This window comes from Eleutherodactylus coqui, chromosome 11, assembly GCF_035609145.1.
Source record: "Eleutherodactylus coqui strain aEleCoq1 chromosome 11, aEleCoq1.hap1, whole genome shotgun sequence".
Lineage (NCBI taxonomy): Eukaryota > Metazoa > Chordata > Amphibia > Anura > Eleutherodactylidae > Eleutherodactylus > Eleutherodactylus coqui.
Genome location: NC_089847.1, coordinates 45,084,356 through 45,228,534, shown reverse-complemented (window position 1 = coordinate 45,228,534; position 144,179 = coordinate 45,084,356). Strand labels below are relative to the sequence as shown.

The following is a 144,179-nucleotide window of genomic DNA, read 5'->3' as shown; positions in this document are numbered from 1 at the left end:
TTCATGATAGGAATCTTCATTGCTTACCTATAGTAGATAAAGTCCCGATCACGTGATGGACACACAAATGCATTCAGTAAAAATTGTCATAGTTCGTGGTCTGAGCTGAATTTTATATCATGTCTATAATCAGATTAAAGCCTCATGAACATAGCCGTATTACTGCTCCATGCTGTAGGAAGTCGTAATAGCACATGCATGAGATGCCCTTAGGTGTCCATACACCTTCAAAAGCTGTTGACCAAATGCTTATTCTACCAACAGCAATTTCTCCAGACTTTTCTGTCCTTTCAGTAGATAGAATGGAAAAAGCTGCCAGACAGCTCTCACGGTAGCTAATATTCGGGGAACAAAAGGATCGGACAATAAAATTCCTCAAGCCCAAGCTTTCTTTTTTCCTAACTTTATCTGTTGGGAGCCCCCAAGCACATACAATAATCCAATAGTCATCCAGTTCCGGCAAGTTTGGCCAACTTTTTCCCAAATGTGTATAGGGGCTTCCACTGTACCTGCATATGCCTCTGAAATTATATGGAGATATAAAGAGTTTCAGAAGCCATGTGGATGCACATGCTACACAGAAATAGGCTGATGTTTAAACAACTGTTGAACAAAAGAATATTAACGCAGCTCCTGTTATCCGATAGAAAAGGATAATGCGCTGCATCGGTGTCAATACACATTGATGTGATCACCTAATAAAGTTCTTGTTTCCTGATCTTCCTGATCATTTGGAGTCCTTTTCAGAATCCTCTATCAAGCACAGCTGTCAACTTTCAGCCTTAACTTTTCTTCTACTCAATTGGCCCACATGATTTGGAGGCAGTAAACATCTGCAGGTCTTCTCAATATTTGCCTACAGAGGTGTTGTGATCTGCTCGCCTTCTAGTGTTACACTTAGATCACAAGAATAGACTTGCCCTTGGGGGGGTGTTACCTCTTTGCCATCAACATTTATTTGCATATAACTTGGCCTCTTCATCAAGCTTAAGCAACATAACCTCTTCATCAGGATAGTGTTAGTTCAAAAGCTTACTATGGCATCATTTCTCTTGATTTGCCATTAAAAGGTATCATATCATATCTACAAGATTGATTTGACTCTCTTACTGAAAGCAATAACATTTAACTGAAAGCAATGAAGCCGGTCACATGTTCTTTCCTCCGGAGCTGCAGAGAGACGGCTGTCTTCGGGTACGTCCGTCTGCTGGTGTCAGTCACACGGGCGCATCGGCACCGGTGTACGGGTGCCGATGCGCCCGTGTGACTGAGGCCTAATACGGTACCAACCTTTTTTTTTTCTTTTAACCAAACTGAGTTGCCCTATGAACAACTTTCATATTTTATTAGATATCCCTACTGAACAAAGAGAGATGAACAGGCGACATTAAAGGGACTATATCACCAAGATGTTTTTTTAAGTAAAACCAGATCTGTTTTTTTTTTTTCGGATTGTAGAATGTTCTATTCTGCTGTCTGTACATGACTATGGGGGCGGCCATCTTTCCTGAGCTACATTTAACAACATTTAGAGGATATGCTTTATAGCAGCCTCATGGGCCATTCATATAATGGAGAGGAGCTGATACGCTGACTTGTATAGGAGACTGTTCTAGACATGCTCTGTGGCCTGAGGTCATTTTGTAGAGAGGGGAGTCGATAGTCACAGCTTATATGTATTGTGACTGGATCCTGTGATATGGCACGGATCCTGTGATATCTACATATAGGTTTTAAAGTACCTTAAAATCTGTAGAAATCACAGAATCCACCATTCACAATACGTAGAAGCTTTCACAGCTGCCCATCTAATGCATTGGTTTACAATGCATCAGTTCAGATGGACGTATTCCCATGGTGTAAAAGCGCCGGGCCAGCCAAGATAGTGCAAGGGAGTGCATTTCAGCCGGATGCTTTTAGATTGGATTAGATTCAGGAACTATCTTCCTGTCCAGAATATGGCAGCGGCTCCCATAGAGTCCTATGGGAGCCTATGGGAGCTGCCGGCCAAGGGAAGTGCGAGGGAGTTTAGCAGCGTCTGCTAAACTCCCACCTCCTTCCCTCCCTCTTTCCACCTCTTACCATCTGTTTGCAATGGGAAGGGGCAGGACTGGGCGGGAGTTAGTTGCTATGCTCCCGCCCCATCCCATTATTGACAGCCAACAAGGGGCGGAGAGGGGGCAAGAGCTTAGTACACTAGCTCCCGCCCTCTTCCCTTGCCGAGAGCCGGCGAGGGTGTGGAAAGGGGGAGGCAGTTTAGCTCTGGACCCAGGCCTTCTGAACGGGCGCACAAAAGGCAGATTTGTGCGCCTGTTCACTTGATTTTCGGTCGCGCTGTGGCCGTGACACAGCCGACTGATAATAGCTACACTCATGTGAAAGAGCCCTAAATGCGAGCCAATGACGAATAAGAATCGTTCACTCTTCACTTGATGTTCATCTCATGCAGGCATAGAAATAATCGTTGGCTTGTTAACTAATTGTTCAGTTTAAACAGCGCTCGTTTAGTCTTTCACATTTGCATATATAGCGAATGTGAAAGACTGAACGATGCTCATCTGAACCAGCCAGCGATATATCTTCCTGTCCAAACAGGCAGTACAAAAGTCAACAACCTAGCGGTGATGTCACTCGTTTGTTTGCTCGTTCAAACGAGGATCGGCTTATCTAAAAGTTTAATTCTGCCTGTGATGTTAGTAAGATGATCGCTGCAAAGCTTTCTCTACAGATCAGAAAGTATCAGACTACTAGGCTTTGTGGTCAGTGTGAAAAATGCAGGTTTTTAGGATTTTTTTTTAAATATGGAATGTGACTGAAAAAAAATTCACCAAAAATTCTTGTTTATGTTTATATATATAAATATATGTTTACCAGAAAAATGTGATTTATATAATAGTTTTCTGCTGACACATTAACCATTAGAAAGCTATGTAGTCACACATTGACCAAACCAGTTCCACCATCACTTACATAATCTCTAGAGATGAGTGAGCACCAAAATGCTCGAGTGCTCGTTACTCGAGTCGAACTTTCAGTGATGCTCGAGAGTTCGTTTCGAGTAACGAACCCCATTGACGTCCCTGCGCTGAGCTAATCAGAGGCAGCACTCACTCACCCATTCATGAATTCATGAATAGGTGAGTGAGAGCTGCCTCTGATTGGTGAGGCTGTGACCAATCAGAGGCAGCTCATTCAGCAGGCGGGGATTTTAAATCCCCGCCTGCTGAATACTACTCAGAGCAGTTCAGGAGAACTGCCGGCCGGCCGCGGCTGAACTTTGTCTGCCGGGACAAGGTGAGTATATATTTTTTTTAAATTTTTACACAGTTTTGGATGATTTTCAGGGAAGGGCTTATATTTTTAAGCCCTTCCCAAAAATTCATCCTGAGATCGCTGGCAGCCCATTGCTTTCAATGGACAGTGCTCGTTTAATCGAGACGAGTACTGCGTGGTGCTCGTCTCGAGTAACGAGCATCTTGAGCACCCTAATACTCGAACGAGCATCAAGCTCGGACGAGTATGCTCGCTCATCTCTAATAATCTCACAAAGTCATATAGATGCATGGTCCATGCACTAATAAATAAATTACAAGAGCTGTAAATGGATTGTAGCATCAACACAGAAACTTATAAAACTTGTTTTCTAAACTGTTCACTTTGCCCAAGTTCTAAATTCAGAAAGGGTTAACACTGTAGAACAGCGCAACTACCTGACATAACTAATTGCTGAAATAGTGACATTTCCCATATAGTATTATAGACAATAGTGAATTATGGGCCTCTGCGCCCTTCTCAAGCTCTTGATAAATGTGGTAGCTTGAGGTCAGCCTGGCAACATCTATTAGAAATATTGTTTTTTTTGTAAGCATTACATTGATTTGATTTAACCCCAATCAATTTAAAATGGTTCTGACAATTAGCAAAAGCTTCAAATATGACCTTAAGGTAATAGGATTCATTAGCTATGTTTAGGATTAAATTTAGTTTAATAAGGTGATTTTTCTTTCCTTGTGCATGAAACGGTGGTCAGCGAAACGCAAATCAATTATTATAAATTATACAATTTGAGTTGATTATGTAGAGTCTGTTAATTTGTATAATTAATGACTTCAGAAAATAGGAGCAATTTATTAATAACTATCTGTACACATGGTCTGTATGACACTTTATTTTACAGCTGCCGGATCATCTGTTAAACATGAGGTATTATATACTCGGATGCCAGACATGTATGCTAATTAAACCCATAATTAATTGAAACAGTTATAGTTAAAGTCAGAAAGCTGACAGCCTCTGTGTCTTATTGTTCATGGTAATCAACTAATTCAAAAGGCAAATTCAATCAGCAATTCATAACCAAACCAGAGGTTTGTAATATGCCCCGCGAAGCTCTGACAGCTGCCGACTGCAGGTCTATTCACACAATAAAAGTATAACCTCCCCTCAGACATTCACCACTGCTACTTGATATGATCCTATTGTAAGGGAGCAGGAGGACAAGCCCAATAATTTACTCAGGCGCTGTTGCTGATGCGGCTTACACATTGCAGCCACAAAACCTGTTATCCTCCAAACAAAGATTTTTTTTCCCCGTCTCGCTTTCTATCTTACAATAGTAAATACATCTACATTCAGAATAAAAGGAGAAGGAGGAGGCATGATGCATTTCTACCGACTCACGTGGTAGCAATACATTACATGGCTAGACAATGACATTGTATTAACCTGGTTTAAGATCCTTGTTATTCTGGAAAATCCTGAAAGAAATAATAATAGATAGGTATAATAGGTATTTTAGGTGGATTCCCCAGATGAAGACAACTCAAGTTGGGTGGCTATTCGGACATTGCTTGCCACGTGGAACAGCAGCGGTTTTTACTTTACAAGCCTGTTTGCTGATCAAGAAAAGTTTTACGGCCCCTGGTGTCCGTGTTGGCTGTACTCAGCTATGTTCTTCCATTATCTTTGGATATTAGGAGTTTGAACAGTGGTGAGCCATGGTCTGTCAGTTTATTCTTGGAAACCTGGGAGAGGTCACTTCACCTGTATGAAGCTTTGAGGCACTTGAGGAGCACATGTAAGCACTATTTCACATTAATGGTCCTTAAAATCAGTTATATCAGTATAGACAACACTTTTAATGTAGCATTTGGTGCAGAGGAAATGTGCCCGTTAATAGTCCTCAATGACTGATTATATTGGGCAGATCCCTGGTATTCACATACATGAAGTAGGAAAGCTGAAAAGGGTTGTCCAGGCTTCTACGTATGACTGTCAGAGCCACAAAGCCAGATGTGGTTATCAGAGTCAGAGCAGGCAGTCTAATTGGAGGCTTCACTCGCAGTGAAATCAATGAGCGCAAAGCCGCTTATTACAATTTTGGCTCTGCATTGGGGTTGGAGTCAGAACTGTAATAGGCGACTTCACTCCCATTGATTTCAGTGGGGATGAAGCCGCCTATTAGACTTTCTGCTCAGACTCTGCAGCAAATCCAGCGCATAGCATGCTATGGCAATACACGATTTCCTGCCCACGGGCGGAAATCAATTGCAATTTTCCACTCACAGAGGAGAAATCTCAGCTTGCTGCGATTTTGTGCAGGCTTCGCATGGCCAGCTTCCATTGAAGGCATCATTGCAGAATGGTCGTAGCAGCCGTGTCATCGACATAGTGACGGCTCGGTGTCCTCTGCACTGTGCATGTGCGCCAGCGCATTGGGTGGCACATCAGCAGCAGAGGAGAAGACGAGGAGAGATACGCTGGGAGCGCCAGCCACTCACCGGGTCGAACTCCGCCGCGGGGATCCAGCATGCGGGGTCCGATCGGCCCGTGTGCAGGCGGCCTTATTCACATTTTAGTTGTGTAAGTTACATATGCTGTGTGACAGCAGCATTTCAGCAATGGGTTCACTTGGGTTTTACTGGTAGCTTGTTCTGCAGCTTTAAATAAGGCACTAGTGGCTATGTGGCTTAATTTCTTCCTCTGACTGGACCTCAGACCCACTTTCTGTCTTCTCTACAGACTGACTGCTCTTCTTGGCATACCCCACTATGCTTCCATATTGTAGTTTTGGCTCAGTCTCTGCCACTGTAATCTGCACCTCATCACTAGTACTCTTCCCCCCATTCCTACACACAGGATGGGACAGGTATACAGTATATCTGCTCTTGGGACACTTGAGCAGCATCCCCCTGGTGTTTCCAGTGCCCTTATACTGACCCTCCCACTGCAATGTCACAATAGTCACGTCTTGCCATATTCCACCTAGGCTACACGTGCCACCACCATTATCATGCTACATTTAACCTAATCTATTATTACATCCATAAGTCATATTTCACACCTGCACCAATATAATGCACTGTTGTAATACATATAGGGGAGTAAGGGTGCATTTGTAAAGGGGTTTCCCCTGACTTCCCTATTTGGCTTTTCCTTTGTTTGACTACTATTCTAGCTTTATGAAAGTGTATACTTATGTATATGTTGGTCATTGTCAACCCCCAGTGGTTATGTTAAGGAACGGTTTTCTGTTTTATTGTAAGTTTTCGCTTATTACTGATTGACCAGTATTTGTCACGTGGAAGGGGAGCAGTGAACGGTGGGGTCACGTAGTATTCTGATATAAAAACTTCACAACATCTACGGTATCAGTGTGTGCCCAGATGCTGGACTAGCAAGATAGTGAAAGAACGTGGCAGACAGGGACAGTCTCAGCCCGCTGTCCACAGAACCATGCATTGACCCGGTTTCTTGATGGGATGATGCACAGAACGTGTCGCTAACAGCCGATCAGTATGAGCATGTAAACATGTTCTGAGACAGATCTTTGTGGCGTGTGGCCTGTCTCTCTGCTGTGTATCCTGCACCAATGACCAGGTGACCATACCTATAAGTGAAGTGCCATTTTCTTCGAAATGTTAAGTGCGCGAGTGGAAGCTACCGCTTCTTTTTTGTTTGACCAAGTTATCTTTGTGAACCTGAACTGGGAATACTGGACATGGACTGCATCCACAGCTTGAACTCTATTATCTTCTTGCACATTTCCTTTGTTGTTCAACTTTAATAAAGACTCTTCAGTATTATATGCTTGGCCTTCTGTCCAACATGTTACAGACTTTCAATAGAGCTAATTTCCAGTGACAAGCTTGAAATCTTAGTCCGTTAAAGGAGACGATGGTGGCACTTACCTCAGTGAGTTCCTAGCTTCTGCAAAACATGTGATTTTAAAACAGTAGGCTTCTGTGGTTCAGGTGATGGTCCTACCTCTGGTTGACCCCCCAACCCCTCCTTCCTGATGTTCACTCCTGCTTGTGGGCCCTTACATAATTTCCAGTCTTTTAGACCTGTAAAACATACTGTTAGCCCATGAGAGAATCTTGCTGCTTACTGGCTCATAAGGAGACCCTATAGCCTATAGGGAACAGAATGTCAATCGGAAAGCTCCATAAGTGCACTTACATTTTCTGCTATTTTCCACTCACATTTAGGTAATATATTTTTCCTGGTTTTATTGAATTAAGCTTCAAAAATTAACAAAACATATCAATGTAAACAATGAAAAAGGTTTGGTACCGTGTTAGCCAGTAGAACAAAATGTGATTGTTCCCAGTAAGAGAAACCAAGTAATCTTGTAGATATGATACCTTTTAATGGCTAACAAAAATACATGATGTTATAGAAGCTTTCGGACTTTTATTCTCAGTCCTTTTTCAAGGCATAATGAAATAAATCCGAAGAGACATGTATATTTATACACACATACTTATGACAAGGCACATGCATGGATGTGAATAATTTGCACTTAAAAGAATAGTCACTGATAAGGGAGTAAAGGTTTTATGGTTTCTGAGTCAAGGTCCATTTACACACACAGATGATTGCTCAAAATTCGTCAGAAACTGACAGTTTTTAGTGATCATTTTGCATTAGCTACTAATGGGCTAATCGTCCCATTAGTAGCTAACTGACTTCATTTGCATGTATTTAGAGGACAGCGGGTGGTCTGTTCTCTAAATACATCGCTATTCTTCTCCAGTGGGACAGCTGCTGAAAGAATTTTATCATCGCTGCCCACGGAAAACTCAGTGTGCAATCCGTCTTATGAGGAAAAGTGCATGGTAAGTGCACCATGGGCACACATTTACGCACAATTATTGCTTAAAATATGGCTTTTGAGTGAATTTTGAGTGATAATAATGATTATAATCATTGTGTGTAAAAGAGCCTTTAGTAAATCCTAGCACAGAAATACAAACATCTTTAAGAAGTCACTGATAAGGGAGTGAAGGTTTTATGGTCCCTGAATTAGTGTTGGGGGGAATTTCACAAGGCAAGCAGTGTTATCTGTGCTATAGATTTCTCATACTTCCCATTCACACATAAATCCTCGGAAATAACTTAGCCCTCTATTAAAATGTTAAAAGTTGTTATGAATTTATATTCCCAAATTCTTCTATGGCTATGTGCCTTGTCATAAGTATTTTTGTATAAATATACATGGCTCTTCGGATCCATTTCATTATTCATTGATGAAGGACTGAGAGTAAACTCTGAAAGCTCGCATTAACATTATGTATTTTTATTATCCATTAAAAGGTATCCTATCTACAAGATTATGTTTTTTCTCTTACTGGGAACAATCACATAATGCAAACAATACTAGGTATTTGATTTAGCATGTGCATGAGGCTTTATTCACACAAGCGTTTTATTGTGGCGATTTTGCAATAAAATGCCGTCCGAAAATCTTGACCATCTGATGCATTGGATTCCAATACATTTGTTCAGATGGGCAATTTTTGGGAGCGTAAAATCTTCTGGCCTGAAAAAATAGTGCATACTATCTTTTGGTCGGAATACGTCAGCTCACAAGACTTCAGGTGTGCAGTTATACCGATTCAGCCACCAATGGCGTAAGTCGGACGATTGTTTGTGTGTATAGCATCCCACACTCTCCACCTCACCATACCTTGCAAATTTTCAGCCCCTTTACCTTCTGTCTCACCCCATTATTTATAGTATGTTAGCTTGTTGGAGCAGGACCCTCACCCCTACTGTTTCCATCAATTGATAACTAGATGTAACCGTGGTGTTTGTATCTTTTTTTTTGTATCTGTTCTCCCCTGTTTTGTAAGCGCTGCAGGATATGTTGGCGCTGTATAAATAAAGATTATTATTACTAGATCCTGCCCCGTCACGCCACCCCCCTTTGCCAGCAGCTGGCAAGGGGCGGTGAGGGAGAGAGAGTATAGGAGAGCTAAACTCTCTCTCCCACCTGATGGTATTCCGGGTTGCGGCGCATATGCACCACACCCGGACCATTTGAACAAGTGTTTAAACAGGAGATGCAGCCGTGACTTGGTCATGGCTGCCTCCTGGTCATGCGATTTTCGGCTGCGTTGCGTCCGAAAATCGCATCACCTGTGTGATGGAGCACTTAGATGTATACATAGATGAAAATAAGATTGAAATTCCTTTTTTTTAGATTTTATTGACTTTTATAGGGAAAATATGGCACCAATACAGTCTATGGTGAAACTGGTAGGATGTATCTGTACTGGCAAACGTTTGAGGAGGAGTTAATAGGTTGATAATAGGGACAAATTATTATTTTTTTAAGTTTTGGAGTCCACAATCCTTTGTAATTTTGGTTCATCCTCTGGCTTGTTGATATTCTGTTGATGACCCATGGCTAGGTTCCTGACTTTGGCTATAAATTTTCTAGAACTTGCTCATCAGAAATCTGTGACCATTCTGGGGACCACAACCTGTGAATCTGACTGGGAAAGTCCTTACCTCTTTGTGAAGGATAAAGATAAAGAATGGGGAGATTCCTTGTACTCTGAACCCCAGTCTAAACAACACCAAAATCATTGCAACTTCTCTACTTCTCCGGTGAGAAACGTATGGGCTTGTTAGAAAAGTGATCCAAGAAATTTGTAAATAAAAGGTAATATGAACTTTAGAACCAAACCCTACACAAATGTAGAGTATATATTAAATGGTAATTTGGAATATTAATGGATGCCATTAATAACTTTAAAATATTAAGTTGTATGCTCTCTACTTTGTATCTCAAGTCACGAACTTTAACCGCATATTTTCTGACATCCATCCACATTGCGGTCCAGCTATACTTACTATTGCAATTCCGTCTCTGATCTCAATGAAAATAACCAGCCCAGCTGCAGTGATTGTGGGGATCGAGCTCAACTGATCACAGAGATTGCTAAGCGGGCGGACCCCACTAATCAACTATTAACCCCTTCCCGCTCCTGGACGTACCTGGTACGTCATGGTAGCGGGATACTTCCCGCAACATGACGTACCTGGTACGTCATGCCATTAAAGTGTCGCCGCGGTGACAATCGCGGCGACACAGCAGCGATCCTGGCTGATATCGTCGGCAGACAAGTGAGGCATCCGGGCTGGGGACCAATCAGAGCGGTCCCTCCCCCACGATCGCTGTGATTGGTCAGGGAAAAACTCCCTGACCAATCACAGCGCAGCAGCAGACTTCGCGCTGTTTACAGTAGGGGCTCCATGTGCAAGCACCGCAGTGTGTTTCCGGTGCTTGTACAGAGAGCACCTACTGTGTTTTTCTGAATATAAAGTGCGATTAGAGTGTAGATTAGGCAGGGAGTGAGTGTAGTGTAGTGTAGTGTAGTGTAGTGGAGTGTAGTGTAGTGTAGTGGAGTGTAGTGTAGCAGAGTGGAGTTAGTGATCAGTGTAGTGGAGAGGAGTTAGTCATCAGTGTGGTGTAGTGGAGTGAGTGTTAGTGATCAGTGTGGTGTAGTGTAGTGAGTGTAGTGAGTGATTGATCAGGCAGTGTAGTGTAGTGAGTGTAGTGAGTGATTGATCAGGCAGTGTAGTGTAGCAGAGTGGAGTGAGTGATCAGAAGTGCAGTGTAGTGTAGTGAGTGAGGGATCTGTAGTGTGTGATCAGAAGTGTAGTGAGTGAGCTGTAGCGTGCGATCAGCAGTGTAGTGTAGCGCAGCGTGTAGTCAGTGTATCCCTTGGTGTAAAAAAAAAAAAAAAAAAAAAGTTCCTGTTGTTCCCATTTTGTTACCTGTCCCGTCACCCGTTATTAGTTAGTGTAGCGTTTAGTTAGTCCGTCTAGTGTGTAGTGTGTCGTTAGTCCGTGTTGTGTCAGTGTATTCGTCTGTGTAAAAAAAAAAAAAAAAAAAAAAGTTCCTGTTGTTCCCATTTCGTTACCTGTCCCGTCACCCGTTATTAGTTAGTGTAGCGTTTAGTTAGTCCGTCTAGTGTGTAGTGTGTCGTTAGTCCGTGTTGTGTCAGTGTATTCGTCTGTGTAAAAAAAAAAAAAAAAAAAAAAGTTCCTGTTGTTCCCATTTCGTTACCTGTCCCGTCACCCGTTATTAGTTAGTGTAGCGTTTAGTTAGTCCGTCTAGTGTGTAGTGTGTCGTTAGTCCGTGTTGTGTCAGTGTATTCGTCTGTGTAAAAAAAAACCCAAAAAAACAAAAAAAGTTCCTGTTGTTCCCATTTCGTTACCTGTCCCGTCACCCGTTATTAGTTAGTGTAGCGTTTAGTTAGTCCGTCTAGTGTGTAGTGTGTTGTTAGTCCGTGTTGTGTCAGTGTATTTGTCTGTGTAAAAAAAAAACCAAAAAAACAAAAAAAGTTCCTGTTGTTCCCATTTCGTTACCTGTCCCGTCACCCGTTATTAGTTAGTGTAGTGTTTAGTTAGTCCGTCTAGTGTGTAGTGTGTCGTTAGTCCGTGTTGTGTCAGTGTATTCGTCTGTGTAAAAAAAAAACAAAAAAACAAAAAAAGTTCCTGTTGTTCCCATTTCGTTACCTGTCCCGTCACCCGTTATTAGTTAGTGTAGCGTGTCGTTAGTCCGTCTAGTGTGTAGCGTGTCGTTAGTCCGTGTTGTGTCAGTGTATTCGTCTGTGTAAAAAAAAAAAAAAAGAAAAAAAAAAAACACTTACGTGAATACACCACATAAGTTTCCGCGTTCTTTCCGACCCCCGTCCCGTGGTCACCCCATCCCGCAGTGTCCCATCTAATAAAACTTTTTCCCCGTGTGCCCCATTTTATATAAATATGGCCCGCAGGAGGTACACTTCAGAGGAACTGTATGCAATCATTGCATCAGACTCGGACTCAGGTAGTGGTGATGACGACCCCACTTTTTTGGCATTCTCCGACTCCTCATCCTCATCCTCATCCAGCGAGTCTGAGCTCCCTGCACCCCCGAGAAGGCGTCCAAGGACCGCCACTGACCCCAATGCATCAGATGCTCACTGGAGTACCCCGGAAGATTACAGACCCCAGATCCCTGATTTTATTGGGAACCCAGGGATTCAATTTGATCCGGAAGGGCTCAGAGGGAAGGACTTCTTCAAGTTTTTTTTTTCAGAAGAGTTCATTGCCCACATTGTTACCCAGACTAATTTGTACGCCCAGAATTTTATTCAACAAAATCCCACCTCCAGCTATGCCAGACCCGATAAGTGGACCCCTGTGGATGCACCAGAGATACAAAAATTTTGGGGGCTTATACTAACCATGGGGCTAATAAAGAAGCCAACAATCAGGGCGTACTGGTCTACCGATATTTTGTACCACACCCCAATGTTCCGCATGGCGATGTCGAGGACGCGCTTTGAGTGTATTTTAAAATTTCTGCACTACAATGACAACCAGCTGTGCCCCCCCAGCGATCACCCCAATTACGATCGGTTGTATAAGATCAGGCCCGTAATAGACCATTTTAACGCCAAGTTTGCCCAGGCGTATGCCCCACAGATAAACATTGCAGTAGACGAGTCCCTGGTACACTTCAAGGGGAGGCTAAAATTCCGCCAGTACCTGCCCAGTAAGCGGGCACGGTATGGTGTGAAGTTGTACAAGCTGTGCGAAAGTACATCAGGGTACACCCACAAGTTCCGTATTTACGAGGGGAAGGACACTAAAATTGAGCCCCCAGAATGCCCCCCCGTGCTGGGAGTAACAGGGAAAATAGTGTGGGAACTGGTGCACCCACTATTGGACCAGGGTTACCATCTGTACCTGGATAACTTTTATACCAGTGTCCCCCTGTTTCAGTGCCTCGCTTCCAGAGGAACAGTGGCATGTGGCACTGTTCGGAAAAATCAAAAAAGCCTCCCTAAGACGCTGCTTGGGCAACTGCTCAGAAGGGGTGAGAGCCGGGCCCAATGCAGCGACAATGTATTGTGCGTTAAATATAAGGACAAGAGGGATGTCCTTATGTTGACGACAATACACGGCCACAGCAGTACCCCCTGCCCAGTACGAGGTACCAGTGCAGAGACCCCCAAACCAGACTGCGTCCTCGACTATAATAAGTACATGGGAGGGGTCGATCTATCAGACCAGGTACTGGAGCCCTATAGAGCCATGCGGAAAACACGGGTGTGGTACAAAAAACTGGCCGTGCACCTCGTACAGATGGCACTGTATAATGCCTACGTGCTGTTCCGAGGTGCAGGCCACAGGGGGACATTCCTTGAATTTCAAGAGGAAGTTATCAAGGACCTAATATTTGGGGACCAGGAGGTGGGGGAGAGGCCCAGTACTTCTGGAAGCGAGGCCACAAGAATTGTACCAGGGCAGCATTTTCTCAGTGAAATTCCCTCCACTGCGACGAAGGGAAGGACCCAAAAGAGGTGCAGAGTGTGCTACAAACAGGGGATAAGAAAAGACACCATATACCAGTGTGAAACGTGCCCCACACAACCCGGCCTCTGTATAAATGAGTGTTTTAAGATCTACCACACGTCCCTGAAATTTTAATTTTTTTATTGCCCTGACGTTTTACCCTGATGTACTTCGCACAGCTTGTACATAAAGCCACATGCTAAGTCCTTCCCTTCTGAGCCCTGCGCCCTAAAAACAGTTTAGATTCACATATGGGGCATTTCCCTGTTGGGTAACATCATGGGTTACGTTTTCTCCTTCTGCCCCTGGTAAAAAATAAAAATCTGGGCCTAAACTGAGCATTATTGGAAAAATGTGAATTTTTCGTTCTCAACTCAAATTGTTAAAAAAAATTCCTCAAATACCTGTGGGTTCAAACCGCTCACTACACCCCTTAAACAATTCCCTGAGGGGTGTAGTTTCCAAAATGGGGTCAGTTGTTGGGGGTCTCAAATGCACTGGTACCTCCGGGGCACTGCAAACACTACATGGGGTCTGAAAATTATTCCAGCAAAATCTGCATTCAAAAAGCCAAGAAGCGCTCCTATCCTTCTGAGTCCTGCCATGTGCCCATACAACAGGCTACGTCCACATATGGGGCATTTCCGTGTTCGAAAGCAACTGGGTAACGCATCATGGGGTACGTTTTTTCCTTCTGCCACTGGTAAAAAATATAAATCTGGGCCTAAAGCTGAACATTATGTGAAAAATGTGATTTTTTTTGTATTGAACTCAAACTGTTAAAAAAATTCCTCAAATACCTGTGGGTTCAAACCGCTCACTACACCCCTTAAAAAATTCCCTGAGGGGTGTAGTTTCCAAAATGGGGTCAGTTGTTGGGGGTTTCAAATGCACTGGTACCTCAGGGGCACTGTAAACACTACATGGGGTCTGAAAATTATTCTAGCAAAACCTGCATTCAAAAAGCCAAGAAGCGCTCCTATTCTTCTGAGTCCTGCCATGTGCCCATACAACAGGCTACGTCCACATATGGGGCATTTCCGTGTTCGAGAGCAACTGGGTAACGCATCATGGGGTACGTTTTTTCCTTCTGCCACTGGTAAAAAATATAAATCTGGGCCTAAAGCTGAACATTATGTGAAAAATGTGATTTTTTTTGTATTGAACTCAAACTGTTAAAAAAATTCCTCAAATACCTGTGGGTTCAAACCGCTCACTACACCCCTTAAAAAATTCCCTGAGGGGTGTAGTTTCCAAAATGGGGTCAGTTGTTGGGGGTTTCAAATGCACTGGTACCTCAGGGGCACTGTAAACACTACATGGGGTCTGAAAATTATTCTAGCAAAACCTGCATTCAAAAAGCCAAGAAGCGCTCCTATTCTTCTGAGTCCTGCCATGTGCCCATACAACAGGCTACGTCCACATATGGGGCATTTCCGTGTTCGAGAGCAACTGGGTAACGCATCATGGGGTACGTTTTTCCTTCTGCCACTGGTGAAAAATGAAAATCTGGGCCTAAAGCTAAACATTATGTGAAAAATTGGATTTTTTCGTATTGAACTCAAACTGTTAAAAAAAATTCCTCAAACATCTGTGGGTTCAAACCGCTCACTACACCCCTTAATAAATTCCCTGAGGGGTGTAGTTTCCAAAATGGGGTCAGTTATTGGGGGTTTCAAATGTACTGCTACCTCAGGGGCACTGCAAACACTACATGGGGTCTGAAAATTATTCCTGCCAAATCTGCATTCAAAAAGACAAGAAGCGCTCCTTTCCTTCTGAGACCTACCATGTGCCCATACAACAGGCTACGTCCACATATGGGGCATTTCTAAAAACTGCGGAATCTGGGTCATACATTCCAAGTTTTGTTTCTTTGCTAACTCCTACTGTTTTATATTAAAAAAAAGGTTTTATATTGAAAATCAGTAGAAAAAAGGAACTGTTCTAATTTTTGATGCACTTTCCTTTAATTCCTGTAAAACATCTAAAGGGTTAATAAACTTTCTAAATGCCATTTTGAATACTTTGAAGGGTGCTGATTTTAAAATGGGGCAATTCATGGGGAATTCTGATATACAGGCTCGGCAAAACTATGTCTGAACTGCATTGGTCCTTAAAAAATTTAGATTTTGAAATTTGCTAGTAAATGTGAAAAATTACTGCTAAATTTATATACTTTGTGGAGTCTGCAAAAAGTAAAATAACACTTAAAAAATGATTGCTGTGTAAAGTAGGCCTATGGGAAATGTTAATTAATAACTATGTTGTGGTGTTTGACTTTCTATCTTACAAAGAAAACAATTCAAAGTTTGAAAATTGTGAATTTTTCCAAATTTTCAGTAAATTTGGATTTTTTTTCCAAATAAGGACAAAATTTATTGATGAAATTTTTACACTAACATAAAGTACAATATGTCACGAAAAAACAATCTCAGAATCACCTTGATAAGTAAAAGCATTCAAAAGTTATTAGCACAGAAAGTGACAGATGTCAGATTTGAAAAATAAGGCTTGGTCCTTAAGCTCAAAATAGGCCATGTCATTAAGGGGTTAATGACCTATCCTGAAGATAGCAATCTCCATAAGAACCCTAGCGCTCACTTTACTGCTCAAGTACTTTCTTTTTTTGCATCTTTGTAAAAGAATCAATATTCAGGACACGTCTCGACCCATCCAGCTTATCCTGTCTCCTGGTGATAGTTGAGGAAGGCCGATCCCATACGACCAGATTTCAATAGTGGATTCCACGATCGTTGTCTGTGCGGATGATCCGCTGTAAAATTCAGGCATTGAATGGCATGTATTCTCAAATTTTCCTTCACACTTGTGCGTACAAATTGTGTATTCCACGAGCAGAAGAAAAATCGCAGCGCACTCTATTTTACCACAGAATCCACGCAGACAACCACCATTGATGTCAATGGAGATGTGCAACCCGCAGCTCATAAGCAACTAACATCATCACTAAGTGACAACATGGGAAATACAAACAAGCAAAAAAAAAACTGTAGTGCACATGACTGCCTGTGAGCGTTTGTGGTCATACACAATACAGCCGGAATCTGACCCACTCAAGTGAGCCCAGCCAAAGGCTGAATGGGTCAAAAGCATCCTGAGTATTGATTACTTTGCAAAGATGTTGCTACACCCATGCTGAGTATTATTAAGACCACACCCAGAATGGACACAAGGCCATGTCCACACTAGATAAATAAATACCAGAAAGTCCCAAAACAGAAACCACCAAGGGGGAAAAGGGGAAATCTACCCCTAACAACCAGAAGGGAAAAAACCCTGCCTAAAGTGGAGCGATCGCCCTGATAAGGGCGGCCAAATGTGCCAAATCTGGGCCACCTGCACTGACCCAAGGTGCAAACAGAGAATGCCTATAAGCAGATGGTAATAGTAATAGGTAGCATGGGCAATGACAACACCAATATATAAATACACCAGCTACTTAATTTAACCAGGATGGTTGCACCAAGACAAATATGAACAAGACCAACTTTACCTGCAAGAGATGAATAATCAGCACCCTGTAAGAGTAGGAGCCGGAATATATAAACTTTCACTCTAATAGATTGGCCATGCAGGAAAAACACAAACTACCTAAGGGAATCTCAACATACGACTCCCAATGACCCTTTAGCAATGTCGGGGGAGCCCTAAGGGTTATCAGACTTACGACCAAAAACAGTGTCATAATGTGGCTTACATTGACATAGTGCCGCCTGTCCGTTACCGCGCTGCGGCTGTTATGCCACAACTATATTGTCACCATCAAGCCGTGACAGATGCAATAATAGTTAAAATTATATAAAAATAATTTGCTGCTGAACATTTCTTTTTCCATGTGCATCGGGAGGTGAGCAGATGTGATAATCAGGAGGATTGCTATTCCTGAGGATAGGTTACCAATACTGCAAGGGTTTAAATGCCCAATATCCCTTTAAGTCTTCTTACTACAAGGGGACCCTCTTAATTAGGTGGATCCCTGTTTTATCTTATGATTTGTGCAGTTCTGGGTATTGACATCTCATGTGTGATGCAGTACAACAATTGACGATATGTGGAGTAGACCTTCTAGTTCTAGATCGTCCTTCTGTCCACCAATCCTCCGCTGAACCTGGCAGAATGTTTCTCCACCCCACACAACTGACAGATGATTTTCCGTGCCCCTGACAGTTTTTCACACCGACAGGATGAATATCTCAGATTATGTGATGTAATTGCAATGTGGCATCATTAATAGCCCTCGGGGGCTCAGATGCCTGTCAGACCCCACTATTCAGCTTCTTGACAAAGTAGACTATTGTGTTGCCAAAGAAAACGTATGACTTTTTGAAATATATATAACATTTCGATTATTTCCTTGCCTGTTCCTGTAAATCCTGCAATCCGTATTATTTTTCACTTCCAGACTATCCTTGTGTCTGTCTCCAGCAAAATCATATTCCTCTGAGCCCAGATTTCTTAACTCATTCAATTGCCTTCCCGTATACGTGTGCAACTTACGGAGCAAATCCTTTAACAATGAACTTAACCGCTGAGTACAAATCAGCGTCCGTTGGCTTTGTCTCTGATCCAAATGAGTCACTTGCAGCCTTCACTACAGCTAAAAAAAACACATTAGAGTTTTTTTTTCTTTGTAGTTTCCCGGAGGCCATCGAGCTGAAGTTAATGACAGGCTAAAAAGTATTAGTTACTCAACAGCTGGCAGACAACACTTCCCTGTAGCTTTATGTCACAGCATATGCCAACCACTCAGAACATGTTATAATTCATACTCGATCTCCTACCACAAAAGCAGATGGGTTGAAGTATTGTTATTCTCACTCCAGTTCCCAGCCCTTGAGGGATCACTAAATAAAATCAAAGCAGATGGGCCATTACAGGCTCATTTGTGCTTGTTACAATGTAATGCACCCAAATATCAAACGACATAAAGCAAAACAAAGACCAGGCTTAGTGGGTAACGTGTAAGTCGGAGGGGTGCGAGTCGGGGAATCCAACGTAGTCCTATTTATCACAGCATTATCTCCTTGAAAAGAGTTATTCTTCATTCGCTGGTTATATGATCCCTGTGCGCTGCTTGGCGAGCACTGAAGCTTAACAAGTGTCTGCATCTGTACAAATGGAAGATGTCATATCCTACTTAGTGGCAGATTAAACACTGGTATGGGAAGCTGGTGAATTGGCAAGAATGCATCTATGCCTGCGCTATTACTTTTGCTGCCAAAGAACAAATCGCTCTGCATGCTAAGGCATGAAGACACATCAAGCTTTGTGTTCTCTTAGAGAGTTCCAGTTCAAATGGTTCCAGCTGAATTCTTCCAAAACTTATGAGTATGCACAATACAATCATTATGGGGACAATTACACACAAAGGTACAATTCAAGTTAGATAAAGAATGAAAGCTAAATATGACGGAACAAGTTTGACTAAAAAGCAAAATTACAACAAATCGATAGTAAACTGCTGTAATTGCATGTAAAATTCAAAAGTACCCTAGTATCAATGATTACTCTAATTAACCTGCTTCAATATCATTGGGTAGAATGATACGCTTGCCGTCTATGCATTATTAGCTAGATTGATATGATATTTTGCACTTTTATTTAAAGTGAAGGGCAGAAAAAAACAATGGAAGTCCATTAATTGCTAGAATGAGTGTTACATTCCGGCAAACACCATTGACTTTTTGTTTAGCTTTGAGGTTTTAGGTATCTTCAAAGGAGTTCTTAGGAATGTGTGGGACAGTAACTGGTGCCACAGCCCACAGATTATCAATTATAAAGGTTAACTATCACTTTAATACTATATATATTAAACAACACAGACCCTACACAGGAGCCCACTCTATTAGGCAAAAGGGAGAGCCACAAACAAAGATTGGTTTGCAGTTCAATGAACCTGGATATGTGTTTTTAGTAATGACTGCGCTGATGACAATGCCCAACAAATAGGCTGGATATATGGTCTAGGTGTGTGTTACCAGTGGTGGATTAAGGCAACCAAAAGGCTCAGGGCTGTTCACACAACTTGGGCCCTCCATTGGTGTGTGTGTGTGGGTGGGGGGGATTTTAGCTTGGGAGGCAAGCACATAACATTGGCCTATGACTAGTGGCTTGTCATAATCCAGTTTACCTCTGCCAGTTACAACAAACTTAGCACCAAAAAAAGCACCACAAAGCAAGGTCATATCATAAATACAGTAGCAAAATGAAATACATAACATAAATACCTGCCAAGTACCAAACTCATAACATAAGTATAGCAAAAGAAGCAAGCTCATCACATAACTATAAAAAAAGCACAATATTTCAGCCTGAAATTTTTTTAGCCCACATATTGCCCCTAAATTAAAGCATGCCTGATATCATGCTCCTAAACAAAAGTATGCCCCACACTGTGCTGGTTGAATAAAAAGTGCCCCCAAACTCTGCCTCTAAATTATTAAGCCTGTTTCCTAGACTTGCCTTCCCGTTGTTACGCTTTTTCTATTACATGAACTTCTGCACACTTCTCACCAGCACATCAGCTCAGCTGTAGGGCATGAGCAATTACCTTCCTATTTAGTTGAGCTGGGAATCCTCCCTCATTGCCTCAGTTTTGGTGTGTGTTTGTCTCAGACACCCAGCATAGGTCCTGTCTCCCACTACTTTGTCTGCACTTTCTCTGTATTTATATCTGTATTTGTTTGTTTGCTGCTTTCCTGTCTTTGTTTGGATCTTGTCTCTGACCACGTTGCCTGTCCATCTGTCTTTTGCCGTTGTCTGTGTGTGCTTGTTCATTGCCTTCCTGTCCCTGTATAGTTCCTGTCCCTGTGGTGTGTACTGTCCTGTCCTGTGTCCTATCAGGTATAGTCAGGCCCAAGAGGAAGACAGTGGGGTCATCCTTGTTATGAGGCTTACCCTGATTTTAGGCAGGGGTACCCCCATCTTCCTGACTAGTAATGGGCGATATTTACCCTCTGACCACCGAGGGTCAGCTGCCAAGTCAAATCGGTAGGTTGGCACAGTTGACCCACACTCACAGTCCTTAACATAAAAAAATGTATGCCCAACACTTTGGTCATTAACCCCTTAGGGACATGGCCTATTTTGGGCATAAGGACGCAACGATTTTTGGTGGATTTTCATCTCCATTTTTCAAAAGCCATAACTTTTTTATTATTCCGTTGACACGGCAGTATAAGGGCTTGTTTTTTGTGTGGTGAACTGTAGTGTTTATTGGTGTCATTTTTGGGTAAATAAGACTATATTGTAAAACTTTTATTAATTTTTTTATGACAGCAGAGAAAGAAAACACATCAATTCTGCAATAGATTTTTGGTGTCGTTTTTTACAGCGTTAATCATGCAGCATAAAGGGCACGATACATTTTTTTCTGCGCGTCGGTACGATTACAACAATACCAAAATTCTTATAATTTTTTAAGGTTTTTCCACTTTTCCGCAATAAAAATCTTTTTTTTTGGAAATTATTATTTTTTTCTAAACCACTGCATTCAAAGTCATATAACTTTTTTATTTTTTCATAGATAAAGCTTTGTGAGGGCTCATTTCTTGCAAGACGAGCTGTAGTTTCTATGGTTACAATTTTGGGGTCCATACAGCTTTTTTGATCATTTTTATTGCGTTTTTTGGGAGGCAAAATGAAAAAAATAAACATTTTGCCTCAGTTTTTAAGGTTTTTTTTAACGTTTTTTGCTGTGCAGGGTAAAAAACATGTTCAATTTATTGTATGCATCATTATGGATACGCAATACCAAATATGTGGGATTTAAATTTTAAACCTTTTTTTATGCTAATATTGGAAAAAGTACAAAAAAGTGGTTTTTTTTACATTTTTCTTTTTTTTTTACATTATTTTTATCTGTTTTATTACAGTTTTGATGTCCCTGTAGGGGACTTATACAATAGCAGCTTTGATCGCTAAAATAAAGCATTGCAGGGCTTCTGTTTTGCAATTCCTTATCGCTTGTTATAGCGATCATAGGCAGTGGCAATACAGGACGCCTGTATCTGGTGTCCTGCTGCCATGGCAACCCGTCGGGCTCTTCGTGATTATGTAGCGGAGGGTCCGATGAATGCAGAGACCATATAAAAGGTCATAGATAATGCGTTGCGAGTTCGAAAGGGGCAACAAGGGGTGCGAATTATAGCAGGGACAGTATGGATGGCCGTAGGCCCCCCTTGCCCCTATTCTGATCCACCATTTTATTTAACCTGCATATCATGTCATGTCGAGCTTGCTGGTTACTAATACGTTATCGTCTCTAGACCACAGTTTTTTTCAGCCTGTCTGCCTAGGTTGCACCAGCGCTCTAGATAGTGATTAATTAAAAAAAAAAAAAAGTATATATTTAATCAGTTTTAGGGTGCTGGAAAAACATTTATTGCCATTGTACATGCAAATTTTCCCTTCCAGATTTTACACCTTGGACTATACTGAACTCGTGTCTCTTAAAGGGGTTGTCCCGCGAAAGCAAGTGGGGTTATACACTTCTGTATGGCCATATTAATGCACTTTGTAATGTACATTGTGCATTAAATATGAGCCATACAGAAGTTATTCACTTACCTGTTCCGTTGCTAGCGTCCCCGTCGCCATGGTGCCATCTAATTTCAGCGTCTAATCGCCCAATTAGACGCGCTTGCGCAGTCCGATCTTCTCCCTTCCGAATGGGGCCGCTCGTGCCGGAGAGCTGCTCCTTGTAGCTCCGCCCCGTCACGTGTGCCGATTCCAGCCAATCAGGAGGCTGGAATCGGCAATGGAGTGCACAGAGCCCACGGTGCACCATGGGAGAAGACCCGCGGTGCATCGTGGGTGAAGATCCCGGCAGCCATCTTACTAAGGTAAGTAAGAAATCGCCGGAGCGCGGGGATTCGTGTAAGTAAGTACTGGACGGTTTGTTTTTTTATAACATGCATCGGGTTTGTCTCGCGCCGAATGGGGGGCCTATTGAATAAAAAAAAAAAACGTTTCGGCGCGGGACAACCCCTTTGATTCATCCTTTTTGCACAAGGTGCCATGTTCATCTATGGTTTTCTTCTGCATTACTGTATGCCATGGGACACTTACAATTAAAAAAGTATAAAAACCACAGTTTTTTCCTGCAGAATGGGTTAAATGTGATCATAGAATCATAGAATGGTAGAGTTGGAAGGAACCTACAGGGTAATCTTGTCCAACCCACTGCTCAGTGCAGGATTCATTAAATCATCCCAGACAGATGTCTGTCCAGCCTTTGTTTGAACACTTCCATTAAAGGAGAACTCACCACCTCCCGTGGTAACCTGTTCCACTCATTCATCACCCTCAGGCCTCAGTCACACGGGCGCATCGGCGCCAGTGTTACTGCAGAAAGGAGACGGGCGTACCATAAGACAGCCGTCTCTCTGCAGCGCTAGAGGAAAGAACATGTGACCGGCTTCATTGCTGGTCATGTGTTCTTTCATCAGTGCTGGAGAGAGACGGCCGTCTTCAGGTACGGCCGTCTTCTCACTGTCAGTCACACGGGCGCATCGGCACCGGTGTACGGGTGTCGATGCGCCCGTGTGACTGAGCCCTAACTGTCAGAAAGTTTTTTCTAATATCTAATTTGTGTCTCCTCCCTTTCAGTTTCATCCCCTTGCTTCTAGTCTTTCCTTGTACAAATGAGAATAGGGCTGATCCCTCTGCACTGTGACAGCCCTTCAGATATTTGTAGACAGCTATTAAATGTCCTCTCAGGATTCTTTTTTACAAGCTAAACATTCCCAGATCCTTTAACCGTTCCTCCTAGGACATGGTTTGCAGTCCGCACACCATCTTGGTAACTCTTCTCTGAACTTGCTCCAGTTTGTCTATGTCTTTTTTAAAGTGGGGTGCCCAGAACTGGACACAGTATTCCAGATGAGGTCTGACTAAGGAAGAGTAGAGGGGGATAATTACCTCACATGATCTAGACTCTATGCTTCTCTTAATACATACAAAATTGTGTTTGTCTTTTTGGCTGCTGCATCACATTGTTGACTCATGTTCAGTCTGTGATATATTAGTATACCCAAGTCTTTTTCACATGTGATGCTGCTTAGCCCAATTCCTCCCATTCTGTGTGTGTTTTCTTTATTTTTCTTGCCCAGATATAGGACTTTGCATGTTTCCTTGTTAAATACCATTCTGTAAGTCGCTGCCCACTTTGCAAGCTTTTCTAGATCTTTTTGAATACTCTCTCTCTCTTCTCTAGTGTTAGCTATTACTCCTAGCTTTGTGTCGTCGGCAAATTTGATCAGTTTCCTATCAATTCCCTCATCCAGATCATTTATAAAAATGTTGAACGACACTGGGCCTGGGACAGAGCCTTGTGGTACCCCACTTGATACATTCTTTCACTAGGATGTGCAGTCAGTTATGACCACTGTTTGAGTACGATCACTCAGCCAGTTGTGAATCCACCTAACAGTTGCCTTGTCAATCCCATATTTGGTCATTCTTTCAATTGGTATAGTATGAGATACTTTGTCAAATGCTTTACTAAGGTAAAGATAAACTATATCTACCGCATTTTCCTGATCAACCCAGTCAGTGATACTGTCATAGAAGGAAATTAGATTAGTCTTGCATGACTTGCTTGTTACAAACCCATGCTGGCTCTGGTGATCTGCCTAGTAACAGTGTCCCTTCTGATTGGCTGTCTGCAGCTAATTTTCTGGTTGGTCTGCCTCCTCTCCTGACAGAATTGATGTTACTGGAGGAAACTGCCCATGTGACTGAGGAGAGCGAAAGCTAAGTTGGTTGGTGGAGTGGGAGGAGTCAAGTGAAAGTAAGCTAGTGGAGGAATGAGTCAGCAGAAGAAGAGAAGGCAAAGAGGTGCAGAGATGTAAGGAAAGGAGCAAGCAAGTGCTGGAGGAGTGCAGGAGCCAGGAGACTTGATCAGAGAGAACCCGGAGAGGGAGAGGAGTCTTCTTTAATCCGGCCAGGAGGCACTGGGGCCAGGGCAGATCCCTGAACAAGTAGGAAAGAGACTAGACACCGCAACCGTGAGTGTAACTTGTCTCTGCACAGTCAGGAGTCAGGGTGTCCACGAGAGAGACTACACTGTTCCTCTCATTCTTCCACAAATAACCTTGTGGTGAAGCAATATGTTTTCTTAGCATAGCAGCCTCATCCCATTCTTCAGGAGAGGGTCAAGGAACTAATGTATGATTGCTGGAGATTTTACTATTTGAAACAAGAAAAGTGTGGACCTTATACTCAGTCCTCAAGGCTAAATAAACTGTGTGCCTTCGGTTTTACTGTTACATCTATAAACTTGTCTCTTAATTTCACCACAAAAACGCATTCATTCTAAGGCACTGGCGTCACAAAGGATTTACACTAACTACCAATTGCTTTCGCGAAGAATCCCTTTGCAATCCCATCTACCACACAAGCTACTATGGTAGGCAGAGTAGCCACCACTGTGACCAGGCCAGAGTTGGTGCATCCACTCAAGCCAACTCCTGCTCACTGCAAGTGTGTCAGCCATCTTGAATGGCTGAAAACAGGAACCCGAACTGGGGAATTGGAGGGAAGGCAGAGGAAAACTGCATGCAAAATTCCCCTACCCCCTTTAGTCCTGTGCCAGAATTATGGCCTGAAATAGGGGGTTTACTTTAGTACTACATTACTGCAATCTACACTAAATGATCACTTTATTAGAGACACCTATGCTTTGAGGATTGGAGATTTGCCATATGGAAATTACCCACTGACCAAAAATTTGATATTTTATTCTCTGCTTGTATGCTGGATCACATTTCCATTTTGAAAATAGACCTCGGAGTGCAGCATAAAATCAATTGAGAAAGTTTTCCATGGAGCAGTTTGTGTGTAGGCACACTAGATGGGAAAATCGAGTGACCTGAGCTACTTCCAATGAGGCATAGTTGTAAGCAGAATGAAAAAGTTAACCTTAGAATTTAGCTGTCTATTGGGGAAAATGCTATAGTGATTGATGTTTATTAGAGATGAGCGAGCGTACTCGTCCGAGCTTGATACTCGTTCGAGTATTAGGGTGTTCGAGATGCTCGTTACTCGAGACGAGCACCACACGATGTTCGAGTTACTTTCACTTTCATCTCTGAGACATTAGCGCGCTTTTCTGGCCAATAGAAAGATATGGAAGGCATTACAACTTCCTCCTGTGATGTTCCAGCCCTATCCCACCCCCCTGCAGTGAGTGGCTGGGGAGATCAGGTGACACCTGAGTATTAAAATCTGCCCCGCCCGCGTCTCGCCACAGATGCATTCTGACAGAGATCAGGGAAAGTGCTGCTGATGCTGCTGCTGCTATAGGGAGAGCGTTAGGAGTTATATTAGGCTTCAAGAACCCCAACGGTCCTTCTTAGGGCCACATCTGACCGTGTGCAGTACTGTTGAGGCTGCTGTGAGCAGTGTTGCACTTTTTTTTTTTTTGTATATCGGGCGTGCAGACCATAGAGTCCTCAGTCTGCAGTCATTGTACAGAGTATAGGGCCAGTACTGGTGAGGCAGGGACAGTGGTACAGGGAAAGAGATATACAGGCTATATAGGCAGTGGGCTTTTTCAAGAAAATTGGGGAAAAATACTATATTTGGGCTGCCCCTGACCGTCTTCAGTGTACTGCGTGTCTGCTGGGGGTAGTAGTCCTAATTAATACGCAGCTAAGCGTTTCAGCAGGCTTGCGCAAAATTGTTTCCTGGCTCTGCTGTCTCCCTTACATCACCACCGTCATCCCGCCAGAGGAACACAGTATAGATAATATACGCTGCCTACAGTATCTGTCTGCTGTATCAGCTCAGCATTTAAAAAAATAGAAGCAAAATACTTAAGGCCTACTAGTGGCCTTTGGCCACTTCACTGCTTCTGCGCTGTGAATTCCACTAGCTCAGTCATACGCACCTACGTCTCAGTGCAGGCGTGCGCAAAATTGTTTCCTGGCTCTGCTGTCTCCGTTACATCACCACCGTCATCCCGCCAGAGGGAAACAGTATACATAATATACGCTGCCTACAGTATCTGTCTGTTGTATCAGCTCAGCATTTTAAAAAATAGAAGCAAAATACTTAAGGCCTACTAGTGGCCTTTGGCCACTTGACTACTTCTGCGCTGTGAATTCCACCAGCTCAGTCATACGCACCTACGTCTCAGTGCAGGCGTGCGCAAAATTGTTTCCTGGCTTTGCTGTCTCCGTTACATCACCGCCGTCATCGCGCCAGAGGGAAACAGTATACATAATATACGCTGCCTACAGTATCTGTCTGCTGTATCAGCTCAGCATTTAAAAAAATAGAAGCAAAATACTTGAGGCCTACTACTGGCCTTTGGCTACTTGACTGCTTCTGCGCTGCGAATTCCACTAGCTCAGTCATACGCACCTACGTCTCAGTGCAGGCGTGCGCAAAATTGTTTCCTAGCTCTGCTGTCTCCGTTACATCACCGCCGTCATCCCGACAGAGGGAAACAGTATACATAATATACGCTGCCTACAGCATCTGTCTGCTGTATCAGCTCAGCACTTAAAAAAATAGAAGCAAAATACTTAAGGCCTACTAGTGGCCTTTGGCTACTTGACTACTTCTGCGCTGTTAATTCCACTAGCTCAGTCATACGCACCTACGTCTCAGTGCAGGAGTGCGCAAAATTGTTTCCTGGCTCTGCTGTGCGTTCCGTAAGTGAAGTCAGCCTCCAACCACAGGCCAATAAGCGGCACATTTAATTACAGCATTCTGTTCCTGCTCTACTCGTAATACACCATGCTGAGGGGTAGAGGTAGGCCTAGAGGACGTGGACGCGGAGGCCCAAGTCAGGGTGTGGGCACAGGCCGAGCTCCTGATCCAGGTGTATCGCAGCCGACAGGTGCGGGATTAGGAGAGAGGCAAATTTCAGGGGTCCCCAGATTCATCTCACAATTAATGGGTCCACGCGGTAGACCTTTATTAGAAAATGAGCAGTGTGAGCAGGTCCTGTCGTGGATGGCAGAAAGTGCATCCAGCAATCTATCGACCACTCAGACTTCTACGCCGTCCACTGCTGCAACTCTGAATCCTCTGGCTGCTGCTCCTCCTCCCTCCCAGCCTCCTCACTCCATTACAATGACACATTCTGAGGAGCAAGCAGACTCCCAAGAACTGTTCTAGGGCCCCTGCCCAGGATGGGCAGCAATGGTTCCTCTCCCACCGGAGGAGTTTGTCGTGACTGATGCCCAACCTTTGGAAAGTTCCCGGGGTCCGGGGGATGAGGCTGGGGACTTCCGGCGACTGTCTCAAGAACTTTCAGTGGGTGAGGAGGACGAAGACGATGAGACACAGTTGTCTATCAGTGAGGTAGTAGTTAGGGCAGTAAGTCCGAGGGAGGAGCGCACAGAGGATTCGGAGGAAGAGCAGCTGGACGATGAGGTGACTGACCCCACCTGGTTTGCTAAGCCTACTGAGGACAGGTCTTCAGAGGGGGAGGCAAGTGCAGCAGCAGGGCAGGTTGGAAGAGGCAGTGCGGTGGCCAGGGGTAGAGGCAGGGCCAAACCGAATAATCCACCAACTGTTTCCCAAAGCGCCCCCTCGCGCCATGCCACCCTGCAGAGGCCGAGGTGCTCAAAGGTGTGGCAGTTTTTCACTGAGAGTGCAGATGACCGACGAACTGTGGTGTGCAAGGTTTGTCGCGCCAAGATCAGCCGGGGAGCCACCACCACCAGCCTCACCACCACCAGCATGCACAGACATATGATGGCCAAGCACCCCACAAGGTGGGACGAAGGCCGTTCACCGCCTCCGGTTTGCACCACTGCCTCTCCCCCTGTGCCCCAACCTGCCACTGAGATCCAACCCCCCTCTCAGGACACAGGCACTACGGTCTCCCGGCCTGCACCCACACCCTCACCTCCGCTGTCCTCGGCCCCATCCAGCAATGTCTCTCAGCGCAGCGTCCAGCCGTCGCTAGCGCAACTGTTTGAGCACAAGCGCAAGTACGCCGCCACGCACCCGCACGCTCAAGCATTAAACGTGCACATAGCCAAATTGATCAGCCTGGAGATGCTGCTGTATAGGCTTGTGGAAAGGGAGGCTTTCAAAAACATGATGGCGGCGGCGGCGGCCCCGCACTACTCGGTTCCCAGTCGCCACTACTTTTCCCGATGTGCCGTCCCAGCCCTACACGACCACGTCTCCCGGAACATTGTACGCGCCCTCACCAACGCGGTTACTGCCAAGGTCCACTTAACAACGGACACGTGGACAAGCACAGGCGGGCAGGGCCACTATATCTTCCTGACGGCACATTGGGTGAATTTAGTGCAGGCTGGGACCGAGTCAGAGCCTGGGACCGCTCACGTCCTGCCTACCCCCAGAATTGCGGGCCCCAGCTCGCTGCTGGTATCTGCGGCGGTGTATGCTTCCTCCACTAAACCACCCTCCTCCTCCTCCTACGCAACCTCTGTCTCGCAATGAAGATGTGTCAGCAGCAGCACATCGCCAGCAGTCGGTGTCACGCGGCGTGGCAGCACAGCGGTGGGCAAGCATCAGCAGGCCATGATGAAACTACTCAGCTTAGGAGAGAAGAGGCACATGGCCCACGAACTGCTGCAGGGTCTGACAGAGCAGACCGACCGCTGGTTTTCGACGCTGAGCCTCCACCCGGGCCTGGTCGTGTGTGACAGCGGCCGTAACCTTGGAAAGGTGCACCGGCTCAGCGCACATTTCCGCAAGTCCAAGACGGACACTGCCACCCTGCGGACCCTGCAACATTGGTTTAATCTGCCAGTGCACCGACTGCTGTGCGACGTGTCCACTCGGTGGAACTCTACGCTCCACATGTTTGCCAGGCTCTATGAGCAGCGTAGAGCTATAGTGGAATACCAACTCCAACATGGGCGGCGTAGTGGGAGTCAGCCTCCTCAATTCTTTACAGAAGAGTGGGCCTGGTTGGCAGACATCTGCCACGTCCTTGGAAACTTTGAGGAGTCTACCCAGATGGTGAGCGGCGATGCTGCAATCATTAGCGTCACCATTCCTCTGCTATGCCTCTTGAGAAGTTCCCTGCAAAGCATAAAGGCAGACGCTTTGCGCTGGGAAACAGAGGCGGGGGAAGACAGTATCTCGCTGGATAGTCAGAGCACCCTCATGTCTATATCTCAGCGCGTTGAGGAGGTGGAGCAGGAGGAGGGGAAGGAGCATGAGGAGGAGGGGGAAGAGACAGCTTGGCCCACTGCTGAGGGTACCCATGCTGCTTGCCTGTCATCCTTTCAGCGTGTATGGCCTGAGGAGGAGGAGGAGGATCCTGAAAGTGATCTTCCTAGTGAGGACAGCCATGTGTTGAGTACAGGTACCCTGCACACATGGCGGACTTCATGTTAGGATGCCTTTCTCGTGACCCTCACGTTACACGCATTCTGGCCACTACGGATTACTGGGTGTACACACTGCTCGACCCACGGTATAAGGAGAACCTTTCCACTCTCATACCCGAAGAGGAAAGGGGTTCAAGAGTGATGCTATACCACAGGACCCTGGCGGACAAACTGATGGTAAAATTCCCATCCGACAGCACTAGTGGCAGAAGGCGCAGTTCCGAGGGCCAGGTAGCAGGGGAGGCGCGGACATCAGGCAGCATGTACAGCGCAGGCAGGGGAACACTCTCCAAGGCCTTTGCCAGCTTTATGGCTCCCTAGCAAGACTGTGTCACCGCTCCCCAGTCAAGGCTGAGTCGGCGGGAGCACTGTAAAAGGATGGTGAGGGAGTACGTAGCCGATCGCACGACCATCCTCCGTGACGCCTCTGCCCCCTACAACTACTGGGTGTCGAAGCTGGACACATGACCTGAACTCGCGCTGTATGGCCTGGAGGTGCTTGCTTGTCCTGCGGCTAGCGTCTTGTCAGAGAGGGTGTTTAGTGCGGCTGGGGGAATCATCACGGATAAGCGTACCTGCCTGTCAACCGACAGTGCCGACAGGCTTACACTCATAAAGATGAACAAAGCCTGGATTTCCCCAGACTTCTCTTCTCCACCAGCGGACAGCAGCGGTACCTAAACAATTCGTAGGCTGCACCCGCGGATGGAAGCATCGTTCTCTATCACCATCAAAAACGGGGACCTTTTAGCTTCATCAATCTGTGTATTATATTCGTCCTCCTCCTCCTGCTCCTCCTACTGAAACCCCACGTAATCACGCCGAACGGGCAATTTTTCTTAGGCCCACAAGGCTCAGTCATATAACTTTAGTAAACAATGTTTATATGTTTCAATTCTCATTAAAGCATTGAAACTTGCACCTGAACCAATTTTTATTTTAACTGGGCTGCCTCCAGGCCTAATTACAAATTAAGCCACATTAACCACAGCGATTAATGAGTTTCACCTGCCCTCTTGGTTGGGCATGGGCAATTTTTCTGAGGTACATTAGTACTGTTGGTATACCAATTTTTTGGGGCCCTCGCCTACAGTGTAATCCTAGTCATTTTTATGGGCTTCGCCTGCACTCATGGTACAGCAAGGTGTGTGGGGTTGGCCTACACTTTTGCTACATAAACATATTACCAGTCTGACTGGGGCATGCAGTGTGGGCCGAAGCACACCTGTATTGTATGTGACGTTAGCTCTGCTGAGCAGGGCACTGCAATGGGATATATTTATGTACCGCCGGTGGGTTCCAGGGAGCCACCCATGCTGTGGGTCCACAGGGACTTCACATTAGGGATTTGTACCTGCCAGTGTCTATGTATTAAAAACCCCGGTCAGACTGGGACATGCAGTGGGGGCCAAAGACCACCTGCATTTAATCGGACGTTACCTCAGCTGTGATGGGCAATGCATTGGGATATATTTATGTACCGCCGGTGGCTTCCTGGCACCCACCCATGCTGACAGTCCACACGGAGTTTTAACTGCATGTGTCCACTTCTAATGAACCCCAGTCTGACTGGGGCATGCAGTGTGGGCTGAAGCCCACCTGCATTAAACCTGACGTTACCTCAGCTGTGATGGGCACTGCAATGGGATTTATTTATGTACCGCCGGTGGGTTCCAGGGAGCCACCCATGCTGTGGGTCCACAGGGACTTCACAATAGGGAGTTGTAACTGCCTGTGTCTACTTATAAAAAACCTTAGTGTGACTGGGGCATGCAGTGTGGGCCGAAGCCCACCTGCATTTAATCTGACGTTAGATCTGCTGTCCAGGGCACTGCAATGGGATATATTTATGTACAGCCAGTGGGTTCCAGGGAGCCACCCATGCTGTGGGTGCACACGGAATTCCCATTGCGGAGTTGTACCTGCCTGTGACTATTTATAAAAAAACCCTGTCTGACTGGGGCATGCAGACACCTTGACAGAATGAATAGTGTGGCACATGGGTTCCCCATTGCTATGCCCACGTGTGCAGCTCCTGATGGAGGTGGCATAGGATTGGATTTCTCATTGCTTCTGTATAGCATTGTAGGCTATCGCCCCGCCCCTTTTAAAGAGGGTCGCTGCCTGGCTGTGCCAACCCTCTGCAGTGTGTGCCTGCGGTTCCTCCTCATGGCAGACGCACTTATAAATAGACATGAAGGTGGTGTTGCTATGAGGCCAGCGTGTGGCATGAGTGCAGCTGAAGGCTGCGCAGGGATACTTTGGTGTGCGCCGTGGACACTGGGTCGTGCGGGGGGGGGGGTTGGGCAGCATGTTACCCAGGAGACGTGGCAGCGGAGTGTCATGCAGGCAGTGATTATGCTTTGTTGGAGGTAGTGTGGTGCTTAGCTAAGGTATGCCTTGCTAATGAGGGTTTTTCAGAAGTAAAAATTGTTGGGAGGGGGGGGGCACTCTTGCCGCTATTGTGGCTTAATAGTGGGACCTGGGAACTTGAGATGCAGCCCAACATGTAGCCCCTCGCCTGCCCTATCCGTTTCTGTGTCGTTCCCATCACTTTCTTGAATTGCCCAGATTTTCACAAATGAAAATAGCAAGCATCGGCGATATACAAAAATGCTCGGGTCGCCCATTGACTACAGTGGGGTTCGTTACTCGAAACGAACCCTCGAGCATCGCGAAAAGTTCGTCTCGAGTAACGAGCACCTGAGCATTTTGGTGCTCGCTCATCTCTAATGTTTATTACACAACAACTAGTACACTCTTTGTTAAAAAAAAAAAATCAAGCCACTAGAAGGAGTTGTCGTTTTGCTGCAAAACTTGGCATGCAGTTACATCTCAGGCAGATATGCAAATAACTAAAGTTGTGGCGTGATTAGATGAACGGTCCTGCCACCTGAGGCTCTAAAATTGGTTCCCCTTTGGCCTATAAAAAGGCTCCTTGTGTGTAGTGGACCTCTTCTTCGGTTTGTGTAGAACTTGTTGACCACTAGATACCTCTAGGATGCAGTTTTAGAGATTTTGTCAAGTTAACTGGGGGCGCATTATTAGAATATGAGAAGTTGGATGATTACAAGCAACGAATTGCCTTTCTGACCTAACTATTAGGAGGTGTTGGGACCAGTGGATGTGTGAGGGCATGCTCGCAAGGTGACTGGGCTCAGGCTGTGCTTGACAGACCATTAGTAGAGAGGATCGCTGAAGCTGCTCATGCTTGTCGGATGATCAAACTGTTTTTGTCTGCCATCCAGAGACAGGTAGCGCCATCGTTACAGGCCACTGTAAGGTTGGGACATCAAAAACCGATATATCAAAATATCGATATATCGCGAATGCTTTGGCAATACTTTTCATTGATATTGTTATGTTTCGATATATCCGTAACATCGATAGTTTAGGGCGATATAATATCGATTTTTGTAAAGAAGAAACATGTCTTGTGGTCTAGTGACCATATTTCCTTTGTGTTCGTACAGGATGTAGTTTTGCTCGAGGCACCAATGAACTTATAAACAAGTTCTAGAAACTTGGAAAGTGTGAGGTGACTCTTTGTCACCAATAAGGCTTGCTCCAGGCAAAATGACTCTCACATGCATTTGTTCACCACGTTAGACGCAGCCTCTAAACGCTTGCGTCTAACGCGATGGCTGTGGGCAATGCTTTCTAAATTAAAGCATTTCCACATGCAGATGGAGGGCTGCGCTGAATGCACGAAGGTCGCGTCCAGAAAAGGAAACACGACATGTCGTGCGTTCAGTGTCTAACGCGAACGCAGTGCCCATAAGAAAGATAGGAGACCCATCTAATGCAATTACAATTGCATTCGGGGCACTGCATTTGCGTTACCAGGTCCTGCATTGTTTACAAGTTGCCATGGTGATCGTTGGTCCCTCAGCGGCAACTTGAAGAAATGCAGGGCACACAGCCCCACAAACACACAGAGATCATGCTCACATCCCATCAGGTCCAGCGTCCATCTTCTGGCTTCCTTGTAGCTGGCAGGACCTTGTTTCAGTGTGTTTGTTGGCTCATTAGATAACGATTATTGGGGCCAATGATAAAAAACTTCTTTTCCTATACCTAATTTTAATTATATGTTTCATCTGTACTTTTTTATTTTCATTTGTAACTTTAATATATTTCATGATGTTATTAATAGTTATAAGTGAATAATAAATTCAACAGTTTAAAGTTTTAAAAGAAAACTATCATTTTTTGTTGATTGTGTTGCTTTATTAACCCTAGACCTGTTTTATTTTTATACAGCATTCATTTTAAAAAGTCGATATATCAAAATATCGATAGTTTTCCACCGATATTTTACAATAATCAATAGTTTGTTCAGCAATAGTGGATACTATCGACTATCGATATTTTTGTGTCGATGTCCCAACCCTAGGCCACTGTGTCTGTCGGAACCATTTCCAGGCGCTCAATACATGCACTGCCTTTGACACCCAACCACCAGTTTACAGTGGTGTAATGAATGAGGAAACTGGACTGCTATGGAGTGGAACCAGGTTGTCTTCAGTGACAAATCTAGGTTTAGTTTGGACAGTGAGGAAGGTCATGTTTGTGTCTGGAGACCTAGGGGTGAGCACCTCAGTCCTACCTCTGCTGTGGAGTGGCACACTGCCCCAACTGCTAGTGTGATGGTCTGGTGGGTCATTGCATACGACAGTCTCTCACTTAGTAGTCTTACAAGGGACAATGACAGCTCAGCGATATGTTCAGGACATCCTGTGAAATTCCAACCCTCATCTAAGGTGATTTTAACATCCCCACAAATGACCCCATCTCCCCATCTGCCTCTCAGCTTCTATCGCTCACCTACACCCTTGGTCTCTCACAACTCACAGACTCTTCCACTTACAAGGATGGGAATACTCTTGAACTGGTTTTCCTCTGTCTTTGCTCTGCTTCCCACTTCACTAACTCCCCTCTCCCGCTCTCTGACCATAACCTCCTCCCTTTCTTTGTCAAGCTTCCTAGTATCTTCCCAGATCATCCTACCTACCGTAAATACAGAAACCTTCAGGCTATTCACACCCAAATTTTGCTACAGTCCTTACAGTCTTCTCTGTCCCCTATCTCTCTCCTCTCCTGCCCTAACCTGGCTGCCGCACATTGAAACACCACTCTCAAACATACCCTGGATGAAGCAGCACCCCCCATGACCCAAACAATCCGATGCAGACCTCAGCAACCCTGGTTCACACCTCAAACGTGCTTCATCTGGCGGTGCTCTAGATGTGCTGAACAGCTGTGGAGAAAGTTGCAAATGTCCGTGGGCTTTCTCCACTACAAATTCATGCTCGGAACTTACAACTTAGCCATCCACCATGCCAAACAAGTCTACTTCAGATCTCTCCTCTCCTCACTATCTCACAACCCTAAATTACTCTTTGATACTTTTCACTCACTTCTCAGCCCTAAACCGCAGCCCCCTGTGATGGGTCTCAGTGCTGTAGAGTTGGCTGCTTACTTCAAAAAGAAAATCAGCGACATTTGGCAGGCAATAACCTCCCAATCTCAGACTAGCCCCAACCCTAGTCTCGTCAGTACTGCATCTAGTTCCCGCTCACTCTCTGTACTCAGACAAACAACAAAAGAAAAAGTCTCCAGATTGCTTTCCTCTGCTCACCCCACCACCTGCGCTAGCGACCCTCACACCTTCTCTGGTCCCTCTCCCTGGTGGTTATGTCCCATCTCACCAGCATATTCAACCTCTCTCTGACCTCTGGCATTTTTCTCTCCTCTTTCAAAGATGCCATCATATCCCCACTGCTAAAGAAACTGACTCTTGACTTGACTGATGCCGCTAACTACTGACTCATCTCAAATTTCCACTTCATCTCCAAACTACTAGAATGCCTGGTTTACTCCTGCCTTATAAGCTGTCTATCAGAAAACTCTCTTCTCGACCCCCTACAGTTTCTGCCTCTTACACTCAACAGAAACCGCCCTGATTAAAGTGTCAAATGACCTCCTGACAGCCAAATCAAGGAGTGTCTACTCCCTACTGATCCTCCTCAACCTCTCTGCAGCATTTGCAACTGTTGACCACAAACTCCTCCTCAGTATGCTTTGCTCCAATGGCCTAAAGTACACTGCTCTCTCCTGGTTCTCCTCCTACCTATCTGACAGCTCCTTCAGCATATCCTTTGCAAGGTCCACCTCCCCTCCTCTTACTCTTGCTGTTGGGATCCCTCAGAGCTCGGTCCTCAGCCCCCTGCTTTTCTCCATCTACACAGCCCCTACTGGGAAAACCATCAGGAGATTTAGCTTTCAGTACCACCTCCATACTGACAACACCCAGTTAGACACCTCTTCCTGTGACATCTCTGCACCTTTCCTCCAAAGCATTACCAACTGTCTGTTCGCTGTCGCTAAAACTATGTCCTCTCTCTACCCTAAAACTGAACCTCTCAAAAACTGACCTACTTGTGTGTCCACCCTCTGCTAACCACCCTCATCCTGACATCTCCATCTCAGTGTGTGGCACCGCCATAACTTCCAGACAGCACACCCACTGTCATGAGGTTATATTCGACTTCGATCTTTCCTTTACCCCCTACATCCAATCTCTGGGCCAAACATGCCACCTCAAGAACATTGCAAGAATCTGCTTTTTTCTCACTGTGGACACCCTAAAAAGGCTCACTGTTGCCCTCATCCACTCTCGGCTCGATTACTGCAACTCGCTACTGATTGGCCTCCCCTGCGCCAGACTCTACCCTCTCCAAACCATGCTGAATGCAGCAGCCAGGCTCATCTTCCTGTCTAGCCGCTACTCAGATGCATCTGCCCTGTGCCAGTCACTGCACCGGCTGCCCGTCAAATATAGAAGTCAATGTAAACTCACTACCTTCACCCATAAAGCCCTTGACAGCACCGCCACGCCCTATATTGCCTCCTTCATCTCAATCCACCACCAAGCCCGGGCCCTCTGCTCCACCAACGAAATCAGATTGAGTGCTCCGTTAATTCAATCCTCTTATTACCGCCTCCAAGACTTCTCCAGAGCAGCCCCAGTACTCTGGAACGCACTACCCCAAACTATCCGGCAATCCCTGACACACAAAATTTCAGGTGTGCTCTTCAGGGAGGCATACTATATCTCATAAACCAAACCCCTCTGTACTCTCCACCTCGCCATACTGTACACATCTGCATCTCTTTACCTTCTGTATCACCCTATTATTTGTAGTATGTAAGCTCGTTGGAGCAGGACCCTCACCCCTACTGTTTCCATCAATTGATTACTAAATGTAGCCGTGGTTTTTGTATTTTTGTCTTTCTGTATCCCCCTATGCTGCGGAATATGTTGGCGGTATATCAATAAAGATTACTATTATTATTATTATTATCCTGCAGCCACGTGTTTCTCTCATGGCAGGGCTTCAAAGAGGCATTTTCCAGCAGGCCGCAAAAAGCAAGGGGGTCACAGAAATGCTTCCACAACATTGCCACTCTTCGATGGCCTGCCCAGTTGCCAGAATTATCACCAATAGTACATGTATATGACCATCTGGGACACCAAATTCGTGCAAACTTATAGGATGTTAACTTAGAGGCTCAGTTACAGCAAATATGGACAAATATGCAGCAGGATACTATACGGAGCCTGTATGCCTCCATGCCCACTCCGGTCACATCTTGTGTCCAAGCTAGAGACAGTACAGCAGGGTACGAGAGCCTCTATGCCTGCCCGTATCACATCTTGTATCCAAGCTAGAGGTGCTACAACAGGGTACTAGAGCCGCAATGCCTACCTGTATCACATCTTGTATCCAAGTTAGAGTTGGTACAACAGGGTACTAGAGCCTCCATACCTGCCCATATCACATCTTGTATCCAATCTAGGGGCGCTATAACAGGGTACTAGAGCTTCTATGTCTACACGTATCACATCTTGTATCCAATCTAGAGGTGGTACAACAGGGTACTAGAGCCTCCATACCTGCCCATATCACATCTTGTATCCAATCTAGGGGCGCTATAACAGGGTACTAGAGCTTCTATGTCTACACGTATCACATCTTGTATCCAAGCTAGAGGTGGTACAACAGAGTACTGGAGTCTTCCTACAAAGGGTCAGATTTCCACAATAAATTATCCTTTTGCTGTGATATTGTAATCACTTAATTACATCAATGTTACAATCACACGGAGACTACCATTAGATTCTAACAACTCTTTCGAGGGTAGGGTTTGTTTTTTCGTTTTTTTACATTGAGTAGTTATTAGAAGAAATGTTATTGGACTGATGATTATTACATAATTGTTGAGGTTTATTGTGCATTACTAACATATTTAATTAAACTGATTTGCAAAACAGTCTCCGATGTGACCCCCCATAAGACGTTGTGTATATGGCCACACTCCTAGTTATGGTCACTACTGGAAGACATCCATCACCAGGTGCCGTGCTGAGCAGAGCAAATGATTGATCACGTCTTGTACCGCCCGTGGGTGCCCGTTTTTGGATAAAAGGTGGGGTGTAGCTTGCAATATACTGTGCTGTCTGCATGGTAGAGTGGGCAACAAATACACAAGGTTTGTGCAAGATTTGGTGGGGATTGAAGTCACGAGAGAAACTCTGCTATGGAAAAAGTTGCATATAACTTGAAAGCTTGATTTGTGTGAAGCAATGGAGCCTCCTCATCAGAGTTGGGAGAGCCTGGTCAGTTGGACCATTGCAGCTGCAAGAACTAGTTGCTGAGAGAGTTTGAGTCAAACTGACCCTTTGGGCCTGGAAAAACCAAAGATGGACAGACCAACTTCTCTACCTACTGGATGTACACTGCGCACTAGTATTCTTCTTTAGTCTAAGACATTACACCTGCTATGATTAACCAGTGCAGCCCACTTGAGAGTGATGACCAGTCAGAGCAGCATCTAGGGTGTTCGACTACCAAAACATGTTATGCATCGTGTACATTAGGTAGTTGAAGAAACGGTTCAGCCATCCTTGTTTCTCAAGGCCGGGAGGGTTGCTTTAAAAGACTGAGTACATAACATTGAAAGGCATGTTGAGTGTCCATGGACAGCAAATGGGAGAAGTTATAATGCCTCTACCGTGCCACTTACAAGAAGATAGCTTTCCTACATGTAAATTTCCAAGCTGTTTAACTTTCGCCCATGACTGGGAATATAAGTCAAAACCAGAGACTTCTCTAGAGGGAAAACAGTCATATATATAGACAGCTGTTTCAGGATTTTTGCCTCTCACCAGTGAACAGTAGGTTATCATTGGCTGAATGAGAGGCCAATGATGTGGATCAATAGTGGTACAGTTTCCCTTTATGGAGACCACATCATAGATGTAAGGAGATGTAAAATTGTTCCTCTGGGAAATTTGGTATGCAAATGGAAGAGGTGACAAATCCTCAGCAGCATCACCTAGTAAAAGGTAGCTTTCCTACAATGCAGTATGGAGTCACACCAGGCCAAGTAACTAAAAGCCTGTGCATATGAAGAGACCTAGACATAATTCCACAAGGGCCGACAGGCTGACACAGTGTTGCAGAGCAGCAAGTCAGCATTGCCGAAGTATTTGAAACTGTATTGCATTGTTTCAAAACTGGGCGCCAAGTTAGGGCGCCCACCCACTGGCGTTTGCGATTTTCGTGCGTGAAAAACGCAGCGTTTTCCGCGCGTTTTTGGCGCGTTTTTCGCTGCGTTTTTTGCGGCTTTTTCGCGCCTTTTCCGTTAATTTCCATTGACATTCATGGGTGCATTAAGAGAAAAATAAGGACACATATGCAACTGACAGTTCCTATGTTAAAAATTGCAACGGACCGAGAAAAAAAACGCCAGTGGACAGGAACACATTCAAAACTAATTGCTCTTGAGAAAAAACGCAAAACGCAAAGGAAAAAAAATCGCCAGTGGGTGGGCGCCCTTAAAGTGAGTGTACTGCAAATTCAGCTGCCAAGAAAAGCCTTCTGGTTTACTAGAAAGTGCACTTTGTCTCTTAATCCACCTACACACATGGCGAATAGCGCTAGACAAGTCAGGGCCAAAAATGGACAACCACATGAGGTTTTCTCTTGCATTAGTGTCAAGAGTATATGGATAATAGTGTGATTCAGAAAAAACATCCAGCCAAACAGGAACCTGTGAATGGAAACAAATCATAAACAAAAGGGGTCAGAGGGAAACGTCAGGAATTGTTCTGATGAACAGGTGGGACACAGTCAAGCAAATTGTAGCCAAATAGAGGATGGGCCAATGCTGTCTAAAAGGAAAATTTGTCTTTAGTTTCATGGAGTTTTATTGAATTTTACAATCATACATTTGATAGGCTTATAACATTCTAAAGTCCCCAATATTTGGCAGGGGGCCAAATATTGCTATCAAAAGTAGTATTTGCCTACAGCGGCTAATAGTTTGCAAAGTTATAGGGCTAAAACAAAACAAAGCCGTAAACATTGAAATTTAAAACCAGTAGGTCGCCAAGAATCCACATCTTCGGTCAGAAGTGTCTAAATAGTGTATATATTTCTATTTGGTCACTAGAATAAAGGCTAAGTAGATGATATAATATGGCGTAATCCTGGGATCGCTATACCTTCAATCCAGGATTGCCAAATTCTCTGGAAATGTATCATCGTATCTGTTCTGATAGCATGAATCCTTTCATATAGCATAATTGAGGATATTCTATCAAGCACAATTGAGAAGGAGAGAGTGGGTGATTTCCAAGCGGAGGCGATGTGGATTCTTGTAGCCATACATATTGTATCAATTTATGGGCTTGATACCTAAATCGTACAGGGTGATCCCTGAGCAGGAACACCGTAGGGGATTTGGGAATCAGACCCACAAACATTTGGTTGAGAAGTCTGTGGACTTTCGACCATAGTCTGTCAACCTCCGGACATGTCCACCATGTATGGAGCATGTCTCCTCTTTCTTGGCATCCCCTAAAACATAGCGGGGAAGAGGTTGGGTAGAGATGGTGTAATCTTTGTGGGACTAAATATGTCCTATGTAGAATTTTAATTGAAATCTCCATAAGGGAGACTTGGTGGCTACCCTTGGATACCGTGGTACAACAATGCTGCCATCTATCGGAGGTCATCTCAAGCTGAAGGTCCGCTTCCCATCTCCTCATAAACATAAGTTTCTCCTCTGTCTGCGGTTGGTTTAGCGTATTATATATATATGAAAGCATTCCTTTCTGAGAAGGGTTTTTGGCACAGGTGACTTCAAATGGTGCGAGCGAGAGTGGCATGGAGGTGGGAACTATAGAGTGGATAAAGTGGAATATTTGATTAATTCTCATATATTCCTGAGGGGGCAGCTTAAAGGTGGCTACAAATTGTTGTATGGTGTAAAGTTTAGATTGAGCGTAAAAATGTCGTAGGGTGGTTTTCTGATTGCTTAGCCATCATTTTAAATGAGCTAGGTCTTGGCTTGGTGGAAAATGCGGGTTGTAAAGTACTGGTAGCATGGGGGAAATCTTAGAGGACAGATTGTACTTAAACCCGGCGCTTCTCCACAACAAGAGGGAGTGATATGATAATGGGCTCATTTTTTGTAGCCCTGGGGGAGTGGCCCCGAAGACCAGGTCAAATATGCTATATTATGTAGATAAATACAGTTTTTCTCTATATTCAGCCATAGGCTACCATTTGATCCCACTACCCATTGGGCTATTTGGGCCGCCTTGTAATATTTGATTATATTGGGCACTAATAGACCTCCCAATCTTTTATGTTAATGCATTATTGTGTGTTTAATTCTTGCTCTTTTATTGGCCCATATGAATCTAAATATATTGCGTTGGAAGTTGCGTAAGGTGGCTAAGGGAACGGGTATTGGTAGGCATCTGAAGAGATACAATATACGTGGCAAAGTAGTCATTTTTATTGCATTTATTCTACCTATCCAGGAGAGTTGGGGTTTATCCCATTTCCGCAGATCAGATGATAGTCTCTTTATTAGTTCTGGGTAGTTCCACCTATAGAGAGATTGTATTGAGGTAGTCAATTTAATGCCTAAGTATGAGATGTAATGTATTTTATACTGAAACAGAAAGTTGATGTTTATCAGTTTTATTAAGGATTCCGGGGTGTTGATGAAGGCTATTTCGGATTTTTCGACGTTCACGCGAAGGCCCGAGAGCTGAGACCAGATGTCTAGTGTGGACATTAGGTTCGGCAATGATGTTAAAGGGGTTGTCCCGCGGCAGCAAGTGGGTCTATACACTTCTGTATGGCCATATTAATGCACTTTGTAATATACATTGTGCATTAATTATGAGCCATACAGAAGTTATAAAAAGTTTTATACTTACCTGCTCCGTTGCTGGCGTCCTCGTCTCCATGGTTTCGGACTAATTTTCGGCCTCTGATGGCCAAATTAGCCGCGCTTGCGCAGTCCGGGTCTTCTGCTTTCTTCAATGGAGCTTCTCGTGCAGGATGCCGGCTCCGTGTAGCTCCGCCCCGTCACGTGCCGATTCCAGCCAATCAGGAGGCTGGAATCGGCAATGGACCGCACAGAAGAGCTGCGGTCCACGGAGGAAGAGGATCCCGGTGGCCATCTTCACCGGTAAGTATAGAAGTCACCGGAGCGCGGGGATTCAGGTAAGCGCTCCGGTAAGCTTTCTTTAGGTCCCTGCATCGGGGTTGTCTCGCGCCGAACGGGGGGGGGGGGGGGGTTGAAAAAAAACAAACCCCGTTTCGGCGCGGGACAACCCCTTTAAGGGCTGAGAATGGGTCAGCAGTAGGTCATCCGCAAATATACTCATTTTGTATTCAGTGTTCTCTATTAGAGATGAGCGAACGTACTCGGATAAGCACTACTCGTCAGGGTAATGTGCTTTATCCGAGTATCTCTCCGCTCGTCCTGAAAGATTCGGGGCGCTCCGCTGCTGACAGGTGAGTCGCAGCGGGGAGCGGGGCAGAGAGGGCGGGAGAGAAGGAGAGAAAGATCTCCCCTCCGTTCCTCCCCGCTCTCCCCTGCAGCTCCCTGCTCCGCAGCGCGTCCCGAATCTTTCAGGACGAGCGGAGAGGAACTCGGATAAAGCACATTACTCGGACGAGTAGTGCTTATCCGAGTACGTTCGCTCATCTCTATTCTCTATCCAAATTCCTTTTATGTTGAGGTTAGAGCGGATTGCTTCTGCCAGTGGTTCAATTGCTAAAGCAAATAATGCCGGGGAGAGGGGGCAACCCTGTCTGGTACCCCTACTAAATTTTATAGGGGCCGCCCTATACAAAGATTCAGGTTTGCAGAGGGTGTTGAATAGAGGGCTAGGAGGGCTGAAAGAAAAGGTTTCCTAATCCCAATGAGACGTAGGACTGAAAATAAGTAGCTCCAGGACAATGTATCAAAAGCCTTCTCTAAATCTAGAGCTAGGAGGGTCATTTGGGATTTTGAAGTATGAACAGAATCTATAATGTTTAGGACCTTTCTTGTCTTGCTGGTATGAAACCCACTTGATCTCTGTGGATCAGGGAGGGGAGAAGATGATTCAGTCTGGTTGCTAGTATTGAGGTAAAAATCTTATAGTCCTGGTTCCGTAGTGAAATAGGTCTATAGTTTTTTGGGGACAAGCTATCTTTGCCTTCTTTAGGGATCAATGTAAGTTGCAAGTCCAGAAATTCCTTCGGAGGTATATCCCCATTCAGGAGTTTCTGGAACAGTTTCTTTAAAGGCTGGATTAGTACGTCTTTGAATTTTTTGTAATATAGCGCGGTGAAGCCATCGGGGTCTGGGGCTTTTCCCAATTTTAGATTTTTGATGGTATCTGAAATTTCTTCTTCTGAAATGTCGGCATTCAGGGCTTCTCTTTGGGAGTCAGAGAGGAAGGGGAGTTTTACAGCATCTAAGAATGTGGCTCTCGGGGGCGTGGGGTTACCATCTTGGGCTTTATATAAAGTGTTATAATATTCATGGAAAACATCATGAATCCTGTCAGGATTGGACGGAGTGGTTCCTTGGGGGCTATTTATCTTAAAGACTGTATTAATTTTTGTCTTATTCCGCAAACTTGCTGCCAACAGACGATCCGGCTTGTTTGCATATTTGTAGTAAGTTGCTCCTGTCCATTGAAGGGCTTTTTCAACCTGTTGTGATAATAGGGCATTAATTTGCAATTTGATATCTTTGATATCTTTGGTCGTAGCTAAAGTTGGATTGTGTTAATTTAAAGTCTCTAGTAAGAAGAGTTTCCTCTCCAGTGCTAGTATTGCCTGGTCCTTTTCACGATTTTACTTGGATGCTATTTTGATCAGATATCCCCTAATACACGCTTTGTGGGCTAGCCATGTCCACATCGGGGAGGACTCTGGGTTGGTATTGATCTCAAAATACTCTGTTAGATGTTGTGTAATTTGGGCCAACAGTTTTGGGTCTCTCAGCAGTGATTCATTTAGACGCCATTGGGTCTTTAGGAACAATGCAGAGGACCATAGTATAGAGGCTACCACTATGTCATGGTCGGACCACGCACTAGGTATATGTCTGATTTGGGCTAATTTTGGTAAGAGGGAGGTTGAAATTAGTATGTAGTCTAATCTGGAATATAAGCGGGCCGTTGGGGAATAATATGTGTATCCTCGTTTGTTGCCTTGGAATTCTCTCCAACAGTCTGCCAGTGATAGAGATGTTAGGACTTCTGACCATCTTTGTCTCTGTGTTTTGGTGAACCTGTCAGGTCCAGGAGCCGTTCTATCCAGCTTTTGGGAGAATGGAAGGTTAAAATCTCATGCCCAAACCAATTTTGCCGATGTGTATTTTGCTAATTTTTGGCTGAGGAGGAGCAGTGTGGGTAATGGGTTTTCCGAAGGGGCATAGACATTAATAAAGACTACTTGTTGGTCATACAATGTTACTGTGATCAGACAAAATGTGATTGTTCTCAGCAAGAGAAACGACGTAATCTTGTAGATATGATACCTTTTAATGGCTAACAAAAATACATGATGTAATAATAGCGAGCTTTCGTACCAACGCAGGGTACTTCTTCCGGCTTAAATGGATTGGATCCAATCCATTTAAGCCGGAAGAAGTACCCTGCGTTGGTACGAAAGCTCGCTATTATTACATCATGTATTTTCCATTTAAGCCGGAAGAAGTACCCTGCGTTGGTACGAAAGCTCGCTATTATTACATCATGTATTTTTGTTAGCCATTAAAAGGTATCATATCTACAAGATTACGTCGTTTCTCTTGCTGAGAACAATCACATTTTGCTCTACTGGCTAACACGGTACCAGATCTTTGTGATCAGACAGAAACGACCCTCTTCATCTAAGTCAGTTTGACTTACATGTAAAGGAAAGGAGTTATGGAACAGAGTCAGAACCCCTCTGTGTTTTGTAGGGGCGGAAGCGGAGTAGAATCTTGTGTATTGAGGGTGGAAGTATTTAGGTGAGGAGTCTTGAGAAAAGTGGGTTTCTTGTATGCAAATAACATCTGGGCGGTGTTTCTTATAGGATAAGAAGGCTTGTTTTCTTTTTCGAGGGGAATTGAATCCCCTTGATTATGTGAGAGAATGTGGACCATGAATAAGGGATGGGAAAAGCAGAGGAATTTCTAGTGGACCATAATACAGTAGCATGCCAGTGGAGCTATATAGTAAGGTGGACTCTGTTGACGACCTAACTAAGGGGAGAATAAACAGAAACCCGAATTCCAGGTACATTTTGAACAAATAAATGAAAACAATTGTGTGGGTTTTAAAGGCCCACTGGTGGTGACTGAAGACGTTCCCCTGTGAAGGGTGTTCGGCAGTCATTTTAAGTGTAACAACCTGTACAGCCAGGCCGGACCTGCACTGGTCTCCTATTCAAATGAACTTTGAGGTTTAGCTACATAAATCCAGGAAAGGGATTAGGTGTCCCTACCTAGTAGATTATGACCTTATGACCATAAGATTGTTGTCTTTACAGGTCCTTTCTAGTAAGGTAGTGAGATTTACTGGTTCCAGGTCTCCCCCACATCATAATCCAATAATATACATTGTGCAGAAATGTAGAGCCTTATATCGGCCTTGAACAATAGATGTGTGGGGGCAATCCTGGGAGCAGCTTCGATAGAAATCGGGTCAGTTAAATACTATTTAACATAAACTTAGTTCTTATAACATTAAGTCTGAAAGCATAACCAGGTTCAGCATTATCCGAGTCATATGACCCGTATAAAGCTTCATCCATCTCTACTTAGCATTTACCTTATGAGGCATTTCTGGCAGAGTAGAGGAGTTTACTGACCCCATGTCTCCCCCCAACAGCGCTCGGTCATATACCTTATGCCAAATTGCAGGGTCTTATATCGGCTATGAGCAGTAGATGTGTGGCGGGGACCCCGGGAGCAGCGTTCACCAAAATCAGGTCAGCAGAGTAATACTTAACATAAGCTTGGTTTTTATAATATTAAATCTAAGAACGTAATTAGATTCAGAGTTACCCGAGACCTGTGATCCATATGGGGTTACTCCCGTCTTTATTCAGATCAGGTACCTGTTACCATTTGGACCCGAGTATAAGCTGGCATCACTCCATTCCTTCTCCTGGTCGAGCCAGTCACAGTCCAGGTTCATCTTGGATGTGGAGGTAGAGCTCTTGGGGTAGAAGTTGTCGGTATTGGGATTTGCACAGCCTCCGCAGCTTGGTATGCTTCTTCCAGAGTTTTACCCGAGTAAGATCTGCCCTGCTGGTGGAAGATGAGGGCAAAAGGGAAGCCCCATCTGTATTTTATATTAGCCAATTGAAGGGCTTGGGTGACTGGTCATAGCATTCTGCGTTTCGTGTGGAAGGAGCAATTTCCGCGTATAGTTGGACTGATGGTGGGAGCCCTGGAAGGTGGGGCAGCTGTCAGGCTGCTGACAGAAGTTGATCCTGAAGTTCGCTATAGTATAACTTTAAAATTACGTCTCGCGGCAAATCTGGGTTGGGTGGTCGGGCAAGGGCCCGGTGAATCCTGTCAATCCTTAGTAGATTCTGATCGACTGTTGGCAGTAATTCTATGAACAGGTTGACCGTTGTCTCCTTTAAGGTCGTCACAGTCTCAGGAAGTCCTCGGTTTCAGATGTTTGCTCACCGAGATCTATTTTTGAGGTCTTCATATTTAGCTTCTAGGGCCTCAATTTTGGAGTCTAAGTCGTCAGTGCATTATTTATCTTCTTCCATCGCTCCAACAATGTCATCTGTTTTGCGCTCCAGATCATCTGTTCTTTGGCCCAAATCTTTTATTTGCTCCGTGAAATCTTTAACTGCCATAGCTAATTCCTCCTTGAATATAGATTTCATATGGATTAGTAGGGTAGCATGGGGACCCGTCAGGGCAGCGGATATTGGGTCTGAAATTTGTTGTGAGGGAGACGCATCATATAAGCAATCCGATGCGGCTGGACTGGCTGGTCCAGATGGTGTTTGGGGTTTGGCTTGAGACTGCTTTGCAAACATTTCTGGGAGTGTACCTTGTACAGTAGATTGAGAGTCCCGAGAGTTCTTTCTATTGGTTCTGGTCATATTCGTATTAGCACTCTTTATGTAACATAAAATAGGCTGCTTTCAGAGAGTACAAGGATCCGGCCTGGGCATGGTTTAGTTAGACATTAGAAAGTCAGTCATAAACCACCCATGTGTAACACTTGTGGATTGGAGGGCGGGCATTGTTTATGGCTTTTGGTTGTCAGTATGGCATGCTCAGGATCTTTGCAGATCGTTTGTTTATAAACCTCTAGGGGGCTGATTCACTTCCAGAGAGGAGGATTACACTTTTATAATGTGCTGTTCTATTAGGTGACCACTAGGTGGCGGCAGATCTTCATTAATGCCCTGTTCTTATCTTAAATACACAGCTTGTTTTATTTCTGCAGGTTAGCACTCAGCTTTCCCACACATTTGCAATTAATATTTTTCTGCAGGGGTGAAAGGGGGTGGCCCCATAAAATCCCCTTACTGCCACAAGCAGCACCCCTGGGGCCTCACCACCTTCCTTGTCTGGATCGCAAAGTTCCCGTTGGTGGTAAGTGGGGTATTTCTGGGGGGGGGGGGGGGCTGTATGCTCCCGATGTATAGGGGAGCAGTGATTTCCCCTCTTTATTACAGTTGCTGCTCTGTATGTGCCGTCAGGGGCGCTCAGGGCCGTGTTTCAGAGTCCCCTGGCTCTCTAGGGCTCCTCCTCACCTTTCTCCCCAACACCGGGGGTGCTGTGAAGCTCCCTCTTGGACCTCGGTCACCTCCTGGTTCTCCTAAGTCCCCTGCGGTCTTCCCTGGCGGTTCTGCTGGTGTTTTCGGCCGCAGTCCTGTGGGACTCACCAGGCATCGGGGTCCCACAGCCACCGTTCGGGCCGCGAGCTCTTCCTCCTGCTCCCCCCGGAATTCTTAGGGCAGCGGTAGATCCCGTGGGGGTCCCGGGAGCCGCGCAGCCCCGGGCGGCAGCAGTCTCATTTGTGCTCTCTGGTGGGGAGCCTCCGCCGCTCGTCCGATTCTTCTGGCGGTCAGCCGTGCCCGCTACTTTAGCCCGGGGATGCGCTTCCCCGGGTAGGCCGCACCTCTTCACCTCCGCCTAGAGGCTCACGGAGGGTCTCTAATTGATCCCCGCAGTGCCAGCGGTTGGGTCCTTCAGTCACGGGGAGCCCGTGGGGCTCCGAGGCACCGCCGCAAAGGTCACGCCGATCAGGAGCTCCTGGGAGACCTTCTCTTCCCGCCGCCGGCCAAGCCACACCCCAGAAAATTTGTCTTTATTGCCAATAGCAACCAATCGCAGCGCAGCTTTTATTTTAATTTAGCAGTCTAAGAAATGAAAGCTGTGCCGAACTAGTTTTCTGTGGCCCTGAAGGGGAATAAACGGCCGTATATTTAATTGTTCTTTGGTAACATTTGATAGAAGTTGCCGATGCCAAGTGGTGGACTCATCTCTAGTCCTAAAGCATAAAACATGCAGAGCTTGGCAGCAGCTGTGTGCTCACAGGACCTGTGAAGATGTCACCGTCATGTGAACAGTCACCTGGGCTCTGAGCCCGCCCCTGATCGCATGACGGTGACATCTTCAAAGGTCCTTAACTTTATTAAAAACCTGCAGAAGTAGACAGCAGCCATGTCCTTACAGGAACTGGGATGATGTCACCATCACGTGATCATCACCTGTGTGGGAGGAGTCCAGGTCACATGACATGGGGCTGATCAGTGTATGCAGGACTCTGCTGTGCCGGTTCTGATCCTTGTTATATAGGATGCAAAATGTATGTAGCAGAGCTGTGTGTGTCTGTCGCGCACGTGTTGCACAGCAGTGTGTGTGGGGGCGTGATGCGTGCGCGTAGCAGAACCGCATGTGAATGACGCACGCATGTAGCAGAGCCATGTGTGTGTGATGCTCATGTAGCAGAGTTGTGTGCGTTTTTGACACACATGTAGCAGAGCTGGGTGTGTAAATGATGTGCATGTAGCAGAGCTATCTATCTATTAAACACCCTAGAAGTGCAATCACAGTTATGTCATCACAGGTCCTAAAACAGCAGACCTGTGCTTATAACTCCAATCCGTTTTATTAAATTTTATTAGTAAATGGCACATTGCACCACCAGAAACACTGCTACTATAATTTCCTAATAATAACTAGTAGTTTTTCTTATTGGTTGCAGGAGCCTCAGGAGGGGCGGGATATAGTACCACAGGAAGTGAACATGAGGTGCCAGGAAGCTGTAAGAGGCAGCATCCGAAACGGGTGAACAGAGGTGCTGTACTGATATCAGCCTCCCCATGGTATGTAACATCAATAGCAGCTGTTGGGCACACGGAGGGCAGGATCCACTGCCTGCTAGCTGGAGCAAAGTATTACCACAGTCGTTGGAAAGTCTGAATTCAAAGCAAACAGTAGCAACATAGAACTGTTTGTTCCTAACCAGAGATTACATCACTATCTGTTCTCCATCCTGGTGGACTCCTATGATTAGAACTCTTGCAAGCCTCACAGTAAGTTGATGGAGTCCCTTTGGTTGGGCTTACTGTAAAAAGTATCTGATTGAAGCAAACACAATGGAAAGCATAAGGTAAACATAAAGAGACTCCAGTGGGCAATATTCAGCAAAAGTGGATTACTGAGCAGCAAAAAAGTGTAGTGGGCCGGAATTAACGGGGCCCCTCCGTAATGTATGCATGCATTTGTCTTGTGCTTTGTATTGTCAGTGTCTTGCATGCTGCATGAATTTGATGTGGATTGCACTTCTGCAGCACTGAATGAGTTAACTGTCTAGTATGCGAGGATGTCTGAGAAATGTATCTTGTTGTTTGTCATGTGATTGCACTTTATATATGTGAATGCAAGGTGTTTGCAAGGGTCTTTTGTCTTCAGTTCTGAACTTGTAAGCAAGAGGAGTGGTGGTGGAGCTACAAGTGAGCCACATGGGCACCTTCAGTCCTGTGTGGGCCGAGATGGAAGAAGCCATAAAGTATCCTCAGCCTCCCCTGGGCCTACTTTGCTCAGAAGATGCCAGTGGTGTCCTGAGCCACTAATGGATGGAGAGAGAGTGGAAGCATCATTGCAGTGTGGAGTGCCTGCCAACGTGAGTGCCGACCGGTAGAGAGATGGAGAGTATAGAAGGAGTATGTTTCAGGACCAGAGCCCTGCAGATAACTGGGACTGTAGATTCCTCTGTCAACCTGTGATTTCCTCCCTGTTGCAATAAGTTTCTGCAAGTAAAGGAGCACTGGTTTTGCTAGTTAAACGTTCCCTGTGAATGTGGACCATTCATTTCATTATCCGGATTCACCGCAGAGGTAGGAACGATGGTGTCACCTGTGACAACAGACTGTTAAGGAAAACCACATATTGGGTTACCCTTTTGCAAGACCTGCCCTCGGTAACTTGGACGGGTCCCATGCTACCCTCAAGGTGGGAGATGGTAGAGCCTCGTGACAAGGCCCAAACTCTACCCCACTGTCTCCTAGGCTGAAGACCCGCTCCTCGGATGCTGCAAATGCATCGCCTGGTCAGATGAATCCAGGCGTCTGTTGCACTGTGCAGATAAAAGGATCAGAATTTGGTGCAAGCAGCATTAATCGATGAACCCTTCCAGTTAGTTGGTCAGAATATCAAGCAAGTGGCAGCATACATGGTACGAAAATCTAAAAATCCTTTTATTCCTATATTACAAATACGACATTTTGACCTGTGTGGTAACGTCGCATATGTAATGGAGCAATAAAAGGATTTTTATATTTTTGTACCATATATGCTGCCACCTGCTTGATATTTTGCTGGAGAGTTGTATCTGGAGGCCTGTGGTGCTGGCCTTCTAGTGGTGTGGCATACCCTTATCTCAGCCATCTAGACTATATGTGTGAGTGTGCTGCGGACTCTGCTTTATATTTTAAGGAGTTGGTTAAAATATGTCAGCACCTCCATCTGATTTGCAGTAACTACAAGAAGCTTCCTGTCCGCGGGGCCCGATATTCTTACAGAACAATTTCACCACCTAGTGGAATGTGTGCTATGTAGAACTGCTGCAGTGCTGGAGTCCCAATGCATTAGAAGATAGGTGCCCCTAATAAGGCAGCCATTCTGTGTAAGGCATCGGTGCTATATTCATATACACCAATCTAAAAATCGGTCATCTGAGATGTACTACTGTATGCATGGGTTATTAGAACAAAAACTTTAGCAAGTTATCAACATTCTAGCAATTATGAGATTTTTGTGAGTAGATTGCTATGAAAACCTGGATCTGGCGTTTTTCAGAGCTCTTTCAGAAGTGCAAGAGGTGATGAAAGCAGACTATTTGTACAGTAATGTATTTCTAGAGGAATACATGTGGATATTTCATACTGTTGCCACTAGATGGCACTCCAGGGCAGCAGGTTTTTTCTCACTGGCTCTTTCTAACCATCTCTCTTCTCATGTGCATATTTAAACTTTTAAGAAAGTTTCTGAATTCCTGCAAATAAGAAAGATGGATCCTGTATACACGGCATCCCTGCAGACTATGGCCTTTCTGTATGCTGCCGTAATAAGGAGATAGCTTTGCTAATAAGGGAGAAGGTCTCTGTTATACAGCGTTTGTTAACTTTTAGGTCTATCTAAGAGAAGAAATAATGTTCTTCAGACACTATGCCTTTATATGGGATCAGAGGAATAAGGAGGGACAGTAGGGCCCTATAGATTTCTGGGGTTATCTTCCTATAGCTCTATACAACCATAATATAGGCACATGCAAGAGCCCAAAGAGATCACTTTTTTTAAAACACACACTTTTGGGGGGACAACATTCACTTATTCATCAGAAGGAGGAAAGGTTATGGGAAGTTATGACAGTATAAAAAAAAAGAAGCAAAATAGAGACAGACCATTTCTATGAAACGGAAGTTAGATGATGGCCTGGGGAGCCTCCTTCACAGCACTACAGTGCTGTCCTGACAGACGCTGGCAAGTGCCGCTGGACTCTTTGCCTCCAGCATGGGGTGGAGTTTATTGCAGCCAGTCTCATAAGAGGGGCACCCGCTCCTACATCTATTCCAAATCAGTGACCCCAAGTGTTAACCCAGGGGATTTTACTGACCGTGAGTAGTATCAGGGTGCTTTAATATGAGTAGAATATTTACACAATCCACACAGAAATCTAAACCTACACATGGAGGTTATGGAACAGAAATCTGCAGCTGATTAAGCCATGGCTTTAGGTGCTGATTGCAGAAATACTCTGCTCATGCGAGTTTTGTGCGTTGCGAGACTCACAAAATTCAAGTAAATATCAACTCCATCCTTTTGAATGGAGTAATAAACCATGAGCGATGTTTTCCCTCGCTGCGTTGTGGCAGGTAGAAAAAATAAAATCCCTGCATGTTTCCATTTTTTCACGTTCCCAGGAACGCATCACCCATTGATTTCAATGGGACCTTCAGTACATTGCATTGCTCTCGCATACTGTGTGATGTGCATGCGGGTGTGATGTGGGATTTCCCATTGAAATAAATGGGGAACATTCTAACAGTCCTATGTAACAGCACAGTTAACACACAGTACCATGTTGAATAACATGTTAAATGTTCATTTATTTTTTACAATAGTCTTTTATATTCATTTTTTATTGTTTTTGGTATTATAAACCATAATTTTTCTCTATTAAATGTGGTTTGGTGTGTTTTTGGAATGTGTAGAACAAATTAATTGGATTTACATGATTCCTATGGAAATAATTGCCTCAAGTGTCATTGGTTTCAAGTTTAGACGATTGCTTTCAGACGGATTACCAATGAAACTAGAGGTTTGACTGTAATTAGTCTCTTGTAGTTCTGTTTAGTTTCATTCAATATACAGTACAGAAAGCTGTAGAAGAGAGAAAGAAGTGTTAACTATAAGTATGCAATATTAGATTTTACATATTCCTTGCAGTGGGGGACTGTGATGATGGGACTCCCTGCGGGGATAAAAGAATCCCATGTCACAGCTGTGGCAGCGGACTGTGATGCCATCCCATTGCTGCGGCAGCAGACCGTGATGCCATCCCATTGCTTTCAATGGGGCCAGTGCTACTGCTGCCCCATTGAAAGCAATGGGAAGAAGGCAACCCCCGCATGGATTTTCGGTGAAGGGCTTGAAATATAAGCCCTTCCCTGAAAATAAGCCCAAGCTGTTTGAAAAAAAAACATACATCACCTCTCTGGCACTGTTCAAATCCTGAAATGGCTGGGTCTGATTGGCTGAGAGCTGTGACCAATTGCAGGCAGCGCTCAGCCATTCATTGAGCGCTGCCTGTGATTGGTCAAAGCGCTCAGCAAATCAGAGGCGGCACTCAGCCATTCAGTGAATTCAATGAATGGCTGAGTGCTGTCGGGAAAAAAAATGAGGGATAGGAGATCTTCCCCTACACTGGGCCTTATGTTGGGCTCTCCAACAGGTTCCAAGCTCTCTTCTCTTCAGAAGAGGAGGTGGAGGGTGAGGTTCCTGGGGCAAAGGTGAAATTTACAGGGAGTGCTGTGTCTTCCTCTAGTGAGGGTTCAGGGACCTATAAGGAGGATGAGGTGAAGGAGCCCCTTGTCATGGACCTTTCAGTGTCCAAAAACCAAGGTAAAGGGTCTTCCTCAGACCCTGAGAAGAAGGGGAGTGGGAAGAAGAGAGCTGTCTAACTTAATCATCTAACTTAATCATCAATGACGGTAGCACCCGCTCTATTGACACTGGCATCAATAAAAGTTGCCAGTCAGAGATGGCTAGATTTGAGGTCATTGATTTTCTCGGCCATGTTGAAGGCAACATTTTGCTTTTGCAAGAGACCAGGTTGCCAAATTTTGCAGCCGTACATAAGGCAAAGAGGGAGTGGAGGTCTAGACCATCCTACTGGTCTCTTGAGGCGGCGCCATATAGCAGAGTGGCAGTCCTTTTTATGGCAGAGGCTAAATGCTGATGGGTTATTGAGTTAGGAATAGGGAGGTGCCTGATCCTAGATGTCCTCATGAAGGGACTAGAACTTCGGCTAATTAACATCCATGGTCCCGAAGTGGAGCAGGACTGCAAGGATCTCTTTATGAGGATCAAGCTGTACTTGTTTACCAGCCATCAGGGGATCTTTGGGGGTGATTTTAACAGTCACAAGGACCCGTGACAAAGGAGGCTCCCTAGATAGGCTGGCTTACAACAGCATTGCATGGTGAATGTCCACATCTGGCACACCCCAGGCCCCATGGGAATCACCCATTAAAAAAAGTAGATGTAGGTCTAAGACAGAGATGTTGTTTTTTTTTTTTTTTTAAAGAGGAAGCAATCTTCACCAGTGTCCATTGTTGAGAATGTTTTCTCTGAATATTGCAAAGTACCCCCCAGATAGGCAGAGGCATATGGAGTCTGAATTAGTCACTTCTAAAGGAAGCAGAGATAAAACAGTACCTGGCTCTGCAGAAAATCCTCAAAGGACCATCACTGGAGCTTTGGAACAGTAAGTCAGAGTGAAGAGTAGGTCAGAGACGCGCCAGGTGATTAAAACAGTATAATGCAATGAGCCAATATTCACTCACCTGGTGCTTGACGGGGAAATCAGCCTGATAAACCCCGTCGGCACCGATGTCCAGGAAGACTTTGCACAGGTTCTTTTATTCCCACATCCGCAGCATGACGGAGAGCAGCAAAAGAGTACACAGCAAACAAGCACCTATCCGGTGCTTGATAGACGGCAATAGTAAAAGAAAAAAGCTGCTTTTGCGCTCGTCGGGATAAAAGATGAAAAGTGTAAATATAATGAAATTTATTTACATAAATACGAGCGACGCGTTTCGGCGAATACAATCGCCTTTTTCAAGCTCAAAAACATACATACAAGTATTACAAAGCAGGTCTTTAAATAGTCTACTCACATGCTTCCATATGCTTTCAAAGTAGCAATCAAGGTTGCTCCCTAGGGAAAGGTAGGAGGTGTGGGAAACACCCCTCCCGTCCCACAATTACGTCACTGGTAGTATAAATTAGAACTACATCACATGGAACGCTGTGAGCGTTCCATATATTCATTAATAAAACTTTATTTAAAAGCGACCGAAAACACGGTACAGTCAAGTTCAAATTTAAATTTATCTAGCCACACTTAATTATAGTGTATTAATATTGCTATAAACGAAATAGTATTTAAAAAACATTCTCATTGTGCATCAATATTCTCATTACTTATAGAATAAAATTTATAATGTGTGTGTGTATATATAAAAAATATATTAATATACCATCAATAACCATAATAAATTAATAATTTATGTAAAGACCCTACGGAAACAAGTTACAACAATACAATATGCAATAATAATTAATTAATTAATTTATAATTAATAATTTGATAAAAGAAAAATAAATGTGCTAAATTTTTTCTAAATTTTTTCTAAAAGTTCATTCAGTCCAAAGGGGGTTAGTGTATTGAGACGGTGAATCCAAAACATTTCTTTTTTTCTCAATACAGTAATAGATTTTACTTCAATTCTTTCTAATGCTGTGACTCTCATTAAAGACGAGTCCCCATTGTGGACATCATAAAAATGTTTGGATAGGCTATGTACCCTTAGATTATTTTTTATGTTTTGTGCTTTCCCTAGGGAGCAACCTTGATTGCTACTTTGAAAGCATATGGAAGCATGTGAGTAGACTATTTAAAGACCTGCTTTGTAATACTTGTATGTATGTTTTTGAGCTTGAAAAAGGCGATTGTATTCGCCGAAACGCGTCGCTCGTATTTATGTAAATAAATTTAATTATATTTACACTTTTCATCTTTTATCCCGACGAGCGCAAAAGCAGCTTTTTTCTTTTACTAGTAAGTCAGAGTGGTGGTAGATGCTTAAGATCAGAGTGGTGAAGTTCTTCCGCCAGCTCTCTAGCCCCAGGAGCCTGAGCAGATACTGTTTGTATCAGGGCTTAAGGAGGAAATTTGAACATCTCGAGGTAGCCACAAGTATATTTCCAGAGTGAAATCTTTGCTGAAAGGGTGCCAATATAATAGGCCCACATCTTTGATTTTTGAGAGGGATTTTGGGAAGTACCACTTGCCTGACTCCTACAGGAATTGTAAGATGTCAATGAATTGTAAAGTTGTCACAGGACTAATTGACAGTAAGGGATAGTTTCTTTTATTGTTAGGATCACTTTAGAGACTGTAGGAAGAGTTTGGGATACTTTTTCTGAGAGTCAGTTTTAATGAAGGAGTAGGGACATTTTAGAATTTTAGGGACAGCTAAGTCTAGGAATAAGATTCTTTAATTATCGGTGCCTGACTTATCATATCCAGTTCTTGTGGAGGGCTGTGTGTGACACGGGTAGCTTTTTGGTTTTAGGTCAAAAGATGAAGTAGTATGGCTGCAGGTAACAACTTAGGCTTTTGGGCATTATGGTGTGTTTTCATATTGTTATAGTTCTTGTAGAAGTTAAGTTGTGTTACAGGTTTGTATATAGTGTTAGGGGTTAGAGATAGGCTAGGTAGAGGTTTGTTGGGGGTAGGGTGGATCTATGCTTTAGCTTGACACATCCCAGACAATGAACACTGGACATAGACCATTGGTGCAGGCATAGTCCTCAGGATGTGGCAGGCAGGGTGTGTGTCTATGAGGGGGCAACCTGCACTGTTTACAAAGACATTAAGCATGGAGTTAGGATGCAGGCGTGGCAGTGGAGTATGTGGTGGTTTGCTATATTTGTTGTTATTTAACTTGTTCTGGCTTTTTTTTTCTTAAGGTGCATTTTGACACAAAGATGATCACTCAAAAGATGGCTTTTGAGCGATCATTTTGCATAATCTACTAATTGGTACTAATGCCCATTAGTACCAATTAGTAGCTTGTGAGCCGCCTAGAACTGAATTTATTCAGAGGACCACCCGCTGCTCTCTGAATAAATTCTCTTTGTTCTGCCGGCAGGGCTCACAGCTGAGAACAGCTGAGACAATGCAATAAGCAGTTATCAGCGGCCGCTAGGCAGAGCAACGATTATTGCTCAAAAGATGGCTTTTGAGCGAATTTTGAGCGATAATCGTTGTGTCTAAATGAGCCTTTAGAAGCAGCTGAAAGTAAGTTTGTTAAAAAACCTAGTTTGAAATTTAGGTTAAATTTTGATTGTAACTAAAAAATGGAATAAAAAGCTGTCAAGCAAGATATTGGCATACAAATCACTAAGATACACAATATCAGCTGCAGCTTTTTTGAAAGCTTTTCACAAAATAAAATTTAAAGCGGTGGGAGAATGACAGAGCCAATACTTTGACATGAGTCTTGTAGAGACTACAGCAACTGTGGAGAAGAGACTATTGGAGATAGAAGATAGTATAGAAAAAAGGTGGTGCGTGGACCAAGGCTTTTATATAGAAGGAAATTATCTGTATAACAGGTGCAGCCAACCCCAAATTACCTTCACAACCTTCAGGATGGACATATTAAGAGGTATCAGAAAGGTTAAAAATTTGGTATAAGATGTAGCCTGTGAATATACAAAATACATTTTTGCTGAACTTCTCTTTATTGTAAAGACACCATATATGTGCATTTTGAGGCTACCAAGCTGCTTCTTCAGTATTTGCTGACACTGTACTGTACATAGAACAATAGCCATGGGGGACAGGTAACAGCCAAAAAAAGGGATAAGAACATTCAATTATTGACAGATGCACAAGTAAATTACAGATGTTCTTATAAGAGTATAAAGGATACTATAGAAGGATCAACAGAAAACTTGTTAAGGAGGCCAAACGTGCACGATATACCCAAGTATTTGCACTATGACATTAGGTGTTTGTGATTGGTTTTTTTTGTGCTATAGACTGTATTTTATTGCTCATATACTTTATGCATAAAGTCTGTTTACTTGGTTATATTGTGCATGTTTTGTCTCCTTAATCAATTTATATTTTTGCATCATTTGCGATCTACTAGCATTTTTTATATGTTTTAATTTATAAGGAGTCCTTTTGCTGCTGATTCTTCTTTAACTAATACTCTTTGTACTCATCTTTGGTTTTTTAAATTTTGAATTATATTCCTGGTTTTTATGTTCTCTTTGAAGTATATTTTAATAAAGATTTAATAAATATTTGTTCCATTTGATTAGCTCTAAAAAATATATTCCAACGATTAGCTGTGCATTGTCCAATAACCCCATCTTCCTAATTGCATTACTTGTTGCCGCTGTAGCATACAGACTATGGTTTTAGAAAAAAAAAAGACATTTTCTGTAATTTTATTGTGCATCTGTCACTAATTGAACGTTCTTATACATTATAAAGGAATAACACACAACTTACCTTAAATTAACTATCATACATCATATTAGCAGTTACCTGCCCTCCTATGGCTATATGGCTATTGTTCTATGAACAGTATATCCCCAGCAAATACTGAGGAAGAGGCTTGGAAGTCTCAAAATGCATATATATATATGCTGGTTTTACAACAGACAAGTACTTTGTCCCCATATTGTACTCTATACCCAATTTGTTAACCTTTCTGGTATCTCTTGGAGATAGTAGAGATGCAGCGGATTGCCAGAAATGATCTTAGTAACTGGACTCAGAAGTGCTGTTTTATACAGAAAGGTAGCATATTATAGCCAATGGAATCATTCCTTTTATTGATTTCACAACTCACCAATGACTGAAAAAATATGAAATTACCTGTCTAATAAGTTGAAACTACAAACAGTACTATTATGCGTATAAATGTGCATATGTTCTAACTACATTCCAGGAGGTTCTAAGATTTTATTATGTAAGTTAGGAAAGTGCAATTGTGCCACCAAGGTGTCAAGGCAGAGTAAAGTTGATGGAATTAAAGGGGTTTTATCATTAGAAAAAAAAATCAATACATACCTATTCCTCCCCAGACAGTGTTCTTATTACATCTTCTCCTCACCAATCTTCTCCTGGCTCCTCACTGATCATCCCCATGGTCACGTCACTGTAAGCCGGACGGATCTTCTTCTTCCTGTTATGTACCCTCCATTCGCTACATTCTGCTTCCTGCAGGGCGATGTACACTATGTCGCTAGTGAAGTAGTATTCACTGTTTTGCAAGAAATGCAGAATATTCGGTAGCTTGTTTTAGTACGCTGGCTATCGTTGCGACTACACACGTGCAGTGTCTTGCAGCAATAGCATATGAGCAATCCCGGCGAGACACCCCCATGCATGCTCAGTCACAGCAATAGCCCATGCCTGCACACTAAAACAGGCTGCTGAGGAATTGGCATTTCCTGCTAGGTAGTAAATGCTATGTCACTAGTGACATAGTGTACGCTACCCTGCAGGAAGCAAAATGTAGCGAATGAACACTACGTCACAGGAGGATGATCCGGCCGGCTTACAATCACATGACCCGGGAGACTGGAGGAGTCAGGGGAAGATGGGTGAGGAGAAGATGCAGTAAAAAGATTGCCTGGGGAGGAACAGGTTAAAGGGGTTGTCTCGAGGAAGCAGTGAATTTTTTTTTTTGCCCAGTCCCCCTAATTAAGCATACATTACTAAGCCCCCCTGTAAATGACTTTTCTAGCTGGTTTGTACTTACAGTTCCAGCGTTTCAGCAACTTATAAAAATTTCCCCAAGATGGCCGCCGGCTCTTTTCCCGTCGCTTGCTGTAGCCCGACGTGCGCGCTCCCTAGACGCTACCAGCTGTGTCTCCCTGACAACCAGATGCCCCGCAGCCGCCGACCGGACCCCGGGATTGAACGCGGCCGACCACGGCACACAGTCACCCACCGCCAGGCAGCAGGTAACCGGCGCTAGGCTCCGGCCCGCCCGCGCTAGCCCCGGCTCCCACGTGCTAGACCCGGCTCCCCCGCGCTAGACCCTGACAACAGACGAAGGCCCCTCGGCCCAGCGGCAGTCCCCTCAAGACAGGTGAAGGCCCCGGAGCCCAGCGCTAGGCCCCGGAGCCCAGCGCTAGGTTCCGGAGCCCAGCGCTAGGTTCCAGGGCCCAGCGCTAGGTTCCGGAGCCCAGCACTAGGTTCCGGAGCCCAGCGCTAGGACACCCGGAGGGGCCCACGTCTGTTAGTGACACATCACCCCCGACCCATCACTTACCTGGGCGGCAGGGCGGCTTCTCGGGACAGCTGGACGGCTGGGCGGCTTCTTGGGACAGCTGGGCGGCTGGGCGGCTTCTCGGGACAGCTGGGCGGCTCAAGTTTCTGCACCCCTCTCTAAGAGAGGATGGTACAGAATGGCGGCTCCAGCGCGCTCCCGAGAAGTGACAGCTCTTCTGCGCATGCGCAGAAGAGCTGTAGCGGCAAGCAGGCTGAAGCGGCTCGTGCTGAGAGCAGAAGACCGGACTGCGCAAGCGCGTCTAAAAAAGCAAGCTGCCAGCGAATTTAGACGGACCCATGGAGACGAGGACGCTAGCAACGGAGCAGGTAAGTGAATAACTTCTGTATGGCTCATATTTAATGCACGATGTATATTACAAAGTGCATTAATATGGCCATACAGAAGTGTATAACCCCACTTGATTTCGCGAGACAACCCCTTTAAGTATTGATTTCTTTTTGCTAATAACAAAACCCCTTTAAAGTTAGGGTCAAGGTGTTACATTAATCTAAAGTTTAATTATGAAAACCTGAATCATTTATCTATGTACAGTATCTTCTTTATCTTATACGGATACTATTCGCTTGTAGTTAACTTCTTACTTACAACTTCTCTAGAAATGTGCTTAGACAGCTGCATTGTAGGTTTTCAGTGACACTCGAAGTTGCGGAACTTTAATAAGCTTTAGAGATGAGCGAGCACCAAAATGCTGGGGTGCTCGTTACTCGGGACGAAATTTTCGCGATGCTTGAGGGTTCGTTTCGAGTAACGAACCCCATTGAAGTCAATGGGCGACTCAAGCATTTTTGTATATCGCCGATGCTCGCTAAGGTTTCCATTTGTGAAAATCTGGGCAATTCAAGAAAGTGATGGGAACGACACAGCAACGGATAGGGCAGGCGAGGGGCTACATGTTGGGCTGTATCTCAAGTTCCCAGGTCCCACTATTAAGCCACAATAGCGGCAAGAGTGCCCCCACCCCCTCCCAACAACTTTTACTTCTGAAAAGCCCTCATTAGCAATGCATACCTTAGCTAAGTACCACACTACCTCCAACAAAGCACAATCACTGCCTGCATGACACTCCGCTGCCACTTCTTCTGGGTTACATGCTGCCCAACCCCCCACGCACGACCCAGTGTCCACAGCACACACCAAAATCTCCCTGCGCAGCCTTCAGCTGCACTCATGCCACACGCTGGCCTGATAGCCACACCACCCTCATGTCTATTTATAAGTGCATCTGCCATGAGGAGGAACCACAGGCACACACTGCAGAGGGTTGGCACGGCTAGGCAGCGACCCTCTTTAAAAGGGGCGGGGCGATAGTCCACAATGCTGTACAGAAGCAATGAGAAATCCAATCCTGTGCCACCTCCATCTGGAGCAGCACACATGGGCATAGCAATGGGGAACCTATGTGCCACATACTATTCATTCTGTCAAGGTTTCTGCATGCCCCAGTCAGACCGCGGTTTTTTATAAATAGTCACAGGCAGGTACAACTCCGCAATGGCAATTCTGTGTGCACCCACAGCATGGGTGGCTCCCTGGAACACACCGGCTGTACATAAATGTATCCCATTGCAGTGCCAATCACAGCTGAGGTAACGTCCGATTAAATGCAGGTGGGCTTCGGCCCACACTGCATGCCCCAGTCAGACTGGGGTTCTTTAGAAGTGGACACATGCAGTTACAACTCCGTGTGGACCGACAGCATGGGTGGGTGCCAGGAAGCCACCGGCGGTACATAAATATACCCATTGCAGTGCCCAACACAGCTGATGTAACGTCAGCTTTAATTCAGGTGGGCAAAAAATTAATTGGATTACACTGTAGGCTAGGGCCCCAAAAAATTGGTGTACCAACAGTACTAATGTACGTCAGAAAAATTGCATGCCCAACCAAGAGGGCAGGTGAAACCCATTAATCGCTTTGGTTAATGTGGCTTAATTTGTAACTAGCCCAGTTAAAATAAAAATTGGTTCAGGTGCAAGTTTCAACGCTTTAATGAGCATTGAAATGTATAAAAATTGTTTACAAAAATTATATGACTGAGCCTTGTGGGCCTAAGAAAAATTGCCCATTCGGCGTGATTACGTCAGGTTTCAGGAGGAGGAGCAGGAGGAGGAGGATGAATATTATACACAGATTGATGAAGCTAAAAGGTCCACATTTTTGATGGTGATAGAGAACAATGCTTTCATCCGCGGGTGCAGCCTACGTATTGTTTAGGTATCGCTGCTGTCCGCTGGTGGAGAAGAGAAGTCTGAGGAAATCCAGGCTTTGTTCATCTTGATGAGTGTAAGCCTGTCGGCACTGTCGGTTGACAGGCGGGTACGCTTATCTGTGATGATTCCCCCAGCCGGACTAAACACCCTCTCTGACAAGACGCTAGCCGCAGGACAAGCAAGCACCTCCAGGCCATACAGCGCGAGTTCAGGCCACGTCTCCAGCTTCGACACCCAGTAGTTGTAGGGGGCAGAGGCGTCACGGAGGACGGCCGTGCGATCGGCTACGTACTCCCTCACCATCCTTTTACAGTGCTCCCGCCGACTCAGCCTTGACTTGGGAGCGGTGACACAGTCTTGCTGGGGAGCCAGAAAGCTGTCAAAGGCCTTAGAGAGTGTTCCCCTGCCTGTGCTGTACATGCTGCCTGATCTCTGCGCCTCCCCTGCTACCTGGCCCTCGGAACTGCGCCTTCGGCCACTAGCGCTGTCGGATGGGAATTTTACCATCAGTTTGTCCGCCGGGGTCCTGTGGTATAGCATCACTCTCGAACCCCTTTCCTCTTCGGGTATGAGAGTGGAAAGGTTCTCCTTATACCGTGGGTCGAGCAGTGTGTACACCCAGTAATCCGTAGTGGCCAGAATGCGTGTAACGCGAGGGGCACGAGAAAGGCATCCTAACATGAAGTCAGCCATGTGTGCCAGGGTACCTGTATGCAACACATGGCTGTCCTCACTAGGAAGATCACTTTCAGGATCCTCCTCCTCCTCCTCAAGCCATACACGCTGAATGGATGACAGGCAAGCATCATGGGTACCCTAAGCAGTGGGCCAAGCTGTCTCTTCCCCCTCCTCCTCATCCTCCTCATGCTCCTCCTCCTCCTCCTCAACGCGCTGAGATATAGACATGAGGGTGCTCTGACTATCCAGCGACATACTGTCTTCCCCCGCCTCCGTTTCCGAGCGCAAAGCGTCTGCCTTTATGCTTTGCAGGGAACTTCTCAAGAGGCATAGCAGAGGAATGGTGACGCTAATGATTGCAGCATTCTGGGTAGACTCCTCAAAGTTTCCAAGGACCTGGCAGATGTCTGCCAACCAGGCCCACTCTTCTGTAAAGAATTGAGGAGGCTGACTCCCACTGCGCCGCCCATGTTGGAGTTGGTATTCTACTATAGCTCTACGCTGCTCATAGAGCCTGGCCAACATGTGGAGCGTAGAGTTCCACCATATGGGCACGTCGCACAGCAGTCGGTGCACTGGCAGATGAAACCGATGTTGCAGGGTACGCAGGGTGGCAGCGTCCGTGTGGGACTTGCGGAAATGTGCGCAGAGCCGGTGCACCTTTCCGAGCAGGTCTTGCAAGCATGGGTAGCTTTTCAGAAAGCGCTGAATCACCAAATTAAAGACGTGGGCCAGGCATGGCACGTGCGTGAGGCTGCCGAGCTGCAGAGCCACCACCAGGTTACGGTCGTTGTCACACACGACCATGCCCGGTTGGAGGCTCAGCGGCGCAAGCCAGCGGTCGGTCTGCTCTGTCAGACCCTGCAGCAGTTCGTGGGCCGTGTGCCTCTTCTCTCCTAAGCTGAGTAGTTTCAGCACGGCCTGCTGACGCTTGCCCACCGCTGTGCTGCCGCGCGACACCGACTGCTGGCGACGTGCTGCTGCTGACACATCTTGATTGCGAGACAGAGGTTGCGTAGGAGGAGGAGGAGGGTGGTTTAGTGGAGGAAGCATACACCGCCGCAGATACCACCACCGAGCTGGGGCCCGCAATTCTGGGGGTGGGTAGGACGTGAGCGGTCCCAGGCTCTGACTCTGTCCCAGCCTCCACTAAATTCACCCAATGTGCCATCAGGGAGATATAGTGGGCCTGCCCGCCTGTGCTTGTCCACGTGTCCGTTGTTAAGTGGACCTTGCCAGTAACCGCGTTGGTGAGGGCGCGTACAATGTTGCGGGAGACGTGGTCGTGCAGGGCTGGGACGGCACATCAGGAAAAGTAGTGGCGACTGGGAACTGAGTAGCGCGGGGTCGCGGCCGCCATCATACCTTTGAAAGCCTCCGTTTCCACAACCCTATACGGCAGCATCTCCAGGCTGATAAATTTGGCTATGTGCACGTTTAACGCTTGAGCGTGCGGGTGCGTGGCGGCGTACTTGCGCTTGCGCTCCAACACTTGCGCTAGCGACGGCTGGACGGTGCGCTGAGAGACATTGGTGGATGGGGCCGAGCACAGCGGAGGTGAGGGTGTGGGTGCAGGCCAGGAGACGGTACTGCCTGTGTCCTGAGAGGGGGGTTGGATCTCAGTGGCAGGTTGGGGCACAGGGGGAGAGGCAGCGGTGCAAACCGGAAGCGGTGAACGGCCTTCGTCCCACCTTGTGGGGTGCTTGGCCATCATATGCCTGCGCATGCTGGTGGTGGTGGTTCCCCAGCTGATCTTGGCGCGACAAAGGTTGCACACCACTGTTCGTCGGTCGTCAGGCGTCTCTGTGAAAAACTGCCACATCGTAGAGCACCTTGACCTCAGGGGGCGCTTTGGGAAACAGTTGGTGGATTATTCGGTCTGGACCTGCCTCTACCCCTGGCCACCGCACTGGCTCGGCCGAGTCCTCGCCCGCGTCCACGTCCTATAGGCCTACCCCTACCCCTCAGCATGGTGTATTACCAGTAGTGCAGAAACAGAACGCTGTAATTAAATGTGCCGCTTACTGGCCTGTGGTTGGAGGCTCACTTCGCTTACCGAACGCACAGCAGAGCCAGGAAATAATTTTGCGCAAGCCTGCTGTAACACTTAGCTGGCTGCGTATGAATTAGGAGGACAACTACACCCAGCACAGACCCAGAACACTGAGGACACTCACAGGCAGCCCAAATAGATTTTTTTTCCCAAATGTTTTTGGAAAGGCCCACTGCCTATATTCAATAAATATATGTCTTCTGTCCCTGCCTCACCGCTACTGGCCCTGGAGTATGTAAAATAACTGCAGACTGTTGCACTGTGGACAGGAATACAGCGGTGATGTAACAGCCAACACAGAGCCAGGAAATAATTTTGCGCAAGCCTGCTGTAACACTTAGCTGGCTGCGTATGAATTAGGAGGACAACTACACCCAGCACAGACCCAGTACACTGAGGACAGTCACAGGCAGCCCAAAAAGATTTTTTTTCCCAAATGTTTTTGGAAAGGCCCACTGCCTATATTCAATAAATATATGTCTTCTGTCCCTGCCTCACCACCACTACTGGCCCTGGAGCATGTATAATTACTGCAGGGCGCAATGCTCTGCACGGCCGATATACAAAAAAAAAAAATGTGCAACACTGCAAAAAGCAGCCTCCACACTACTGCACATGGTTAGATGTGGCCCTAAGAAGGACCGTTGGGGTTCTTGAAGCCTAAAATACTCCTAACACTCTCCATATAGCAGCTCCGGCACCAACAGCACTTTCCCTCCTCTATGTCAGAATGCATCTGTGGCGAGCCGCGGGAGGGGCCGATTTATATACTCGGGTGACACCTGATCTCGCCAGCCACTCACTGCAGGGGGGTGGTATAGGGCTTGAACGTTGCAGGGGGAAGTTGTAATGCCTTTCCTGTCTTTCTTTTGGCCATAAAAGCGCGCTAACGTCTCAGAGATGAAAGTGAAAGTAACTCGAACATCGCGTGGTACTCGTCACGAGTAACGAACATCTCGAACACGCTAATACTCGAACGAGTATCAAGCTCGGACGAGTACGTTCGCTCATCTCTAATGAAGATATCAGAATATGGTAAAAAGGTATCTGACTCATATTTATAAAGCTTGTGGATTCTGAAGACTTCTTAAGTGATAAGACACAAGAACAGGCTGCTGAAGCCTTTCTGGTAGGACTTAAGGATAAACCAGGGCGTTACAAAAAGGCCAGAATGGGGCAAGCAGTTCTGAACTGTAATAGAAAGCCACAAGTCATATATGAATCAGTCTACCTCCATAGGGCACACAGGTAAATCCAGGTAGGGCTTGATGCACAGAGGAAGACATTGTTTGATGACAGGTAATCCAAGACCATAAGCAATAGTAGTTGTAGTTCAGCACCAGAGGAAAATTAAAAACAATCTTACTACAGGTTTAAACCCATGAAAACATGGGGTGAGCGTATAAACTCCATGCAGATGTCCTTAGTCTGATTTCAACCTAGGACCCCTGTGCTGCATGGCAAGAATTCTAATCACTGAGCACAGAATTAGCATATGTAATTTGCATGAGAATTCTAAATAAGATGAGTATATGTGAAACAGGGATGCACATAGTTAGTTTGGAGACTTCCTGCTTGTTGGGGGAAGTTGCCGCACATGCAGTAAGCAGAAACTGACTGAAGGGTAGCCCGAGTGGTTGCACCAATTCTACCACTGTCACGGTGGTGGCTACTCTGCTTGTAATGGTGGCTCATGCAGCAGGTGGATTGCAATTGAGTTCTTAGGAACGACAATTAGTGGTTCGTGTATTATCTAATGTGACGCCAGTGCCTTTGAATGAATTAGCTTATTGAAATAAAGAGACGAGTCTAGGTAGATTGCAGTAAAACCGAAGGCACACAGTTTACTGAATAACAAGGATTGAAAACAACTTTCACACCTGGCAGATGAGCAAGCAGTAGGAACATCAACAACCTTCGCATGCATATGAGATAACAGACAATGTTGCCTCACCTCTCTCGCTTGCAGGATAAAGCTGCCAGACTAAATTACATACTTGCGGAGTTAGACAGTTATTTGTGGAGGAATAGAGGGACTAATGCAGGCTTTACTGTGATCCCAATGACTTCTGACTACTCAGGAATGAATTGCCCACACGGTTATGTTGACTACTCTTTATACAGCCTCCGCAGGGTCTGCCCTGGCTCTGGTTCCTTCCAGCAGGGTCAAAAAAGACTCCACGTCCACTCTGGGTGCTGTCAGGTCAACGGAACTCTGCTCCGGTACTTCTCCAATGCTCTCTAGCTCCTCTACCTTCTTGCTCTGGTGCCTAACTCTCTCTCTCTTCCTGGCTTATTCCCGCTCTTTTTTCTCCACTTGCTGACTTATGTCCTTTATTCTGACTCACTTTCCCAGGCTTCACTTGACTCCACCAATCAGAAAATCAGGTGCAAGTAGCCAATCAGATATCCAGCTGTTGCTAGGCAGATTAGCTTTAACCCATTATGAAGGGAAAGACAGTGTCTTCCTCCTGCAGGGTGCCTCCTATGACCTCTGAGGGTTCATTGTGCGGTCCCTAGGACTCATTAACCCTTTTGACTACCTTGTAGAGCCTTCCGAGTCTCTACACACACACCAGGTAGGACCAAGTCTTTTTCTCCAGGGCCCTGATCATGCTCCGGCATATGAGTCAAGGTCCCTTTATCTGCATACATCAGCATCATCAAAGAAGCTCATGGTCCAATTCCATTCATATTGGTAAGGGCTGGCAGCTGTAGCCCAGAGGCTCCATGGGTAACTGAGGTAATCAGAGGACGTTGCCATTGCAGAACGAACAAAAAGGTTATTAGAACAATGTCCGACTTAGCAGGGCTCCAGGAATAATGTATATAGAACTTGTGACCCGGTAATCTGGGGTAACTCAGCCTTGAGTCCACAGTTCCACAGACACGGGTTATATCAATAGAAGTCCTGTACCTGTTTACCAGGACTTACTTAGCGCAAGGCCCCTTGGCATGGGTCCACAGTAGTCAGAGAGGCGGGAACAGAGGAACTAGCTTTATACCCGCAATCAGCCTCTGTCTTTCCCGGAGAGCACTCTGTGTAGGACGGCTGCTACAGCCCTCAAGCACAACACAGGAGAGACTCCGTCTGACACAGCTTTTTTTTTTACTTCTCATTCCCCCTTCCCTGCCCATTTTTAAAAGATACAGCACAACAAATTGAAAACTACTCCAATAGAAAAACCAACCCATGATATATGATTAAATATTCCCAACAATTACAGCTAGTAATTGCATAGAGCACAAAAACGATTACAATATATTTCAAGCCTCCTCGAAAATCATGAAAAATCGGTCTAGGGCTTATTTTCAGGGAAACACTGTTCTACCAGAAAAGCCATTAAGATGACAGGGCAATCAGGTGATCCTTGGTATTAATCCATTAATGCAATGCTAAGTAGGTTGACACTGAGATATTGTGCAGTCTTTGAAAACTTCTATCACCGTCTTAAATAGCCAGTCCCCCTCTGTACCACCAATCAGATTGATTTATGCTGGCACTTGCATAGTAGACAGGCAGACTGGATAGCACTTAAAGGGGTTGTCCTGCGAAAGCAAGTGGGGTTAAGCACTTCTGTATGGCCATATAAATGCACTTTGTAATATACATCGTGCATTAAATATTGGCCATACAGAAGTTATATACTTACCCCCTCCGGTGTTGGCGTCCCCATCTCCATGGCGCCGACCGAAGCCTTCTCCTGGCTCGATTAGACGTGCTTGCGCTGTCTGCTTCTTCTGTCCCGCTGAAGGGGCCGCTCCGGCGTGCTCGCGTGCACAGGTCTTCTGCGCATGCGCAGAAGACCTCTGCGGCGCGAGCGTGCTGGTGCGGGACAGAAGAGGGCAGACAGCGCAAGCGCGTCTAATCCAGGCAGAAGAAGGCTTCGGTCGGCGCCATGAAGACGAGGACGCCAACACCGGAGGGGGTAAGTGTATAACTTCTGTATGGCCAATATTTAATACACGATGTATATTACAAAGTGCATTTATATGGCCATACAGAAGTGCTTAACCCCACTTGCTTTCGCAGGACAACCCCTTTAAAGATCTAAGATCCAGTCCTTCACATGTGCGGTTGCATCATGGCGCATGCCTTATCTTTATATATAAAGACGAAAGCCCTCACTGACTCACTCACTGACTGACTGACTCACTGACTGACTGACTCACTGACTGACTCGCCAAAAGTTCTCCAACTTCCCGATGTCGTAGAAACATGACTTTTGGCACAAGCATAGATTATCTCCAAAATAGGAAAAGTAATTGGGTCCCAACTCGATTATTCAATTCTAGCGCAAAACAATTAGCGTCGAAATTTTACGTACGGAATCTAAATCTCTCACTTCCCAATGTCATAGAAACTTAAAATTTGGCACGAGCATTGAATATGCCATAAATAGGAAAAGCTAATGGGTCCCAACTTGATTATTGAATTCTATGCGCAAAAGAATTAGCTTTCAAATTTTACGTACAGAATGTAATTTTCTCACTTTCCGGTGTCATAGAATCGTGAAATTTGGCACGAGCATTGATTATGTCATAAATAGGAAAAGCTAATGGGTCCCAACTCGATTATTCAATTCTATGCGCAAAAAAATTAGCGTCCAAGTCTTACGCATGGAACGTATTTTTCTCACTTTCCGGTGTCATAGAAATGTGAAATTTGGCACGAGCATTGATTATGCCATAAATAGGAAAAGTTAATGGGTCCCAACTTGATTATTCAATTCTATGCGCAAAAGAATTAGCGTCCAAATTTTACTTACGGAATCTAATTCTCTCACTTCCCGGTGTCATAGAAACGTGAAATTTGGCACGAGCATTGATTATGTCATAAATAGGAAAAGCTAATGGGTCCCAAATCGATTATCCAATTCTAGGCACAAAAGAATTACCGTCCAAATTTTACGTACGGAATGTATTTTTCTCACTTTCCAGGGTCATAGAAACGTGAAATTTGGCATGAGCATTGATTATGTCATAAATAAGAAAAGCTGATGGGTTTCAACTCGATTATCCAATTCTATGCGCAAAAGAATTAGTGTCCAAATTTTATGTACGGAATGTAATTTTCTCACTTTCCAGTGTCATAGAAGCGTGAAATTTGGCACGAGCATTGATTATGTCTTAAATAGGAAAAGCTAATGGGTCCCAACTCGATTATTCAATTCTATCCGCAAAAGAATTAGCGTCCAAATTGTACGTACGGAATGTAATTTTCCCACTTTCCGGTGTCATAGAAACGTGAAATTTGGCACGAGCATTGATTATCTCATAAATAGGAAAAGCTAATGGGTCCCAACTTGATTATTCGATTCTATGCGCAAAAGAATTAGCGTCCAAATTTTACGTACATAATCTAAATCTCTCACTTCCCAAAGTCATAGAAACATGAAATTTGCCATAAGCATTGAATATGTCATACATAGGAAAAGCTAATGGGTCGCAACTCGATTATTCAATTCTAGCACAAATGAACTAGCGTCCAAATTTTACGTACAGAATCTAATTCTCTCACTTCCTGATGTCATTTTATATAAAGGAAACGTTGCATGGTTACCTTCCGTGGTGTTTCCTGGGTAACGCAGAGAACTATGCAAAATGGTGAACATATGTTTTTCCGGTATCTCTAAAGTATCCACGACTTCATAAGATTTTCCGTGTGAACACCAGATAAACACCAGTACCAAATTAACTCGGGCGAAGCCAGGTATATCAGCTAGTTAAAGTATATGTAGAATGGAATGTGCCTTGAGATCAAACTTTCCCCATGTATGTGCGTCATCCACACCATGTCTTCAATATCAAGTCCCATCTGAGCCTGCCTCAAAGCATCAGCACCACGCACACACCAACCTTCCTATCATTGTTCCTATGGACATTGCCGCGCTTGACAAGTTGGCCCCAGCTATGTGACATTTGTATATACAAGTTTTAAAAATAAATGCATAAACACAAGTATTTGTGATGCCCATAAGAGCAATTCTATTAAGCAGGATTGGTTATCAAATGTAGATGCTGCCGTTTTTCTTATCTATTTATGTGATTATATATTCTGTAGACTTTTTTTTCAGACTGAAGGCAGTAATTTTATGGTGCATGTTATGACAATTTAGCTGATTTTTATGGACGTCGAAAATTGGATTTTTAGCTACTTTTTATTCTTGACGTCTGCAGGCGGCCATATACAGATCATATTTACTATGGTTATTCAAGATATAAGTTGTATCAGATGACCCCATGAAGTCAGACACTGCCAGGTCTCCCACGCACTCCTGCTTATAAATCGTTGTTTTATTCAAAGGTGTCAGTCCAATACAGAAAAGTGCTGCCAAAGCACAATTCTTCTACATGTGCAGATCCTCTGGTCTTTTGCACACAACTTTGCTTGCACTGTGTTTTAGTCTCGGGGTTCCATGGGAAATCGCTAAAACAGCATTCCAACACAATTCTGGATGGAAGCTCATTGGTCTCTGTTGGTTTCAGTTTATTTTGAATTCTAAAATACCAAAATATGGTAAGGAATGAAAAGCATGTGAAATGGAGGCTAAAGTGTTCACATTAAAGCCTATGCTTCCATCCAGGTTCTGTCACAATGCCATTTTTGGCAACTCCCACCAAACCCCAAGACAGAAACTAGGGATGTAACAAAATTATTTATCATTGAAGGACCGTCTGGCCCCTAGCCACTTAACTGCAACCTCTAAAGCAGATAATGGCTGGAGACACAAACAGGTTTGTTTCAATGATGTATAGCCTGCTATTACTATATATTCAAACTGCACATCACCAGTATTGTTACTTAGCAGTCCTACCAAATGCTGAATTGCTGCTTTAAAATGGTGTAATTAATAAGAACCTCAAGTGTGAAATAGAGTTTGTCGGTAAAACCATCTGTGAATTCTGTAGTTAGATAGGTGAGCATATTGGTGATATACAGAAAGCATAAGATAGCATCGCCAACTGATGTGTACTATTTTAACATGCTAGGCCAGGGGGGTGCAAATTTAGCAAGTGGAATTAGTAGAACCTTAGGCACGGCAAGTTGAATAGGACATGAGGGTCCTGCAAAGAGAACTGTTTTCTCAGTAAAAACAGTATTCTTAGGGGCTTAACCCTTTGCAATCCAATTTTGGATTCAGGGTTTCCAACGGGGCTTTCTCTTTCTGCCATTATACAATGGCACCATTTGCTGGCCAGAGCCAGTACTGCGGTACGGTCTATGCTGGAGAGGCCCCCCGACAACAGAGCGGCCAGTAATCTACAGTAAGAATACCCTGCTGGACATCTTCCAACATCGGAGCTGTACAGCCTTCAATCAGTATGTCTTTAGACGTCAGACAGTAGAATGGAAAGGGTTAAATTTCAGTTTCATTCAGTCCCTATGTACCATTTATTATAGTTTATGCCATTTGCTTATGTAGTGATGCAAACTGTCATTACATGGGAGTATTAACATTTCTGGAGTACTATGTATGTATCTGAATATACTATGCAATTTCTTATTATCCTCTGCCTGGGCTAGCATGTGGCTAAGTGAGAGTCAAACAGACCAATATTCTAGCTTCTCACATTACAGCTATTCAGCATCAGGCGGATGGGAGGAACAAAGTCTATTAAAGCTTCTGCAGTTCTCTAGAAATTCGGACAGGAGTGTAGCATGTAGTGTAAAGAAGTTGGTTTAGGGATCAGTCTCTCGCAGCAAATTTAGGATTCAGGCTACTGATTTAGAAATGGTGTATAGTGAAGATTTCAGACTCCAGGGTCCTGATAAAAAAAAAACATATGGAACAGCAAGATAGCACTACTACAGCCACCACCATCAGGACTGGACCTTGATTGGAATAGCAGTTCTCTAATTTGTTTGTTTGTACAAGTGGGTTGAACAGTTTCCCTCCCCTGACTCTCTGGACTCTAATTAGGGTTTGCACACACCATCATCACCATTATCACCCCAGGCCTGGAACAGAGACCAGCCCTTTTCCATCACCCGATATTTCACCCTGTGAGTAGCGGGTTGGGGCATGACTTACACTGTAGTGGCCACTGTAGGGCAATTAAAAATCTGCTCTAAATATCATCCTTATATCAGTTAATTGGATGTTCTCAAACCAAGGAGTTCATGATATCTGCAGAGATAAGACAAGCAAGCAACCCCACTAGGACGACCAATAATTCGAACTAAGTTTTGTGTGTTGGGATGTCTCACTGCTCTTGAATAGGGCATTTTCACAACTCCTCTATGGATTCTAAAAAATGGCCTTTGTTCTTAAAGTTAGACTGATGTCAATGGAGACCCTCCGACCCATAGCCCATATGCAATTAACTTTGCGTATGGGCTGCGGGTACGAGACGTCCTAAAAAAGAAAAACAAAAAAAAGACTGAACAGCACATGACCGCCTGCGAGCCCCCGCAGTCATTCACAGTACAGGTAATGGAGGTACGCAGGGTCACCGGCTGGGCTCACAGTTGAAATCTGCTGTTGGCCTTCCGCATACAGAATCCAACCTGCTCTTGTGAGCCCGGCCTTATACAATATTGTTTTTATGTCATTGTTTCAGTCTGTAGGAGTTCCTTACTTTATACAACCAAAATATTTAAGTATTGTAAACAACGTTTTCTCAATTAAGTCTTTATTCTAAGGGAACAAAGAGGGAATTGCGAACCATTAAATGGCGAGCCAAGCTTTACTTTCTTACAGATTTTCTGTCTTGTAAGTACAAACTTGTATTTGTTCTTTGACACAAGCAAATTTAAATTAGACGAAAGCACAATACTTGTTGAGCATTTTCTACAATGCACCAAGGGCCAAGGTGCAAGATCTATGAAGGCTCACAGGGTGAGATGCAGCCAGATGCAAGACATTCCTCATTACTTCAGATAGGGGAAAAATCACAATAGGAGTGCACAGCATGTGATTTCAGACCATCCGAGAATACTAAAGAAGTACAAGTATGGAATTAATTGCACAATATCTTGAATGTAGCAAATTTGAACCTGGCATTGTAGAAAAGGACAGGATGTTTAGTAGAATACATTGTATGCGGTTGCAATGTGAAAAAAAAAAGGGGGATAAAAAGATTATGACTTTCAAAGGAAAGGTCCAAATTACAGAATTGTATGAAATTGTTATTGCCTGTTAGAAATCAAGTTAGTAGACCAATAATGTGTCATCATCCTGTAGCATGTGTAGAGGATGGCAAGTGTCAAAATAGTTCCAAATGTGGTTTAAATCCCAAGCATCGAGTACACTTGAGGACAAAGAAGCTAAAGAAGTTATTGCAGCTTAAGGCCTTAGTCAGACGGGCGTTTTTTGCCGCGATTTGCGCATGCGCATGCATCCAGCGATTTTATAAAACCATTGCTTTGCAATGGTATCGGACACATGAGCGCTTTTTATGCGCTCGTCCGATAAATTATAGAACAGAAATCGCAGATCGCACCTATCTGCGATCTGTGATTCCTGTTCTTTTCTCTATATGTGCTCAATGGGGCCGGCGGCAGCAGCGCCGACCCCATTGAGAACATATAGAAGACAAATCCTTCTTCTCTGCCACAGCTGTAACAGCTGTGGCAGAGAAGAACGATGTTTGCCCATTGAATTCAATGGAGCCGGCAATATAGCCGACTCCATTGAAAGCAATGGGCTGCCGGCGTGCGCGGGATGAATTGTCGGGAAGGGCTTATATATTTAAGCCCTTCCCGACAATTCATCCCACACTCGCCCGCAGCGCATTGCTTTCAATGGAGCGGGCTGTATTGCCGGCTCCATTGAATGCAATGCGCTGGACAGCTCCGGCCCGTTTCTAATGAAACGCAGCTAGGAGCAGATTTTCGGGTGATTTTCGGGCACCGGTCACGCGATTTGCGGATGCGCATCCGTCATGCGATCCGCAAATCGCGCGAAAAAAACGCCCGTCTGACTAAGACCTAAAGCCGCATCCACCTGGCCCATGCAATTTTGACGCGAGAAGATCGCAGCTATATCGCATCAGTGGTCCGTGCAATATCACTGCATTTTCTTCTGTCGAGAATGCGTTTTTGTGTCGCTACAAAGTCGCACATGGTGCTACAAAGTCGCTTGACTTTGTAGCACCATGTGCGAGAATTTTCAGGTGGCCTTAAAATATAACTTCTACCCCGAAAATAAGACCTGGCTGCAATGAATAAAACAAAAATAATAATACACTTCTCCCCTGAAGCTCCGTGGCACTTGTTTGAAGTCTTCTGCCAGCCCTTCCTGGATTGGAGGATCAACATCCTTGCCTCCAGGAAGGGCTGTCTGGGATTGGTTCACGAGCGCCGTGGATCAGCCGATCAGAGCTGGTGCTTGATGAACCAATCACAGCCATTCATTCATTCATTGAATGGCTATGATTGGTTCATCGAGTGCTGGCTTTGATTGGCTGAGCCATGGTGCTCATGAACCAATCCCAGCCAGCCCTTCCTGGAGGCGGGGATTTTGATCCTCCAATCCAGGAAGGGCTGGAAGAAGACTAAAGACAAGTGCTGGAGGTGAAGAGGAGACGTGCGCTGGAGATGACAGCGCCTCTTAGGTGATGTTTTTTTTAATGCAGCTAAGGCTTAGTTTAGGACTTTTACAGTAGGATTGTGATGCAACAGAAAGGAAGGCTCCATAGAGAAGCATGGGCTAAAAAAAAATCGCAAATCGAGCTGAATAGAGCATGCCTCAAATTTGTAGTCTCACAGTGCTGCAGGCTACAAAATATTATTTGTGTGGAAGAACCCATAGGAAAGCATGGGCTCAACATACAGTACATATGATTTGTAGCACTGTCACATTGCTACAAAATCACACGATAAAGTCGCCTGTGTGGATGTGACCTAAAAGTTAGGGCTAAACACAATTTCTGGCTACTGTATATTTCCCAAACACAGTGTCCGATGAGGAAGAGGATGGAGAAAGCACAAAGCTGTGAGCACAACACAGACCCACAGTAGGCATGCCTACACTAACAAGTGAGGGCAATAAAGCCAGCACTCAAAAAGCAACGCTGGGAATTTTAATAGGCACTATGGTAACAATTGTGGAAAACAGCAAGGAAAGGGGTCTGGGAAGAGGATACTGGGATGAGTGTTAGAAGAAGAAATACGGGCATAAAAAAATCCTCTATTTTCTCAAAGGGAAATAAAATGTATTTCTACCATGTGAGCTAACAGATCGCCATAGTAGGTGTTGTAGCCTTGAATGGTTGTCATCATTATTTCTTTTAGCCATTAAAAGGTATCAACTACTCAATATGTATCTTTTCTAAAACAATCCGTAATGACATATTATAAATGGATATCTTTTGCATTCATTTAAGGCCCATTTACACGAAGTGATGATCACTCAAAAGTCGTTCAAACGACAGTCTGAGTGACAGCTTTGAGCAATTTATTTTGTATAAACTATTAGGTAGCTACTGAGCTACTTAGTAGCTTATTAGTGTGCAAATGAAGCCTTTAGCTGAATGCAGTTAATAGCTGGATGGCTCTTATCTGCTTTCAGCTCCTTTGTTCTCCGCTGGGAAACAATGCTATCAGCACTACCAGAGGAGAACTCAGCATGTGGTCCTGATAAGACCACAGGATGATTTTTAGGCTGGCTTGAATTTAACGATCAGCTAGCAGTGCACGAAAAGTGCACGATGGACGCGCTTTTAGACGCAACGATTATAACTCAAAAGATCGCTTTTCAGCGATCATCACTCCATGTTAATGGACCTTAAGAAAGGTTAGATTTCCCTTTGCCCACTCTCCTGGCAGTATATCGTATACCATTCTGCTCATGTTTCCATAGTGCTTGTAGAAAGCAGGGATGCTCATCGTGATTGTTAGGATGATAAAACTGGGCTGATTTTCGCAGAATTGGATGGGGTCAGCCCGACTCAATTTTTTGGCTATCCTATGAGATCACGGTGCCTCTTTAATAAATGTGGCTCAGTGGTTAGTACTGTTGCCTTGCAGTGCTAGGGTCCTAGGTTTAAATCTCGTCATGCGGACAGAGTTTGAAAAGTTCTACCCTTTCTCAGTTTAGAACCTAGAACTCTAGCTGCAAGGTAGCAGTGCTGACACCTGATTCACCACTCATGTAATTTATTCTCCAGAAGAGGAGAAGAATAAATACAAAGTGAACATTAAAACTCCATACAGATGCTGGCCTTCGTCAGATTAGAACCTAGAACTCCAGTGCTGCGAGGCAACAGTGCGGACAACTGAGCCACCACACTTGTTCTTTTTACTCCAGAAGAGAAGAAGAAACGCAGAGAAAACCCACAAAACTCCATAAAGTTGTTGCCTTTGGGCAGTTTTGAGCTTAGAACTCTACTGCTGCAAAACAGCTGTGCTAACAACTCAGCCACCACATTTGTTCTTTCTTCTCCTTTGCTGCTCTCCTTTTACTCAAATTGTTCCATGTCTTAGGCTACCTGCACATGGCAGAGCAAGATTCCACATGTGGACACCCTTAGGTTAGGGCTACCTGGCAACTTAGGCTGTGACTGATGTCACACGTCCAAACATTGCTGTGTAGAACTCTCCAACGCCGCACTGCCAGCAAAATCGCAGTGAAAAAAAAACGCTAGTGAGTAAAAGCCCTTAGGCTGGGTTCACACAGGGCGGATTTGTTGTGGTTTTGCTGCGTTTTTTCCATTGCGGTTTTGCCGCAGAACAACTGCTTCTGCGGCAAAACCGCTTCAAAGGTTATTTTTGTCTTGCATATTTTCTTGCGTATTTTCCGCGCGGAAAATCCGCAAGCCTTTTTTTTCCGCACGGCAAAATCCGCAGGCCTTTTTTTTCCGCAGCACTTTTTTACTTTTGCAGCGTATTTTGGTGTGCATTTTGCTGCATCCATAGAGGTCTATGGACAAAAAAGCGCTGCGGAAAAGTCAAAAGAATTGACATACTGCGTCTTGAAAAACCACACCGCAGCTGCATTTCCACACTGCGGCAGTGCAGAAAAAATCCGTCCTGTGAGAACAGCTTTTGCCCAAACACATTTGCACTGCATTGCACTGCAAACACAGCGGTTTTGCCGCAGTGTGGATATGCAACGGCAAACCGCAGCAGAACCGCAGCAAATCCACCCTGTGTGAACGCAGGCTAAGGCCTCATGTCCACAGGGAAAATCAGGCCCGTTGCGGATTTGTAATGCGGATTTCTGCTGCGGATCAGCTTAAAATTGTATTTTATTGCATGCGGGTGATATGCGGATGCACATTTTTCATGCGCGTATGTACATGGATGCAATTTTTACGCTGGAGGTGTTTTGCCCACTTTACCCCCCCCCCTCCTAGTACATTCCCCACCTCCGAGCCTTGAAATCCGCAGCGGATCTCCCGCACCCATTTAATTCACATTTAAGATCCGCAGCGGATCTCCCAAACCCATAGAGATCAATGGGGGCCATCTGGAGCATGATCCGCATCTAAATGGAGCTTGTCCCATTTTTTTCCCCGCACCTGGAATTTTAAAATCACTTTAAAACACCATCCGCGGCTATTTACCTGCCCGTGAGTGGTCAATGCATTCCTATGGGAGATTTTACATGCGGATCACGCGCGAGGGTGATCCCCTGCGGATTTTGAATTTTACAAATCCGCTGCAGATTTGTAACGCGGCTTTGGGCTGTGGATGCACTGTAATTGTCTTTTATTTTTCATGCGGGAGATCAATTGAGCTATGTGCTCTATGAGCTCCCGCACGCGTGATCCGCACTAAAATGGAGCATGTCCATTTTTTTTCATGCTCCAGAAATTTTTTAATGACCTTCCGCGGGTATTTATCTACCCGCGGGTGGTCAATGCATTCCTATGGGGCGCGGATCCGCGTTCGGGAAAAACGCTGCAGATTTTAATTCTTATTTTCCCCGTGGACATGAGGCCTAAGGGCGCCCACCCACTGGCGTTTTTTTTCACTGCGAAATTCGCAGGTTTTTTTTTCTGCAGGGGGTCTATGGGACTTGTAATGTAAAAATCGCGATTTACCGCGATATCGCGATTTTGCGCGATCGCGATTTTAGCTTTGCATGTCCCATAGCCCAAAGACCCCTGCAGACAAAAAAAAACGCTGCGAATTTCGCAGTAAAAAAACGCTAGTGGGTGGGCACCCTTAGAGTGCATTCACACGTAGCCTATTTGCTGTGTATTTTGTTGCAGATTTTGGTCCAAATTTGCATTCGGTTTTACACCTCCTTTTTGAATCCAGTTTAAAGGGTGAAATCTGCTGTAGATCTGCACCAAAATTCACAGCAAAATCTGCACCAAATAAGCTGCATGTGAATGCACCCTGATTTTGAGATAGTTTCACACGTAGCATAGTTTTGGAAAAACTCCAGTGCGGTTTTTGTGAAAGTTTTTATGAGTCAAACCTGAAGTGGATGCAAAAGATATGGGAGATATAAAGGAAGGATTTACAAATTCTCCTTCCTGCTGAATCCACTTCTGGATTAAAAGAAACCTAACTGAGAGCTTTCTGCTCCATATTAGCTTGCCTCCTTCTGTATTTGGACCAGCTTCAGCTGATATGCACAGGGGAATTGGGGGTGTTATTTTGGCAATTTGTACTGTATAACCCTATGACATGCAGCAGTATTGGTTATTGCTTGTGTGAAATATGCATTTCAGGGACCAGACTGAAAGAAGGGCCCTAGTATAAGAACCTACTAGATGCTTTTTTTTTTAATAAATCATGAAAATTTGGCCAAAGTTTTAATTTAGAGGGGTATCTCAGGGAAAGACTGATTCGTGGTGGTCTGGACTATCTATTAATCATAAATGTCTTCACTTAGAGCATCCTTTTAAATGGAACGTGTCTTTAAAAAAATGACCAATTGTATGACATAAGTATTATAGTATGTTGGACATATTTTTAAAGAATATTTGGAGATTTTTTTTTACATTTTCAATGGCATTAACTGTATTTTAGAAACAAACAGCAGTTTTCAAACTGACCACTAAACCTAATAATAGTCTGATACTTCCTGTTCTATAGAGAAAGCTTTTCAGCAGTCATCTCAGTAATATCACAGGTAAAATTGCAATGAGAGGTAACACACCTATATATAGATAACATAAGATCACACCATTCATGATAGGTGATGGGCAGAACACATCTGCTCCCCTGCCTGCACAATGATCTCTGCATAAGTAACATAATACGTTAGGCCAAAAAAAAGACATGTCCATCCAGTTCACCCTATTACCACCCAATGTTGATCCAGAGAAAGGCAATAAAAAAAACAATGAGTTACAAGCCAATTTTCCCCTTTAAGGTAAAAAGATTCCTCCCCAGCTGCAATCCGGCAATTGGAAAAATCTCTCCATTAACAGCCCTTCGGAAGTAATTAGTGACTATAACATATAATATTATAACGCTCCAAAAAGGTGTCCAGGCCCCTCTTGAGCTCTTTTAGTGAGTTCATCATCACCACATCCTCAGGCAGAGAGTTCCATAGTCTCAATGCTCTTACAGTAAAGAACCCCCTTTTATGTTGGTCTAGAAACCTTCTTTCTTCTAGATGTAGAGGGCGCCCCCTTGTTACAATCACAGTCCTCGGTATAACTAGATGATGGGAGAGATCTCTGTATTGTCCCCTGATATATTTATACATAGTTATTAGGTCGCTCCTCAGCCATCTTTTTTCTAAACTAAATAACCGCAATGTTGATCACCTCTCTGGGTATTGAAATCCACCCATTCTATTTACTACTTTAGTTGCCCACCTTTGTACGCGCTCAAGCTCATATGTCCTTCTTGAGTACTGGTGCCCAAAACTGTACACAATATTCCATGTGTGGTCTGACCAGTGACTTGTAAAGAGGAAGAACAATGTTCTCATCATGTGCCCCTAGACCTCTTTTGAAGCATCCCATGATCCTATTTGCCTTGGCAGCAGCTGCCTGACACAGGTGGCTCCAGTTAAGCTTACAGATAACTAAAATCTCCAAGTCCATTTCCATGTCAGTGTTACCCAGTGGTTTCCCACTTAGGGCGCCCACCCACTGGTGATTTTTTTTCCCTGCAGGGGTCTATGGGACTTGTAATGTTAAAATCCCGATCGCGCAAAATCGCGATTTCGCGGTAAATTGCGATTTTGCGTGATCGCGATTTTAACATTACAAGTCCCATAGACCCCTGCAGTGAAAAAAATGCTGCGAATTTCGCAGGGAAAAAAAATCGCCAGTGGGTGGGCGCCCTTAGTGTGTAATAGTGACATGTATTTCCCTGCCCAGGTACATAACCTTACATTTATCAGTGTTAAACCTCATTTGCCACTTTTCTTGCCAAGCCCCATACTCGTGTTCTCTCTTGTGTTAATTTATTTACATAGTTTTGCATCATCTGCTAATATTTATATTTTACTGTACAATCCTTCTACCAGGTCATTAATAAATATATATATAAAAAATAGGGCCCAATACAACCCCTGTGGTATCCCACTAGTAACGGTGACCCAATCAGAGTATGTAGCATTTATAACCCCCCTCTGCTTTCTATCACTGACCAGTGACTTACCCACTTACACACATTCTCACCCAGACCAAGCATTCTTATTTTATATACCAACCTTTTATGAGGCACAGTATGAAACACTTTGGAAAAGTCCAGATATACAAGATCCAGTGACTCTCCCCGGTCCAGTTTAGAACTTACCTCCTTATAATAGCTGATCAGATTGAGTTGATAGGAGCAACACCAAATAAGCACATGCTGATACGGAGTTATACAGACCTTTTCCTTGAGGTACTCGAGGATGGCATGTCTTAAAAATCCTTCAAACATTTTACCCGCAATAAAAGTAATAGGTCACAGAGATTGTCTAGAACGGCTATAACAGTCCCCTATAAATGTCAGTGGGTCATATCCTGTCCATTATGTAAATGGCCGGTGAGATCTGCTGTACAGCATATTTCAAAATGCTGTTAATTGCAGCTCAGGCAAACTTGCCAACCCCATAGTCATGTACAGACAATAAAATAAAAAAAACTACACTCACAACAAAAAAGATTAGAAAAAAGGGAGATGTTTCAATTGTTTTAATTAGTGGGAAAACTATGGGTGATACGTTCTCTTTTAATGACTAGGTTCATAATGACTCACCTGTAAGGTCACTAAACTCAGTGATCCCATATTCTGCGGTTCCTGGTTCTGTTTTCTGCATCTGACATACAATGTTTAAATTCATTGAAAAAATAGACATTGGCTGTGATTGGCTGATGCCGCGTGAGTTAGCCAATCACAGCCATTCAATGATGTCATTGAATTGCGGTGATTGGCTGACGCCACATGTGTTAGCCAATCACAGCATTAGCTTTCTGGAGGCGGGGATTTCAAGCCCCACTTCCAGAAAGCAATGCTCTGTCGGGGACAAGGAGGGAGCGACAGCCTGCAGCAGCGCCGCAGGACGCCGGGGGAGGTGAGTACTGCTTTTTTTTTTTACACAGTATTCCAGGCGTATAAGGCGACAGTTGGGGGGTCGTCTTATGCGCCCCGCCGCCTTATACTCTGGAATATACGGTACTTGTCAGCAAATAAAAAAAAAATTCTGTATCTAGTTTGGAAACAGGTTGATTCAACTAATTTTGGGGCACTGAATTTAGTGGAAGAATCAGATTCTATCTATCACGTCACATTTTTGAGATACATAGCACTATTATATAGACAATAGAGATGAGCGAACGTGTTCTTCCGAGCTTGATATTCGTGCGAATATTAGGGTGTTCGGTATGTTCGTTATCCGTAACGAACACCATGCGGTGTCCGGGTTACTTAAACTTTCTTCCCTGAGACGTTAGCGCTTTTTTTTGGCCAATATAAAGACAGGGAAGGCATTACAACTTCCCCCTGCAACGTTTAAGCCCTATACCACCCCCCTGCTGTGAGTGGCTGGGGAGATAAGGTGTCCGCCTGATATGAAAGTCTGCCCCTCCCGCGGTTCGCTATGGATGCATTCTATATGCGCTCAATGGGGCCAGCGGCAGCAGCGCTGACCCCATTGAGAACATATAGAAGACAAATCCTTCTTCTCTGGCACAGCTGTAACAGCTGTAGCAGAGAAGAACGATGTTTGCCCATTGAATTCAATGGAGCGGCAATACAGCATGTTCCACTGAATGCAATGGGCTGCCGGCGATCGCAGGATGAATGGTCGGAAAGGGGTTAAATATATAACCCCTTTCCTGCAATTCATCCAGAAATGTGTTACACTAAAAATATATACCGGCGTATAAGGCGACGGGGCGTATAAGACGACCCCCCAACTGTCACCTTATACGCCGGTAATACAGTGGAGCAAAGAATAAAAATCATTACTTACGTTTTTAGATGATCTGCGGCGCTCCTGCAGGCTGTCACTCCCTCCTAATCCACGGCAGACAAGCTTTCTCCACGAAAGACTTTAAATCCCTGCCTCCAGAAGCACACGTGCCTTCAGCCAATCACAGCCAATGACAATGATGTCATTGAATGGCTGTGATTGGCTGTGTTTCTGGAGGCGGGGATTTCAAGGCTTGAAATCCCCGCCTCCAGAAACACAGCCAATCACAGCCATTCAATGACATCATTGTCATTGGCTGTGATTGGCTGAAGGCACGTGTCTTTCTGGAGGCAGGGATTTAAAGCCTTTCATAGAGAAAGCTTGTCTGCCGTGGATTAGGAGGGAGTGACAGCCTGCAGGAGCGCCGCAGATCATCTAAAAACGTAAGTAATGCTTTTTATTCTTTGCTCCACTGTATTGCCGGCGTATAAGGTGACAGTTGGGGGGTCGTCTTATACGCCCGGTCGCCTTATACGCCGGTATATATTTTTAGTGTAACACATTTCTGGATGAATTGCAGGAAAGGGGTTATATATTTAACCCCTTTCCGACCATTCATCCTGCGATCGCGGGCAGCCCATTGCATTCAGTGGAACATGCTGTATTGCCGCTCCATTGAATTCAATGGGCAAACATCGTTCTTCTCTGCTACAGCTGTTACAGCTGTGCCAGAGGAGGACGATCTTTATGCTGACAGTGGGGGGGGGGGGCACTCTTGCCGCTATTGTGGCTTAATAGTGGGACCTGTGAACTTGAGATGCAGCCCACCATGTAGCCCCTCGCCTGCCCTATCTATCACTGTGTAATTCCCATCACTTTCTTGAATTGCCCAGATTTTCACACATGAAAACCTTAGCGAGCATCGGCGAAATACAAAAATGCTCTGGTCGCCCATTGACTTCAATGGGGTTCGTTGTTCGAAACGAACCCTCGAGCATCGTGGGAAGTTCGTTCCGAATAACGAACACCCGAACATTTTGGTGTTCGCTCATCTCTAATAGACAATAATACAGTATTGCCAAAGTGTCTGTTTTGAAATCCAAAAAAATAACACTCAGAGCTCAATAATGTTTTTCTGGTAATGTATTTGAGAATGAAACCCAAATAATACTAATATGCTAAGGTAAGAATGAAGAGAAGTGCTTCATGCAGATTAAAACAAACACTAAACAGCAGTACAGATAGGCTCATGTCGGTAACCTTCCTGCTCCACTACATTGTTCTGCCATCCAGTGACCATTTTTAGAACTTCATCCACTGTGTATTTCATTCAAATAAAGAGTTTAGCTTGGTCACTGATTTCAGTTTATAGAAATAATTCACCAGAAAATGAGCACAAGCACAAAAACCTTTTTAAAAAATTGAAAAAATCAAAATTACATAAAAACCTTACATGATACATCAATTCTAAAAGTAAATTTGGATTCTACACCCAAAAATTTATAAGAATTGATATATCGCACACCAGCTGCAAAAATGCTGTTGAGCAGTGAAATTAACCCAAAATTCTCCTGACCCCCAGTGGCACTCCGTGATCAATCATAAATGAAAGGGATTGTCTTACCATTAATTATTATATTGAAAGTAGAGATTAGAAAAATTAATGTTTTCCATTTACATGTTAAAAAATAATAAAAATGGTATAAAACTGTATAACAATATGCATGTCCATTAATGAGCTGAGTGCTTGTGGACATGCATTGGACAGCTTATCGGAGCTGTTGCAGGCAGATGCCAGCTGTAAGAAACAGCCGGCATCCGCATTATATGGAGCGGGATCTACCTGCAATCCCCCCTTCATACATACCCTGAAGCTGCAGGACGTAACTGTACATCCTGTAGCGTTAAGGGGTTAAAGGATTTGGAGGTAGAGGAAAATCTGATCATTTGGGGTAGTGAGTATTGGGGATACATAGGAGAAATTTTATAAATGGTTGTGTGAGGAGCAGACAAGAGTAGAACGGAGAAGAAGGTCTTCTGTAGACCAGAGATTATGAGATTAAGCTGTGACATTGTGCTCTGCCTGCACAGTCCCACAGACAACAAAGCAAGGGCTTTGAAAAACCAGCAGAAGATATTGCCGATATGCCGGCAATCTCCTGCTTTGTTTATAGGTTGCCATAGAGACCATCGGCTTGTCAGAAGCAAGCCGATGGTCTCTGTGGCAGGGAGAGCTTGGTGCTTGGCTGTCAGTGGACAGCTAGGTACCAGCTCTTACAGCAGAGATCAGAGAAAACCTCCGCTGTGTTAACCCTTTACATGCTGCAGTCTATGTGACTGCAGCATGTAAAGGGCTGTCACTGCAGCATGTAAAGGGCTGTCACCATCGGACCCCCGGAATGTGATCAGGGGTCCTGATGGGTCCCTGTGGAAGTCCCCTAAAGGGACAAAAAAAAAAAAAAGTAAAGAAAAGTAAAAAAAATTATAAAAAAAATTATAAAAACACTTGTCTCCCTTTACTTTGTAAAAAATAAAAAAATACAATCTCACATGTGGTATCCGTGCGTCATAATGACCCAGAGAAGAAAGTTAATGCATTATTTAACCCCTTAATGACATGGCCCCTTTTTTTCTTTTTTCCCCATTTCTTTTTTTCCTCCCCCCTGTTTAAAAAATCACAACTTGTCCCATAAAAAACAAGCCCTTATATGGTCATGTCAATGGAAAAATGAAAAAGTTATGGCTCTTGAGATGCAACTGCAAAATTAGTTGAAATTCAATGATTAGACCATTTTAAAAAACTTGCCCTGGTGGGCACGACAGGGTGGTAGGAAACCCGCCACTCAAGGGGTTAAAAGGGTGCAATGCTGGTGGATGGGACGCAACAGAGAAGAATGTTGCAGTAGTGGAGCCAGGAGATAATGAGGGCATGTACTCACATTTTTGTTGACTTGAGGTAATGATTAGAGATGAGCGAGCACCAAAATGCTCGGGTGCTCGTTACTCGGGACGAACTTTTCGCGATGCTCGAGGGTTCGTTTCGACTAACGAACCCCATTGAAGTCAATGGGCGACCCGAGCATTTTTGTATATCGCCGATGCTCGCTAAGGTTTTCGTTTGTGAAAATCTGGGCAATTCAAGAAAGTAATGGGAACGACACAGCAACAGATAGGGCAGGCGAGGGGCTACATGTTGGGCTGCATCTCAAGTTCCCAGGTCCCACTATTAAGCCACAATAGCGGCAAGAGTGCCCCCCCCCCCCCCCCCGCACTGTCAGCATAAAGATCGTTCTCCTCTGCCATAGCTGTAACAGCTGTGGCAGAGAAGAACGATGTTTGCCCATTGAATTCAATGGAGCCAGCAATACAGCAGGTTCCACTGAAAGCAATGGGCTGCCGGCGATCGCAGGATGAATTGTCGGGAAGGTCTTAAATATATAAGCCCTTCCCTGCAATTCATCCAGAAATGTGTAAAAATTAAAATATATACCGGCGTATAAGGCGACGGGGCGTATAAGACGACCCCCCAACTGTCACCTTATACGCCGGGAATACAGTGGAGCAAAGAATAAAAATCATTACTCACTTCTCCTGGCGTTCTGCGCCGCTGCTGCAGGCTGTCGCTCCCTCCTGGTCCACGGCAGAGCATTGCTTTCTGGACACAGGGCTTGAAATCCCCGCCTCCAGAAACACACGTGCCTTCAGCCAATCACAGCCATTCAATGACATCATTGTCATTGGCTGTGATTGGCTGAAGGCACGTGTGTTTCTGGAGGCGGGGATTTAAAGCCTTTCGTAGAGAAAGCAATGCTCTGCCGTGGACCAGGAGGGAGCGACAGCCTGCAGCAGCGGCGCAGAACGCCAGGAGAAGTGAGTAATGATTTTTATTCTTTGCTCCACTGTATTCCCGGCGTAAAAGGTGACAGTTGGGGGGTCGTCTTATACGCCCCGTCGCCTTATACGCCGGTATATATTTTTATTGTAACACATTTCTGGATGAATTGCAGGGAAGGGCTTATATATTTAAGCCCTTCCCGACAATTCATCCCGCGATCGCCGGCAGCCCATTGCTTTCAGTGGAACCTGCTGTATTGCCGGCTCCATTGAATTCAATGGGCAAACATCGCTCTTCTCTGCCACAGCTGTTACAGCTGTGGCAGAGAAGAATGATTTGTCTTCTATATGTTTTCAATGGGGTCGGCGCTGCTGCCGCCGGCCCCATTGAGCACATATAGAGAAGGGCAGATTTTAATACTCGGGTGACACCTAATCTCGCCAGCCACTCACTGCAGGGGGGTGGTATAGAGCTTAAACGTTGCAGGGGGAAGTTGTAATGCCTTCCCTGTCTTTCTATTGGCCAGAAAAGCGCACACATTTCTCAGGGAAGAAAATGAAAGTAACCCGAACACCGCGTGGTACTCGTTACGAGTAACGAGCATCTCGAACACCCTAATACTTGAACGAGTATCAAGCTCAGACGAGTATGCTCGCTCATCTCTAGTAATGATGTTTTCATGTTGGAGGTTGCAAAAGGTAGTAAGGGCTTGGATATGCAATTTGAAGGACAGAGTAGAATCAAAAAAAAAGTTACCCTGAGCATTTAGATTTATGAGACTTGGAAGAGTGTGGAGTCATTAACCATGGTCGATGCAGTAACTATAAAGGATGCAGAGCATACAGTTGCATCCAGGCCCAAGAGCCTTAGAGGGCCCATAAGGCCTCTCTGCTCCATATAGGAAGCACAGTACCATGGATAAAGCTAGAGATGAGCGAGCACCAAAATGCTCGGGTGCTCGTTACTCGAGACGAACTTTTCGCGATGCTCGAGGGTTCGTTTCGAGTAACGAACCCCATTGAAGTCAATGGGCGACCCGAGCATTTTTGTATATCGCCGATGCTCGCTAAGGTTTTCGTTTGTGAAAATCTGGTCAATTCAAGAAAGTGATGGGAATGACACAGCAACGGATAGGGCAGGCGAGGGGCTACATGTTGGGCTGCATCTCAAGTTCCCAGGTCCCACTATTAAGCGACAGTAGCGGCAAGAGTGGGGCACCCCCTCCCAACAACTTTTACTTCTGAAAAGCCCTCATTAGCAATGCATACCTTAGCTAAGCACCACACTACCTCCAACAAAGAACAATCACTGCCTGCATGACATTCCGCTGCCACTTCTCCTGGGTTACATGCTGCTCAACCCCCCCTCCCCACGACCCAGTGTCCACAGCGCACACCAAACTGTCCCTGCCCAGCCTTCAGCTGCCCTCATGCCACGCCACCCTCATGTCTATTTATAAGTGCGTCTGCCATGAGGAGGAACCGCAGGCACACACTGCAGAGGGTTGGCACGGCTAGGCAGCAACCCTCTTTAAAAGGGGCGGGGTGATAGCCCACAATGCTGTACAGAAGCAATGAGAAATATAATCCTGTGCCACCGCCATCAGGAGCTGCATACGTGGGCATAGCAATGGGGAACCTCTGTGCCACACACTATTCATTCTGTCAAGGTGTCTGCATGCCCCAGTCAGACCGCGTTTTTTTATAAATAGTCACAGGCAGGTACAACTCTGCAATGGGAATTCCGTGTGCACCCACAGCATGGGTGGCTCCTTGGAACCCACCAGCTGTACATAAATGTATCCCATTGCAGTGCCCTGGACAGCAGAGCTAACGTCAGATTAAATGCAGGTGGGCTTCGGCCCACACTGCATGCCCCAACCTGACCGGGGTTTTTAATTCATAGACACAGGCAGGTACAACTCCCTATTGTGAAGTCCCTGTGGACCGACAGCATGGGTGGGTGCCAGGAAGCCACCGGCGGTCCATAAATATATCCCATTGCATTGCCCATCACAGCTGAGGTAATGTCATGTTTAATGCAGGTGGGCTTCAGCCTACACTGCATGCCCCAGTCAGACTGGGGTTCTTTAGAAGTGGACACATGTAGTTACAACTCCCTGTGGACCCACAGCATGGGTGGGTGCCAGGAAGCCACCGGCGGTACATAAATATATCCCATTGCATTGCCCATCACAGCTGAGGTAATGTCATGTTTAATGCAGGTGGGCTTCGGCCCACACTGCATGCCCCAGTCAGACTGGGGTTCTTTAGAAGTGGACACATGCAGTTACAACTCGCTGTGGACCGACAGCATGGGTGGCTCCCTGGAACCCATCGGCGGTACATAAATACATCCCATTGCAGTGCCCAACACAGCTGATGTAACGTCAGCTGTAATGCAGGTGGGCTAAAAATTAATTTGATTACACTGTAGGCGAGGGCCCCCCAAAATTGGTGTACCAACAGTACTAATGTACCTGCGAAAAATTGCCCATGCCCAACCAAGAGGGCAGGTGAAACCCATTAATCGCTTTGGTTAATGTGGCTTAATTGGTAACTAGGCCTGGAGGCAGCCCAGTTAAAATAAAAATTGGTTCAGGTGAAAGTTTCAACATTGAAACGTATAAAAATTGTTTAGAAAAATTATATGACTGAGCCTTGAGGGCCTAAGAAAAATTGCCCGTTCGGCGTGATTACGTCAGGTTTCAGGAGGAGGAGCAGGAGGAGGAGGATAAATATTATACAGAGATTGATGAAGCTAAAAGGTCCACGTTTTTGATGGTGATAGAGAACAATGCTTCCATCCGCGGGTGCAGCCTACATATTGTTTAGGTATCGCTGCTGTCCGCTGGTGGAGAAGAGAAGTCTGGGGAAATCCAGGCTTTGTTCATCTTGATGAGTGTAAGCCTGTCGGCACTGTCGGTTGACAGGCGGGTACGCTTATCTGTGATGATTCCCCCAGCCGCACTAAACACCCTCTCTGACAAGACGCTAGCCGCAGGACAAGCAAGCACCTCCAGGGCATACAGCGTGAGTTCAGGCCACGTGTCCAGCTTCGACACCCAGTAGTTGTAGGGGGCAGAGGCGTCACGGAGGACGGTCGTGCGATCGGCTACGTACTCCCTCACCATCCTTTTACAGTGCTCCCGCCGACTCAGCCTTGACTGGGGAGCGGTGACACAGTCTTGCTGGGGAGCCAGAAAGCTGTCAAAGGCCTTAGAGAGTGTTCCCCTGCCTGTGCTGTACATGCTGCCTGATCTCTGCGCCTCCCCTGCTACCTGGCCCTCGGAACTGCGCCTTCGGCCACTAGCGCTGTCGGATGGGAATTTTACCATCAGTTTCTCCGCCAGGGTCCTGTGGTATAGCATCACTCTCGAACCCCTTTCCTCTTCGGGCATGAGAGTGGAAAGGTTCTCCTTATACCGTGGGTCGAGCAGTGTGTACACCCAGTAATCCGTAGTGGCCAGAATGCGTGTAACGCGAGGGTCACGAGAAAGGCATCCTAACATGAAGTCAGCCATGTGTGCCAGGGTACCTGTACGCAACACATGGCTGTCCTCACTAGGAAGATCACTTTCAGGATCCTCCTCCTCCTCAGGCCATACACGCTGAAAGGATGACAGGCAAGCAGCATGGGTACCCTCAGCAGTGGGCCAAGCTGTCTCTTCCCCCTCCTCCTCATCCTCCTCATGCTCCTCCTTCTCAACGCGCTGAGATATAGACAGGAGGGTGCTCTGACTATCCAGCGACATACTGTCTTCCCCCGGCTCTGTTTCCAAGCGCAAAGCGTCTGCCTTTATGCTTTGCAGGGAACTTCTCAAGAGGCATAGCAGAGGAATGGTGACACTAATGATTGCAGCATCGCAGCTCACCATCTGGGTAGACTCCTCAAAGTTTCCAAGGACCTGGCAGATGTCTGCCAACCAGGCCCACTCTTCTGTAAAGAATTGAGGAGGCTGACTCCCACTGCGCCGCCCATGTTGGAGTTGGTATTCCACTATAGCCCTACGCTGCTCATAGAGCCTGGCCAACATGTGGAGCGTAGAGTTCCACCGTGTGGGCACGTCGCACAGCAGTCGGTGCACTGGCAGATTAAACCGATGTTGCAGGGTGCGCAGGGTGGCAGCGTCCGTGTGGGACTTGCGGAAATGTGCGCACATTTCCGAGCAGGTCTGACAAACGTGGGTAGCTTTTAAGAAAGCGCTGAACCACCAAATTAAAGACGTGGGCCAGGCATGGCACGTGCGTGAGGCTGCCGAGCTGCAGAGCCGCCACCAGGTTATGGCCGTTGTCACACACGACCATGCCCGGTTGGAGGCTCAGCGGCGCAAGCCAGCGGTCGGTCTGCTCTGTCAGACCCTGCAGCAGTTCATGGGCCGTGTGCCTCTTATCTCCTAAGCTGAGGAGTTTCAGCACGGCCTGCTGACGCTTGCCCACCGCTGTGCTGCCACGTCGCGCGACACCGACTGCTGGCGACGTGCTGCTGCTGACACATCTTGATTGCGAGACAGAGGTTGCGTAGGAGGAGGACGAGGAGGAGGAGGGTGGTTTAGTGGAGGAAGCATACACCGCCGCAGATACCACCACCGAGCTGGGGCCCGCAATTCTGGGGGTGGGTAGGACGTCCCAGGTCCCAGGCTCTGACTCTGTCCCAGCCTCCACTAAATTCACCCAATGTGCCGTCAGGGAGATATAGTGGCCCTGCCCGCCTGTGCTTGTCCACGTGTCCATTGTTAAGTGGACCTTGGCAGTATCCGCGTTGGTGAGGGCGTGTACAATGTTGCGGGAGACGTGGTTGTGCAGGGCTGGGACAGCACATCGGGAAAAGTAGTGGCGACGCTTGAGCGTGCGGGTGCGTGGCGGCGTACTTGCGGTTGCGCTCCAACACTTGCGCTAGCGACGGCTAGACGGTGCGCTGACAGACATTGGTGGATGGGGCCGAGGACAGCGGAGGTGAGGGTGTGGGTGCAGGCCAGGAGACGGTAGTGCCTGTGCCCTGAGAGGAGGGTTGGATCTCAGTGGCAGGTTGGGGCACAGGGGGAGAGGCAGCGGTGCAAACCGGAGGCGGTGAACGGCCTTCGTCCCACCTTGTGGGGTGCTTGGCCATCATATGTCTGCGCATGCTGGTGGTGGTGAGGCTGGTGGTGGTGGCTCCCCGGCTGATCTTGGCGCGACAAAGGTTGCACACCACTGTTCGTCGGTCGTCTGCACTCTCAGTGAAAAACTGCCAGACCTTTGAGCACCTCAGCCTCTGCAGGGTGGCATGGCGTGAGGGGGCGCTTTGGGAAACAGTTGGTGGATTATTCGGTCTGGCCCTGCCTCTACCCCTGGCCACCGCACTGCCTCTTGCAACCTGCCCTGCTGCTGCCCTTGCCTCCCCCTCTGAAGACCTGTCCTCAGTAGGCGTAGTAAACCAGGTAGGGTTAGTCACCTCATCGTCCTGCTGCTTTTCCTCCGAATCCTCTGTGCGCTCCTCCCTCGGACTAACTCCAATTACTACTACCTGAGTGATAGACAACTGTGTCTCATCGTCATCATCCTCCTCACCCACTGAAAGGTCTTGAGACAGTTGCCGGAAGTCCCCAGCCTCATCCCCCGGGAACTTTCAAAAGGTTGGGCATCGGTCACGACAAACTCCTCCGGTGGGAGAGGAACCATTGCTGGCCATTCTGGGCAGGGGCCTGGGAACAGTTCCTGGGAGTCTGCCTGCTCCTCAGAATGTGTCATTGTAATGGAGTGAGGAGGCAGGGAGGAAGGAGGAGCAGCAGCCAGAGGATTCAGAGTTGCAGCAGTGGACGGCGCAGAACTCTGGGTGGACGATAGATTGCTGGATGCACTTTCTGCCATCCACGACAGGACCTGCTCACACTGCTCATTTTCTAATAAAGGTCTACCGCGTGGACCCATTAATTGTGAGATGAATGTGGGGACGCCAGAAACGTGCCTCTCTCCTAATCCCGCAGCAGTCGGCTGCAATACACCTGGATCAGGAGCTCGGCCTGTGCCCACACCCTGACTTGGGCCTCCGCGTCCACGTCCTCTAGGCCTACCCCTACCCCTGAGCATGGTGTATTACCAGTAGTGCAGAAACAGAACGCTGTAATTAAATGTGCCGCTTATTGGCCTGTGGTTGGAGGCTGACTTCGCTTACGGAACGCCAGGAAATAATTTTGCGCAAGCCTGCTGTAACACTTAGCTGGCTGCGTATGAATTAGGAGGACAACTACACCCAGCACAGACCCAGTACACTGAGGACAGTCACAGGCAGCCCAAATAGATTTTTTTCCCCAAATGTTTTTGGAAAGGCCCACTGCCTATATACACTGTATATGTCTTATGTCCCTGCGTCACCACTACTGGCCCTGGAGTATGTAAAATAACTGCAGACTGTTGCACTGTGGACTGGAATGTCATGTAACAGCCAACACAGAGCCAGGAAATAATTTTGCGCAAGCCTGCTGTAACACTTAGCTGGCTGCATATGAATTAGGAGGACAACTACACCCAGCACAGACCCAGAACACTTAGGACTGTCACAGGCAGCCCAAATAGATTTTTTTCCCCAAATGTTTTTGCAAAGGCCCACTGCCTATATACACTGTATATGTCTTCTGTCCCTGCGTCACCACTACTGGCCCTGGAGTATGTAAAATAACTGCAGACTGTTGCATTGTGGACAGGAATACAGCGGTGATGTAAGAGGCAACACAGAGCCAGGAAATAATTTTGCCCAAGCCTGCTGTAACACTTAGCTGGCTGCGTATGAATTAGGAGGACAACTACACCCAGCACAGACCCAGAACACTGAGGACAGTCACAGGCAGCCCAAATAGATTTTTTTCCCCAAATGTTTTTGCAAAGGCCCACTGCCTATATTCAATAAATATATGTCTTCTGTCCCTGCCTCACAATATATGTCTTCTGTCCCTGCCTCACAATATATGTCTTCTGTCCCTGCCTCACCACTACTGGCCCTGCACTATGTATAATTACTGCAGGGCGCAATGCTCTGCACGGCTGATATACAAAAAAAAAATGTGCAACACTGCAAAAAGCAGCCTCCACACTACTGCACACGGTTAGATGTGGCCCTAAGAAGGACCGTTGGGGTTCTTGAAGCCTAAAATAGTCCTAACACTCTCCCTATAGCAGCTCCGGCACCAACAGCACTTTCCCTCCTCTATGTCAGAACAAATCTGTGGTGAGCCGCGGGAGGGGCCGATTTTTATACTCGGGTGACACCTGATCTCGCCAGCCACTCACTGCAGGGGGGTGGTATAGGGCTTGAACGTCGCAGGGGGAAGTTGTAATGCCTTCCCTGTCTTTCAATTGGCCAGAAAAGCGCGCTAACGTCTCAGAGATGAAAGTGAAAGTAACTCGAACATCGCGTGGTACTCGTCACGAGTAACGAGCATCTCGAACACGCTAATACTCGAACGAGTATCAAGCTCGGATGAGTACGTTCGCTCATCTCTAGTCCTTAACCCTTTCCAATCCACTGTCTGACCTCTGTAGACATTATGATTTAAGGCTGTACAGCTCTAATGTTGGAAGACGTCTGTCGGGGTTCTCTTACTGTATATTGCCTGCCTCCCTGCTGTTGGAGCCTATCCAACGTGTCACCTCATGCAGTACTGGCTTTAGCCAGCATTTGGCGCCGTTGTATAATAGCAGAAAAAGAGTAAACCCCCAAGGAAAATCTTGATACAAATTGGATTGGAAAGGGTTAATACATCTGCAAATCCCTACCCAGCTAACAAGACTAATGTTCCGAACTATTTGGTTTGAACTTGACCTGGTTAGTCACCTATGAGACCTTCATTGCTATCTGCAACCATCTTCTTCTTTACATTGTCCCTATGGAAACCAACATGCACCAAGTCCAGCTGCTAGCTACCAAGAGCCTAACTGAAGTGTAGACACAGGGGGCCTGTATGTTAAAGGTTGGTTCTGGTTTCAATTTTTCTCTGGATGTCTCAGAGCCAGATTTTGTCACATTAGTAATTCTTCTAGACATAGTAATTTCTCGGGATGTTTCTAAAATTCATGTACTGCAGTCGCTCCAGAACAAATATAGTTTTATATAATCATCATTAAGGAGAAAAGTGCTTCAAAAGTGTATAAAAAAGGCAACAGAGTCATATTTCAGATTGCACTTTGCACTTTGGGGTCCATCCTTTTGAGCCGAGCAATGTAAATGACATTGGAACCCAGGTTCAAGCGTGAATGTTAGAATGCTACTGTGATAACTTGGATCTCCTCTAAATCTCCTATGTTAACAAAAGTAAAGGATTTATTACGTTATTTCAGAATATGGCAACAAATAAATCTTACTGCTAAAAGATATCAAGCACCCATCTAACTGCATTTTTTGATATTGGGATTTATATGTTACATGCATGCCTATCATACATAAAGTAGTGCAAATTATCATTGCTTACATATTGATGTTACCTATTCTATATATAAGAGCAAAATATTGTATATGGTGTGTACATAGAAATCACATGAACATCTAGATCTACAAAATATACACCACTCAAATAAAAATCTCTTTATTAGCAAATATTGCAATAAAAGGCATAAGGCGCTCACTAAAGCAGCAAACCACTGGGTAACATCATGCAAAAACAATCATATTAGGCCTGTTTCACCCAGCCTGCACAATCACACAAAATCATGCAATTTTGTAGCTCGTGTGTAACAGGCCTTATACTCTCACGTGTGCAAGTCCATAGTAAATATACAACATATCCTCAGGGCTCCTGCACACTGGTGAGAGTTATATTGGGCTGTGATTCACAGCCCGATATTGCTCTTGCAAACCTTCTAAAACCCCCTGGATGTGAGGCGTTTTCATATGAGAACAGCCTCGCATAACTGCGGGGAATCCCATCATCCCATTGCTTTCCATGGGGCGGCATTCTTTTTGTGATATTGCCCACTGTTATCAATGGGGCCGCCAGCCCCTTTGAAAGCAATGGGAGAACATTGCGATCCCCTGCCACTGTTGTGATAGCAGGGGCAGAGGATTCCTTTATCCCAATGGGGAGTACCCTCATTACTGAACACTGTGACAGCAGTGGCAGAGGATTCCTTCATCCCCGCAGGCAGTTCCCTCATCACTGAACACCCTGCCGTTGCTGCCACAGTGTTCAGTGATGAGGGGACTCCCCGCGGGGATGAAGGAATTCCCTGCCACTGCTTTCACAGCAATGTTTTCCCTTTTCATTGCAATGTTTTCCCTTTGTTTTTAATTTGGCTGGCACTGCTGCTGCTGGCCCCATTGTGAACAAGGTGAAACCCCTGGATGCAACAGCCTCATATCCCAGCAGGGCTGAAGGAATTCCCTGCTGCAGCTGTCATAGCCGAAGCAGGGGATTGCGATCTTCTCCCAGTGTTTTCAATAGAGCCGGCAAAAAGAATGGACATGCTGCAGTTTTTTTTCATGCAGCATCGCAGGAGTAAAAACATCACAAAAGAGAATGAAACCATTTAGATTCATTGGTTTCACAATCATGTGTTTTTACTCACTCTCGCATTGCGAGAAAAATCACCCGATTTTCTCGCCAGCATGAAGGCTCCCTCAATATTATAAATTATGTAAAAAGGCATACCCATACAAGACCGTTAGTATATATATCAATATCATACAGACCCTGAAGTCGCTGCATGGATCCTGAGTGCTGATTAACTATTAATGACCTGTCCTAAGGACAGGTGATCAATAGTAAAAATCCAAAAAAGTTCGGACAACCCCTTTAACATATATTGAAGCAGAACACATGGGAGCTATGCCACTGGCTACCTTGGTTGTTACTCAGATTTCCAGAAACATCAATCAGAACCACAAAGAATAACTGCTGAACCTTTTTTTTTGCTTTTGCTAGAAATGCACTTTAATAATTTTGTAAGACATTTTCACATTGCTTTTGCAGAGTAAGCAGGTAAACCGAGTACATGATTATATAGTAAAGATTTAAAAAAAAGGAAAAAAAGATATTCCCACCAAGTTAGCTAAAGCATTGCATGTGTATTACTAGGCTGGAGAAGAGCATTTTGCCTGACTGGTATCAGATTAGTACAAATATTGAAACTGAAGTTCACGTTAGGCAGGACAGCGCATGCTTCTACTTCCTGGGTAAGTTGTAATAGCACTTAGAGGCCACCTTGTGATACCGCACATGTTTTTCCCAAAGGCAATTCTAAAAAAACCCTGAGGAATAGAGAGAAACTATTAGTATTAATATTAGAATTACTGTTATAATGTACGAACATTTAAAGCTCTAATTTACATCCGTAAATGAGTCTCTAAATGCAGTCCCTGAGCCACATGTGGCCTGTGATGCTGTTCTGTGCAGTCCCCAAGCACCTGGATACTGAAATGTCTGTATGTGCTTGCTCACATGTATTCTCTATGTCAGAGATAAGAGGAATGGCACACAGAGAGAGTCCATGATCTTCAACGGTAGTGAGAGGAGTAAGAGTGCCAGCCTCATGGGAGTACCTTTAACCTTCATGTGGTGAAGAGAATGGAGGCTAAGGAAAGGTATCCTGATGTTCCTATCCCAGCAACCTTCATTTAAGTATGAGAGTTGAGTGAAGAGAAGAGTTCGCTGTGCACTGATTCAAGTTCTGAATCAAGTGAGTGCCTGGGAGTGATCCTACCCCCATCCTCCTCTGGAGTGTTCCCTTTCCACGAGCGGTACCACACAGATAACGTGGACTGTAGGACCAGTGTCATCCTGTGTCTCCTCTGTGACCTCAAGTCTACTGTCCTACCTGCACAGGTGTGTATTAAGCGGTGTGTATTAAGCTGTATGCTGTCAAGCTTCAAGTAAAGTTTTTCCAGTCTCTGTCCGTTCCCAGGGACTGTGGTATTCAAGTTAACTGTGAATGTGGACTTTCTTCATTTAAACGCCCGGTACAAGCTACGGTGAGAAGGAACGTTGGTATCACACGTGACAAGTCTACAGTCCACCATACGTACTCAGGTATTTACTGTCCCAGCGTTGCCTGGAAGAGGCCTAGCAGTACTTGGGCTGAGGTTGCGTGCGTCCCTCCGGATAGAGTCTGGTAAGAGCTACTGTGACAAGTGCCAACTCTACCCTCCCAGCTCCTCAGCGCGGGCCTCGTGTTTGCGTGGCCACTGTGGCACCACACATGTGGCTCTCTTGTAATTTATTGAAGTTGTGAAATGTTAGACTGTTACCACTTACCATAAGGCTGATTTTTGCTGTGGAATCCAGGGTGGGCATCCAGCTCCGGGTTCCGCAGCAATAACCCTCCATAGCATGCTGTGGAAAAATTATTCTTCATGCACACGTGCCGAAACCAATTGAAGTTTCCACTCACGGATGAAAAATCGCAGAATGCTCCATTTTACTGTGGTTCCTGCATGGACGGCTTTCATTGAAGTCAATGGAAGCCGTCCGACCAGCAGTCAGTCAGCAATTGACATTTTGGACAAGCCGCAGATTCCGCAGAAAAGCATGAGTTTTAAAAAATTCTGTACTGTGCGTGTCCGACAGCGAGCTGTGCAGATAATCTGAGGAAGACAGGTCAGTGCGGTCACCGGCGAAGAAGATGACAGGTACGCAGAGTCACGCAGAGATCAGGGCCTGATTCTGTGCAGGATTCCGCAAGCAGAATCCGACCCACCCATGTTCATTCGGCCTTACCCCCATAATCTATAATGGTTAGAGCATAATTCATGCATTCTGAATTCTCATGCAGTCTCCTCTCTGGAGTGTTGATTGAGTGTTGAAAAAAGGACCTTCATTTTCCTGATAGATGGGGATCCTGGAAGTGGAATCTGTATCTATCAAACATTTTCAGGCATGTACTTTGATATGCCATGAATGTCTCAGATGATAATAAATCTTTAAGTTTTATGGCAAACCATAGGAGTGGTTGAGTAAAACAATATGGCCCTCAGACCAGAAAAGCTTGTGCCTAGAGCCTACCACACAAACTTTGTCATTTTAGACATGCAGTGCTACATCTTCTTCAGCCATGTATTATTTGTGTGTTATCAGTTTAGTAAGGGCTCTTTTACACTGAACGGTGAACGATGAAAATCAAACGGTGATCGGCCCGTTTACTGTGAATGGAGGCTGGCGAGCCAAACGATCTCTGAGACGCTACGCCTCCATTCACTGAGCGAAGATCGCCCCTTTATAAAGGCACAGGAGCAATTATCATCTGACAGTTGTCCCATGTGAAAGGGCCCGTAGACACTGTTTGCCTATAATTATGACTTAGACAACAATCCAACCATATTTTAATAGTAATCAGTGTAGAAATACAAGTAATTTTAAAAAGGGGTCAATTTTTCTTGCAACAGTAGCCTAATGTTTAAGCCATTTTTGTCTTTGGCTTCACGACTGAGGTCTATGCCTTGGTGAAATGAATAAATATACATTTTTTACGCAATACTTACATTTTCTCCCCAAGTTTTCCCCCAACTGTTTTTCACGATCCAATAATGTCCAAGCTCACCTGCATAAAAAAAGCAACAATTCTAAGTAAAATTGACCTTATCTAGTACCTCTACTTTATCTAGTATGTAGTAGGTGAACCTCTTCAGCAAAAATAAGCACAAATTCTATTTAGACCATTAAGTAATCAGATTTAAGAAAGTTTAGCTGTTGCCGAGCTGGCCAATTAGGCCAATTATACTCCACCTGTGAGTTCTAATAAAAGTGGAATGTGAGCCAATATAGAATAAAAATGAGGGCAGTTTGGGTGGTTGCCCAAGGTTCCCCGGGATGCCCATGGCTGATGAAACCACCTCCTCATCTTTAAGCTCAAGCTTTCTGCTTTCTTGGATTATGTATTGTTAAAGAGCAAGCTTGTGTCACAGCAGTGCTTCCTCCAATCATGAAGTGGTGACTAGGTGAGATTAAAAGGGGTAAAGGGTGTGTCACATTAGCCAACTTAATTTAGGTACCTTGGCTAAGGCTTGCATGATTGCCCAGCAGCCAGCCCAAAGTCCCAGCCAGTCAGAGATTCCACCACTGAGAAACACATTGTCCGACACATGGCCGACAGGCCAGCAGAGAGAGAGTTGGAGACTGACAAAAGTGTTGTGGTCAGGCAGCAGCAGTGCAGCAAGTCAGCAACTTCTTCCAATTAATTGCTGCTGACTGCTACCCCAGAATTGTCTTGTGAGTCCTTCGCAAATTTTTTTTCTGGATCAGATCAGCATGTGAAGCATTAGCTGTCAGGGTGTTGTACAGTAAAAGCTCTTTGAGATGAAGCCTGGGCCAGATAAGAAGGTAGCCTTCTTAAAGATTACCTTAAAGGTACCCCTTGAGGAAACTTTAGTGAAACGCACGTCGGGGCGCAGGTTATAAGGTTGGCACTATTGTCATGTTCTTATTATTGTCCTGTACATGAAAATATATAGTATTCAATATGGTTGTTGTATTACAGTCATCATTGGTAGCATGACTGTGATAGCATTGGGTATCTTTTGCATAGACATTTGTCTATTAACCCTTTCCAATCCACTGTCTGACGTTTTCCTACATTCTGATTGAAGCTTGTACAGCTCCAATCTCAGAAAACGCCCGACAGGGTATTCTTACCGCCTATTGCCAGCCACTCTGCTGTCAGAGCCTCTCTGGCGCACACACACTGGCTTTAGCCAGCAGATGGCACCGTTGTATAACAGCAATATGAGAAAGCCTTTTAGGAAACCCTGAATCCAAAATTGGATTGGAAAGGGTTAACATGACATGCTAGAGGCCTTCCTTTTTTTATGCATAATTTCTTTTTGTTTTGGAACTTATCTCTTCTGTTATGTGATATTTTAATATAATTCTATTTAATAAAATGTCATTCTTTTTATTGAGGCTTTTGCGTGCTGACCTCTTTTTTTGCCTTTTTAAAGATGTAGTCTTTGGAGAGGTTATCCTGTATATACATATAGCAGATAAACATACTGGCCAATTAATTTGTTTAGCATAAAACGAGCCCTTAGTGTATATCTATGTGTCTGGGTTAGGAAAATAAGACCAAATCACTGGAAAGTTGTGTGAAATGTGCTGTTGGTGGCTTGCCTTTTAAGTTGAAGATGACATTAGCAGGGAGTATGTAAATAGCTGCAATAATTGGAATCTTCTCCTAGCAGGTTTAGACTGATAATAGGCCTATCAGGTAGATTCCTGGTGGGCCAGTTGATTGGTCAGTGGGTCAGCCACCATGTCTAAGCAAAAAATTGCACTGATAATGCCACTGACAGTAGTGGTGAAGAGTAATGTTGGTTTGGCACATTTTGGAAGGTAATTTGTGTACACTATGGTGCTCAGTGCTCCTGGGGGTGTATTTGGAGCTGCAGTGTACTATTTGGTAGTCTTAGGCGGGGTTCACATGGGGCGGAATTGCCGCAGAATTTCTGTGCAGACTTTCCGCACAGAAATTCTGCAGGCATATTTAAACCTGAGATTAAGCAGTAAAGTGGACAAGATTTGCAAACAGTCGACAGTCCGCGGGGAAACTGACGTGCAGCACGTAATACAAATCCACGACATGATAATTGTATCGCTGTTTCTGCTGTGAGGTCTTTATGGGAAGAGATTCCCGCAGTGGAATACAGGCGGAAAAGCCACTTCAAACCCGTGCCAAATGGCGCAGGTTTTGAAGGAGCCTTTCTGCTGCGGATGTCTCGCAAAATTTTAGTGCAGTCCCTCTGCAGACAGCCTAAGGGATCCTACCCACTTGCATTTTTTTAACGCTGAGATATCGCAGTTTTTTTGTCACTGGGACTTTCTAATGTTAAAAATGCATCGCAAGTTTGTGCGTTCAGATTTTTGTACGATGCATTTTTAACATTAGAAAGTCCCAGTGACATTCGCGTAAAAAAAACTCAGCGATATCGCAGCTTTAAAAAAACGCACGTGGGTAGGAGCCCTTAGGGAGATGTAGGATCCTAAGACACTGAGGCAGATTCTTCAGGAATCATCATATATATATATATATATATATATATATATATATATATATATATATATATATATATATAATATGCGAAAGCCCTCACTGACTGACTGACAGCAGCACTTCATACAACTGATCAGTTGGGGTGCAGAGCAGCAGATTGTATATCTTTAGGATAGGTCATCAATCTCTTAGGCCTTAAACAGGTGGTTACATGCGCTAATATGCTCGCCAATAGTGCGCGCGAGTTTGAAAAACAAAAAGCGGGAAGATAAGTTCTGCCCTATCTTTCTTGCGTGTAGAAAAACTACATGCGAGAAAAAAAAAGAAAGTCCTATCTTTTCTTGCGCATAGTATTAATGCGTGAGAATCATGAAATGAATGGTTATTTTTCGTCCAAATCGCATGTATGTGAAGCCCATGCTTTCCAATGGGTTCCGTCACATTAGTGATGTTTTGTAGGCTGCTACATTGTGAGAAAAAAATTCCACGATTTGCTATGTTTTGTAGCCCATGTTTCCCTATGGAGCCTTCCTTTGTGTTGCATCACATCGCACAAAAACGCGGTTTTCGTGTGGTGCAATGCAACTTTTACAGTAGGAAATCCTACTGTTTCCCCTAAAATTACCCCTAGCTGCATTAAAAGAAACAAAAAAACTCCAATACATTACCTAACAGGCAGTGCCGCCACACTTCTCCGCAAGTCCCTGGCACACTGGCTTGTAGTTTTCAGCTAGTGCTTCCCGGTCAGAAGTTCAAAAACCCCACCCTAGGAAGCGCTGGCTTTGATTGGCTGAGCTTCGGTGCTCGAGAACCAATCACTGCAGCGCTCAATGAACCAATTACAGCCATTTGTTTTTCTACATGTAGGAAAAAAAAGGTAAAGTCCTATCTTTTCTCACGCATTGTATTAACACGCGAGAATCCCGATAGGGAAAACTAAACCATTGAAATCAATGGGTTTTTTTTTCGTCCCGTCATGTGGCTGTGATTTTCACAGTTGTGTAATGGTACTAAAACACGCCTATCTGTTTAAGTCCTTAGCCCCCAAAAACCTCTATAAGTAATTTCTTTTGGTTGTATCCAGGTACCTTGTAATTGATTTCACTAGTAATTTCTCTCCCTGGGTTTATTAGGCGGCTTTCACACGGGCGACAAATTCTCACGATTTTCTGGCGATGCGACAGCGCTACAAATTGCATGTATGTGAAGCCCATGCTTTCCAATGGGTTCCTTCATATTAGCGATGTTTTGTAGGCTGCTACATTGGGAGAGAAAAAAATCATGGCATACTGAATATTGCTGTGATTTGTGATGTTTTGTAGCCCATGTGTTCCTACTAGAGCCTTCCTATGTGTTGCATCACACGAAATTGCTGTTTTCGTGCGGTGCAATGACACTTTTACAGTAGGAAATCCTACCTTTTCCCCTATAATTACTCCAATGCGATGACGGCGATTGGTTCATTGAGTGCTGCAGTGATTGGCTGAACCGCGGTGCTCAAGAACCAATCAGAGCCAGCGCTTCTTGGAGGCAGGGTTTTTGAACCTCTGACCAGAAAGCGTTGGCTGAAAACTACAAGCAAGTGTGGCGGGGACCTGTGGAGAAGAAGTGTACTGGAGCGGACAGCGCCTGATAAGTGGTGTACTAGTAATTATTAGGCAACTATATCACCAGTATTTCTGGTGGCACGATGTTCCACACAGGTCTGCTACATGCACGTCACACGCATACTCAGCTCTGCTATATTGCTTTTGCATATGAGCTGCATGTGATTTACGAACTTCAGCTGCTTGCTGAGGAGACATGTTCGCTCCTAGCTTTTGCATATCTGCTGCACGAGATGTAAAACTTCAGTTGGTGGCTCAGGTGAAATCATGGCTTGTTGCTGTATCATGTAAGCTGCATTAGCTTCATGGCGGTGTTGAACCGTCTGTGGTGACAAGTTTGCACGACAGCGATGGTTTGTTTCATCGCTGGACAACGATTGATGATTAGATGAAGGCTGGACTGGTGTTGGTGGCATTAGCACATGAGATGACATGATATCACATTCAGGAGATGTGAAGATACTGATGGAGGACTATGCTTCAATATTGTGGGTCAATGTGCACCGCCAGCTATGTATGTGGACATTTGTAAGCTGTCATTTATTGGAGTCTCCACACAAGTGTCCAGCTGTCTCACAACATACAAACTGCCAGACTGAATGCTGCTGTATTTATAGCAACTGAGGCCGCAGGGGTTTGTGGGCAATGCTGTCCGTCCATAATCCCTAATTCACTGCAGAAGGCGGATAAGGAACCTGTGATGATGTCACAGTCATGTGATCAGTGGGCCGAGCTAAGAGTCGGTAACTGACATCACATGTGCAGTCAGGCTCTGCATGTAACTTACATGTCACACACACATACAAATTTGACAAATAAGTGGTTGTTAGTAGTTTCATAGTTTTTTTTTTTAAAGGCATATAGGGCCTATTTTCAAGGTAGGGTTTATATTTCAAACCTCCCCAAAAATCCTGGCAAAAGAGCGCTACAAAGTCGTGCGACTTTATAGTGCCAGGCGTGACTTTGTAGCAACACAAAATCGCGATATAGCCGCGAGAAAACACAGTGATATTGCACATAACACAGATGCGATGTTGCTGCATTTCTCTCGCGGCGATAGCGCTGTCACCTGCGTGAAAGAGGCTTTACTTCTACATGTTTGCACTACAATCTTGTCTTATGCAGTTTTACAATTCTAAGAATAAAATATCTCACAGCCATGTATTACTACTAGAGATGAGCGAGCGTACTCGGCCACGCCCCTTTTTCGCCCAGTACAGAAGTACTCGAAAATCGCGGTGCTCGATCGAGTAAATACTCGAAACGAGTATACTCGCTCATCTCTAATTACTAGCAATTCTTGCACTTTACAGTATCATATGTTTATTCCACGTATGAAGCCTATGTTAGAACAGTTTATCAGAATCAAACTACTAACGACCACTTGTCTGTGAGTTGTATGTGTTTGTGTGTGATTCTTATGCTCCACCCCTGGTGATGTCATAGCTCCGCTCCCTGGTGACATCATTGAAGGTCCTACAACATATATAAAACACAGCGTCTGACCGACAGAAGAACAACACATTTAGGTTTCTTGAAAAGGGGAGGGCAAAAAGAATACAACTAAACCGCTATTATGTCAGACACAACTCAGCATTCCTGTCAGAACACACTGAGGTGGGCTTAAGGACCTGTGGTGATGTCACTGCTGTGGGAGGAGCCAAGCTGTGTTTGTCTTATGTGGTAATCAAGCTGCTGTGTGTGTGATGTGCCACCAGAAACACTGCTACTATAATGTCCTAATATTTACTAGTACATATATACACATCAGTGATCAGATATATCTGGTATGATATTAAGTATCATATGAAAACTTCTGTCTAGGAGCAAACTAAACAAGAGTTAGGATTTATTTTTACCTTTTGAATATCCGACAAGTAAAACTGCATGGTTTAGATAATTTGGATCACAGTTAGAATTCTGTATCACTCCATTCTTGTAATGCTGTATTGATAAAAGAAAAATAAATTATTAGTGACTACTTAGACATACAGACAGAACACAAAGGGGCAGATTTACTAATACTGTCTAATGCCTGGCTTAGACACAATGATTATCGCTCAAAAGATGTCTTTTAAGCAACTTTTGAGCGATAATCGTTGGGTGCATTTACAGGGCAATGTGATCGCTCAAACGATAGTTTAGAGGAATCACTTTGCGGTCCAAGGGGGGTATACAGAAGACAGCTGGAGCGCTGTCTTCTGTAAACTCGTGCTGTGTTCACGGAGTGCACAGCTGTTATACAGCTTAGTGCTCCGAACGGGGTATGCAGAAGATAAGTGGGGCCGTTTGTCTTCTGCATCCAGCTGTTGTCTTGTCGGAGCGCTCGGCTGTTATACAGCCGAGCACTACGAGCGGAGTATGCAGAACACAGCTGGACCGCTGTGTTCTTCATACCCCGGATGTTCACGGAGCGCTCAGCTGGTATACAGTTTTGCGCTCCGCTCGGGGTATGCAGAACACAGCTGGACCGCTGTGTTCTTCATACCCCGGCTGTGTTCACGGAGCAGAATACCAGCTGAAACAATAGTATCAGTTGTATCCCGATGTGAACTCCTGATAAGGCTGATCGTTCTCTTTCAGCATGCTGAAAGAAAATGATCAGCGACTCGTTAACGAAAACTGCACGATGTCAGTGCAGTTAGACCCAACGATTCTCGCTCAAAAGACGGCTTTGATCAATTTTGGAGCGAGAATCGTTGGAGTGTATTTGCATATGAACAAGTCAACAGTCTTTTTTTTTATAGTTCAAATCCATTCTATTGTGAATGCAAATGAATAAGCAGAAAGATAGGTCAAAACCTATGCTTACTCGCTCGAAGGAACTGCGCCCGAGTAACATGCTGTGAGAACGAAACAATGGCTTTGCTTCATCACATTTTTACTTATCAACGCAATTCTAAGATTGTTTATTAGTGACATATTGTATCTTATGTTAGGGGGAAATTTTCAACAATATATTTTGTCTTTTTTATTATTATTATAAAAAAAAAGAAAAATCGCAATTTTCAAATTGATCTTTCTGCTTCTAAGACAGATAGTCATAAACCACAAAATAATTAATATTAACATTTACCTTAAGCCTACTTTATACTGCAATCATTTTTTTAAACGTTATTTTATTTTTTAAGACTTCGACAAATATATAAAAATTTAGCAGTAATTTTTCACATTTGCTAGGAAATTTTAAAATCTGATTTTTGCTACGGACCAATTCAGTTTTGACATGGCTTAAGGCCCTGTATATCAGAAATCCCCCATGAATCACCCCATTTTAAAAGCTGCACTCAATGTATTCAAAATGGCATTTTGGAAGTTTGTTAACCCTTTAGATGGTTCACAGGAATTAAAGTAAATTACATCAGAAATTAGAACATTTCATTTTGTTTTCTACAGATTTTCAATTTAAAACCATTTTTTCTATAACACACCAGGAATTAGCCGAGAAACTAAACTCAAAATGTATTACCCTGAATCTCTAGATTTTAGAAATATTCCATATGTGGGCCAATTATTTTTTTTCCTGGAGTAGAGATGGAGCTCATGTGGCAACACTATTGTGCTTTCTCCAGCTAATTCTGAGGAAGGGGCTACGTCCCCGAAACGAGTTGTGAGCTGACTGTTAATGCATTTAATCATTAAAGAAGAAGCCGGGCAATCCCCTCGTCTGAATGTGTTTTACTCTATAAGGGTTGCGCCTACAGTCCACTATTTTTTCTTTCTAGAGTTAGCATTCTGAGGTATTGGGACATTTGAAACCCCAATAATTTATCCCATTTTGGAGACTTGACCCCTAAGTGATAACTTGTCCTATTCATCATCCCTTGTTTGTAACAGACTCTGCACCTCTTTGGGCCCTTTCCTTCTTACCAGTGGAGGGAATTTCACTAGGAACGTTTTGCTCTGGTACTATATATGTGGCCTTGCTTCCAGAAGTACTGGGCTCCCTCCTTCCTGTTCCTCAAATATTAGGGCCTTCTCCTGGAATTCAAGAAAGGTGCCCGTCTGGCCAGCACATCAATATACCATGTAGGCATTTTACAGTGCTACCTGTATAATGTGCACGGACAGTTTTTATACCAAATCCTTGTTTAACGCATGTCACTATACAGCTTGATGACTTGATTAGACAGGTTAACCCCTCTCATCTACCTATTGTAGTCAAGGACGCAGTCTGGTTTGGGGCCTCTGTACTGGTACCTTGTACTCAGTATAAGAACATCCCTCTTGTCCTTATACTTGACACACAATACTTTGTCATTGCATAGTGCCTTGATCTAACCACTTAGGGGAATTTGAACAAGCAGAGACTTAGGGAGCCTTTTCTTTTTTACCTCAGTGTCACATGCATCCATTTTTTCTGGAAAGGGAGCTCTGGAATATGGGAACACTGTTTATGCAGGTAGAGGTGGTACCCTGATCCAGCAGTAGGTGCAGAAAATGCCATACAATTTTTTTCCTGTAATTTCCAAGAAGGTTCCTGGTGCCTAGGACATAAACTAATGTCCTGTGTAATTAAAGGGTTAAAATGCACCAGATTTATTACAGTCAATCTGCAGGATGATAAATCTAGTGAATGTTTAGACTAGTCTAACTTATACCTATTAGTTGGCTTAGTTTACACCATATTTTGCTCATACAATCTGGTGCACAATATAATATTAGAGTCACCCCACCAACTACAAAGCCATGCACCCTTCCCATGAAGCCATGCCCTTTTTTCAGACATTTCAAAAAAGTGCCTAGAAGAGTCTAAAACACTGTGGTGCAAATTATGTAAGACATTTTTCTAGCACAATTTGCATTAGGAAACTGGCACATTTACAATAGTAAATTAGTCCCAGTAGGTTTCAGTTTTGTGGAAAATCACTGTTGACATGTCTGTAAAGTATTTGCATAATCAGTAAAATAAAATCCCTTTGAGCCTCCCATGAAATGTCTGTTAATTTAGGCTCACACTGGCCCATCGGGACAATGATGAATTCCCTGGTGGACCTATCGAATACTCTGCATGTTGTGGTTTTCCTATGATATTCAAAACATTGCGCCAAAATGCATCTTAGGGGCCCATAAGGCCTCCATATAGGGAGTCCAGTTCTATAAATAAAGCATTATAATTAGGGGCCCCCTTACAGATTTTGTGTTGGGGTCCAGAAGCTTCAAGTTATGCCTCTGATATACATATACATGGGGGCATAACTATAGGGGATGCAAAGGGAGCAGTTGCACCCGAGCCCAGGAGCCTTTGGGGCCCAAAAGCCTTCTTTTCTCCATATAGGGAGCCCAGTACTATGTCTAAAGCATTAGAGTTGGGGGCCCTATTACAGACTTTGCATTATGGCCCAGAAGCTTCAAGCTACACCTCTGCAGGCACACATACACACATATATATATATATATATATATATATGAGCTTGGTTTAGGCGTTGTATTTACTATATGAGCTTACTTATGGTGCTGTATTGGTGTTATGAGCTGTGGACATGTAATAAGATTTGTTCTGGTGCTGTAGATATGTAATGAGCAGGATTCTGGTCCATTAAAGGGTTACTTTCACCTCAGACAATTATGGCGGCTACCAGATTGGCTGTTTCCATATCTCTAGCTGCCTCATATGCATGAGTACTTCCAGTAATAATTGTCTGAGATGGGACAGCCTTGTAAAAGGGTTGTTTCTCTTTGAACCATTGACCTGTCCTGAGGATAGATGATACATACTTAATTGGCTGGGGTCTGCAGCCTAGGACCCCTGCTGATCAGCTGTTTTCCGACTCTCTGTGTTCATGTGCAGAGCCGTTGTGCTGCAGGAAGCAGACAGCGCCATACACTGTGCACCAACGCAGGTGTGCATTGCTTAGAATTAAAAGTGGTTCCAAACTGACAGCACCACTGAAAAATGGAGTTAAAATAAAGATGTACTATTATACCAGGAGTGTGATACCCAGTAGTATCACAATATATCCAAAGTGAAATTCACATAAAGCTAAGGCAATCCAGCAACCAAATGGAACCATAGTAGACAAGCTGCCACCTTCAAATTCATGGTCCAGGGCCAGAACAAAAAGAAATAAGACAAGGCAATGGGAGGAAAAGCATAATGAAGATGCAGGATAATATTACATGCATTTCAGGGGTGTTTAACAAGTAATCCCCTTTCTCAAGGATGCATATATATATATATATATATATATATATATATATATATATATATATATATATATATATCATGGAAACAGACACCAAAGGTTTTTCACTTATATACTTAAAGGGGTTGTCCGGCCATAAACATTAGATCTCATTACTTCTGTTTGCCCATTTCCATGCACTTTGTAATATACATTGTGCATGGTAAATGAGGCAAACAGAAGTTATTGACTTACCTGTAGGGGTGCACCCCCCTCCCCCCCCCCCCCCCCCCGCTACACCTGTCAGAGCTGTAGGAGCAGATCGCACTGCTCTCCCTGCTCTCTCATTACTTTGAATGGGGCCAGCCGGCTGCTGGCTCCATTCAAAGCAGTGAAGCGTGCATGATGCCGGTCCTCCAGTCATGTGGCCGGTGTCATCGGGAGCGCGCACTGAGGAGAGAGAGGCAGCAGTGCATCATGGGAACTACCCAGCGGCGCCATCTTTGAAAAATCCTTCAGGCAAACTTTATAAGGTAAGAAAAGGAATAAAAAGGTGAGGAAAATATCATTTTTCATGGTTAAAGCTGTAATGTGTGATGCTTCTCCACTACAGGGCATTCATTGGGGGAAAAAAAATCAGTTTCGCCGGCGGACAACCCCTTTAAGTGAGTGTGGATCTAATGGTAGTCAGTGAACTGCATTGGACTGGATTTGGGGACCTCAGTTCAGATGACTACACTCTTTATTACTTGGGAAACAAGCTGAAAAGGATAAAAGGGCCTGCCATTGAAGCAAACAGAAAAGAAAAATCACAAGGTGCATAGAGACCCCCAAATACATCAATGATAGGGGCAGGTCCATCCACATCAGTGCAAAACCTCTGAATGTGACCATCATCCAAGTCTATGCACCAACACCAGATGCATAAGAGCAGAACATTGAGGAATTCTATGCCCAGTCCAGAATTAATTTGACAAAATCCGAAGAAAGGACATTATCTACATCATGGATGATTTCAACGCCAAAGTCGGAGAAGGCGAGGATGAGGAGTGGTCGGCAAACGCGGCTTAGGGAAGAGGAATGATGCTTGGTACCAGGAGAAAAAGTTTTGAATCACCAACACCTTAACCAGCTGAAACAATGCCTCTACACATCACAGCCAAATAGGCTATATCCTCTACCAGCAGAAATAGAAAGATTCAATTTTCTCTGCAAAAACACTACCAGGTGCAGACTGTGGGTCCGATCACCAACTCCTTATAGCCAAAGTCAGGGTCTGACTATGCAACCTCTGGCATCCTGCCATACAGAGGAAATTTGATGTCAGCAAGATCCCCACACATTATGCAGTTGAGGAGAGGAACAGGTTTGGCTTGCTCAGGCAGGAAAGTGGGGCTCAAAACAAACTGTGGGCAGAAATAAAGGGAAATATCACTGAAATCACTCAAGAACACGTCTCATACAAGAAGCAAGTTCACAGTGGGAGCTCGCTAATTGCAACCCCCTCCGGATTGCTGATAAAAGCTAAGGCTAAGGGAAGGCTGGATAAGGGGAGGCGACTTAATGCCAAATTCCAAAGAGAAGGCAGTATTATACAGTAGAACTTTACCCTGGCACCAGCAGTGACCACACAGAGGAACATGGGGGCCAAGAATAATGGGACAGCTGCCAAACAGAGAAGCACCTGGCATCAATGAAATCCCTGCAGAGCTGCTGAAACCAGTTCCAGGAGCTGCACTTCCAACATTATGCCGGACAATCTGTAGGACCTCTGCATGGCCAAAGGATTGGAAGAGATCATCTTTCAAAGAAGGGCGATGTCAAGGATCGTGGAAGCAAGCAAGGTGCTTCCGAAAATCATCGCACAACCTCTCTTAATAAATACCCCGACGCGCCAGGACGTAAATGTACGTCCTGGAGCGGGAAGAGTTAATAAATATCTGCAGAAGATTTTATTGCTGGACATTTTATTGATGGTGGCGTCGTTTGGAGAGAGGGTAGGGTTCTTCCTACCCTTATATATGTAAGTTTATATTATCCTACATCTTCAGAATGCTTTTTGTTTTGGGTCATTATTGATTGATTGCCTTGTCTTATTTCAGGTTGATATTGCTGGCATTGTTCCCATTCACTTAAATACAGTGAAACATTCTGCCCATAATATATTTACCTGGAGAAGAACAGCATTGATGCTCACAACAATTGTCCCATGATTCATGGTATAGCAAGCCATAACTTAAATAAAAAACACAAGTATATGTTATCACTGTATTCATTTCATTTTGCATTCCTATTGCTTTAACTGTGCTAAAATTGTATTACCCCCCATACTTCCCATTTTCAACTTAGGAGCCAAATATACTGAGGTAATATCAGTATATATTGAGAAAATACTGAATTGTATTAAGTCTTAGCATTGTTTTTGGTTGGTTTTGCAAAAATAAGAAAATCAAGATTAAAAATGATAATTGTCCTTATAAAAAAAAATTACATTTTACTTTTAGGCCATATTGCCCAGCCTCAACATTACCACAGCAGTATCAATAAGCAGGCATTATCTCGATAAAGATTAACAGTCTCTTTATATGCAGTCTATAGGTGCCTGAATCATTTGAGAGCTCTTTCATAGAGTTTTCAATCTGGAAAAGTAGGAATATCGTCATAGCCACTAAACAAGGATAGTGCAAACCACTGTTTATTCCTCAGCCATGTATGGATATGAAAGCTGGACTGTGGAAAAAGCTGATAGAAGGTGGATGGATGCGTTTGAGCTGTGGCGCTGGCGAAAGCTGCTGCGTATGCCCTGGACGGCAAGAGTAAAGGCCCATTTACACAGAGCGATCAACCTGAAAATCGCCCTTCAGCCTTATCAGCAGATCTCCATGGGGAGTGCTGATAGCATTGTTTCCCGTTGGAGAACAAAGGAACTGAATGCAGATAATAGCCCTCAGGCTATTAACTGCTTTCAGCTAACGCTTCATTTGCACACTTAATTGCTCTTAAGTCACTGAGTAGCTACTTAAAAGTTGAGCAAAATGATCACTCAAAGCTGTCACTCAAACTGTCATTTGATCGATCATCGGGCCGTGTAAATGGGCTGTTATATCACCAAAGGCCAAAATGACTGGACTCAGACTCACGTACATTGGCCATGTAATAGGGTTGTAGCACAGTTGCTAGAAAAATCTATAATGCTTGGACAGATCAGTTTCAAAGGAAGACCTGGCTTCCAAAGAACGCGATGGCTGATACTGTCAAAGCTGATACTTTAGGGTCACTGAGGGTTGTGAACGACTAAACAGCTAACAACAACATATAGGTGCCTAGTCCCAAGGGGGCCTCCTTGACACTGGGCTGATGACAATAAGAGCTGGCTTGGCTTGGTGTCTCTTCTCCTTATAGTAGCATCATTTGCCCAGGGCATTATGCCTTCCACAGTTCTGTTGCCGTTGGTATTGACATGTGGGCTGAGGCAATAACTTCCGTTGAGTCGGTGGAACTAACCCTATTGCTATCTACCTCTTAAACCATACACTCTCTCAATGGCATTAGCTTCCACTGACTCTCTCACCTAGCATCTGCATATGCAGCCTAGTAATCTGGTCAACTGGCCCTGGACTGCAGCCTGGTCATCACTGCTGCCTCTCTTGTCCTCAGGTCAGTTCTCCAGTTGTCTCTGGTCAGCTGTCATCATCAGGTCATGGTAGGGAGGGAGATCCCTCTCCTACCATGGATGGACACCAGCTTTTTGGGTCTCACAGATGTCATCTGTGGCTGCCTGCGTCACCACAGTCGTTGTGACGCTCTCCATTTCTCAGACAGGAAAGTAATTTAGCATCACACATGAGCCTACTTGTAACTGAGCCCCCTGTTGGTCACTGAGACCTCCTTGCAGTCTATTGAACCCCGTGCTGCAGCTGCCACTACAGCAGGGTTTTAAACAAGTTTCCCCCTTCATGCCAAGTTTCTGAAGGGATCAACAGGGGGGGTGCAGTTTCACATTGCAGTTCTCTCTCCAAAATAGCACTTTTATATTGGCCATTCCTACAAGTGCAGAGCAGGCTGATGCAATGAGGCTTCTGGGCTGGGGACTTGCAAATTGTATCACCACCTGCATCATCAGAGGGAGTGGAACATATCCCCAGTGCTTGCTAAATGTCAGACCAGCAAGAAATGGAGCAGCTCTCTTGCACATACCATCCACAATGAATAACAAAAATCAAAACACCTTTGATCCCGCTAAGAGTTGGCCTCTTGTATAGAGTAATGTTCCATTGAAGTCTATAGGAGACATAGAAACAGCTAAGCCAATTAACTTTGCTGCTTCCACACCTCCTATTTTGTAGTCAACTGTATATTTGGAATGCAGGTCTGGGGAACCCTGTTCTTTGGATTGATTGGGACTACAATGGTCGGAACCTACCAATGAAATGTATATGGCATATACCTTTTATATATTTAGGTGATTATCTAATTGATGACTATATGCATTTACACATTAAATTAGATAAATAGAATTTTCACATTTGCTAAACATAGCACATGTATAAACCTTTTACCTAGGAACATCAGCAGGATTTCTTTACAGTTAAAGTTTCCACCATACAAAGAACAAATTTGAAATTATATTCCTTACCATCTTCATTGTGAGTGAGCATTATAAAGTCATATACATAGCCAACTCTCTTGAACCGGTTACTTCTACATTGCAGTGTTAGTCCTTCATATGGGTAATCATCTTCAAATGCCAATCCCCCTGTAGATGAAATTAGAGAAAATTGTAGTTAAAGCATGATGTTTATGTAATTATTAGAGACGAGCGAGCGTACTCGTCTGAGCTTGATACTCGTTTGAGTATTAGGGTGTTCGAGATGCTCGTTACTCGAGACGAGTATCACGCGATGTTCGAGTTACTTTCACTTTCATCTCTGAGAAATTTGCACGCTTTTCTGGCCAATAGAAAGACAGGGAAGGCATTACAACTTCCTCCTGTGATGTTCCAGCCCTATACCACCCCCCTGCAGTGAGTGGCTGGGGAGATCAGGTGACACCTCAGTATTAAAATCTGCCCCGCCCGCGGCTCCCACAGATGCATTCTGACAGAGATCAGGGAAAGTGCTGCTGATGCTGCTGCTATAGGGAGAGTGTTAGGAGTTATATTAGGCTTCAAGAACCCCAACGGTCCTTCTTAGGGCCACATCTGACCGTGTACAGTACTGTTGAGGCTGCTGTGAGCAGTGTTGCACATTTTTGTTTTTTGTATAACGGGCGTGCAGAACATTGCGTCCTCAGTCTGCAGTCATTGTACAGAGTATAGGGCCAGTACTGGTGAGGCAGGGACAGTGGTACAGAGAAAGAGATATACAGGCTTTATAGGCAGTGGGCTTTTTCAAAAAAATTGGGGAAAAATACTGTATTTGTGCTGCCTGTGACCGTCTTCAGTGTACTGCGTGTCTGCTGGGGGTAGTAATCCTAATTAATACGCAGCTAAGCGTTACAGCAGGCTTGCGCAAAATTGTTTCCTGGCTCTGCTGTCTCCGTTACATCACCGCCGTCATCCCGCCAGAGGGAAACAGTATACATAATATACGCTGCCTACAGTATCTGTCTGCTGTATCAGCTCAGCATTTAAAAAAATAGAAGCAAAATACTTAAGGCCTACTAGTGGCCTTTGGCCACTTGACTGCTTCTGCGCTGTGAATTCCACTAGCTCAGTCATACGCACCTACGTCTCAGTGCAGGCGTGCGCAAAATTGTTTCCTGGCTCTGCTGTGCGCTCCGTAAGCGAAGTCAGCCTCCAACCACAGGCCAATAAGTGGCACATTTAATTACAGCGTTCTGTTTCTGCTCTACTCGTAATACACCATGCTGAGGGGTAGGGGTAGGCCTAGAGGATGTGGACGCGGGCGAGGACACGGAGGCCCAAGTCAGGGTGTGGGCACAGGCCGAGCCAGTGCGGTGGCCAGGGGTAGAGGCAGGTCCAGACCGAATAATCCACCAACTGTTTCCCAAAGCGCCCCCTCGCGCCATGCCACCCTGCAGAGGTCAAGGTGCTCTACGGTGTGGCAGTTTTTCACAGAGACGCCTGACGACCGACGAACAGTGGTGTGCAACCTTTGTCGCGCCAAGATCAGCTGGGGAACCTGATCCAGGTGTATCGCAGCCGACTGCTGCGGGATTAGGAGAGAGGCAAATTTCAGGGGTCCCCAGATTCATCTCACAATTAATGGGTCCACGCGGTAGACCTTTATTAGAAAATGAGCAGTGTGAGCAGGTCCTGTCGTGGATGGCAGAAAGTGCATCCAGCAATCTATTGACCACACAGACTTCTACGCCGTCCACTGCTGCAACTCTGAATCCTCTGGCTGCTGCTCCTCCTTCATCCCAGCCTCGTCACTCCATTGTCCAGCGGACAGCAGCGGTACCTAAACAATACGTAGGCTGCACCTGCGGATGGAAGCATCGTTCTCTATCACCATCAAAAACGGGGACCTTTTAGCTTCATCAATCTGTGTATTGTATTCATCCTCCTCCTCCTCCTCCTCCTCCTGAAACCTCACGTAATCACGCCAAACGGGCAATTTTTCTTCGGCCCACAAGGCTCAGTCATATTACTTTAGTAAACAATGTTTATACGTTTCAATTCTCATTAAAGCGTTGAAACTTGCACCTGACCCAATTTTTATTTTAACTGGGCTGCCTACAGGCCTAGTTACAAATTAAGCCACAGTAACCAAAGCGATTAATGGGTTTCACCTGCCCTCTTGGTTGGGCATGGGCAATTTTTCTGAGGTACATTAGTACTGTTGGTACACCAATTTTTTGGGGCCCTCGCCTACAGTGTAATCCTAGTAATTTTTATGGGCTTCACCTGCACTCATGGTACAGCAAGGTGTGTGGGGTTGGCCTACACTTTTGCTACATAAATGTAACTGGGGCCTTGTCTATACTGCAACTACTGAAATGTGCAAGAGACTGTTATCTCCCTAAACTGCTGCAATGGGAATGTTACTGTGGCCTGTCTTGACTGCTACTACTACTGAAATGGAACTAATACTGTGCTCCCCCTATACTGCTGCTTCCGAATTGTTACTGGGGCCTGTCTTGACTGCTACTATTACTGAAATGATAAGAACTTATCTCACCTCCCTTAGGTGCTTGCGGTGCTTGTAGTCTGTGTGTGCAGAGAAAATCCAAATTAAATCCGTTCTGCCATTCGGTCCTATGGCTTGTTCACATGACAGTGGATACATAGGGATCCGGACACGTTAGATGAATTTTCTTTGCTTTATTTTCTGCTTAAGCTTGTTCAATCAGGTAAATGGTACAACAGGTACCTGATTGAACAAGCTTAAGCAGAAAATAAAGCAAAGAAAATTCATCTAACATGTCCAGATCCCTATGTATCCACTGTCATATTACTGAAATGGAACTAAGACTGTGCTCCCCCTATACTGCTGCTTCGGAATTGTTACTGGGGCCTGTCTTGAGTGCTACTACTACTGAAATGGAACTAATACTGTGCTCCCCCTATACTGCTGCTAGTGATATGCTACTGTGGCCTGTCTTGACTGCTACTACTACTGAAATGGAACTAATACTGTGCTCCCCCTATACTGCTGCTAGTGATATGCTACTGTGGCCTGTCTTGACTGCTACTACTACTGAAATGGAACTAATATTGTGCTCCCCCTATACTGCTGATAGTGATATGTTACTGGGGCCTGTCCAGACTGCTACTACTACTGAAATGGAACTAAGACTGCGCTCCCCCTATACTGCTGCTTCGGAATTGTTACCAGGGCCTGTCTTGAGTGCTACTACCGTGTTTCCCCGATAGTAAGACACCCCCGAATGTAAGACGTATCGGGGGTTTCAGGGGGGTCGGCCAATGTAAGCCGTACCCCGAAAGTAAGACATATGTCTTACTTTCGGGGAAACACGGGGGTATTGCCGCCTCCCTCTCATCTAGCTGCGCGCCGCCTCCTGCCCACTTCCGCGCCGCCCCCCCTCCATACGTCACCGCGTCTGCCGCCTTTGGCCTCATCTCCACGGGGAAAATCAGATCCGCTGCAGATTCTCCATGGACATGAGCGCTGAAAATAGGAATAAATCAGAATTAACTTACCTCTCACACGCTCCGGATACTTCCTTCGCTGCGGCGTCATCTTCTCTCGTCGCGGCCGGATCTTCTTTCTTCGGCTCGGCGGATGTGCATGATGACGTCGGTGACGTGCCCCGCGCATGCGCCGGGCCGAAGCAAAATGATCCGGCCGCGACTGAGAGAAGATGGCGCCACGGCGAAGAGAAGAACCGGAGCGTGTGAGTACAATCTGATTTTTGTGTCCCGCGGTCCGGACGGCTTCCATAGGCTTCAATAGAAACCCGCGGGAGCCGTCCCCGCGGGAGACCCGCATGAAAATGGAGCATGGTCCAGATTTTTTCATGCTCCATTTTCCAATATAAGACATACCCCGAAAGTAAGACATAGTGGGGGTTTTGGGGATAAAAAGAAAGTAAGACACTGTCTTACTTTCGGGGAAACACGGTATTACTGAAATGGAACTAATACTGTGCTCCCCCTATAATGCTGCTAGTGATATGTTACTGGGGCCTGTCCCTCATGCTACCACTGAAATGTTACTAATTCTGGGCTCTACCTATATCGCTGCTAATGCTATGTCACTGGGGTGTGGAAACGGGGGTTTTCCAAAGACATGATGGTGGCGAGGCCATTTCCCACCAACGCGGTTACTGTTAAGGTGCATATAACCACGGACACATGGAGAGGACACGTAGTGCCTCAAAAACATCCCCCTCCTCCTCCAACAATGAAAACATTCTTGGCAAATACTTTGCATAGGTCCGTCTGGTGGCAGTCCAAGAATTTCACCTTTACCGACACAACAAGAGAGCCCCCCCCGCCACCATCCCCCCGCCACGGCCCACTTAATCCTGGCCACATTCCGAAAACCAACTAAATAAAACCGCGTTACTAGGTCCGCAGTCGCCACCACATTCCCACCAACGCGGTTACTGTTAAGGTACTTATTACCACTCTGACTGGGGCAAGCACTGTGGGCCGAAGCACACCTGTATTGTATGTGACGTTAGCTCTGCTGAGCAGGGCACTGCAATGGGATACATTCATGTACCGCCAAAGCCCACCTGCATTTAATCTGATGTTAGCTTTGCTGTCCAGGGCACTGCAATGGGATATATTTATGTACCGCCGGTGGCTTCCTGGGACCCACCCATGCTGTCGGTCCACACGGACTTCACAATACCTGCCTGTGTCTACTTATAAAAAACCCAGTCTGACTGGGGCATGCAGTGTGGGCCGAAGCCCACCTGCATTAAACATGACGTTACCTCAGCTGTGCTGGGCACTGCAATGGGATTTATTTATGTACCGCCGGTGGGTTCCAGGGAGCCACCCATGCCGTGGGTCCACAGGGACTTCACATTAGGGATTTGTACCTGCCAGTGTCTATGTATTAAAAACCCCGGTCAGCCTGGGGCATGCAGTGTGGTCCGAAGACCACCTGCATTTAATCGGACGTTACCTCAGCTGTGATGGGCAATGCAATAGGATATATTTATGTACCGCCGGTGGCTTCCTGGAACCCACCCATGCTGTCAGTCCACACGGAGTTGTAACTGCCTGTGTCCACTTCTAAAGAACCCCAGTCTGACTGGGGCATGCAGTGTGGGCCGAAACCCACCTGCATTAAACCTGACGTTACCTCAGCTGGATGGGCAATGCAATGGGATATATTTATGTACCGCCGGTAGGTTCCAGGGAGCCACCCATGCCGTGGGTCCACAGGGACTTTTACATTAGGGAGTTGTACCTGCCAGTGTCTATGTATTAAAAACCCCGGTCAGACTGGGGCATGCAGTGTGGGCCGAAGACCACCTGCATTTAATCGGATGTTACCTCAGCTGTGATGGGCACTGCAATGGGATATATTTATGTACCGCCGGTGGCTTCCTGGGACCCACCCATGCTGTCGGTCCACACGGAGTTGTAACTGCATGTGTCTACTTCTAAAGAACCCCAGTCTGACTGGGGCATGCAGTGTGGGCCGAAGCCTACCTGCATTAAACCTGACGTTACCTCAGCTGTGATGGGCAATGCAATGGGATATATTTATGTACCGCCGGTGGGTTCCAGCGAGCCACCCATGCCATGGGTCCACAGGGACTTCACATTAGGGAGTTGTACCTGCCAGTGTCTATGTAGTAAAAACCCCGGTCAGACTGGGGCATGCAGACACCTTGACAGAATGAATAGTCTGTGGCACATAGGTTCCCCATTGCTATGCCCACGTGTGCAGCTCCTGATGGAGGTGGCACAGGATTGGATTTCTCATTGCTTCTGTACAGCATTGTGGGCTATCTCCTTGCCCCTTTTAAAGAGGGTCGCTGCCTGGCCGTGCCAACCCTCTGCAGTGTGTGCCTGCGGTTCCTCCACTTGGCAGACGCACTTATAAATAGACATGAGGGGGGTGTGGCTATGAGGTCAGCGTGTGGCATGAGTGCAGCTGAAGGCTGCGCAGGGACACTTCGGTGTGTGCTGTGGACACTGGGTCGTGCGTGGGGGTTGGGCAGCATGTTACCCAGGAGAAGTGGCAGCGGGGTGTCATGCAGGCAGTGATTGTGCTTTATTGGAGGTAGTGTGGTGCTTAGCTAAGGTATGCCTTGCTAATGAGGGTTTTTCAGAAGTAAAAATTGTTGGGAGGGGGGGCCCACTCTTGCCGGTATTGTGGCTTAATAGTGGGACCTGGGAACTTGAGATGCAGCCCAACATGTAGCCCCTCGCCTGCCCTATCCGTTTCTGTGTCGTTCGCATCACTTTCTTGAATTGCCCAGATTTTCACAAATGAAAACCGTAGCGAGCATCGGCGATATACAAAAATGCTCGGGTCGCCCATTGACTTCAATGGGGTTCGTTACTCGAAACGAACCCTCGAGCATCGCGAAAAGTTCGTCTCGAGTATTGAGCACTCGAGCATTTTGGTGCTCGCTCATCTCTAGTATTTATATAATTTATATAATACAATAGATTTTTTCCAAAGCGTTTGATTCTGTGCCTCATAAAAGGTTGGTATATAAAATGAGAATGCTTAGTCTGGGTGAAAATGTGTGTAAGTGGGTAAGTAACTGGCTCAGTGATAGAAAGTAGAGGGTGGTTATAAATGGTACATACTGCTATTGGGTCACTATTAAGGCCCATTTAAATGCAAAGACAATCTTTCAAGCGATTGAAAGATTGACAGTTCTAGCGATCATTTTGCATAAAGTGTTAATGGACACTAATTCCCATTAGCACTTTATCAGCTTCATTTGTGTGTAAATGAACCCCCAGGAGCTGTTTGCAGATCCCTGCAGGTGGTCTGAGCTCTGCAATTAGCTCCTTTGTTCTCACAGGAGCTGTCAAGGGCTGTCAGCATATACTCTCTGGCTGAACAATGGATTTTAAGCTCACCTTAAAATCATTGTTCAGCTAAAGAGTAAACGATGGTAGCAATTACATTCAACAATTATTGCTCATATGCCATCTTTTGAACGAATTTTGAACGATAATTGTTGCATGTAAATGGGGCTTTACTAGTGGGGTACCACAGGGGGCAATATTGGGCTCTATTCTTTTTAATATATTAACAACATCATAAAGGGATTTACAGTAAAATATCAATGTTTGCAGTTGATCAATATTTAGAGAACTATGTAAAATAATTAACACCAGAGAGGACAGGATACGGTTGCAAATGGATCTGAATAAGTCGGAGGCTCGGGCAGAAAAGCGTCAAATGAGGTTTAACACAGATAAATACAGGGTTATTCAGAATTCAATAGCAAACTAACTACAAAAGACAGGTCCACAATCGGTTCAATGTTTTCTATAACATACCAGTAAGTTCCATTTTCTGCCGCAGCGCTGTTTCTTGTTGTGTACAGTTTATAGGAAGATGGCGACACCACAGGAGAAACAGTTGCCACTGTTTTTCTGTTTGCATATACAACTAAATTCAACAAATTTTCTGTGCCACTCATAAATTTGCTTGTGACGAGGCCGTTGTTCTTTGAATTGACGCCAGAATTCAGTTGAACAATGGATTCACTCTTGGCAAACTCAAGCACACAAGACTATTTCTCCTGTGGTGTCGCCATTTTCCTATAAACTGTGAACAACAAGAAACAGCGCTGCGGTGTAGCAGAAAATGGACCTTACTGGTATCTCATAAAAAAGTTTGAACCTTCCTCTTTTCGGTGATGTGCGGATTGTGGATCTGTTTTTTTGTAGTTAGTTTGTAGTTAAATCCCGAAATCTGCTTTTTTGAATAACCCCGTATAAGGTTAAGCACATAGCCAGGGAAAATACATCTCACCATTATAAAATAAATGGGAAACCAATAGACAAAACAGACATGGAAAAGGACTTGGGGATATTAGTTAACTGTAAATTTAATTTGAGCAACCAGTGTCAGGCAGCTGCTGCCAAGGCAAATAGGATCATGGGGTGCATGAAAAGAGATCTAGGGGCGCAAGATGAGGACATTGTTCTTCCTCTTTACAAGCCACTGGTCAGACCACACATGGAATATTGTCTACAGTTTGGGGCATCGGTACAAAAGAAGGACCTATCAGAGCTTGAGCGGGTACAAAGTTGGACAACTAAATTAATTAGTCAAATGAGTGGACTACAAGACCTTGAGAAATGCTCAAAATCAGAGTTATTTAGTCTGAAATAAAGATATCTAAGGGGCAGCCTAATAACTATTGTAAGAGTGTAGTACACAGAATAGCCTGTAGGGAGCTATAGCAAGGCATTCTGGTGCCTGAGATGAGAGAAAACACCTGTGGGTGTGGCAGGAAGTAGGATAAGGCTGGCTTCACACAGGACTAAAATCCTGTGGAAATCTCGTGGAATGAACACACGGAAATACTTTGAGATTTCCGTGGGAGAAATGCAGATTCAAAACCTGCAGCCTTTTGCCACGGGTTTTGGAGCAGTTTCACCGCCTGCATTCCGCTGCAACCATATCTTCCCATAGAAAGGAAAGAGGCTGTTTGGGAAACGGGGGAAGAATTGACATTCCGTGTGGCATGTCAATTTCAGCACGGCTTGGCGGCAACAGATCAGCCGCAGCGTGTGGACGAGATTTTTACAAATCTCGTCCACTTTGCTTGCTAATCCCAGGATTAAAGTAGCAGGTGGAATTTCCATGCAAACATTTCTGCACGGAAATTCTGTGGCAATTATATCTCGTGTGAACCCAGCCTGAAGGTGTCGGTTCCTGCCACGCTTAGAGGAGAAGTTGGCTGACAGCCAGAGAGAGTGGTCCAGGGAGACAACTGGACATTGAAAAATAAATTGCATGCCTCAGTAAAGCTGAATGAAGTTGTCCTGGAAAGCTGTGTGGAACCTGTCCTGAAGAAAGCTGGATGACAACCGCAGTTGGACTGCCTAGTATTGAAAGCCTGAAGTAAAGGACATTTAAGTTAATTGCTTGGAGCTGTGCTGAAGCAAGCTGATGTTGCTTTGAAGGTAAAAATAAATGAGAAATTGGATTTTAACCTGCAGGTGTCTACCTGTGATGTGAGCGAATGATCCCAAGTTGCCACACTATGTATAAATATATCAGGAGACAATACAGAGATCTCTCCCAACATCTATTTATACCCAGGACTGTACTGTAACAAGGGGGCACCCTCTATGTCTAAAGTAAAGAAGATTTCTACACCAACATTGAAGGGAGTTCTTTACTGTAAGAGCAGTGAGACTATGGAACTCTCTGCCTGAGGACGTGGTGATGGCGAACTCACTAAAATAGTTCAAGAGGAGTCTGACGCCTTTCTTGAGTGCAACGATATTACATGTTATAGTCCCTTTCTTACTTTAGAAGTATCATTATGACAGGTAAGGAGTTGTAAAGCAATTTTTTCCATAGAATTGTATTTTTGCCTTCCTCTGGATCAACAATGCATGATGATAGGCTGAACTTGATGGACATATGTCTGTTTTCAGCCTTACATACAATGTTAATAGAGATTGTTAGGTTTGGGACCTGTAGTTCTATGGATTTCCAGGAGTACATTTACACAAGTGTGGGATAATTGAGCTGGATGGGTGTGGAGTTTCTCCAGCTAGCCAATTCCCACTGGCCTGCTGCATATAAATACCAGCCCCTCTGGCTGAAGGGAGCTGGTTTCCTCTTTCCCCCTTGTGTTTGCATTAATGCATGTTGTTCTGTAGTTGTAAACAGTGATGTGTTCTGTGTGTCTGTGCAGGTGGCCGGACATGTGGTGTTAACAGTCCTATTTTCTGTGGTATGAATTCCTTTGTGTGTTGGTGTGAGGCAAGTCCTTATGTTCCAGTGTGGGGCCATCCTTATTGGGACGATTGCCCGGCTTACAGGGAGTATTCATGAGGTAAGTTGTTTTGTGAGGGTAGGGACCCATGAGACAACGAGGACCATTGTTGCAGGCTCATGGTCTTAAGTGTCTTGGCCAAAATATGAACCAGTACCTCGTACCTACTGTGATGATTCCATCTGTTTCTGTGTGCAGATATGCTAGGTGAGGATTTGCGGTGTTTGTCAGTCACTGGCTTATGTCTGTATGCTGTTCTTTGTTTTATCCACCCATCTGTTGGTTGTTGGAAGCTCAGTTCTTATTTGTCCTACCTGTCTGTTGGTGGGCAGATGCCCAAGCCTTATTCTGTCCCCTTCGTCTGTTGGTAGGCGGACGCTAGGACCTCTTGTGTCTGTCTGCTCTTGTGTCTAGCCACCTGATTACCAAACTTAAATACCTGTCCTCACTACTCAGGTACCAAATCCTTGCTGGGTTTTGTTGCAGTTCAGGACAAACGTAACAGATATGCTATATTTCAGGCAATGCTAGGAAGTACTAAAAATAGTGTTAAATTGTGGTTATTAGAAATTAGCGAACGTGCTCGTTTAGAGCAATTACTCGAATGAGTATTGCTTTTTTCGAGTAACTGCCTCCCTCGGGCAAAAAGATTCGGGGGGCGCCAAGGTGGAGCAGGGGGGAAGAGGGGGATCTCTCTCTCTCTTTCCCCCTCGCAACCTCCGCTCACCCCTGGCGTCCCTTGAATCTTTTTGCCCGAGTAGGCAGTTACTCAAAACAAGTGATACTCATTTGAGTAATTGCTCTAAACAAGCATGTTCGCTGATCTCTAGTTGTTATGTTTAAATAAGCATCCTGTGTTTTAAGGGGTTAGAAACCTTTGATAAATTATGTTCTAGTTTTATGTTTAAAATATAAGTAGTACTGTATTAGGAAAAACCTTTTAGTAGCAGTTGAGATGACCTATTATGTTAAATTCCTCTATAAGTAAATATAATGTATCTTACCTTGCTGCATGACAGTTGTATAAGCAATCCAAATATTTCCTCCTTTACAGCCATATTGACAAGGACTACAATCTAGAACCTCTGGAAGAAAGCAATTAGGTGAACAAATGTGAAAGCAGAAATAATGTTAGGATGAGAATATGTAAAAGAAACACTTTAAAAAAGACATAGACAAACTGGAGCAAGTTCAGAGAAGAGTTACCAAGATGGGGAGTGGTCTGTAAATCATGTCCTATGAAGAACAGTTAAAGGATCTGGGAATGTTTAGCTTGCAAAAAAGAAGGCTGAGAGGAGACTTAATAGCTGTCTACAAATGTCTGAAGGGCTGTCACAGTGCAGGGGGGTCAGCCCTATTCTCATTTGTACAAGGAAAGACTAGAAGCAATTGGATGAAACTGAAAGGGAGGAGACACAGATTAGATATTAGACAGTGAGGGTGATCAATGAGTGGAACAGGTTACCACGGGAGGTGGTGAGTTCTCCTTCAATGGAAGTGTTCAAACAAAGGCTGGACAAATATCTGTCTGGGATGATTTAGTGAATCCTGCACTGAGCAGGGGGTTGGACCAGATGACCGTGGAGGTCGCTTCAAACTCTACTATTCTATGATTCTATTTTATGATTCTAAAAAAGACATTCAGTATAGTACCAAAAATAAAGTGATTTAATGGGACTTCAATCTTATGGTCTATCCCTAGGATAGACCATCGACCTTTGACTGTTGGGTATGACCCCTAGCCTCCCGCCAAGCAACAATGAAGGGGCGCGATATTCTAACTATTAACAGACCATCAATATCACTCCTTTCCCACCACTTTTAGAAGAAGATTTGCTAGATGTGATCATTGTCATTTGGCCCCTCCCATTCTTATGACTGTCCACAACTTTGCCCAGGTAAAAGATGCAAGTAAATGGCATCTTTCATAAAAATGGACAAGAGAACTGAAAGTAATGTATAGGATTCTCATCTTTATGCTAATTCAGGCGCATTGTGACAAAGAAGGGCAGTTACTTACGCTGAACTGATAGGTTCATTGGATATCCAACGATTCCCCATTGTGCCTCAATATTTGCAACAGCAGCAAAAGCCCAACAAGAGCCACACCTGCCCTAGAGAATGAATTTAAATAGATGTTATATGTGCTGATATAGATAGACAGACAGACAGATAGATAGATAGATAGATAGATAGATAGATAGATAGATAGATAGATAGATAGATAGATAGATATGCACTACTACTCAAAAGCAATTACTGTCTTTTTCTTCCAGAACTTTCTCTAATATTCCTCTTATGGCCTGCTGCTCTGTTTTTAAATTTGCTGCAATTTATATATGAAAAGTATTAAAAATAGAGCCCAGAGCAACCAAACTGTGATTTTTTCATTTACAACATAATGCCTCATTCACCCGACCGTATGTGTAAAACCCTGCAGATGTCTCACCGTGTTTTGCCTGGGTGTGTACTGCGTATGACCACATATCTCACGCACGCGGCCATGCACAGTGTGACTTTTTTTTGTAAAATTCCCCACAGTGTTTCGTATAGAAATTCACAAATAATATTCGCTTAAGCAAAACAATTTCACCATGAACACACCTCTATCAATCAACATCATGCGGCAAATCTCAAAGATTCGCAATAGCATGGGGATAATTAATCACAAATAGAACTGCCTGCAGAAGCAGTATTAAAACACCTGCGTATTTATTCATTCTAGTGCTACAGAAATTGACCTGCAGTGCCAAGTTTGCCATCACTGTATACCAATATCTTGTGGATTTTCTTAAAACCTCATCCACACTGCTGATACGGTAAAATGATTCGTATTTTTTGCAGCAAATTGCTTTGCAGTAAATCTGCAGCATTTCCATTACATGCGTCCATGCTCTTAGGCTGCGTTCCCATGCAGCAAAAACAGTCTTGCTGCTGCGACTCTACCCTCCTGCTACTGCCAATAGCCTCACGATCTTTCAGATTTTACGGGGAAGATTGTGCCGCCATTGGCTGCTACATCTGGGTAAAGTCTCAGCCACAGGCTTTTTCTGTTGCATGGGAATACTGTCTTGGACCACCTTCACATGGCGCATATCTGCTACGGACAGAGACAGAGAGAGAAAGAACGAGAGAACACGAGTGAAGGGGAAAAAAAAGATCGGGACCCGGCGTCCCACATACAAATATGCTCGAGTTTCCCATTGTAATCAATGGGGTTCGTTACTCGGGTAGAGCTGTCGAATTTTACGAAAAGCTCGACTCGAATAAAGCGGACCCGAGCATTTGGGTGCTCGCTCATCTCTATTTAGAATTTTTTCTGAGCCCCTAGTGATATATCATAATGTTCATACTGTATCTTATACTGTATCTTACCTGGTCTTTGACCACTGAAATGACTCCTGCCTTGCGCCAATCACAGGAGTCACCAACTGGTTTAGCCTCTACCTTCAGTTGTGTCACATTATTTGGAGGAACGGCAATAGAACTCAAACCATTTCTTATGAACTCTTCATCTAGATACATAATGACAATTTAAGTATAAAAAATGAATATTATAAGTCTCAGTTTGAAATATGGGCAAATGACTAGGGCTGTTAATTCTATCCATCTGATCCCCGAAATGCACATTTCAGAAGTGAAAAGCAAAGTGCCTTCATTGGGCTGAACATAGAAGTTCCCAAAATGGTGCCTCCTTTTCTGAGATCACTTCCGACTCTGCATCTACTGGCTGTGGCATCACCTTACAGACTTCCTGCTCTGCATCTACTAGCTGTGGCATCACGTTACACGCTTTCTGCTTAGCATCAACTGACTTTAGCATCACCTTACAGACTTCTGGCTCTGCATCTACTGGCTGTGGCATCACATTACAGACTTCTTGCTCTGCATCTACTGGCTGTAGCATCACTTTACAGACGTCCTGCTCTGCATCTACAGACTGTAGCATCACGTTACAGACTTCCTGCTCTGCATCTACTGGCTGTGGCATCACCTTACAGACTTCCTGCTGTGCATCTACTGGCTGTGGTATCACCTTACAGACTTCCTGCTCTGCATCTACTGGCTGTGGCATCACCTTACAAACTTCCTGCTGTGCATCTACTGGCTGTGGCATTACCTTACAGACTTCCTGCTCTTCATCTACAGGCTGTGGCACCACGTTACAGACTTACTGCTTTGCCCACCCCTGCAAGCCTTCTACATATAATACTGGGGATGCTGAGAATTTTCTACTCTATTTTGTCTACTTCATACTGTACTAGAACCAAACAGCCAATAGAACTAGCTAACAAGGAATGCACAATTTTCTGTAATAACAATATATGAAGAATAAATGCAGGGATTGAGAGGAGCAGTAAGTCTGTGTGGTTTACCCCCTGGCAGTAGCTGGAGAGAGGGGGCATTGTGTTGGTAATTTTAACTGTACATCCCAATAGCATGTAGCAATATTTATTGTCTGTAGTGCGAAATGTACGTTTGTGTGGCCAGAGTGAAAAAAGGACCCTAGTATGTTGTATGAACCTAGTAGGTACATTTTAAGGAATATGAAATTTTGACCATAGTTTCAATTTAAAGGGCTATCTCATGAAAATACATTTATGGTTGAATGGGGATGGAGGGGTCTGACCTATCTATAAACCATAAATGTCTGTACCTAGAATATCCCTTTAAAGATTAATTTCATGATGACTCACGTGTAAGGTCACTAAACTCAGTGATCCCATATTCTGCGGTTCCTAGTTCCGTTTTCTGCATCTGACGTGCAATGTTTCGATTTGTGGCAAACACAGACAGTCTATATTGATATTCTGCAAAGATGTAACGATAAAATACACAGTTTCGTTGTTAGGTAGTACATATTGTTTAGAAAGCGTAGTTAACTGTAAAGTAGGTTCAAGACCAAATAAGAGGTGGCGCACTTTACCTAAAAATTAACACATTTATCCTGAACCCCTAGTGGCATTCAGTGATCAATACCAAAATCATGTTAAATGAAAGATATTGTGATGTCCCGTCATTCAAAGGATTATCCAAGATAAAATGTTCTTTACACACAAGCTCCCCCCCCCCCCCCCCCCAGTGTAATCATAATATAGAGCTCATACTCTCACAAGCTGTTCCGGGTCTCCTCACTGGCGTTATGCTTGCAGGCTATAGTCAGCCGAAGTCGGCTCGTAAACAAGCTGCTGCAGCCAATGACAGTTCAGCAATCATTGGCTAAACAAAACAGCACAGCGGAGACCCGGAGCAGCAGTGGGGGACTCGCGGGAAGTGTTGAGTAGGTGAGTATGAGCACTTGGTTATGTTTGCACACACTGGGGAACCTGTTTGTAAAACAATATTTTATCTTGCACAACCCATTTTATTATCATATTCAATGTATAGATTGTAAAAAATAATGTTTGCCAATAACATTATGTTCCAAAAATGGACCCAGGGAAGAGTTATGACATTTATTTGAGTGTATAGCAATAAGCACGTCTACTAATGGGCTGAGTGCTGGTGGACATTCATGTCCAATCACTCTTCTCACAGCCTGCTCTATGCACAGTGATTCCTATAGCTTTTCCCTTCTCAGGGCAAATTTTAAATATTGATTTTTAAAACTTTTTGAAAAGCGCTGCGGAATACGTTGGCGCTATGCAAATAAAGATTATTATTATTAAAACTGGATGCATAATTTAAATATATTTTCATTATTTTGCCCTCTGGATAAAAATATGTCCAATTCAGTTTGAAACATCGAAGAAGTGTTACATAACTATATAACTAAGGCTGCTTTCACATATGTGGCGGGAGTTCCGTTTTCCTGTTCCGTTATGGGAACATAATAGTCCCCGAACGGAACAGGAAAGTGGAACCCCAAGCTCGGATGTAAAACCACCCAAACCTGCAAGCTTGGTCTAAAGTTGGCCATAGACTAACAATTATCATTGATGATCCAAACAATTTTAAAAATATCCAATGTGTTAACTATTAAATGTGCAAATCACTTTATCTACCTAAAATGATGTAAAACCACCCTTACTCTAGCAAGTGTCTATAGAATAGAATGACATTTATTGAAAAAATATTGATTGTATAAGATTACCTAGGCTGGTCAAATGTGTATCCCACCGTATATAATAAACATGTGTGCCTTCTGCATTTTATATAATAGGTTATGGAATAAATTACACCCTATATAGCCAATAAAGAATTTGATGCAGCTTTGATGTGAGTATCACCTGAAAATATTTGTGGTAGATTGGCATAACATTACAACTAGAGATGAGCGAGCACGCTCGTTTAAGGCTGATGCTCGAGTGAGCTACGGTTTTTTCGAGTAACTGACTACGCGTCTGAGCACCATGTGGGGGGAGGGGTGGGGATCACGGGAGGGAGAGAGAGATCTACATATACAGCAAACATCTCTATTTCATATAAAAGAAATTAGAAACAGGAAATAATAGGGGCTTGCTGGGCGATACAAGTTTAGATATCTGAATGTGCAAGTTGAAAGAAAAGACGCTACTGTTGAATTTCATCCCTGAGTACCTATATTTCATGAAGATATCATAATATGTATTTCAAATTCACAAAAATACATGCATAAGGTTAAAAACCATAATTCAATAATAAGTGTGCACAGAAAGGTGATGTGCTTACCTTTAGGACTCTTGTAAACCTTATTAAATTGTTTCATAAAATTCTCAAACTCCTCCTGGTAATAAATAAATTTAGTTAGTATTTACATCAGAATTCTATTACAGATCAGCCTGAATTCAACTCTGGATAGGAAAGAAGGAAAAGCTACAAGTTCGTGGAATTAACAGAAAGGAAGTGAGTATACGACAATATTTAAAAAAATCAGCAATTACCAATTCAGTGACTCCTGAGACGGTATGTATGACAACACACAACAAAGCGTGAAGTGCGAAGGCTCGATACATCCTGAAGAATTAAGTATGATTGTTCATATGTAGTAATCGAATTGCAAAACCTTTTATATACCTAATTTATATCTGATAAGGAAACCACAACTATAAAAAGATGACAGGTGAATGGTCAATACTGCGTGCTAGCCACAAGAAAATTTCCAACTAAAAATGGCAACAAATTCAAACCTCTCAAAAGAGGAAGTTATGGTGTGAAAGCGAACACATCAATAGTAGATTGGCAAGGGTCTACTGCTTGGGAACATCACAAATAAGTAGTTCTCAGGCACTGGGCAGATTTATACAGTAACTCTGGCCACTGCAGTGAGAACAGAGCTTTCTGCTTCCTGCATAAATTAGCTCAGTTTATTGTTCCAGAGAACAGCTGACCGTGGGGGTCCTGGGTGTCGGACCGCCAGAGATCTACTATTGATGGCCTATCCCGAGGACAGGCCATCCATATTTTACTGCTGGAAAACCCCTTTAACTAGTTGCCAGTTATAGAGCCATTTACCCTGTATCATGCTCTAATTTTGTGGATTTTTATGTTTCACCTGGTTTACTTTACAGCAGTATTTGTGCCCCCTTTGTACCTTGTCTGTATTCAATACCTACTTTTTTGCTAAATTTAGTAAGTTTTGAATTTACTATAGTTTGTGGCCCTCCATACTACATTTTTGCTACTGCACCTCTCTGAGCTGACCCCAGCTAGTTATTGACCACATATGTGTTGAAAACTTTGGCATTGTACTTGTTTGAGCTGAACTTGACCTGGATAGTCAACTGTGTGTAACAATCTGCATGTAGGTCAGGTTCCCTACTGTGATTTCTCCTAAGGCCTCTTTCTCAAGGGCTACAAATTCTCGCTACAAAACACATGTATGTGAGGCCGCAATCAAATGGGCCGCAGAACTATGTTTTGACCCATACAGGGGTCTTTTTCAAGTTAATAAGATGTGACAAACACCTATACTTTATACACAACACTGACCTTGTATACTAACATCAAACACGAGATAGGTCTAGAGGCGGTACGTTTTTTTCTTGATGAAGTCTGAATTGGCCAATAGGAAGTTGACATTTCTTTTGACATTGTTAGAAATGATAGCAACTACTTTATGTATGGTAATACTTACTACAGGCAATGTCCGGGGATCACAATGGGCTTGAATGTGGCTCCGACTTACAACAATATTTATATGGCATATGTAGAGGAATCACACATATAAACGTCGCCATATTGGCCTAAAGTTCGGATGTGGATCCGGTACACAAACGATATTTTCATCATATGGGAAGGAACTGAAACTGAGTTACACTCCTTTCACTTTGAACTCAATTGTATCCTCCCTGACTTGAAGTTTACATTCACAAGCTCAAATGAACGGGTTTAATTTCTGGACGTATTGACTTATAAGAGCGAGGGACAACTGAAGACTGACCTTTATACTAAACAAACTGATAGAAACAGTCTATAGTTGTATAGTAGTACAGTAGTTGTCATCCGCCCAGAATGTGCGACTCCTTGCCTTGGAGCCAGCTGTTGAGGGTGCGAAGGATTTTAATGGATGAACATATTGATGGACGCCTAGATGAGATGTGCAGTAAATTCCAAATTCCAAGGGGCTACCCATGATAGATTGACAAAGCAACTTATAGTGAAGGCCCATTCCACTAACCGTAACACACTATTGACTTCTGTAGAAAAGAGGAAAGAAGAACGGCGTATCCCCTTTATTTCATGATATGTCCCAGGAGTGGTAAAGGGGCACAGATTGTCAGAAGGTATTGGCCAGTGTTGACCCGTTGTCATGCCAATGTTCCTGAATTTTGTTTGCCACCATTAATGGCTTACCGGCATGAGGTTAATTTTAAGGACAAATTAGTCCATACTACTCATATCCTTAAGAGACCATTGACACAATGGTTACTTGCCCCTCTGAAGATGGGCAATTTCCCCTGCTTATGCTGTTCAAACTGTCAAAACATGTTTAGAGTTAATTCATTTACCCACCCATGGACAGAGAGACAGTACCCGATCAGAGGGAAATTCGGTTGTAATACTTCCTGCATTATTTATGTTGTCATGCCCGTGTGGGCTGTTGTATGTCAGCAAAATGACAATGGAATGCAAAAGGCTTATCTCTAAACATAAGAGAACTATTCGTACTGGAAAAACTGACGTGTCGGTGGCTACACATTTTTTGGAGGAACATCATTCCATTAGACAATTGAGATACCAAATCATTGATTGTGAGTTACATAGTGCAAGAGGGGGAGACAGGAAGAGGAGACTCGAATTCAGGGAGGCCAAGTGGATATTTGAGCTTGATACATTATAGCCCATGGGACTAAATTTGCAATACAACCCATTTCATATGTTTGACATGATTTCTGTGTGTGTCTTCGGTTCTATTGGTTTTAACTATTGAATGTTTTTTTAATATGAATATATTTTTTTACAGACTCCATGCTGGCGCAGTTGGGGTATTGTGGCCTGGCTCACCCCTGTAAGAATCTGATAGCTGGCTGGCTGCAATATATCAAAAAATTGTATTTATTTATTTATTTTTTAAATTTCACTTGCTATATGGGATTTATTTTCCCTATGACATCTGTATGTCTGTTTTGTAATTAAGAGCCCATTAATGATGTATAAGATTCTAGTTTTTCTCAATTTGTGAGGGTGGAATGTACAGAAACAGAGACATTTTTCAATGTTGACTGAAGATAGGCGTTCACAGATACACATTGTTTGGAGTAGTTGCACTATAAGAATGACAATATTCTTCAGGTGCTGATACTCATTGTTCGCTGTAAGATCCTTATTGTTATTCTGATATATACATATAACCCTTTGATGGATGGCACGTACACATTACAGTTGGTATGGATGTACACGTAAGTTTTTTCTAATTACTGTAGTATCCTGTATAGATAGGCATGTGAATATGGGCACTGTATATGTGTTTATTTGATCAGTTATATAGCGCAATTAGGGTGATCATTGTTCGCAATATAAGCAAGTGAGAGTGTTAGATGTGGGCTGCAGGTACTGATTTACGCTGGGTTGTCATTGAGATGGAGCGACTCTATCAATACTCACACAGGCAAAACAAGAACGTATCCCTCTAACCTCTTTGAGGTATCGCGAGTATTCAACAATGCGTGCAGGCGCACTAACCAATGTGTCGGACTGATTAAACAGGATGATCCGATTAACAGGGGAAGCCAGTTCTATCACGGCCTCACACCTGAGGCTGCAAGGCATGTGAACCGGGACACCTGTGAGTAGGAGTGTCCATTTTAAATGTGTTAATGTTGATTGGTCAGTGTTGTGTAGAGAGTATAGGTGTTTGTCACAAGTTATTAAATGGAAAAAGACCCCTGCGCGGGTTGAAAGGTAGTTCTGTGTCTATGGAGTAGTAAAGGAGCACTCTTGGATGCTGCTCATTTTTGGCATTTTGTGACTGATCTATATGGACTATGGAGTCAGGTCCACCATATGAGCTTTGCATACTTGCTCACCTCCCACTGATGTGGTACAAGTGGTAGTGCTGCTGATATACTGCTTTTCTAAGGGCACCCAAACGGGCAACACAATAGTGACACAAGAAAAGCATTTAATTGAATGGCTGTGAAATAGGATTGCCATCCACTTCACCTGAGATGGATTGTGCCACTCTTACAAAAACTCTGGGCAACCAGACTACTTTAAATCTCTGGTGTCTGCCAGCTTTATTGCTACATCAATGGTTCACAGTATTTCCAAACTGCACATACACCGGAACACAAAAAAAAAATTTAAAAGGCTGACCACTGACGAGACATTAGCATTAGCATTCTCATTTCAACACAGTTCATTTACCCCTCTAATTTTGAAGTCCTGAGAACTTTTCCCCTCTCCTTTTGTTTAGTTTACAAACCACAGTATCTTTGTCACCATACCCAACCAGAGTGTCTAGGGGGCGTCCTTCCCTGTCAGACTCGTGACAGACACAGTTTTGTCCACTCTGGACCTCAGACTTGCAGCTCCTGCAGCTGGCTCAGCATCCTCTCTCAGCTCTCTGCAGCTCAGTGTGTCTGGAGTTTTTATCTCCTCCAGACACACCCATACAAATGTCCCTGTTAATTATGCTCAGTCTGCATTACCACAGTGCTGAGATGACAATAGGTGATGGGACAGAAAAGGTGACAATTGGGTAGGTGAATCTTGTTTGATGACATAGGGTGCAGGAGAAGTAAGGTGAGCAGCACTGGAGGACTGGATTGGAACTATTGAATTGTGTATTGGAAAGCAGATACTTGGACTTGAAGTCACCTTTAGAAGACTGTACTTCATTGTCTGTCTCTCTTTATCTATTGTGATTATAAGGACTAAAGGCCAATTTACACAGAACTGTTATCGCTCAAAATTCATTCCAACGATGGCTTTTGAACAATAACCATTGCGTGTAAATGTGCTCCCATTGTGCATTTTTTGTTCACTGTTCGTACATTGCTGAATTCAGGTCGGCATAAAATCCATCATCCCCGATAGCAGGGACCGCAAGCTGAGTTCAGCATGGGGAGTGCTGATAACATTGAATTCAACATGCAGCCCAAGGCAGAACAAAAGAGATGTACTTAGAGACAGACCACCTGCTGTTCTCTAAATACATGTAAATAAAGTTAATAAGCTACTAATGGCAATTAATGCCCCTTTAGTATCTCTGCATCCGCAAAAAAACACCTATCTATCAAAGTAATGCATTATTTACCATGCAGGATGAATGTCCTCAGAAAAAAATTAAGAGTGCCAAAATTGCACTTTTTTTTGTCACCTTGCCTTTAAGAAAAAAATGTAATAAAAAGCGATTAAAAAGTCGTACCTACTCCGACAGAAACTACAGGACGTCCTGCACTAAATGAGCTCTCGCACAACTATGTCGATGTAAAAATATAATAATTATGGCTCTCAGAAGATGGCGACAGAAAATTAAAAAAATATATATATCTTTGAAAAAATAAAAGTAGTTCAGCAAAAAAAAAACAATATAAATTTGGTATCGTAGTAATCGTACTGACCCATGGAATAAATTTATCATGTCATTATTGTTGCAGTGTGTAAGCCGTAGAAACAAGACACACTCAAATATAGCAGAATTTTTGGGGTTTTTTTCTATTTCACTCCATTAGAATTTTTTTTAGATTTTCAGTACATTATATGGTAAATTAAATAGTACCATTGAAAAATACAACTCGTCCCGCAAAAATCAAGACTTTAGACATGGATCGATGGATAAATAAAAGAGTTATGATTTTTTAAAAGAGGGGAGGAAAAACCGAAAACGGAAAAAATGAAAAAGGGCCACGTTCTTAAGGGGTTAAGTGCATGGGGCAGACCGCAGTTTCCAGCACAGGTAAGTTGCAGAGAGTGCCACTATGCAGAGCTACATTTGAAGGCATTTCATGCTCATGCGGGGCTCACAGGAGGTCGAACACCAATCAATTGTAACCCAATTACATATATAATGTGATGACAATAGTAATATGATACAATTTTGCAAGGTATGAAAAACAGTTGAAACTGAATTAGGGAGCGCTATACATGCTGTATAGATTCAAATGTAGTACTAGCTGATATTGCTGACGACACCCAGCTATACACCTCTTCCCGTGACATCTCTGCACCTTTCCTCCAAAACATCACTGTCTGTCTGCTGTCTCTAACACTATGTCCTCTCTCTACCTAAAACAAAACCTCTCTAAAACGGACTTATTGGTATATCCACCCTCCACTAACCGACCTCATCCTGACATCTCCATCTCAGTGTGTGGCGCCACCATAACTCCTAGACAACATGCCCGCTGCCTTGGGGTCATATTCGACTCTGATCTATCATTTACCCCCTACATCCAATCTCTCGCCCGAACATGTCAGCTGCACCTCAAGAACATCGCAAGAATCGCTCTTTTCTCACTGTGGACACGCTAAAAACGCTTACTGTTGCCCTCATCTACTCTCGGCTCGATTATTGAAACTCGTTGCTGATCGGCCTCCCCTGCACTAGACTCTACCCTCTCCAATCCATCCTGAATGCGGCAGCCAGGCTCATCTTCCTGTCCAGCCGCTACTCGGACGCCTCTGCCCTGTGCCGGTCACTGCACTGGCTGCCCGTTAATTACAGAATTCAATTCAAACTCGCTACCTTCATCCACAAAGCCCTCCACAGTGCAGCACCACCCTATATTGCCTACCTCATCTCAATCCATCACCCAGCCCGGGCTCTCCGCTCTGCAAACGAAACCAGACTGAGCACCCCTTTAATTCGAACTTCTAATTCCCGCCTCCAAGACTTCGCCAGAGCAGCACCGGTCCTCTGGAACGCATTACCAAAGGATACCCGAGCAATCCAGGACTCGCAGAACTTTAGGCGTGCTCTAAAAACGCACCTCTTCAGGGAGGCATACCGCATACCCTAAACAAACCCCTCTTAACTTGTTCCCTGACCTATTGACTGCAATCCCTGCTAGCCATCATAAACCGCTCCTGCAGTCATACCGATTCTGCCGTCACATGGCCAAATATCTGACCATTGTCTATGTGTATAGAATTCCTCACTCTCCACCTCGCCATACTGTACACATCTCCAGTCCTTTATCTTCTGTATCACCCCATTACTTGTAGTATGTAAGCTCGTTGGAGCAGGACCCTCGCCCCTATTGTTTCCATCAACTAATTACTATGTAACCGTGGTTCTGTAATTTTTGTACTTTTTGTCTTACTGTATTCCCCCTGTCTATGTAAGCGCTGCGGAATATGTTGGCGCTATACAAATAAAGTTTATTATTATTATATACCCGGCTTTGCCAGAGTTAATTTGGTACAGGTGTTTACCTAATGTTCACACGGAAAATTTTATAAAGTCAGAGGAACCGAGGAATAAAATATGTATACACATAGAAGAGTGTTAGATTCTCTTCAGACTGCATGTACCGATGACCCTCTGCAAAATGTGCCACCCCTCCCACTCTTCTTACTTTTTAATTTTAAAGGTAACGCCCCTTTTTTATTTAACCCTAACCCCAGACTGGAGGCTGCAACCCCTTCTTAGCCTTAAAGGCATGCTTCATCCATGCAGTCCATGGCCGCTTCCTTATGTACTTTACAGCCTTACAGTAATTTTAGATAAGACTTATTATATATCAGAGGCCCTCCAGATATTGGAGGATACAGACAATTACGTGAGGATCTTGGAAGATCCGACACAGAAAATTCAGAAAGAATTATATCAGCTTGCAGATCAGGCCCTTTCCAACGGCAGCATTACTAAAACTGAGAGAAATTTTATATGTTCAAAGAACCCCAATATACCATATTTTTATTTCTTACCCAAATTGCATAAAGCCCCACCGCATCCATCGGGAAGACCGATTGTGTCAGGGGTTGATTCCAAGACCAGTCGGTTATCTGAATTCTTTGACAGGCACCTTCAAAGGTATGTAGTCAATCTTCCAGCGTATCTAAAAGATACGGGGCACCTTCTAACACTTTTGAAGAACATTACAAGGAAAGAGTAATTTTATTGGGTCACCATGGATGTTAAAGCGCTCTATACGAACATTCCGCATAAAAAGGGTATAGAGGCTGCTGAGTTATTTGTAAAAGAGGATCCCCTTATGCTGTGTCATCAAAGGGAATTTTTATTGAATGCAGTAAGTTTTATCCTGAAAAACAATTATTTCAGATACAATGATAACTATTTTCTTGAAATAAAGGTAATGGCAATGCGGACTAAATTTGCCCCTAGCCTGGCTAATCTCTATATGGGAGCCTTTGAAGGGCAATTACATCATGAGAATATTCGGTTTCATAACAACATTTTGTTCATCTGGGAAGGTGAGGAGCATAGTTTAGTTTCTTTTATGAAGGACCTCATAATAGCGATTGGAATCTTGGCTTTACGAGCACCTTTAGTCAGACGGAGATTATATTTTTAGATCTAGAGATTTTTGCTATGGATAATAAAGTGCATACAAGGACCCATTTTAAGACAGTTGACACTAACAGTTATTTGGATTTCACCAGTGGACACACACACCATTGGAGGACCAATCTACCCTTTGGTAAGTTTCATCATGTCCATAGAAACTGTTCTTCGATTCAAACGTTTGATGACCACGCAGACATTTTAAAGAGTCGTTTTTTTGAAAGGGGCTATCCTAGCTCACTTGTGGATGAGATTTTTGCAAATCTCGTCCACTTTGCTGGTTAGACTCGGGCTTAAGATTGTTGGAGAAATTTCTATGCGGAAAGTCCGCACGGAAATTCCGCGGCAATTCCTCCACGTGTGAACCCAGCCTAAAGTGGAATGAAATGTGGTTGGTGGCAACAGTAACATTCCAAGTGATAAGGTAACTAGAGAATGAAAAGGGGCCATACTGTGTGGTAAGGTGGGTAGAACTATTAGGTTACATTGCGTGATAACAGGGGGAAGAGCTATTAGGGAATACTGTGTGATATGGGGGAGTAGGAACTATTAGAGGCATACTGCGGGATAAGGATAGGAAGAGCTATTAGGGACATGCTGTGTGAGGGCTCAGTCAAACATGCGGCGATCCATGCATATTTCCCTGCGGAAAAATGCCCGCTCGGCAGGTGTGGACGAAGATCCGCACCTGCCAGATAAAGAACATATGGCTGGTATTGGACCTGGTCATATGGAAATACGCGCGGATCGCCGCACGTGTGACTGAGCCCTGATAAGGGAGTGAGAACTATTAGGAGCATACTGTGTAATAAGGGGGGAAGAACTATTAGGAACATAATCTATGATAAGGGGGGAAGAAATGTTAGGAGCATACTGTGTGATAATAGGGGGAAGAGCTATTAGGGAACACTGTGATAAGGAGGGAGGAGAACTATTAGGGGCCTGCTCGGGGCTGCTGTGGGGGGGTACTATTATCACTGGGGGGGTCACTATTATACTCGGAGCTGCTGTGGGATGTCACTATTACCGCTGGGGTCACGAGGGGGGGCACTATTATTGCTGGGACAGCTAGGGGGTTCAATATTATCGCTGGGGCTGCTGGGGGGGAGTGTCACTATTATCGCTGTGGGGTCACAATTATCGCTGGGGCTGCTGGGGGTGTCACTATTACCGGTGGGGTATGTTTACATATGGTGGAAATGGACAGGGCTGTTTAAAAAAAACAGTGTGCAGATTTTAACTGCTTTTTGGATGCGGAAATCCTGCAGAATTTTGCAGTATTTCTGTATCTAAAAAGCAGTCAAAATCTGCACACTGTCTATTTTGAAGCAGCCCTGTCCTTTTTAGAACAACAGGGGTAAAATAATACGTTGTGATAAGCCATGCCCCCCTAACGTGTTGGCACTTTGCTACAAATAGCTGGGTTTTGGGTTGCAGTTTGGGCACTCGGTCTCTAAAAGGTTCGACATTACTGGCATAGGGGAAAGCAGGTAGTATGGGAGTTACATGTGGAAATCAATTATTAGGAAACAAATGAGGTGGGATAGTAAGGAGGTGCAGGGGTATAGGTTGTATGTGATAAGGGAGGGGCAGTGGGAGTGGGTCAGGAGATTTGGTATGCCTCCCTGAAGAGGGGAATTTTTAAGGCGCGTCTGAACTTTTGTGCATCAGGAATTGTACAGATGCCTGGGGTAGAGCGTTCCAGAGAATAGGGCCTGCTCTGGTGAAGTCCTGTAGGGGAGCATGTGAGGTTCGTATTAGAGGAGTGTTTAGTCTAAATGTGTTTTCAGAGCGTAGTGTGCAGGATGGGTGGTGTACAGACAGGAGGGAAGCAATGTACAGTGGTGCTGCGCCATGGAGAGCTTTGTGGGTGAGGAATTTAATTTTTTTTCTGCAGTGGATGGGTAGCCAGTGCAGTGACTTTCTACCCAAGCATGCAGCTGGAGTTGGGAGGGTGTAGTGTGTGGACCTGTCACGATGGTACTTACCAACTCCTAGTCCCGGAGAGAGTTACTGCAGCAGAAGATAGGGCCAGAAGTTCTCAGGATGAGGGCAGTAGTAGTTGTCAAGTTCGTGACGCCACCGTTCCATACACCGGCATTCATACACGGCGGATTAATAAACACTGCACAAGTGTATTGTACCTCGGGTCATCAGGAACGATTGAGGCCCGGTAAAACTTTACTTGAATTAAACTTTGCAAACAGGTAATTACAAGTATCATTCACTTATAGACATTACAGGCAGAAGCTCTTTTTTTACAGACTCCATGCTGGCGCAGTTGTGGTGTCGTGGCCTGGCTCACCCCAGTAAGAATCTGATACCTGGCGGCAATATATAAAAAATATATATATTTTTTTTTATTTCACTTGCTACATGAGATTTATTTTCCCTATGACATCTATATGTCTGTTTTGACAGTACTCCAATGTATTTAAGAGCCCTTTAATGATGTATGATAAGATTTTAGTCTTTCTCAATTTGTGAGGGTGGAATGTACAGAAAAAGATGAATTTTTCAACGTTAACTGAAAATAGGCGTTCACAGATACACATTGTTTTGGAGTAGTTGCACTATGAGAATGACAATATTCTTCAGGTGCTGATACTCATTGTTTGCTGTAAGATCCTTATTGTTATTCTGATATATACATATAACCCTTTGATGGATGACGCTACACATTACAGTTAGTATGGATGCAAGTTTTTTCTAATTACTGTAGTATCCTGTATAGATAGGCATGTGAATATGGGCACTGTATATGTGTTTATTTGATCAGAGTTATATAGCGCTATTAGGGTGATCATTGTTCGCAATATAAGCAAGTGAGAGAGTTAGATGTGGGCTGCAGGTACTGATTTACGCTTGGTTGCCATTGAGATGGAGCGACTCTATCAATTCTCACGTGGGCAAAACAAGAATGTATCCCTCTAACCTCTTTGAGGTATCGCGAGTATTCCACAATGTTCGCAGGTGCAGTAACCATTTTTGATGCCGCGATGTATTGGACTGACTGAACAGGATGATCCGATCAACAGGAGTGGGGCCAGTGTGAGGCCAGTGCTATCACGGTCTAACACCTGCGGCTGCAAGGAATGCAACCTGTATAGGTGTTTGTCACCTGTTAGTAACTTCAAAAGACCCCTGCGCAGGTCAAAACCTAGTTCTGTGTCTATGGAGTAATAAGGGAGCATCAAGACGGATGCATTTTATCTGAAGAACTCTTGGATGCTGCTCATTTTTGGCGTTTTGTGACTGATCTCTATGGACTGTGGTGTCAGGTTTGTTATGTAAGCTTTGCATACTTGCTCACCTCTCACTAATGTTGTACAAGTGGTAGTGCTGCTGATATACTGCTTTTCTAAGGGCATCCAAACGGGCGACACAATAGTGACATGAGAAAATCGGTTCACTGAATGGCTGTGATTGGTTCATCGAGCACTGGCTCTAATTGGCTGATCCATTGGGCTCATGAACCAATCACAGCCACCCGTTCTGAAGGCACGGATTTTGATCCTTCAATCCAGGAAGGCATGGCAGAAGACTGAGACAAGTGTCGACGTAAAGAAGAGACGCACGTCAGAGCCAGACAGCGCCTCTTAGGTGATGTATTATTTTTTTTCTTACTGCAGCTAGGGCTTTTACAGTTGGAATGCCTACTGTAAAATGTACATCGCACAGCACGAAAATCGCGTTTTGGTGTGATGTGATGCTAGAAAAAGGGAGGCTCCATAGGGAAACATGGGCAAGTTGCAGCAGTATAGAGCATGCTGCGATTGTGTAGTCTTGCAATGTTGCAGGCTACAAAACATCGCTTGTGTGGAAGAACCCATTGGAAAGCATTGGCTCCACATACATGCGATTTGTAGCACTGTCGCATTGCAATAAAATCGGCCGTGTGGATGCGGCCTGAAGCTCATGGTTTCCAATGGGTTCTTTCACATGAAAGAGCCCATTGGAAACCATGGGCTTCACCTACATGCATTTTGTAGCGTTGATTTTGTAGAGAGATTTTGAAAATGGCCTAAAAGTTACTTCAGAGAAGCAATGAACAGACAAACATGCACCAAGACCAGCTACAAGCTACCAAGACCCTGACAGAAGTGCAGGAATAGGGGTCCTAAAGTTAAAATGTTTTCCGTGGTGTTTCAGATGTCTCAGAACCAGTTACAGTTACAGTAGTAATCTTCTTTTAGTGGGTGTTAATATTCATGTGCATTTAAATGATAGGAGCTTGGATGCATAGAGAGATAAGCTTTCTTCTGTTTATTCAGTATGTGCCCATCATAACAAGAAAAATACAACCGTCCTGAGGACGCGTTTCAACCTTCTCAGGTCTTGATCACCTCATTCACAATATGTTACTTCCTTCCTTAAATAGTAATCTTATTACATTTGCACCTGTTAATTAACCCTTATATATCTCTGAGTGCAAATGCAAATGTATGGGCTCCCCGCTCCTATGGGAGTTACCACTTATATGCATTGCTTTTCAGTTTATACTAATCTTGATAATATTCAATTTTATAAAAAGTTTCAAATATTAAGTTTGTTCCTTATATTAAACATTGGAATAACAATGAGGAAATATTAGATCATCATTTCAAATATGTATAATTCCTTTAATAAATGAGAATCTATCACCTTACACAATAAGGATTATAGGTAATATCCAATGTA

General features: G+C 44.5%; 1 protein-coding gene and 1 long non-coding RNA gene across 2 annotated transcripts; one reads left to right on the top strand and one right to left on the bottom strand.

Moving 5' to 3' along the window:
- The first annotated feature begins 49,112 nt into the window (after nucleotides 1–49,112).
- Nucleotides 49,113–131,431, top strand: LOC136582303 (uncharacterized). The gene is made up of 3 exons (XR_010787169.1): nucleotides 49,113–49,197; nucleotides 49,597–49,717; nucleotides 131,362–131,431. It is a non-coding gene; the product is annotated as an uncharacterized lncRNA (long non-coding RNA).
- Nucleotides 97,267–131,549, bottom strand: LOC136582300 (cathepsin W-like). Its single transcript, XM_066583219.1, has 11 exons — nucleotides 131,470–131,549; nucleotides 131,258–131,312; nucleotides 129,304–129,417; nucleotides 127,982–128,121; nucleotides 126,627–126,720; nucleotides 125,611–125,691; nucleotides 114,864–114,983; nucleotides 112,398–112,462; nucleotides 105,962–106,046; nucleotides 99,992–100,050; nucleotides 97,267–97,765 (listed from the first exon to the last, which is right to left on the bottom strand). The coding sequence occupies exons 1-11, from the start codon at nucleotides 131,539–131,541 to the stop codon at nucleotides 97,658–97,660; spliced, it is 993 nt and encodes a 330-aa protein (XP_066439316.1). The 5' UTR covers nucleotides 131,542–131,549; the 3' UTR covers nucleotides 97,267–97,657.
- Nucleotides 131,550–144,179: the final 12,630 nt, after the last annotated feature.

Excerpts from the sequence above, each read along its gene's own strand:
- LOC136582300 (XM_066583219.1), bottom strand. The coding sequence starts at position 131,541 with ATGTATCGAGCCTTCGCACTTCACGCTTTGTTGTGTGTTGTCATACAT. Across the intron at positions 100,051-105,961 it reads ACTTGTCGGATATTCAAAAG|GTGAGCTTGGACATTATTGG; the intron begins GTAAAAATAAAT and ends TTTTTTATGCAG. Across the intron at positions 97,766-99,991 it reads GGAAAACTTGGGGAGAAAAT|GGTTTTTTTAGAATTGCCTT; the intron begins GTAAGTATTGCG and ends TCTATTCCTCAG.